The sequence below is a fragment of the Macaca nemestrina genome, chromosome 1 (assembly GCF_043159975.1).
Source record: "Macaca nemestrina isolate mMacNem1 chromosome 1, mMacNem.hap1, whole genome shotgun sequence".
In the NCBI taxonomy this organism is placed as follows: Eukaryota; Metazoa; Chordata; class Mammalia; order Primates; family Cercopithecidae; genus Macaca; species Macaca nemestrina.
In genome coordinates, this window is record NC_092125.1 from 110878686 (window position 1) to 111022864 (window position 144179).

The following is a 144179-nucleotide window of genomic DNA, read 5'->3' on the forward strand; positions in this document are numbered from 1 at the left end:
AATTAGAAGAGAAACCAAGGAAATTGAAAACCAGAAATCAATAGAGAAAAATCAACAAACCAAAACGGGCCGGGCGCGGTGGCTCACGCCTGTAATCCCAGCACTTTGGGAGGCCGAGGCGGGCAGATCACAAGGTCAGGAGATCGAGACCATCCTGGCTAACACGGTGAAACCCCGTCTCTACTAAAAATACAAAAATTAGCCGGGCGCGGTGGCGGGAGCCTGTAGTCCCAGCTACTCAGGAGGCTGAGGCAGGAGAATGGCATGAACCTGGGAGGCGGAGCTTTCAGTGAGCCGAAATTGCACCACTGCACTCCAGCCTGGGGCACAGAGCGAGACTCCGTCTCAGAAAAAAAAAAAAAGAAAAGAAAAAAAAAACACCAAAACGTAGTTCTTTAAATTAATCAATAAAATTGATAAACATCTAGCTGGTGAACCAAGAAACAATGAGAGAAGATAAAAGTTACATATAACAAAAAGAAAAGAAGGTCCTCACTACTGATCTCATGGCTATTAAAAGGATAACAGATGAAGATTATCAACAATTCTCTGCTCACAAATTTGATAACCTGATGAATTGGACCAAGTCCTTGAAAGACACAGTCTACCAAAACTCGCACAAGGAGAAATAGATAACCTAAATAGATCTCTATTAATGAAACTGAAGCAACGATTAACAACCTTAGAACAAAGCACCAGATCTAGATGGTTTCACCACCAAACATCTAATGAATAAATGATACCAATTATCTCTAGAAAATGGAAGCCGAGGGAACACGGCTTATCTCTGGTCTAGGAGGCACTTTATTCTAGTAGCAAAACAAGACAAACGGTTTTGAACCAGGATATTGAACTAGCCTGCACTGCTGAGCAGCTCCTGAGACTCAGCCCTGGAAGAACCGGAGAAGCAAGAAGGAAACATGGCTCACGGGACCTGTGAAAAATGGTAAACCTCCCTTAGAGACCAAGGCGGTTTTGAACCAGTGTGTGTGGAAGGTTGATGTTCACAGGTAGGAGAGAGAACGACACAGAGAAAAGTGTTTTCGGTTCTGCTTTTACTTCTGACTCCATTGCTATGGGCCAACTGAGGGTCTTACCCCTTCAGGAGAGAGATTTGTCAGCGGCTCTTTTTTTTTTTTTTTTTTTTTTTTCTTTTTTTTTTTTTTGAGACTCAGTCTCGCTCTCTGGCCAGGCTGGGGTGCAGTGGCGCAATCTCGGCTCACTGCAACCTCCACCTCCCGGGTTCCAGCGATTCTCCTGCCTCAGCCTCCCGAGTAGCTGGGACTACAGGCGGGTGCTACCACTCCCGGCTAACTTTTTGTGTTTTTAGTAGAGACAGGGTTTCAGCATGTTGGCCAGGATGGTCTGGATCTCCTGACCTTGTGATCCCCGCCTCAGCCTCCCAAAGTGCTGGGATTACAGGCGTGATCCACCGTGCCCGGCTCTTAATCCGCCAGTGTGGCAGCTGCGATGTGACACCTGGACCCATATAAGCTTCCCTGAGGAAAAGAGTAGATGAAAACAGGGGAGGACAAACGAGATGATCCCGGGGCTTTCCTTTTCCAGGTTTCCTCTGCAAACCTGCAGAGGTAATGATTGTCATGGCCTCCCCAGCACGCTGCTTAAAGAGATGCATTAAATTAAAAAGAATCCCCTAGCCAGAAGATTTGCCTGGTGGTTTATAAAACAAACAGGGGTCATCTTAATGAGTTTTGGGGACGTGCTGCTCTCCACTTGGGGCCCATCCTTCATTTTGTCAAGACCAACAAAGACTGGGGCCTTCCTCGACAGGAAGGTCCGAGGCCCCTCTCCGCAGCTCCCTCATCTGCATGCGGGTTCCTCCCAGCACGCCTCCCCTGTCCCTGGACCCCCGTCCCCCCTCCCCACTTCCCCACTGCATATGTCCGACCCCACAACTTCTCTCCTGGAAGCTCAAGGAATCCTGGAAACTCAAGGAATGTGATTTCTTGAGCTGCACTCCACCGCGAGACGTGGTCTGACCAAAGTCCAGTCAGTGAAATCAGTGTCCGGGTGACTCTGTATTTCAGGGATCTGCCAGAAAAGACAATAAAAGTCCCGCCGGTTTTAGGGACAAATATGCAAAAACGCAGAGACCAACCAGACACACTGGCTACTTCAAAGACAGTCTCTGGAAAGTCCCTGCTTAGAGAAATTCCACTCCGGAAGGAACCCGAAAGCTATATAGTGGTTACCTTTTCCTTCTCTTTATTATGGTGGCTGTGACCTACCTGAGGTATAGACAGTTATGGTAAATAAACGTAAAAACCACACTGTGCAGAAACGATAAGCTGCATTGACCGGAATCGAACCATGGTCTCCTGCGTGGGAGGCAAGAATCTACCCACTGAACCACCGATTCATATAAATGGAATCACACAGGAGTGTCAGACAGGTACATTGAAATAAATTTGTTTTAGATGTTCAAAGAGATATTTTATAGGCATCTTTTGCTAAACATAGTGTTTAGAGGGATTTACTCGTGTTACTGTGTTTTTTCAAACTTTGCCTGGATTTTTGTTGCTGTTTGCTTGTTTTTGTTTCCTGTGCATGAGGTCGTTTTATGACTATATAACAGTAGATATTAAATTTTTCTGTTGATGAGGACTTGTATTGTACCCAGTTTTTCCTTAGTATAAAAATAAGGTTGCTATAAGCATTTCTTGTAGAAGCCTTATTGGATGTATGTGTTCATTTCTCATGGGTGATGAATGAAAGTAAATTTGCTTCCTTATAGGGTAGGCTTAACTCTGTAAGAAACTGCCAAATATTAGAAAAGGTGTTGTGCTAAATTGCAGTCCAACCAACATCACACAACAATATCATACACACTCTGAATGAGGAAGAAGGAGAGGCAACAACTTTCAAAATCAGGTTTTCTATGTTTCCCTTCATTTTCTCGCAAATCTTTAATGCATTTTTGAGGTGGCTATGGGGACACCAAGTGTCATCATTGGTGTATTCAAGTCTTGCCACAGAGCCATGGAGAGATACCCCAAGGAGGCCCAGCCAAGTGTCAGGCTTATAAACACCAGGCAGGAATAGATGCCTATGAAATGAGAAGGGTCAGGTGATCCCTCCCTCTCCTGCCATGTCTGTGCATTTCTTTGCAGCTGCCTTGTCACTAAAAACAATTGCTCCCACTTATTTTGTCAAAGATAAAGCCAGACATTAAAGCAGAGAAAACAGATTTTATCCAGTAACTACTGACAGTAGAGGAAAGGTTGGAGCTTGGCTCCCATTTATGCAGAGGTGATGGCATTATAGGGGGAGAGGGAGGAGAGGGAGAGGGCAGGGGGAAGGGTATCTGTGAAACATTACAAAAGGTTGCTCAGTGTAAACTTCTGCCTCATCAGGCCAGCTGTGTCTGCCAGCTGGCAATATTAGAAGATGGGATTCTAACCTCCCACAGAGACTGGAAGACAGAGGCTCAGTCCTTTTTGAGGACTACAGTTCAAAGGAATGGCTTTCAGATCCTAGGGAAAGACATACTGGAGTCCCTAGGAGATACACACACATCTCAAAGGGATGGAGGAAGGATTCCCTTCTTGCTAAGTGTTACAAGAAAGGGAGATTCTCAACCTACCATCATCAGCAGGTATTGGCTAGAACTAATAGCCATTCTCCTGGCAGCCTTGAGCTTTCTGGGGTAGGCATTTTAATGGAAGCCTAGGGCCATCCTTGGGACAAAGCCTTATGTTCCTAGATGCCATGATAGAGTCTGGTCATCTCTTAGCCCAGAGGTTTAAACTGAGTCATTGTGTGCTGAGTTTGGTTGTTCTCACTTTCCATTCCCCCATTCGATGGCCTGGATTTTACTGGACTCTGTTAGATGGATAAAGCCATTTTCAGTGGTTTTCAGGCAGCCCAGACATAGTTATGGAGACCTGAATGGAAATAAGAAAACCCATGAGATTGAGAGTGGGCCCCACAATAGGTATCCATTATCCATATTCAAGGAGATGGACACAAATATTTCTAGGCTTTGTCAAAATGGAAAGTGGCTTACGGAGTCAGGATGAAATTCAAACTTATATTAGCAAAGTATAGAGCTTATTGATATATTTTAAAATGAAAGCCATGACAAAATGATAATCCACAAGTGACAATGGTAGGTAGGGATTTGGGAGAGACTCCATAATATCAAAATTAACCTCATTTTGCGGGGAAAAGAAAGAGAGAGCAGACTGTTACTGTGTCTATATAGAAAGAAGTAGACATAAGAGACTCCATTTCGTTCTGTATTTGAGATGCTGTTAATCTGTGACCCTACCCCCAACCTTGTCCTTGCAAGAGACTTGTGCTGTGGTGGCTCAAGGTTTAACGGATTTGCAGCTGTGCAGGGTGTGCTTTGTTAAACAAGTGCCTGAAGGCAGTATGCTTGTGAAAAGTCATCACCATTCTCTTAATCTCAAGTACCCAGGGACACATACACGGCCAAAGGTCGCAGGGACCTCTGCCTAGGAAAGCTAGGTATTGTCCAAGGTTTCTCCCCATGTGATAGTCTGAAATATGGCCTCGTGGGAAGGGAAAGACCTGATCATCCCCCAGCCTGACACCCGTGAAAGGTCTGTGCTGAGGAGGACTAGTACAAGAGGAAAGAAGGCCTCTTGGCAGTTGAGATAGAGAAAAGCATCTGTCTCCTGCCCGTGCCTGGGCAATGGAACATCTTGGTGTAAAACCCGATTGTATGATCTGTTTACTGAGAAAGGAGAAAACCACCTTAGGGCGAAAGGTGGGACTTGCTAGCGCAATGCTGCTCTTTATGCACTAAAAAGGTTTATGGAGATGTTTACATATGCATATCAAGGCACAGCACTTTCCTTAAACTTATGTCACAGAGATCTTTTTTTTTTTTTTTTTTTGAGACGGAGTCTCGCTCTGTCACCCAGGCTGGAGTACAGTGGCCGGATCTCAGCTCACTGCAAGCTCTGTCTCCCAGGTTTATGCCATTCTCCTGCCTCAGCCTCCCGAGTAGCTGGGACTACAGGCTCCCGCCACCTCGCCCGGCTAGTTTTTTTGTATTTTGTAGTAGAGACGGGGTTTCACCGTGTTAGCCAGGATGGTCTCGATCTCCTGACCTCGTGATCCGCCCGTCTCGGCCTCCCAAAGTGCTGGGATTACAGGCTTGAGCCACCGCGCCCGGCCATGTCACAGAGATCTTTATTCACATGTCTTACTGCTGACCTTCTCCCTACATGATCCTATTATCCTACCATTTCCCTTTTTCTAAGATGGTAAAGATAATGATCAATAAATACTGAGGGAACTCAGAGACTGGTGCAGGCGTGGGTCCTCTGCCGGTCCCCTGGGCCCACTTTTTCTTTCTCTATACTTTGTCTCTGTGTCTCATTTCTTCTCTCAAGTCTCTCGTTCCACCTAACGAGAAATGCCCACGGGTGTGGAGGCGCAGGTCATCCCTTCACATTTTAAGTGAAACTTCTACATGTTGCTACAGTAAGGGAACGGAAGCCAACATTATGCTGGAATATATTAATTGTCATGGGATAAACAGGCAGGACATGATGCTACATTTATTAGTCACTTCTATTGATAATATTTGTGAAGGTTAATTTTTGTGTCAATTTGACTGGGCCATGGGGTGCCCAGATATTTGGTTAAACATTTTTTTCTCAGTGTGTCTCTGAGGATGTTTCTGGATGAGATTGACATTTGAATTGGTAAACTGAGTAAAGCAGATTGCTCTCCCCAGTGTGAGTGGGCCTCATCCAACCCACAGAAGGCTTGAATAGAATGAAAGGCTAGAAAGAAGTCTTTCTGCTTCATTGTCTTTGAGCTGGGACATCAGTCTTCTGCTTTATGCCTTGGACTTGGTCGTGAACTATATTCGACTCTCCTGGGTCTATTCAGGAGTAGACCTTGGACTTCTCTGCTTTCATAATCATATGAACCAATGCACATCTCTCTCTCTCTCTCTCTCTCTCTCTGTGTGTGTGTGTGTGTGTGTATCCTGCTCATTTTCTTTCTCTGGAGAACTCAGACTAATGTAGTAATATATGCCACTTGCCAGTCTTTGTCTCCATGCTTTTAAAAGGTATAAAATAAATAAATAAAACAAAACCCTGGAGGGTTCTCAAAGAAGAACAGCAAAGGAAATGAATTCTGGCAGATTTTGCACTGAGGACATTCAGGTGTGAGGAAAACATGAAAACCACTATGCTAGGGAAAGCAAATGCTGTTGAGAATGTCTCAAAGACACACATTACACGTCAATATGTAGGGTTGACCTTCAGGTTAGAAACATTTTCCTTTAAGTGCACTTTTTGTGCAACTTAAGATGAATCTAGGACTTTCATGATGGATGTATCTCTCTGTGTGTGTGTGTGTATACATATGTACATATACATATGTATAGTGTGTGTGTATGTATGTGTATATATATATTTTATATATATATATATATAGAGAGAGAGAGAGAGAGTGTGTGTCTTGCTATCTTCTCCAGCCTGGTCTCCAGAGCTGGACCTCAATCGATCCTCCCCCGACCCCCTCCCAAAGTGCTCAGATTACAGGCGTGAGTCATTTCCCCTAGCCCATTTTCATATTTTTAATTTAGTTCAACCATTGTGTAAGACAGTGTGGCGATTCATCAAGGATCTAGAACCAGAAATACCATTTGACCCAGCAATCCTATTACTGGATATATACTCAAAGGATTATAAATCATTCTACTATAAAGACACATGCACACGTATGTTTATTGCAGCATTATTCACAGTAGCAAAGGCTTGGAGCAAAGGCTTGGAACAAACTCACATGCCCATTGATGGTAGACTGGATAAAGAAAACGTGTCACTCATACACCATGGAATACTATGCAGCCATTAAAAAGGAGTTCATGTCCTTTGCAGGGACATGGATAAAACTGGAAACCATCATTCTCAGCAAATTAACACAGGAACAGAAAACCAAACACCACATGTTCTCACTCATAAATGGGAGTTGAAAATGAGAACACATGGAAACAGGGAGGGGAACATCACACACCAGGACCTCTCAGGGCTAGAGGGCAAGGAGAAGGATTGCATTATGAGAAATACCTAATGTAGACGATGGGTTGATGGGTGCAGCAAACCACCATGGCACATGTATACCTATGTAACAAACCTGCACGTTCTGCACATGTATCCCAGAACTTAAAGTATAATATAATTTTTTAAAAAAAATTTAAATACACATTTCAAAAATTATATAACAAGTACAGGAAACCTCCTTTATGCCAGTTTTACAAAAACAGAAAAGATGATATATCAATGACAAGGCATCAAAGGGCAATATCCTAAAGTAGTGAGAGGAAAAATACTTATTCTGGAATTCTATCCCACAATGAAAAATCTTTCAAAAATGTGACTGGAATAAGGACACTCAAAGATATACAAAAAAATGAGGCCAAGCGTGGTGGCTCATGCCTGTAATCTCAGCACTTTGGGAAGCTGAGGCAGGTGGATCACTTGAGGACAGGGAGTTGGGAGACCAGCCTGGCCAACATGGCAAAACCCTGTCTCTACTAAAAATACAAAAATTAGCCAGGCGTGGTGGCACATGCCTGTGATCCCAGCTACTCAGGAGGCTGAGGCATGAGAATCACTTGTGCCCAGGAGATGGAGGTTAGAGTGAGCAAAGATCATGCCACTGTACTCCAGCCTGTGTAACAGAGCGAGACTCCATCTCAACAAAATACAAATAAAAATAAAGACATACAAATAAATGAAAGCATTGACCAACCCACACTACAAGAAATGTTAAAGGAGTCCTCCAGGCCTAAGGATGAGGATACTAGACAGAAATCTGAACCTACACAAAGAAATGGAGATGACTAAAAATCGCTATGTACATACTCAGATGTTGGGGTTTATAACATGTCTAAAATCAAATGACATGACAACACTAGCATAAAGGACAGAAGGGGAAGTATAATGTCACTCGATGGCAGACTGATAAAGATGTATTCTAGGAACCCTAAAGCCATCACTGACTTAACAAAAGAAAGAATTACAGCTAATAAGCAAAAAAAGGAAGAAAATGGAATGATATAAAAAACCATGTAATCACTACGCTGGAACAACTGCTCTCCATGCCTCTACCCTATAAAATACACCAGTGGCCAATGAGAAATGTACAAGAATGACGACTGCAGCATTGTTTGTAATCATAAAGTAATAGAACCAACATAATTTCAAAGATACATGAAAAGAGTTTTATTTATTTAACAAACACAAACAATTGAACAAACAAACAATGGAAGCAAGTCCTTCTGTTAAAAGGAACACAGAGGCCGGGCGCGGTGGCTCAAGCCTGTAATCCCAGCACTTTGGGAGGCCGAGACGGGCGGATCACGAGGTCAGGAGATCGAGACCATCCTGGGTAACACGGTGAAACCCCGTCTCTACTAAAAAAATACAAAAAACTAGCCGGGCGAGGTGGCGGGCGCCTGTAGTCCCAGCTACTCGGGAGGCTGAGGCAGGAGAATGGCGCAAACCCGGGAGGCGGAGCTTGCAGTGAGCTGAGATCCGGCCACTGCACTCCAGCCTGGGCGACAGAGCGAGACTCCATCTCAAAAAAAAAAAAAAAAAAAAAAAAAGGAACACAGAGGGTGATGATGATGCTACTCCTCCAAGGATTTCACGGTTCCCAGATGCCTAGTTTTTCTGTCTCATTCTTCTGGAAGATCTTATTCTTGGGGGAGGTACACGTTCTCGCATTTGGGGCTCTTTCAGGTTCATCTCCATTTTCCCTTCAATTTCTCCCCATTCTGTCACAATAAAAAAACAATTCTCACCTCCAGAAGATCCCGCCTGTGCCTCCGCACGAGCCTTTCAGGAGGTCTGGATGTCTGGTCCACCGCTCCCCAGCTTCTTCCCCTGCTTTTGCTTTTCCCTTCCCCAGCTCTCGCCCTCCCGCCCCACCACCTACCACCGCCCGACCACCGCCCAGCTGAGCCCCCGCGGTTCCACCGCGCAGAAGGTACACTGGAGGCTCTGCCCGTTGCCCGCCCCGGGGGATGCCGAGAAATCAACCTGAATAAACGCCTTGTACAAAGAACTTTCTAATGGAAAAATCTCTTATGATTTCCATTCTCAAGGCTCTTCAAAGGACTAAACGATAAAGGCGACGATGGATTCATTCAACAAGTCCTAATCGTGTGCCCTGGTGAGCGCCAGACCCTGCTCCCCGCGAGGGGATCCACGAGCCACCCTCACCACCATCCCTGCCCTGGTGGAGCCCCCGTGCGGAACACAAGATCCAAAGATGGCAGCGGCAGCTCCGCAGCGGCCCCGAAAGCGACTGGGCCGGATGGGCACAGGCTCCCTCACTGGGCGAAGGCGGCGCAAAGAACCGGAAGAGCCATCCTGGGAGCCCACTGGGCGTTCAGCTTACCTTAGGCCCCCTGGCGGCTCCGGCCCGGGCCGCGGACCAGGGCGTTTCCGGGGGCTTCTGAAGCGGGCGAGGGGCAGGGCGGGAGAAGGCCATTCGGCTGTCCTTCTGGCTCCAGAATCTCCCAACGCGCAGGTGTCCAACGTGACCAGCGCGACTCACTGCTCTAATCGCTCCGGTTTTCCAAGGCCTTGGTCGGTAGTCCTGCCAGGCGGGCCCTGAGGCTGGAAGGGATCGGGGAGTATGGTGAGTGCGCCCTGCCTATAGCGCCCAGTGGAATCACTAGTACCTGTCTCTGCGGCGCAATCTGTTAGCACGTTCGGCTATTAACCAAACGGTGGGTAGTTCAAGCCCACCCAGGGACGCCTGCTCTAGCTTTTAAAGAGCTCATGTATTATCATCACTAGAGAATCTCCCCCTATTCTTCCCATAGTCCTAAGTCCGAAAGGTTGGTTCCAAGCCAGCCAGGGATATGCCCATTTCAGGAAGGGTTTTCTCTTCTCAGGATTCTAGTCACAGTTAACAGGGATTCCTGTGAAGGGCCACCCCACTCAGAGATACAATTCTGACAGAACGTCTCCTGAAATGTCAGGTTGTCTTGTGCCTGTGTGCAAGAATCAGAGACCAAACAAGTCACTTCTGGTGCGATAAAATCCTCATGCTGCCCCTTATAGGTTTGGATGGGTTATAGAGGAACCTCATTCTTTTCATTTTTAATAGGAGGCCTAGAGAGGTGTCCTATCCCCAGGATGGGCCTGGATTTAGTGATTGCTCTATCAATAATGTGACCAGTGGAATCATTCATCATCATAATAATCCTCTCCATTATTTTTGAAAACAGTATTTTTCCCTCAGTTTGTGCATGATTTACTTACCCCTTTTCAAAATATGTTTGAAATGAGGTTGGCTTCATGATTTTAGGATTACAAAGAATCCTGAAATCATCATTCTTGTATATATATCTTTGACCTCTGATATTTCTATAGTGTAGAGAACTGAATGTGCCACTGCTATATTATAGGCTTTTTAATTTTTAGTTTTGGTTTTTGTGACAGGGTCTCATTCTGTCTCTCAGGCTGGAGCACAGTGACCCAATCGCGTCTCATTGCAGCCTCGTCTTCTCAGGCTCAAGCGATCCTCCCATCTCTCAGCCTTCCCAGTAGCTGGGACTACAGGTGCGGGCCATCACGCCCTGATAAATTTTTTATGTTCTGTAGACAGGGGGTTTCACCATGTCGCACAGGCTGGTCTCCAAACTCCTGGGCTCCAGTAGCTCCGAGGACTCCCAAAGTGCTAGGATTTACAGGCATGAGCCACTGCAATGGGCCTTATATAATGCCTCTAACTTCAGCACATTGAGCACATTTATCTTCTGTGGGAAAGGCACCAAATCATATTCCAATTTATTTCTCAACACTAATACTGTCCCTTTCTTCATTTACTTGCTGGCACAACAAACTGTTCACACGCCCCCCCAACTTTATTTTAGACTAGGTCTCACTCTGTCACCCAGGATGGAGTGCAGTGGTGTGATCTCAGCTTGCTGCAACCTCCATCCCCTGGGCTCTAGTGATCCTCCCACCTCAGCCTCCAGAGTAACTCTTTTTTTCTTTTTCTTTTTTTTTTTTTTAGAGATAGGGTCTTGCTATGTTGCCCAGGCTGGTATCAACTCCTGAGCTCAAGTGATCCTCCTATCTCAGTATCCCGAAGTTCTGTGCGAGATTACCAGCATGCCACCGTGGTCAGCCCTGTTTCTTTTTAAAATGTATTTATTTTGAGACAGGGCCTCACTCTGTCACCCAGGCTGGAGTGCAGTGGCAAGATGACAGCTCACTGTAGCCTCAGCCTTCCTGGGCTTAGGTGATCCTCCCACCTCAGTCTCCTGAGTAGCTGGGACTACCAGCATACACCAACATGCCTGGCTAATTTTTGTATTTTTTTGTAGAGATGGTGTTTCATCACATTGACCAGGCTGCTCTCCAACTGAGCTCAAACAATACTTCTGCCTCAGCCTCCTAAAGTGCTGGTATTACAGTCATGAGTCACTGTGCCCGGCTTGTCATTGTTTCCTGTGGTGACCAAGTCACATAGGTCCAGAGAAGACAGGTCACAGTGACCTCTTTGATAGCTTTCTGCCAAGTCGCTTATCTGAAGAAAGCAAAATCACAATGGTCCCAGGCATTTTTTTTTCTCCTCCTCTTTCCTCTTTTCTTTATAAATCTTGATTTTACTTTTATTCGCTGAAAACAATCTAATGCCAGTTCTTCCTTCTATAGTAATGGAGAATGAGCATGCAGATAAGTGTCTCTATATTATTCCTCAACTGATTTCTTTCAGAGACTATGTCCATAAAAATTAGTCTATCTGAGACCCATCATTGGAGCCAACAGAATCCTGCACCTAACAGGCCCCTGGTGCAGACCTGGATCCTTAGAGCTATTGGCTCTTGTTCCCTCAGTTCTTCTGTTTTCATGAGCAGAAACTGAGCTCTTTTGCTTTTAAATACTAAGTATGGTCATTGGACAAGTCCTTTCTCTCTCTGTTTCTCTCTCTCTTTCTCTCTCTCTCTCTCTCTCTCTGTCTCTCGTTTGCATCGTTATTTTCTTCCATCAATGGCATCAGTGTAGGTTTCTGGTAAATGTTATGGAATGAATTTCTCGGGACAATCTCTGTTGGGTGGTGTTTGGCAAGAATCCAGTCCCTGTTTGGTGATACCTGACAGCTAATCTAGCCTGTGAGTCTTTTTTGATTGTTTATTCATTGTCCTGAGGATAATGGTATTTCCTGATATTTGAGACTGCAGTAATCAGAAGTTGCTCATATCCTGTCTTTCCAATGTTTGGTAAAAATTTTATGGGCCCAATAGCATCTCTATTATAAAGATGATCTTACTACTCAATGCCCCTCACCCCCAACTGAATTTCATTCCATAGGAGCTCTTGGCCTTAACAAATTACTAACCCTGAAGGAGATCTTAACACGGGAAGAAAACTGAATCTGCAGCATGTAAGGAACAGCTTTCTTTGATTTGTATATTCGGGTTTCTAACTAGCTGAAAAATTCAAATATATGCCCTTTAAGGATTAAGTTTAAATCACACCACAGAAAGGAGAAAAAAGAGAGACATGATCAAAAGTAAGCAATGGAATCAGCAATTTGAGCACTTCTCACAACTATACAAATCAAATTTAACAACCTCTAGAACAGTAAGGAAGTTCAGCCCTTAATGAAAATGAACGAAAAGAAATTATTCACCAGACTCAAAAGGGTATCACAGAGTTACTCAGATTTTCAGCAGTGGGGGTTTTCCAAGGATCTAATGAAGTTCATTTTTCAGTTTGTTTCCCTAACTGATAGGCATTGTTAATAGACACCATTGCCTCTGGTTTCACCTTAAATGATGTTACATAACCAAATTATTTGCTTTCGAATGCCTGCTAGTTTGGTGGAAGGAATTTTTGTAATGTATAAATATATTTTCTTGTGAAACTAATTGGCATAGTCTTTCAGTGGAGTGAATAAATTCTCTAAAACTTTAAAGAAATTACTTCTGATTATCTTAAGCACAGTAATAATTACATATATAAAATTAAAATAAGAAAATTAGGGCGGGTGTGGTGGCTCAAGCCTGTAATCCCAGCACTTTGAGAGGCTGAGACGGGTGGATCATGAGGTCAAGAGATCGAGACTATCCTGGCTAACACAGTAAAGCCCCGTCTCTACTAAAAATACAAAAAAATTAGGCAGGTGTGGTGGCGGGCTCCTGTAGTCCCAGCTACTCGGGAGGCTGAGGCAGGAGAATGGCGTGAACCCAGGAGGCGGAGCTTGCAGTGAGCCGAGATCGCGCCACTGCACCCCAGCCTGGGCGACAGAGCCAGACTCCGTCTCAAAAGAAAAAAAAAAAGAAAATTAAGCGGAGTGTGGTGGCTCACACCTGTATTCTCAGCACTTTAGGCAGCTGAGGAGGGAAAATCACTTGAGGCCTGGAGTTCCATACCAGCCTGAGCAACATAGTGAGACTCCTGTCTCTACAAATTTTTAAAAATTAGCTAATTAGGCCAAGCACAGTGGCTCATGCCTGTAATCCCAGCACTTTGGATCACCTGAGGTCAGGGATTCAAAACCAGCCCGGCCAACATGGTGAAACTCCGTCTCTACTAAAAATACAAAATTAGCTGGGTCTGGTGGTGCATGCCTGTAATCCCAGCTACTTGGGAGGCTGAGGCAGGAGAATCACTTGAAGCTGGGAGGTGGAGGTTGCAGTTAGCCAAGATCGCATCAATGCACTTTAGCCTGGGCAACAAGAGTGAAATTCAGGCTTAATAATAATGATAATAATAATAACGCAGGGATGTAAAAGTCCCTTTCCAAAACTAACCCCTGAGAAGCTAAGGGATATGTGCACACAAGTAACCATGTTCTGTTCAGGTGACCTGACCAAGGAGAAAGAAGGTTCAAAATCCCCTTGGGCCCTCACTGCCTCCCAGATGTCTGGGAGTGTCAGCCACCTCTTAACCTCAATCCCCTGCTTCTTTCTCCTTTCCGTAATATACAAGAAGCCAGAAATTTTTATTAACTTGAGATGTTTCTTTAGGACATTAGTTCACCATCTTCGTGGTTTGCTAGCTTTCTGAAATAAAGTCACCTTCCCTGCCCCAATACCTTGTGTCTCCTGATTTCTTGGCTGTCATGCAGCAAGCAGGGTGAGCTTTGGACTCAGTTACTAATTCAGTAGGTAATATCTTTAAAAGGAGATAATTCTAGAAACTAAGAGACTGAATTATTCCACTTACAATTTCTTCATAAATATATTTAGATATCATCTAATACAAGATGCCATCATCCTCTATTAAATGTCAGCTCAATGTATAATTTCAAGATCTATAGTTAATTTTAAAATCCATGACTAATACTAATGATTATATAGAGTTAATAATGGAGTTAATAAATAATTTTGATAATAATAGAGATAATAAATAATAAATAATTTTGATTGCTTTAAGATTAGTTTATAGACAATAATAAATACTTTTGATTGCCTTAAGATTCTCTCTCTATATTACTTTGCTTGGAGAACGGTGTTGCTTATTGGGTTCACAACATATATGTGTGTGTGTGTGTGTGTGTGTATATATATACATATATATATATGAATTTCTTTTTCTTTTTCTGAGACATAGTCTCACTCTGTCACCAAGGCTGGAGTGCAGTGGTGCAATGATGCTCACTGAAACTTCAGCCTCCAGAGTGCAGATGATCCTTCTGCCTCAGCCTTCTGAGTAGCTGGGACTACAGGTGCCCCCTACCACACCTGGCTAATTTTTATATTTTTAGTAGAGATGGGGTTTTACCATGTTGGGCAGGCTGATCTCAATCTCCTGACCTCAAGTGATCCTCCCACCTCGGCCTTCCAAAGTGCTGGAATTACAGGCATGAGCCACCTCACATGGCCCTACATATTGAATTTGTTAATGTGGTATACCTCAATAAACTTGACTTAAAAAAAAAATACATTCCTGGATTTTGGCACAATGGAAGCACTACAGTCTCCTACTCATTTCTGGCAAGAGTATAAATAAGTTCAAAAACTTTGGAAAATTGTTTGGCAGTATACTCTAATGGTAAAACACACATACATATATGCTATGACCCAGCAATTCGACTTTTCTACCCCATAGACTTGTACTTTCCAATACGATAGCCACAAACCACAGGCAGCTGTTGAACACTTGAAATCTTGCTAGTGTCACATGGGGTAATGATAATATTTTTAACATATTTAGTTGAATACATATTATTAAAAAGTCATCTCTTTTTACTTTTTAAAATATGTCTACTAATAAATTTAAAAGTACAAATATGCCTGGCATTATATTTCTATTGGAATTTCTATTTCTAGAGAAAGATGTGAGTACACTTTACCAAAAGACATGCAAAAAGTTCATATTTATTCAAAATATTCCTAAATTATAAAGAATTCAAATGTCTGAGGAAAGAAAACAACTTTTTATGTGAGGAAAGTGAGTGCTTTCAAATTAACAAGCCCAGAGTTAGGCATTAAAATGAGACAGCAACCACGTCCTGCTTCCCGGTTTTGAAGCTGTGTATTCATCTATTGAAACTGCTTGCTATCGCCACACGTAGCTATAAAGTAACCTAAACATGGTGTACTGGACACCATCTCTCACTCCCTATAGCTGAACAATGTATAGTTAATCTCTAATCAATGTTATTTCTGTAAACCTCAGGGAGTTCCTGACAAGTAATTCTGTACCAGCCTCCCCCGGTCCCCCTTTCTGGTCTTTAGAAACCCACTTGTAACAAAGGACAAATGGAGCCCACATCCAAGATTGCTTGGGTCTGAGTCTTCTGGGCAAATGTCCTCACATTGGCTCAAGCAAACTCTTTAAATCATATTTTGTGTTTAAGCACCTTCCTTCTAGGTCAATGTTTTTGGCCCTGGGAGCAGGATTCAGAGTGACTCATCTCTGACCATCTGACTGTCCTCTCCAAGGCCTCCAGGGTGGCTAAATAGTAAGAATTTTATTGGTGAGATCAGTTTGCAGTCCAGGAAGAGACAGTCTCCAGTGTGTGTCTTTGAAGAGGTGGTTTCTCTTCAGAGAGAGAGAGAGAGAGAGAGAGGGCAGGTTGGTTTTTGTGCCTCACAGGGCGTATATCACACAATAGAGTCATATATATTCAGTAGGTTTGGGGGAAAGGCCATACACACTTCTAAGGGGTATTGAGCTCATGTGCAATGGGTACATATATGTAACATACACCCCATCTTCACATTGGGAAGGGATTTTAGCATTAAAATGAGGTGGAAATTGGCTCGTTATGTCAAAAGATGAACTATTGGACACGATGTCGGCTTGTGTGCGGTCCCTGAACTGCACACAGGCTGAAACTGGCTTGAGTTCTGCAGTAGCTTATCAGGAGAGAATGGAAGGCCACTCTTCTGTCCCATCAGAGGTCTAGTGATCTGGGTTGTAAATCCAGTTGAGAATTTCTGGGAAGATTTTGACAATTTGCCTGCTAGCTCCTATTGTTAAGGAGTTTAGCAAGAGTGTGGTTTTTCTTGTAACCATAGAAATTTAGGAAGTTGCTATACCAGTCCAGCCCTGAATCCTTGACCTGTAGCTAACTTTTGTTTCCTTAACCTTAGAAGCTCTCTTAGTCTACAATGGCACATCTATTTTCGTCTCTCAGATCACACCACACCACATTCCTCCTGGACTGGGTGCCTGGCCAGCTCTGAAGCTCTTGAGTTCTGACTCTGAGAGAAACAGTTGGGCAGTAGTAAAGGGTGAATCCTCCTGAAATCTGGACCTTCCCACTCTTTGGTTGAAGGCCTGGAGTTTGCTTGAGTGTCCTTTCCAGCCTTCCCTTTCTACAGTGGAGGTTTTCTGTCTACCCTGTGGGTAAGAGACTTGAGTTTCAGGAGGAAAAACTGCCCTTTCCACCTCTGCCTCAGGTCAGAAAGTTTGGGTCACAGTCAGGCAAAGCGCTGTGTGGAAAGCTTCTGTGCTTTCTGTCTCTGTCCCTCGTTAGGAAGGTCTGGGTCAAGGTATTGGCAGGTAGACATCGGTGGTTTTGTTTTCTGTAGCATGCTTTTATGAAAGTTCAAACTTAGCTTTTCATTTGTGACTAATTCTTGTGAGTTCTTTTTTTTTTCTTTTGAGATGGAGTTTTGCTCTCATTGCCCAGGGTGGGGTGCAATGGCACAATCTCGGCTCACCACAACCTCCACCTCCCAGGTTCAGGCGATCCTCCTACCTCAGCCTCCCGAGTAGCTGGGACGACAAACGTGTGCCACCACGCCCAACTAATTTTGTATTTTTAGTAGACACGGGTTTTCTCCATGTTGGTCAGGCTGATCTTGAACTTCTGACCTCAGGTGATCTGCCCACCTCCGCTTGAGATTACAGGCGTGAGCCACTGCGCCTGGCCCCTGTTAGTCCTTGGCTGGAAAATTCATGGAGGTGTGTTCTCCAGCCCTGTAAGAAAAGAAGTGATCTGCTTCCGCTGACCCATTCAGGTGCTCCAAGTGACCAGGGATGCTGCAGAGGTGTCACGATCACTACTCACCATGTGAAGGCGGCCTCATAGAGCATTTCCCTTCAGAAGAACATCTTTATGAACCCCCTTTCCTGCTCTTCTGGGAGGGTATATGTGAGACGGGTCCCCCAGAGCACATGCACTCTGTGGCCACCTGGTGGTTAGAAACAGTGGAAACCACTGAGACAGCGATACACAACTCCGGTGTTATCTGTAGGAGTGACTTCATAAGCATCGCACTGTGACCCAAATCACATTGCAGGCCTTGGTCATCTTTGCAAAGCTCCTAAATTATGGGAAATCAAGCTTCAAAATCTGAGCACACTTTGAAGAAACAAACGCCTTTAGAACCACCAGCTGGGTTTCTGTATAACACTTATGAAGCATCCACTTGTAAATATCCGAGAAACCCGATCCATGTAACCAGAAAAACTTGTAAGTCGAATGGAGAAATGGGGATCTTTTGAAATGTCTAAAATAATTTATTAGGGCACACAATTGGAAAAATTTGGTGTTAGAACCAGGCAAATTAAATGGGAGACTTACTTCCAATGATACCTAGAACTTTCTAAAAGAACTTCTGAGAAAATTGCCTCCATTGAGGATGTAAACTGGGGATATCTGACGCTTTTTCTGAATTGAGAAATATTGAGGAGGCTTTGTCTCTTTCACCTCCAACTGCTCCTTCTCCTCCTGCCCCTGCACCTGCAGAGTCTTTCTTACCTGAGTCCTCCTGTCCTGCCTTGCCTCTTCTTTCATCACCATCACCTGAGGAAAGTCCCCAGGGCTCTGGCCTCTTCCCTGAAACTTCTGTTCTGACAGCTGCTTTCACGGTAAAACCCACAGGAAGAGGGGAGCCTACCATTGTGTATACCGCTTCACCAAAATGTGAATTAAGAATATTGTAAAAGACTTCCCTTTTCTAAATCGAAATACATTTTCCTCTTCTCTTTCTAAAGCAGGCTCTGCTTTAGATTTAGATGTAGATTGGAGGAGAATTCAGCAATGCACTTAAAAGGCCAAACAAATCTGTCATTGATATTTTAAATGGCTGAAAATAATTTATGTATGTATGTATGCATGTATGTATTTATTGAGACAGGATTTCACTCTGTCACTCATGCTGGAGTGCAGTGGCTCCATCATGGCCCACCACAGTCTCAAACGCCTGGGCTGTAGCAGTTCTCCCACTTGAGCCTACAAGTAGATGAGACTACAGGTGCATGCCACCGCACCCGGCTAATTCTTTGACTGTTTATAGAGAGGGGACTCACTGTGGTTTCCAGGCTGGTCTTGATCTCCTGGGCTCAATCAATCCTCCCGCGTCAGCGTAACATTTACACTGACCACAGAGTTGCATTTGGAGAAGGTGATGATTTGGGAATGCTTTAGAAGCAACATAGATTTCTTATTTCACTAGGTCCACCCAACAAAAATTACCAGTAAGTCTCTTACCTCTTAGAAGCAATTTGAAAACCCAAATATTTGGCCATCATCAAAATTACTGGTCATTCAAAATTAGATGCTCCGGAGAGCAAGGACAACCGTTTTGCTGATGCGGCAGCTAAGAATGCGGCTCTGAAGGTGACATCGGACACAGAACTTCTCTAAATGACCCTGCTGACTTATGGCTCATTGAAAACCTTATTAGAAGAAGCGCATGTGGGATCTCCGAAGCAGGAGATAGATCTCCGGAAAGATAAAGGGAACAAGTTTTTTTTTTTTGTTTTTTGTTTTTTGTTTTTTCAGAAACAGCATATGATATGGGCCCAATGATACAACGATCCACCCCTTAGGATTCAATTACCCTTTTTAAAGTAGTTCATAAGCTGACTTGTTGGAATTCAGACAAAATGATAGCATGGGGAAAGCAGTGTATGGAAAGCCATCGTTTACCATTGCACAAAGGGTTTATTCTTGTAGTACTGTCTGTTCTGTCCCAAACATAATCCTGGAAGATCCCTTCATGTGTCACAGGGACATTGTATCTTTAGCACCCTTTGAGACATGGCAGTTAGACTTTATCCAGCTGTCTCCATCTCAGGATCACAGATTCCTTCTGGTGGTAATTTGTTTGTGCTCTCACTGGGGTGAAGCATTTCCATGCCGATGAGCCACAGGCCAAGCAGCAGGCAGGCTGTGATGAGAAAAAATCATTCCTCATGGGGAGTGCCATCTGATCTCCATAGCAACCGAGGAACACACTGTATCAGGCAGGTAGTTGGATCCATTTGTAACATGTGGCCTACGTCCCAACATTTCCATTGTGCCTGTCACCCCTAATTCTCTAAACTGGTGCAACTCAAAAATGGTACAATAAACACTCAATTGGCAAAGCTAACAGAAGCTTTTAACCTTCCCTAGCCAGAGATCACCCACTGCTTCTGGAAAACTTCCACTGTCTCCCTTTGAAATAATAACAGGAAGACCCATGCAGTGGTTAGATGAAGGGGCTTATGAACCGGCACTTCTTAAAGGTAACATTCTCTGTCATTGCTAAGGTCTCACAAAACTTCTTACCAAGAGCTCCAAATTAATAAAGGATGTCTTTCATAATGAGCTGCTGGGAGATGAAAATATCAAAAATTATGCATATAAACTGGAGATGTTGCTTACTGGAAACAACATCAAGTAAATATTCCCTCCAAGTCCACTGGAAGGCACCAAGTAGGTATTATTAATATTAATTTTTTTTTTTTGAGATGGGGTCTCACTCTGTTGCCCAGGCCAGAATGCAGTGGAGCAATTATGACTCACTGTAGCCTTTAACTCCTGACATAAAGCCATCTTCGTGCCTCAGTCTCCCAAGTAGCTGGGACCAGAAGTGTGGGCCACGGCACCTGGCTCACAGCAGGTATTATTGCCGAATCTCTGTGGCAGTAAACATAAGGGCGTTGACACACAGATTCATGGTTCTCATATCCCTACCAGAGTGGACATCTGTCAGTGGAGGTTTTCACTTAAAGGTGACCTGCAATATCCCTGACCAAGATGGCAAGTAGCTGACATCTGTTGTAGTCCACTTTTGCCAAACATACCAGCTGTATAACCAGTTATTCACAATTCCAGGGCTTACTGCAACTGAAAGAGTTGGTCGCTTTTTCTATTGACTGGAATACATATGCCGTTAAGGCTCCTTTAAGTTGTAGGGGTTCTCTCTTGGTGGTTTTAGTAAAATCACCTTATATGTATATTATCTTAAGATATGGCACACTAGTTCTATTGCATGTATGTGTATATACATATACATGCATACATGTACATATATAGCAAAATGCCTATGGTCAGATTTCTGTTTTACTCTCCCTAATTAATTTGATTACAGCAGGGAAGGATAATTCTCTGATCAGAATCTCACAAACCATTGCCACTGTGGGAAATTTGACAAGGTGCTGAGTTTGCCACCTTAAACCACCAACCATTTTTGACCATAATGATCCATTGGTACATCCTGTGCTAAATTTCACCAGTATTCCTCCTTATTGTACTGACAATGCAAATCAGGGTCACGTCAAGCAAAACCTGTTTTTCGAATCTGTCTGACTCATCCTAACCTTCCAGCCCCATGTCTCAGTTTAACCCATCATAATTGTACTGTCAAAATAACTGCCTGTAATCCCAGCACTTTGGGAGGCCAATGCAGGAGGATCACTTGAGCCCAGGAGTTTGAGACTAGCTTCCTGGGCAAAATGATGAAACCCTGTCTCTACAAGATATACAAAAATTAGCTGGGCATGGTGGTGCCCACCTTTAGTCCCAGCTACCAGGAGCATGAAGTGAGAGGATGACTTGAGCCCAGGAGTTCGAGCCTGCAGTGAATCCTGATGACACCACTGCACTCCAGACTGGGCAACAGAGTGAGACCCTGTCTCAGAAAGTAAATAAATAAGCTGGGTGTGGTGGTGTGTGCCTGTAACTCCAGCACTTGGGAGGCTGAGGTAGGATGATTCATGGAGCCCTGAAGGTCAAGAGGTCAAGACTGTACTGGGCTGTGATGTTGCCACAGCACTCCAGCCTGGGCAACAGTGAGACCCCGGCTGAAAAAAACCAAAAATCAAAAACAAAACCAACCAAACAAAAAATTGTTGCCTCACTCTGAAATGTCAGGGGTAAACACCATGATGCTATTGGAAAGTTAAGAGAAAAACACTCCCTCCTGCTATCAGGATGCAACCTGCCCTCTTGCTCTAACATGTCTGACCATGGTTGAAATGCCAAAAGCTGATGTACCCAAATTATACTACACTTACCTGTTCTAACCAGCATTTATTTTGTCTCTGGAGGAGATCACCATCCATGGCCCTTAAATATCTAAAGGCATGGAATGATGAAGTGCAATGTCTTTTAGGATATTTGGTCACCCCTATATATAGCTCTGAAGAAACTCAACATTGGATGAATGGCGAAATCGAGGCGGGTGGATCACCTGTGGTCACGGGTTCCAGATCAGCCTGGCCAACATTGTGAAACCCCATCTCTACTGAAAATACAAAAATCATCTGGGTATGGTGGTATTCACATGTACTCCCAGCTACTCAGGAGGCTGAGGTAGGAGAATCACTTGAACCCAGGAGGCAGATGTTGCAGTGAGCCAAGGTCATGCCACTGTACTTCAGCCTAGGAGACAGAGAGAGGCTCCATCTCAAAAAAACGACCAACCAACCAACAAAACAAACAAACAAAAAAATTGGAAGAGTATCCTCAAACTTTTCACTAGGCATGCCCACCACTCTATTTTATTAATAGATGGAGATCCTGTTGGGGGAAAATTTGCTAATTACCTGCCTGGACATTAAGAAAGTAGCTCCATACATTTTTGGGGGAACACCCTTTTGCTTTGATGGGATATTGCTTCCCATGGTTAGAAATCCTTCTTTAGCATCAGGTAATATTGCTGATAAAAACTGAGCATGGTGGCTCTGGCCTATAATCCTAGTGATTCAGAGGCTGAGGTGGAAGGATCATTGAAACCCAGGAGTTCCAGCCTTCGGTGAGCTATGATGGCGACACCGCACTTCAGCCTGGGCAACAGAGCCACTCTGTCTCTCTGAAAGAAAAATAAAGAGTCCAGGTTTGGTGGCCTATGCTTGTAATCCCAGCACTTTGAGAGGCTCAGATGGGATGATTGTTTGAGCTCAGGAATTTGGGACCATCCTGAGCAAGATAGCGAGACCCTATCTCTTAACAAACAAACAAAACAAACAAACAAACACAAACCAAAATTAGCCAGGCATAGTGGTGCATGTCTGTAGTCCCAGCTACTTGGGAGGCTGAAGTGGGAGGATTGCTTGAGCGAGGGAGGTTGAGACTGCCATGAGCCGAGACTGCACCACTGCAATCTAGCCTGGGCAACATAGCAAGACCGTGTCTTAAAAAAAAAAAAGAAAGAAGCAAAAATAAAAGAAAGAAAGAAATATTGCTGATGAAATTGTAGCCTCTTTCATAGCTCTACAAAAAGCTATTTATTCACTGGGTAAGGTTGTACTAGATAATTGCATCACTTTAGATGATATATATTTTCAAAGACACTATTAGCCTTATTTAAAAATGGGTAGAACCTGGGCTCGGTGGCTCATGCCTGTAATCGCAGCACTTTGGGAGGCTGAGGTGGTTGGATCACCTGAGGTCAGGAGTTTGAGACCAGCCTGGCCAACACGGTGAAACCCAGTCTCTACTAAAAATACAAAAATTAGCTGGGCACAGTGACGTGTGCCTGCAGTCCTAGCAACTTGAGAGGCTGTGGCAGGAGAATCGCTTGAACCCAGGAAGCAGAGGTTGCAGTGAGCCAAGATCGTGCCACTGCACTCTAGCCTGGGAGACAGAGAGAGAGTCTGTCTCAAACAAAACAAAACAAAAACAACGGGTAGATACAGAAGCACTTACAAGAGTTCATAAAAGGAATTGTACATTGTCAGGTGATAGTGTGGAGACAGCAGCCGCCTGCCCACCTGGTTGTGATCTCTGCACAACGCTTGCCCACAACCTCCTCTTCCACTTAGTACAACACAACACAGCCCAGAACACACAAGGGGAGAGCCGCAGCCTACCTCAGATGGTAGATTTAGCTGAGCAGGGAGGTGGATGTGTGCTGGTTACAACGTCTTGTTGCATATACATAAATAAATACTTCCCATGAAGTAGAACGTCATCTAGAAAAAATTAGAAGTCATTTGGCTACAAGAAATCATGAAAGAAGGGCCGGGCGCGGTGGCTCAAGCCTGTAATCCCAGCACTTTGGGAGGCCGAGACGGGCGGATCACGAGGTCAGGAGATCGAGACCATCCTGGCTAACACGGTGAAACCCCATCTCTACTAAAAAATACAAAAAACTAGCTGGGCGAGGTGGCGGGCGCCTGTAGTCCCAGCTACTCGGGAGGCTGAGGCAGGAGAATGGCGTGAACCCGGGAGGCGGAGCTTGCAGTGAGCTGAGATCCGGCCACTGCACTCCAGCCTGGGCGACAGAGCGAGACTCCGTCTCAAAAAAAAAAAAAAAAAAAAAAAAAAGAAATCATGAAAGAAGAACTGGGATGTGATGTTTTCCCCAATGTTTTTAGTTGGCTCCCTAATGGAATAGATTCCCTTACTGTTCTGGCATACAGATTCTCTTTGTGATTCTCATTCTTGTGTGCATTATATGTGTTCTATTCAAATTATTAATGTTATATATTTCCTGTTTTACTTCTGAGAAAAGTGATTTTATGGTATCTGAAGACTAGAGATGATTCAACAAGTGACAGCTGTAGACTTAACTGAGGTCTCTCTCTCATTTCCTCCCCCGCCCTCAGTGTGGGAAAGACCATCTGGGAATGAGCCTTCCTGGCAAAGAGGGACACTGTGCCTGAGCTTTTGATCATCAGTGCTTTCAAGAAGAAAGATTTTTAAAAGAATTTTTATCTGAGGAATGTGAGCCACTTCACATGATCAGAGAGACATTAAATCAAGACAGCAACCACTTTCTGATTCCTTCCTTTTGAGCTACGTATTCATCTGTTGGAACTGCTTGCTATCACTCCAGGTAGCTGTAAATTAATCTAATAATGCCACACCAAACACTATATTCCACGCCGTATAACAACGGAGAGCCAAGCTCTCATCAATGCCATTTCTGAAAATCAATGAGAATTCCGGACAGGCACCTTTCTATCAGTCCATCGTGCGTCCCCCCTTTTGACCTTTAAAAACCTGCTTGTGACAGAGGCCAAAGGGAGCTCAGATCCAAGGTTCTTTGGGTGTGAGTCTTCCAGGCAGCTGCCTTCACGTTGGCTCAAGTAAACTCTAAATTATATTTTGTGCTTCAGCATCTTTCTTTTAGGTCAACATGTTCAGCAACAGTAGAATAAATAAGTTGGCCTATATTCATACAAAGGAATACACACAGAAACAAATAACCACATGAATAACATGAACAATTCATAGATGTAAGACTGAGTGAAAGAAGTCAAACCTATGCCTCTGCTCCTGAGACCGACTTTGCAAAAATTATAACTAGGACAATCATCACAGCGAAAGAGATCTGACCTAACTGATTCCAACGTCCAAGCTGTCCTTGTTCATACCTGGGCACAGGCCAAAATAACTTTGAGAGGAACTTAGTTTATGGTTTAGCTGTGAAACAAAGATGATAACAGCCCTTTCCCAAAACAAACCCCCTTCCTGCCTGGGGACTAGACTGCCTTTGCAGGACTAACAAATTAGCCACGATATTAGAAATGATGGTTTAGGAGTCATGCAGCCTCCAGGTTACAAGATTCTAAACCTCCCCAAATTGTTCCTGGGGATCAAATCACTATTGTAAAACATAAGATCAGTGTGTGAGATATTTTGCAGACCCCGCACTCAATGCATCAGCTGGCACCACCCAGATGGATAAACCAGCTCATCTGACCTTGTGGCCCCCACCCAGGAACTGACCCAGCTCAAGAAGATGCTTTAGCTCCCTCTGAGTTCATCTCCGACCTGACCAATCAGACTCCCAACTCACTGGCCCCCACCCACCAAATTATCCTTAAAAACTCTGGTCCCAGAATGCTCAGGAAGACTGACTTGAGTAATAATAAAACTAGTCTCCCACACAGCCGGCTCTGGGTAAGTAACTTTCTTTATTGCAATTCCCCTGTCTTAATAAATTGGTTCTGTCTAGGCAGCAGGCAATGTGAACCCATTGGGCAGTTATACTCCCCCAAAACCCACTACACACTTTATGATTCGATTTATATGAAAGTAAAGGACAGGAAAAACTGGTCTGATAGATTTGGAGTCTATGGAGTATTGTCCAAGTTTGGGGTTGTATTCTACAGATTGAAAGTAATCAGTCAAGCACCTCAAATAAAATTTCCCCTCAATTTTTTTTCCTCCAAATTTGGACCACTTTGTTTCTGTCTTTGCAGAGCATAAAGCGCTAACACAAGGTAAGTGCTAAGGTCTAGAGAAGGCTGTGGAAGAGATGACACACTCCAGCACCATGCCTGAGTATCCAGTGTGCTCTGCTGGCAGCATATCTGTACATTGCTGTATTTGAAAACACCCTACAAGATTCATGAAATTGGACCACCCTCTTTATAACAGTGCTAGTGGTAAAACAAGTAAGGATGGCTGGTTTGCAGTCATCTGAGCAGCCTCTCTAGTTTCATAGATATGGTTTCCCTCTGATATTGAACGGCTTCCAATTTCAAATAGAATGCTAATCACAAGGATAACGACGTGAAGAGAACCAGTTTCTTGTGTAATCCTACATGTTTTAGTCTGCACATTACAAGCCATTGTTTGAAGAACGGTGGACAGGCTCCAGCTGTCTGCCAAAGAGGTCCTCGGCAACACAGGCTAAGAACTGGCTTCTGGGCAGGCCTGATGGCTCAGGCCTGTAATCCCAGCACTTTGGAGGCCGAGGCGGGCGGATCACCTGAGGTCAGGAGTTCGAGATCGTCCTGGCCAACATGGTGAAACCCCGTCTCTACTAAAAACACAAAAATTAGCAGGGCTTAGTGGCATGCGCCTGTAATCCCAGCAACGCAGAAGCCTGAGGCAGGAGAATCGCTTCAACTCGGGAGGCGGAGGTTGCAGGGAGCACAGATCATGCGACTGCATTCCAGCCTGGGCGACAGAGCGATATTCCGGCTCAAAACAAAAAACAAAAAACTACAACAGAAACACCCACTTCTTTGGAAAGATCAGGCGCGGAGAAGGGAGGGAAAGGAAGGAGAGGCGGACGTCACTGCCCCCGCAGGCTCTGGCAGCAAGTTGTTCGACTGAGTGGCGGAAGATGGGGCAGAAACGCAGAGTAGGACGGGAGACACTGTTGGTGACATCACGGAGAGAGCGACTTCTATGTAGATGAGGCAGCGCAGGGGCTGCCGCTTCGCCACCGGCTGCTAGGCCACGAAGGAGTTTCCTTGCTGTGGGAGCGAGTCCAGGACCGCTGGTCGGACCTGAGAGTCACAGCTGTGTGTCAGGGCTAGGAGGGCTCGAGGGTGCGCGGGCAAGTGACCGTGTGTGTAAAGGGTGAGGCGTGTGGGGCTGTGGCAGGGCGGAGGTGTGTAAACTCATACTCACCTGGCAGAGAAGATAACGTTCTGAAGGTGGTTTTGCCAGAACAAGGCTATTCCATTACACTCCCCACGTGCTGATCCTTGCGTTTTCTCCATATGTGTGGAATTCGATTGCATAGCTTGTGGTAGTGGGGGACTGCGTTAGTGTTTTCCGCTGAAATCTTGTAGTGCAAAAAGTGAGCAGAGGAAGTACCGTTTTACTGTCCTCTCCGCCCCTGTCGTGAGCTTGTTTAACACAAGCTAAGTGGCCGCAGGGCCCTTCTTTTCCCTTTCTACGTGGGGCTCCTTTTTGCAGACATTGCTTCACTGTCTCCAGTCTCTTGAGTTCTCACGCTCTGTGAAAACTGGTGTTTCTTAGTAGCCCCCAGAGTCACCCTTCACACAGCCTCTGCTTCTAACCGCAGCCCCCACGCGAGTTTGTGGGATTTCTGTGCTAGCGGGGAACGTGTTCTCACCTCATAGAGCCAGGTAGAAACTCTAGGCAGTCGGGTGCTGTCTCTGGGATGAAAGCAGGGCCTTTGGTGCTGTTCTTTGTGATGAAGGTAGTGTCCCCGTTCGGTTGTAGACACAACACGCTTGCTTTCTGTAGGGGAACGGGAGGGCTCTCCCCGAGCCCAGGTGCCCTTGCTCATGCTCACCGAGGCCTGCAGATCGGAACCGCAGTCTTACCTGTAGGCAGAAAGGGCTGCAATCTACCCCAGTTACCCGAACTACCCAGCCATAAAATGGGACACGTTACGGAAACATGAGATGGCATGGATAATCTCAAAAACATTATGCCGAGTAATGAAGAGAGCATCCTGTGAGGCGCCATCAAGGTGAATTTCTAGAACAGGTGAAACTAACCTGTATAGTGACAGAAACTACATCATTGATTGCTGGGGTCGCGGGGGAGGCGGGACTGACTGCAAAGGGCACAAGAGGACCTTTTAGAGTAATAGACACGTCATCGAACTTGAAATGGATGCGTTGTACCATAGTCAGCTCACACCTTAATCAACTTGGTTGTAAAAAGGAATAAGAAAACCACTCCAAATCTTAATGTCTTCTACTCAATTTAGTGTATGTTTACCCTTAGAGGATTCCTTTAAAAAATGTCTCTCTAACTGTGATTGGGAGTTCAGGAATTCCTTCATTTGTGTTTCCGTCTCTTTGTCTGCAGTTAAGTTGATGCATTATTAAATGGAATATTGGTAAAATAAAAATAGAGTCTAAGCTCAATTTTATAAAAGCAAACATATATATGCTTATATTTATTTAAATATATGATTATATTTAATATGTATTTTTTATATTTTTAAATATATACTTTTTATTATTTTGCAATTTTTTTCAGGTATATATATCCTTCTTTATTATTTTTTTCTTATTTTTTCTTTCGTGGGGCCTGGAGGGGACAGTCTAGCTAAAATATACATTCTTCTCTCTGTAGATATACCACAATACCATGACTCCAGTGTTGCCTGAATGTTATGAGAAGTTATTTTTGAACTTTAGGTGATCAAGAACTTTACAAATGTTTACATTTTCTCTACTGTTAGTACAGTCTATGCTTAGCATGTATAAATTTTTTTTAAAAAGACAATAGCTTCAAATGATTTGGAAGAAAAATATATAGATACGTTAACAGTAGTTAATTCCAAGAGGTGTGAATATGGATGACCAGTTATCTTCCTCTTTACGAATTTTTATATATTTAAATGAAAAATCCTCAATGACCTGGAAGTAAAAGAACAGATTAGATTTGGAAGGGGTGTGGGGCAGATGAGAGGAAAATGTAAAGTAAAGGACAAACCCAGCTCTGGCGGGAATCATGTTTAAGTTGAAGGTTTCTGGGGAGAAGTTGTTGGGACAAGAAGGATATGAAGGAGGCAGGAGAATCACAAAAATATGTAGTACAGTGTATTGCCTGTCTTATCGTTCCTCCTCCCTTTGTGTTTCTTCAAAAGAAATACACAGATTTCTTTTTAAGCATGCTTACCATTTGTGTTTCTCTTTTATTAGTGTAACTGCCCAGTAGGTTTATCTTGCCTGTTGCCCAGATAAACCGATGGAGCTGAGAACAGCAGGTTTTCTACAACAGAGAAAGAATTTAATAAATGCAGACACAGCTGAAGGACTAGGACAGGAGTTTATTATTACTCAAATCTGCCTCCCCCCAAATTCAGAGACTAGGGTTTTTTTGTTTTGTTTTGTTTTTTGTTTGTTTTGTTTTTTGTTTTTTTAAGGATAGTTTGGCAGGCAGGGGGCTAGGAATGGGCAAAGCTGATTGGTTGGGTTGGGGATGGAAATCACAGGGTATAAGAGCTTGTTTACTTGCACGGAGTCAGTCCCTGGATGGGGGCCACCAGACCAGATGAGCCAGTTTACTGGTCTGAGTGGCACCAGCTAGTCCATCATAAGGCAGGGTCTGAAAAATATCTTAAACACCAATCTTAGGTTTGACCCTAATAATGTCATATAAAGGCACAGTTTGGGAGCTTAGGAATCACGTGGCTTCTGGCTGCATGGCTCCTGAGCCATAATTTCTAATCTCGTGCCTAATTTGTTAGCTTTGCTGAGGAGGTCTGATCCCCAAGATAGGAAGGAGTTTGTCTCAGGAAGGGGAGATCATCTTTGCTTCAGACTTAGACTTGGAACTAAACTCCTCTCACAGCCTGGCCTATGCCCAGGAATGGACAAGGGCAGCTCAGAAGTTAGAAGTAAGATGCGGTCAGTCAGGTCAGATTTCTTTCACAGTCATAGTTTTCCTATGCCAGGTTTTTCTCACTGTCATAATTTTTGCAAGGGTAGTTTTGTTAGGAGCAGTAAAAACGCAGTGGTTCTGAGAATGTCCTCTGGAGCCAGGCTGCCTTCACTTCAAATTCCTGCTTTCAAATCCTCCTTTGCTGGCTGAGTGACCCTGGGCAGGTCACTTAACGTCTTCGTGCATCTGTTTTCTCATATGGAAGATGAAAGTGATGGTGTGACCTCGGCCTGAGGTAAGGAATAAATGAGTAAACATACGCACTCATCAACTGTGCGTGACATGTGGCACTTTGTGATTCAGGCACGGTTGATGATGTGCATATGTTACTCATGTGCATGTTAGCTCTTGTATTTTGCCTGCAACACTGCACAAAGAGCAGATGTGACGAAAACCATTTGTACTGGTTACAGCAGTGATACTTTCCATTGGCCGTGCACCCTCCCAGGGAGATTGCAGCAAACCTCTCACCAACAATAACCTCCTGGGCTGGGAGATCCCAGGAAGGCCCCTTAATCTCCAGCAGGTTTGACCCTCAAGGAGCTTCAGGGAATGAGCTAGAGAAGTATTTCTATCTGGGAGGAGATGGGAGTTTATTAGCTTATCTGTTCAGCTCATCCAAAGGGGAATAATGATTCAACTTCTTGCTTCAAGTCTGCCCCAATAAAATTTTTATAGTTTTACAGTGGAAGACATTTCTACATGTAGGGGAGGAAATAGGACTTTTCCTCACCCAGCCTAGGTTCACTGCTGAGACCCTTACAGCAAAAGACAGACTAACAAAAGAAGAGCATATGTATTTATTTAATGTAAGTTTTACATGACAGGAGCGCCTTCCAAAGGAAATGAGGGCCCATGGAAACAGCTAAACCTCAGGGTTTTTGTTTGTTTGTTTGTTTTAACTGTAGGTTTATTGAAGAATGGATGGTCATGGAGAAGTATGATAAGACAATAAAACTATGATCTAACAGTAACAAACTGGGGAAAACGTAGCCAGGCCTCTGTGTTCAGGCTCCTCTGTGTCCCTGGGTCTTCAGACTCCAGAATGTACCTTTCCTCTGGGTACAGAGAGGGCACCTCTCACATAAGGGTCTTATAATTGACTTCAGGGAAGAAGGGCAGGGGGAGGGTGACAGTGACCTTCCTGCTTCTATTGTTTATTCAAATTAATTAAACATAAAATATTCAATACCCCAAGATGTTATATTTTGGAGTAGCATGTCGTGAACCCCATCATGCACATGCAACAAAACCCAGAATCTTTGAAGAGTGATGACTACAAAATATTTAAATTCAAAATATGATGGCCAAGTGGGGCGGCTGACAGCTGTAATCCCAGCAGGGAAGAGCAGGAAGGCCCAGGCAGGCGGATCACTTGAGTCCAGGCATTCAAGAGCTTCCTGGTCAATATGGCAAAACCCTGTCTCTACTGAAAATACAAAAATGAGCCCAGCACGTGGTGCACACCTGTTGTTCCAACTACTTTTAGCTGGTGGGCTGAGGATCAACTGAAACCATATCATATTTACAAATAATTTTTTTCCCTGTAAGGCTAGTCAAGTGAAGCAGTGGAAGTGGAGAAGGGACAAAGAAACCTGTAACTGGTTGTGATCAATAATTTGTAAACAGGAATGAATTTTTATGCACTATACACTGTTGTCAAATTTACATATGCTGCAAAGCTGGAGGTGAACAGCAGTGCCCTGGTCCCTTCCTACACATATCTCTAGGGATAACAATTTTTAATGCATGCAGCCAAACTCTACATAAATACTCTTAGCCTTTGTCCCATTTTCCATCCCAGGCCCTACAGTCCAGCCTGCAAGGGGAAACGGAGTTTGTGTGTTTCCTTGCCTGCCAGTCCACTCCAAGGACCAAGAAGGCGTCCTCTCCCACCCCCTCATCCTCCAAACGGAGACCCTCAAAGACTGTGGTGTTTTTCAGTCCTTCATAAATGCCCTCAGCCCCAAAATATAAAAATCAGAGGGATGGTCCTGAGTGCCTGGAGCGACATCTTAGTTCATTCCCAAGACCCATCAGGAGACTTATCCCAAGTGCTCTGAAGAGCAGGAGAAAACGTTTTTTAACTGTGGTAGCGTCCTAAGGCAAGACTTTGGGGCAGGGTCCTGGCAGGACGAGGGGGAGCCCCACCGTCAGAGACTCGCCCCTCAGAGCTGCTGAGGTTCCTCTTTCCCGTGGCCCTGAGGGAGCTCGGCCGGGGCGACCGAGGATCAGAACCCGTGCTCCCAGCCCGCGCGCTGGAAGAGGCCGCCGCGCGGATTTCTCTTTCCGGCTGAGATCCTGGGACGAAAGAATAGATCTCCTGGAGTCAGGTTCCAAAGCTTAGAGAAACAGCGACTTCTAGGGCCCGCAATGGAAACGTAGGAGCTAGAAATTCGGCATAAAAATCTAAATATGAAGAACAGAATAAATTAACATTCAGAATCAGATGGGCCATCTGAATAAAACAGTGCTACTCCCAAGTTAGGTTTCGAACCATAGACCCTAAACTGAGACACAATCGCCAATGACTGAGCTAACCCCATCAACATTTCTCACGCCACTGTTTACTTTCCAAAATGACAATGGGTGCCATTACGAGATTTCCCGGGCGAAAGGAATCTCCGGGTCTAGGATTGAGGGGCGGCAGCCTTTTTGGTGGAGGAGACCTCTCACCCCGAGGCCCAGGTCGCCCTGAGAGGGGGTGAGGACTTGCTGGGTCGCTGGGTCCCTGGCGTGGGGATCCGAGCCTCCGATTGCTGTTTGCCAGGAGGCTGGCCCAGGAAGGGGACCCTGCAGGCTCGGTCATCCCGACTGGATGATTCGGCAGTTTCGCTGTGGTCGGGGCCACTGCGAGAACCCGGTTTCTGGGACCCGGAACACCGAAGAGGGAGAGGAAGAGGGAACGAAGAGCACGGGCGACATCGCGAGGCTCAGACAGAGGTAGCAGAAGGGACACGGAGGCCTGCAGCGCAGAGCTTCTGAACGTCAGCAGAATCCCCATTCCATTTAGGGAGTAAAAGACGGCACTACCCCATTTAGGGAGTAAAAGACGGCACTACCATCCTAATTAAACAGTAAGGTTCCACCGAGACTCGAACTCGGATCACTGGATTCAGAGTCCAGAGTGCTCACCATTACACCATGGAACCAAGCAATACAAACTTGCTGCAGTAGTCTGAATTCCTAATAAGTAGCAATAGTTCCCACCTACCCATGTCAAGACATTTCTTTTGATCCCACAAGCAACACTTGAGGAAGGTGGGCCTGCAAGAAGAGCCACCCCTCTTGCTTCCTCTCTGCCCTCTCCTTTGATCGACTTCTATCATTTCATTTGCATCTCGGAAAATGAGGCAAAATCCACTTGGGTTTAGGGCCAGAGAAGAGCCCTTGAAGCCTCGGTCATAGAGTTACTTGTGCCAAGGTGAAATTCCTTCCTTCCTTCCCTCCCTTCCTCTCTCTTTTTTTTTTTTTTTTTTTTGAGACGGAGTCTTACTCTGTCGCCCAGGCTGGAGTGCAGTGGCCGGATCTCAGCTCACTGCAAGCTCCGCCTCCCGGGTTTACGCCATTCTCCTGCCTCAGCCTCCCGAGTAGCTGGGACTACAGGCGCCCACCACCTCGCCCGGCTAGTTTTTTGTATTTTTTAGTAGAGACGGGGTTTCACCGTGTTAGCCAGGATGGTCTCGATCTCCTGACCTCGTGATCCGCCCGTCTCGGCCTCCCAAAGTGCTGGGATTACAGGCTTGAGCCACCGCGCCCGGCCCTTCCTCTCTCTCTTTCTCTTTCCTCTTTCTCTCTTTCTCCCTTTCTCCCTTTCTCCCTCTCTCTCTCTCTCTCTCTCTCTTTCTTTCCTTAAAGCCTCGGTCGCAGTTTCCTGTGCCGAGATGAAATTTCTCTTTCTTTTCTTTTCTTTTTTCTTTTCCTTTCTTTCTTTCTTTCTTTCTTTCTTTCTTTCTTTCTTTCTTTCTTTCTTTCTTTCTTTCTTTCTTTCTTTCTTTCTTTCTTTCTCTTTCTCTCTTTCTTTCTTTCTCTCTCTCTCTCTCCCTCCCTCCCTCCCTCCCTCCCTCCCTCCCTCTCTCTCTCTCTCTCTCTCTCTTTCTTTCTTTCTTTCTTTCTTTTTCCGTTGAGACAGAGTCTCCTGTTGCTCAGGCTGGAATGCAGTGCAGTGGCAGTGGCAGTGGGCGATCTCCACTCACTGCAAACTCCGTCTTGTTGGGTTCAGCTGATTGTAATCCCCAGTATCTGGGATTATAAGCAATGGCCACCATGCCAGGCTAAATTTTGTATATTTAGTAGAGATGAGGTTTCGCCATGTTGGCCAGGCTGCTCTCGACCTCTTGACCTCAAGTGATTCACCAGCCTTGGCCTCCTGAAGTGCTGGGATTACAGGTGTGAGCCACCGTGCCCAGCCCAGAGATGAAATAGCTGTAAAATTTCTGTTATTTTCTTTATGCTTTTCCTTCTTTTCTGTTTGCCCAAGGAGGCCAGATGATTGTCAAAACAGGACATGGTACTTCCTGGGCACATTGCCCCCTTCCTCCCTGTAGTATGTAATAGAAGACAGCAATCCAGTGAGATTGGGAAGCACAGAATCCTTTATTTTTTTCTTCATATACTTCTATGTTTGCTTGGTTGGTTGGTTTTAACAAAATTTTCTCGCCAGAAATGGAGATTTGTTGGATTTAAAATAAAAGCAATCAGCCATGTTGTACATCTCTATAAAACACTCAAACCAGGCCATACTCTCCTACGATGACTCAAAATCAGCCATATACTGTCGAGGTCAGGAGACAGGGTCCTGATATTTAAGCACAGTGTGTTTTCTCAAAATTGGCCAAGTTGATGCCATTCCAATTTCTCAATATATCATGACCCATTAATTGCAGTCTTTAAAAGCGCACATGTATTGTTACTGAAAGCCCAGGAGTTCAGCCGAGGCCCTGCTTCTCAGTTCACAGAAAGCCAATCATTGAGACATCGAGTATTGCTGAGGAAAAAGGCTTTAATTGGGTGCTGCAGCTGAGGAGATGGGAGATCAGTCTCGAATCAATCTCCCTGGTCAACTAAAGTGAGGGGTCTATGTAGCAGGGAATAAACATAATTGTGGGTGGGAAAAGAGGAACTAGGGAGGGGTGAGGAAGCATTCACGATGAGTGAGGGGACTGACATCTCATTGTCTGGAGGCTGTGATCTGCTGAGTTTCAGGTCTATGATGCTTTTTGAGAGCCCTGAGGGTCCTTTCCTGAGGAAGGAACTCAGATAAAACAAATGTAAATTTCAAGCTTTAAGACCAGAAGGGTCAATTTCTATGTCTGTCCAAAAACACTGTCTGTGGGACTATTGGGTCGATTTCAGTCCCCACTTTCTATTTGTCAGTTCCTCAATCATGGGGAATTTGGTCGTCGATCTTTCTGGCTGCGTCATGTGGAGAAAGGGCATCCTGGGCAGCTCCACACCATGGGTGAATGCATGGCCACCCAGGAATCAAACGTTTATCCAATACTGTAGTTTCTCCTGAAATACAATCTTCCTCTCTCCAGTCCCCCATTTCCACTAAAGACAAAACACAGTAGGACCAACGTACCTGCCAAAGAAGCTTCAGTCCCCTATACTTGGCCTGATTACCCACACAAAGTGCAGCAAGAATCATTGTTCATATAGGCTTTCCTAAATGGGCTTTGCTGGAACATTTCACAATGCCATTTCAGGCAAAGCCCTGGGAAAATTATCAATTCCTCCACCTGTGTCCCATTATAAAAGAAAACAGAATCTTATTGAACTTCTGCAAACAAACACATTGTCACAAGTTAAGAATATTCAATTTACAAATTCTGGAGAAATTCGGCAGAGAGAGAAAAATATGCCTCAAATTCTGTTTAGAAGACTATTCTACTCAATTGTTGCAGGCTATAAATAGCTCAAAAGGAAACAAGTTCTCCAGACTCTGAAGAATCAACAATGTTTGAAACAAAGGCCATAAAAACTTATTTCAGTCCTCTATTAGTTCAATCCATGCAATCAACTCCTGCTCTGTGTCCTATTCGGCTAGCAATCTCTACGAACACATCAGCCTGTCTATTAGTGCCCTGGAAATTTTCTCTTTAGTTCAATGGCACAATCTCCAAAGTTACCAGAAACCTCCATCCGAGAGTCCTTTTTATGGACTTCCCCCAAAGAAGCAAGGCCTGGACTGTAACTGATTTTAAGTCACTTTTTGAGAAGAATCAAAGCAAAATAACAATTGTGGATGACAAAAGCCTTAAGACAGCCATAGTTACAGACACAGTTGACAAGTGAATTCTGTTGTTTCTGTGGCATACAACAATTTAACATAATAATCATAATAATTACTGACAGCATATCTGAACTCTAGGAATCTCATACAATCCTGGAACACACATTAACAACACATCTGTGTCAACAGAACCCAAAGGAAGTGAAACACCACCTCAGATTTGACATAATTCAAATTATGCATAATTGTGCATAATTCTAGCATAACAAATAGGCCTAAGAAGCTTAATATATCTCTCTTGAGCTTCAAGAACCTAAAATATCCAAAAAGTTAATTTGAGGTCCAAAGGGCTGAATTTAGAAACTTCACTCTTAGAAAGTTTGCCAGATATCAAAGTTTTGAGACACTTGATACCACAAAATAGGATCACAGGTCACCTTAGAATAGTCAATCATTTCGACAAAATGATAAAACAAAAATGTTCACCCTTTGCTAGAAAGGAGGCTGAGTTTTCTGAACAGTAAGTGCTAATGAAGACAACATGAGGCCATGTGTATCTGTCTCTCCCCTTCCTTCTTTTGCCCTGCAGTTTACTTTGAAAGTAAACAAAAATATTTTATCTATTATTAATACTACACAAACATTTTGATCAAAAGAGAAAACCAAATTTTACCTTTGTGTGGTGTATTAACATGTTAAAGCTAATTTTAATAAAACCTTATACACAAATTTAACTTTAATCAGTTTGACCATGAGGTAAGAGTTCCAAAAACCTTTCATAACCTTTCATACTTTTCAACTTAAGAGTAGATAAATGCTCTAGAAAACCCTGCTATTTCAATACATGGGCCCAGATGCTGGCCTTGCATCAGTGTGCTCCTGAGTGTAATGTCTAATTTACAGAAAATCTGAATTTGAGAGGCCAGGGTGGGCAGATCACTTCAACTTAGGAGTTTGAGACTAGCCTGGGCAATATGGTGAAACATTGTGTCTACCAAAAATACAAAAAAAAAAAAAAAAAAAAGAAGGAAAAGAAAGAAAGTCTCTGAATTAAACTTATCCCTCAAACTCCGGCCTTACAATTCTCATGTGCCCACCTCTTCTGTCTAGAGGAAGAGGGTGCATGAGGTGGAAAAGGGGACATGTGGGATTGTTGGGCCTAGAGGGATTGAATGGTTTCAATTTCTGGTTCCGTTTCTCATGAAAGCAGTTCATTTTAATTGTCACCTTCCCCAGGGTCTGAAGATGAGGCATTGATTGGTGTCAATATTCAAGATTTAGCAGGCCGGGCGCGGTGGCTCAAGCCTGTAATCCCAGCACTTTGGGAGGCCGAGACGGGCGGATCACGAGGTCAGGAGATCGAGGCCATCCTGGCTAACACGGTGAAACCCCGTCTCTAATAAAAAATACAAAAAAAAAAAACTAGCCGGGCGAGGTGGCGGGTGCCTGTAGTCCCAGCTACTCGGGAGGCTGAGGCAGGAGAATGGCGTGAACCCGGGAGGCGGAGCTTGCAGTGAGCCGAGATCTGGCCATTGCACTCCAGCCTGGGTGACACAGCAAGACTCCGTCTCAAAAAAAAAAAAAGATTTAGCAGGAGAAGTTGCCTTTTTCAGACCCAGGAGTCAAAGCCCTGTAAGCTAACAGCACAAGGATTAGTTAATAGGACATTTGTACTGCAGAAAGTTCTATTTCCCTCTCATGTCACCAATAAAAACACTGTGATTTGGTGTCCAGTGGTTACTGCCTGCAGCACTTCAAACCACTGTATTAAAGTGGTTAGGATACTCCTTGCATGTAACTAGTTGCCAGCATTCTAATGACAGAACTGTGATAGAAAGCATCAAAAAGGTGACAGAACCTATGCCAAACTTTTCAAAGTAAGACAATTAAATTTTCTCTCCATCATTTAACAAAATGCTAAATGCAAATACCAGTTTTGGAAATTCAGTATGAGGATAAATAATCTCCTTTTATTTAAATACTATACAACAAAACAAGAACAAAGTGAGAATAAACACACAGTCATTTTTTTTCCCACTATTTTATTTATTTATTTTGAGACAGAATCTCCCTCTGTTACCCAGGTTGGGGTACACTGGCAGGATCTCAGCTCACTGCAACCTCAAGCTTCGAGTCCTAGGTTCAAGGGATTCTCCTGCCTCAGCCTCCCGAGTAACTGGAATTACAGGTGGGCACCACCATGCCCAGCTGATTTTTGTGTTTTTAGTAAAGATGGGGTTTTGCCGTGTTGGCCAGGCTTCTGGCCTTGAACTTCTGGCCTTCAGTGATCTGCCCGACTTGACCTCCCAAAGTGCTAAAATTATAGGAATGAGCCACCACACCCAGCCTTCTTTTCAGCTATTTTAAAAGAGCATAATCACATATTTCCAAGATTGGTGTCTAGATATGCTACTGATTACTGATTAGGTTGCTTTCACCATTAAAATCTTCAAACCAGTGCAACAATTGTACATGTTTTGTTTTCAAGTACACACATGAAGGCCCAACAGTGATACCAGGCTTGGGATCAAAAATCACTAGAAATTCTCACATCTTGTTTTTATTACCACTTAATCCAAGTGAATGTCACTTAATTTTAATAATGGTAAACACAACTTAAGGAGGTTGAGAGAAATCCCAATCAATATAATATCCTTAAGGACAAGGCCAATCTTTCTGGACGTGGAAACTTTGTACCCACATCACAGGTTTTCCTCATTAAAGGAAAGGGTCTGCAACCAACTCAGTTGATTGATTGAAGCCAACTCATATTACTGATTGCATTGAATGTGTACCAAACCTCAGGCCATGGATGCCTGAGTCCTAGTGTTCCTGTGACATCCCCTTGGGGTATTGGAACTCTACCTTTCAATGATGGGAAGTCTTGGGCAAGAGCACATCTCCTCCCCTTGTCCAGTATAGACAGCTTTTGTGTCTAACTCTACCGCAGCAGCTGGCCTATACCTGGGGCCAAGGGTTGGAGTGGTTCCTTGCTCCAGCATCAGTGGTAGATGCCTTTTGTTTCATGTGAGAGAAGCAACCAGGTATTGTACCTGTACTCTGGTGGTGGCTGATAATGACCTATATGCCTACATCACTGTGGCAAACTCAAGAAATTTGCTTTCCCTGCCACGCGTGTCTTGTCAGCACTTAGGATGTGAGAGGAAAGACCCAGCAAATGGGCAAAAAACATGCTACGTATCTGGGACTCTCAGAGATTCTAAGCTGTCACAATAGTTCACACTTGGCCTTTAAGAAACGATGAAAACTTCAGAGATTATCTCCAACCAACATTTATGGCTGCCATCTTTTCCTTCCATTATCTGTCAAAGATGATGAACCGCTTCATGTGTTTGTCCTTCTATAGGGGGTGTCTCATGCTTTGGACTTCAGTTGCTTTGCAACTTCGCTCTTTGGTGAGATCAAAACACATGATTTCGCAGACCATACAGCATTTTCTTGTCATTAGAGTGGGAATAACTGTCTCTTACAGATTTCTACATCTTAAACTACTGTTGAATCACATGTCTGATTTAAAAAATCTTTATATTCTCCTCTATTTCTGGATTAATTTCCCTTCAGGATACTACACAAATTCTGTTAGCTGATCACTTCTTTTGAGGCTCTGAGGTAGACATAGTGAACATCTTGACGATCCCTACAAATGAGCCTATTCATTAGGTGCTCAAGAGAAACCTGGGCCCAGACTAGTAGGAGACACACAACTGTCACCCACAGCTCTAGTTGAATTTTTATCATGAGGCTCTTTCTCTTCAATCAGTATACTAGTCTTAGAACAAGATTGAGTTTGGGTAATCTTAACTTTGGGTCTATCTTAAAACAGGCTTCCTGAGCAGCTACTAAGATTTGCTGGGACTACAATTTCTGGTCAAATGTGAGCCAACAGAGTAAAGACAACACTCTTGACCCAGGAGAAGGCAACAGTACATGGATACACCACATTTTTCATCAACCTCAGAACAGTTATCTCAATGAATATTTAAATTAGTGATTGAAATACTTGTTTCCCCAAGCATGTGATGCTGAAAATTGGAAAAGTTGCCTTGGTTGTCTAAATGATTATGTGCTCAGATTGAATTTGAGGGGGTACACAGGTGCGGCCTCCAGTGGAAAAGATTCTGAGAACTGGATGTGGGTAGAGGATGCAATTATGGAACTTGATATCTTTCCCACCTTCTTTTCTTTCTTCCCATTTCGACTGGTCTTGTAATGCTAGGACCAGGCATCAATACACATACAACTAAAAAAGGCAATATTAGTGCAAAAGACACAGTGTCTATACAATGAAATTAGATGGTACCTATTGCTGAAGTTACTTTAATTTCACATTGTGTAGCCCAATAAGGTGAATGTCTCCCACCTACCAAGGGTGTTAGTCAGCTCAGGCTGCCATAGAAAGATATGAAAGGTTGGGTGGTTTAACAACAGGCTTTTTTTTTTCCTCAAAGTTCTGGAGGCCAAAAGTCAGAGATCGATGTGCACGAAGAGTTGGTTTCTGAGGAGGCCTCTCTTCCTGGCTTGCAGAAGGCCACTTTCTTGCTTTGTGCTCCCATAGCTTTTCCTCCGTGCCTCTGTGGAGAAAGAGAGAGATTCTTTGATGCCCTTCCTCTTCTTATATGGACACCATTCCTACCAGATTAGGGACCCACTTGTATGGCCTCATTAACCTTAATTACTTCCATAAAGACTCTATCTCTAAATACAGTCAAGTTGGGGGTTAAGCTTTCAACATACGAATTCAGGGGAAAACTATTCATTTTATAACACCAAGCAATAGGGCGATCCTATGATTCTTTACCTATTAAATCCTATGACATTTGCCTGGTGGTGGCGCCAGGAAGAAGTTGTTAGTAAGGCTGCTATTATGGCTAATTCCATGATTAGGAAAGCACACCTGAGCTGAAGTGCCTGCCATATGGGAAAGAGTGCAGGTCAAACAGATATTAAATGAAAATTGGGGAAAATGGTAGCAAACAAAAGCAGTGCTTTTAAATCCAGGAAGGATTGAAATTGTACAATTTCATGGAAATCCTATTGTCTTTATCAGGAGAATGACTACACAAGGTTTATTAACTGGGGGAAAAGGATGATGTGGATTAAGGACCACACCTGATTGCTCAGCATAATGTGAATTCTTGACTAAACAGCTATAGGGTGTGAAGGAAAGATCAGCAGTCGAAGAAAACTCAAAGATTTTTGGACTGAGCATATGGAAGGATGCAGTTTCCATCCACAGAGGTGAGAAAATAGCAGGTGTGGCAGGTTGTAGGAGGAAAAACAGAGATCAGTCCAGGGTCCCAAAATTTTGCTTGAAAGAGTTTTCCATTTGCCCTGTCTCCATTTCTGCATCAACAGATCGAGACCATCCTGGCCAACATGGTGAAACCCCGTCTCTATTAAAAATACAAAAATTAGCTGGGCGTGGCAGCGCATGCCTGTAATCCCAGCTACTCAGAAGGCTGAGACAGGAGAATCGTTTGAACCCTGGAGGCAGAGGTTACAATGAGCCGAGATCGCACACTACACTACACCCCAGCGACAGAGCTAGACTCTATCCCTAGATAGAAGATTTGCTAGACAGAAGATTTGCCTGGTGGAGTGTAAAACAAACAGGGGTGACAGAAATGAGTTCTGTGGATGTGCTGCTCTCCACCTGGGGCCCATCCTTCATTTTGCCAAGACCACCAAAGACTGGGCCTTCCTCGACAGGAGGGGGTCCTCTCCACATGCCTCCCCTTTCCCTGGGCCCCAGTCCCCCACCACTGAGTGTGTTTGCCCAACCCCACAGCTTCTCTTCTTTCAGGAATGTCATTTCTTGAGCCGCACTCCATTGCAAGATGTGGTCCAATGGTCTACCCAAGGTCCAGGCAAAGAATCAGTGATCAGGTGACTCTTTGTATTGCAGGGATCTGACAGCAGAGATGATAAAAGTTGCTCTGGTTTTAGCGCCAAATATGTAGAAACATAGAGACCAACCAGACCCACTGGCTGCTTCAAAACTGTCTCTGCAAAGTCCCTGCTTAGATAAATTCCACTCTGGGGCCGGGCTCACCCTGTAATCCCAGGAGTTTGGGAGACCGAGGTTGGTGGATTATGTGAGGTCAGGAGTTCAAGATCAGCCAATCCAACATGGTGAAACCCCGTCTCTACTGAAAATAGGAAAATTAGCAGGAAATGGTGGCACATGCCTGTAATTCCAGCTACTTAGGAGGCTGAGGCATGAGAATTGCTTGAACCGGGAAGGTGGAAGTTGCAGTGACCCAGGATCGTGCAACTGCACTCCAATCTGGGTGGCAGACTGAGACTCTGTCTCAAACAGACAAACAAAAATTTTAAAAAGGAAAGATAAATTCCGCTAGGGAAAGAACCCAAGGACTATACAGTAGCTTCTTTTTTTTTTTTTTTTTTTCTTTATTAGAGAGGCTGTGACCTCCCTGAGGGACAATTACAGTAAGTAACTGTAAAAACCACAGGGCACAAAGACAGGACACTGCATTTGCCGGAAATGGAATCCAGGTCTCCCGTGTGGGAGGTGAGAATTCTACCACTGAACCGCCAATACCTCCTGACCCCAAGCTCTGCAGCCTTGGACACAGTTAAGACACAGACTTGGGGAAAGGAGTCAAGATTTTTGCCATGTTCTCTTTGATGAGGCTACCAAAAGAGACACCCAGAGCAAAGGCTTGCAGTGGAGATTTGCATCAGGCAACACCACAAAGTTATGGCTTCACATTAAAAGAGCTGACTTGAAAAAGCCTTATTCTGAGTAGGCTCTGTGCAACTGGATAACAAACCTCTGTAGGAAAACATCAGAAATTCACCCAATTTCTTGTCTCTGGTCCTATATCCAGTGTGAGCCTGTGGAAAGTTCTTGCCTTGCTCCTTGATGTCTTCTCTTTGCCTCCCCATTGCTTGGTGCTTCCCAAACCCTTTCCTCCCAACCTTGACACGAACATCATTACTTCCTGCAAAAAAGGCCATAAGAACACGGGGACCCCGGTTTGGAAAGCTGAACTCTTGGAACTATGCCTGGGATACTCCAGGAGACCAGGGTGAAAATTGAGCTTCTCTCCTCCTATACCTCTTTCGAATTCCCGAAAAGGCCTGCTTTGAATATTTAACCCTTTTCCGCCCATTAAACCATTAGAGCTGGCATTTCCTTTCTATCCAATCTGAGAGACTTAAATCCATTATAGTTTTAATGGATTTAAAGCATTTCCCCCCAGTTAATAAACCTTGTGTAGTCATTCTCCTGATAAAGACAATAGGATTTCCATGAAATTGTACAATTTCAATCCTTCCTGGATTTAAAAGCACTGCTTTTGTTTGCTACCATTTTCCCCAATTTTCATTTAATATCTGTTTGACCTGCACTCTTTCCCATATGGCAGGCACTTCAGCTCAGGTGTGCTTTCCTAATCATGGAATTAGCCATAATAGCAGCCTTACTAACAACTGCTTCCTGGCGCCACCACCAGGCAATAATTAGCAGTAATTAGTGTTATGTTGGAGATGACGGGCATGGTTAGTCTCATTCTCACCACCTCATTGTATGATTTCTGTGTTTTTGCTTTGTTTATAAAATCTCTTCCTGCCTTTCTTAACTAGACTGGTCTGTCTGGGTAAATGTTTTGTTTTCCTGTAGTGTTTTTGAAATTCCATGTCCCTGATTAGTTAATATATTTTCTTAGATCTCAGGTGCACAGGGAAAAGGTAATCATGTGCCTTAGCTCAGGGCACATTATGGTGGCTGCTCTGAGCAAGGCCCTTACTGTCTTTCCTTCTTTTCTCTGTTTATCCCACTCCCATTTCCCTGTCCACTTCCAGAAACTCGTTCTGAGGAGTTTAGTATATGCTCTTTTATCCCACACTTTCTCTGCATATTTCAATAAGGGAATGTCTTTGGAAAACATACATTGTTCTTTGGGGATGGGGGATATTAAAACAACTTTAAAGTGTGAATTGGTTTCCAAAAACCCATTCCATCCTCTTTACTCCATTTTGTATACTATCTCCTCAACTTTTCTATTCTAATAGAAAAGTTTGTGTATAATGTGGGGAGGATAAAAGAGTCAAGCCAATTTAAAATAGGCAAAACACTTGAATGGTGTTTGTTTATCAAAGAGAATTTCTTAATGGCCAAATGGCATAAGAAAGGATTCTTGGCTTCATTACTCATTCAGGAAACACAAATTTAAAATGCCATGATACACCACTACACACCCATCAGAATGAGTAACATTTAAGAGACAGGGAAAACCACTGGCTTATAAAAATGCAGAGCAAGTGTAATTCTTGTTGCTGGCAAGAGAATATAACAGTACAGCGGGGAGTGGTGGCTCACGCCTGTAATTCCAGCACTTTGGGAGGCTGAGCTGGGTGGATCACTTGAGGTCAGGAGTTTAAGACCAGCTTGGCCAATGTGGCGCAACCCCGTCTCTACTAAAAATACAAAAATTAGCCAGGTGTTGTGATGGGCACCTGTAATCCCAGTTACTTGGGAGGTTGAGGTTGAAGTAGGAGAATTGCTTGAACCTGGGAGGCAGAAGTTGTAGTGAGCAGAGATCGTGCAATTGCACTCCAGCCTGGGTGACAAAGTGAGACTGTCTCAAAAATAAAATAAAATAAAATAAAATAAAATAAAAAGATAAAAGAGAATACAATAGTGCCACCATTCTAAAATACTGTCTAATAGTTTCTAATACAGTTGACCCAGCCACTCATGACCCAGCCACTCTATTACTAGGTTTATACTCAACAGAAATGAAGGCACAGACCCATAAAAAGGCCCATAGTAGAATATTTGCAAACACCTTATTCACAATAGCCAAAACTAGAAATATCCCAATTGTCCATCAACTCTAGTATATTCACATGTTGGAATAGCACTCATTAATAACACCAAAGAGCTGAGCTACATGCCATAAAATGGAAGCATCTCATAACCATTGTTGCATTAAAAAAAAAAAAAAGAAAAACGCTGGCACAATCAGTATAGTCCTTTATGTGATTTCTACAAGAAGCAAAAGTATACCACAGAGATAGAAATCAAATGGCGATTGCCTAAGTGGGGATGGGGTGAGGATTGACTGAAAAGGGGCTCGCACGACTTTTTGGTCTGTTGAAACTGTCCTGTAACTTGATCTAGGTGATGGTTTCTTTTGTCAAAATGCACTGGGCTGCACACTTAAGATTGGTGCACTTTGGTCTCTGTGGATTATACTTCAGTCATTTACTGATAGCAAAAATAAATAAATAAATACAAACAAAATTTAAAATTGGGGTTGGAGAATGTCATTAACTTTAGATTTTATTGTACTCTTTCGGTTTTATTTAAAATACCCAGTTGGAGAGCGAACTCTCGTCTTCTCTTGTCCATTTCTGATTTGGCCTGAAAAGGCCCCACGGATTTTTGAAATATCTGAGCCAGAAAAACGGGTAGGGCCACATCAGGCCAACAGTAAAAGATTCCAATAAGGCTGACTAACAGGGGGGACCTCACCTTTTGGGTGTTGTACTTGCTCAGAGAGGAAGCAAAAGCCTTTCAAGATAACCGGACCCCTAGGCGTGCAGGGTAGGAGTTCCCTCTGTTCTCGACTCTACCGAGAGTTCTAAGCCACAGGAAAGTTGTGACCTCTCTAGCCGCAGGTCAACGGCGCAGCCTAGGCTCAGGTTGGAGGCGAAAGGGAAAGAAGAGCGCTGCACTCAAGAATGGACGTTGCCATGACTTGGATTCCAAGCCAAGCCTCCTGCGGCCACAGCGTAGAGTACTAAACACAGTATGATAACCGCGAGCCGCAGGAGCTGAAGCGCGCCGGGCTCTTTCTTCAAACTTAATGCAGGGCTGCTTTCGTTTTGGAGACCTAAGGGTCCGCGTAGATTTCGTTCTTTCTTGCTGTCTCTCCGTTTTTCCTCCCTTTCTTCCCCATTCTGCTACAAAAAACAAAACAAAAAAAAAACAACAAAAAAACACACTTCTCACGTCTCCCGTGTGCAGTCCTTACCGCTGCACAAAGCTACTGCGAAGTTTAGCCTCCCAGGTCCACGCCTCTATCGACTTCCTTGCCCTCCTCCTGGCAATTCCCTGTTGGATTCAACCCTTGGCCGGCTCCGGCCTCCTGCCCCAGACAGGCACACGAAAACAGCGCAGCTGAGCCCCGGCAGCTCCCTGCCTCAGAGCGGGAAGAGAGGCCACTGGAGGCCTCGCCCCTTGCGCGCCCCAGAGGATGCCGAGAAATCAATCGGAATAAATGCTTTTTAAAAAGAGCTTACAGCCGGGCACGGTGGCTCAAACCTGTAATCCCAGCACTTTGGGAGGTCGAGACGGGCGGATCACGAGGTCAGGAGATCGAGACCATCCTAGCTAACGCGGTGAAACCCCGTCTCTACTAAAAAAATACAAAAAAGTAGCCGGGCGAGGTGGCGGGCGCCTGTAGTCCCAGCTACTCGGGAGGCTGAGGCAGAAGAGTGGCGTGAACCCAGGAGGCAGAGCTTGCAGTGAGCCGAGATCCCGACACTGCACTCCAGCCTGGGCGACAGAGTGAGACTCCGTCTCAAAAAAAAAAAAAAAAAAAAAAAAGGAGCTTACTTCCCCTTCGTGATGAACCTCCGCAACATGTCGAAATCCTGTCTCTACAAAAAATACAAAAATTAGCCGGGCGTGGTGGCGCGCGCCTGTCTTCTCAGCTACTTAGGGACTGAGGTAAGAAGATCACTTGGCCCCGGGAGGTCGAGGCTGCAGTGAGCCTTGTTTGCACCACTGCACTCCAGCCTGGGCGACCAAGTGAGACCCTGTCGCAAAACAAAACAAAACTTCCCCATAGAAAACTAGTTCATGATTTACATTCTCAGGACTCTTCAAAGGACTAAAATCTAAAGGCGACGACCCTGGTGCGTGGCAGACCCTGCTCCCCGCGAGGGGAGCAAGAGCGACTCTCATCACCCCCCCTGCGGACACAGGATCCGAAGACGGCAGCGAAAGCTCCGCAGCGGCCCCGAAAGCGACTGGGCAGGGTGGGCACAAGCTCCCTCACTGGGTGAAAGCGGCGCAAAGAACGGGAAGAGGCATCCTGGGAGCCCACCGGGCGTTCAGCTTCCCTTGGGCCCCCAGGCGGCTGGGGCCCGGGTCGCAGACGGGGCGTTTCCGGGAGCTTCTGAAGCAGGGGAGGGGCAGGGCCGGCGAAGGCCATTAGGCTGTCCTTCTGGCTCCAGAATCTCCCAACCCGCGGGTGTGCAACGTGATCAGTGCGACTCACCGCTCTAATCTCTTGGGTTTTCTCTCCGGAGGGCAGGCCCTCAGGACAGAAGGGATGGGGAGAGTTTGGTGGGTGTGCCCTACATGTAGCGCCCAGTAGAATCAGTAGTAGTAGTCTCTGTGGCGCAATCAGTTAGCGCCTTCCTCTGTTAACAGAAAGGCTGGTGGTCCCCGGACGCCTCGCTTTGTTGTTTTAACCTGTTTCTGTTGATATACAATCAACTCCTGTTCAGAGCCGCATGGCCCGGCCATAGCGATAATAATTGACAACTGATGCCTGAGCTCTATAAGTTTCTATTCTATGCCTCCTCCCTAGATTTACTTTCTTCCCTGTACTGATATCTCATAGGCCAGTACAAAATGGCGCTCTTCGGGGTTCTTCATCACCCATCTTCCCGCGCTGGGGAAGATGATCAACTTACAGCGCAGGCGCCATTCCGCGCCGGGGAAAATTACCAACCGATGGCGCAGGCGCAACATGACCTCCGACCCAAGAAAGGGAAACCTACCTGGCCACTCCCACCGCAGGGCCACCATCATCGCCCTGGCCCAACCTCCGCCCCTGCTGGTCTATATAAGGCATTACGCTGCCACCAATAAACGAGACTTGATCAGGATACTGTCTTGTCTCCATTTCTCCTGTCTCTTGTCCCCCTGAGTTCCCACTCCCTCTTCTAGGGTCTACATTGACGATCCCGCGGGACGGGACAAACTCCAGCCTAATCAGGAGACACACATGTCCTCTTCCCCACCTTCTTAGGTCTGAGGTTTGGCAAGGGCCATGGTGCCTTGTAGCTGTCAAACTCAGGAATCCCAGAGACCTTAGACAGGGACTCACTTCTAGTGTGATAAAAATGTTCTTTGCTCCCATGGAAGGCTTGGGGGAGTAAAGTGCCTGGACTTTTTCATGTTTAATAATAGGAGACCTATTGCAGTAGTATTCTGTCCCTAGGATGTGCCTGGGTTTAGTGATTCTTCTATCAGTAATGTGACCAGTGGAATCAGTCATCCTCATGGTGATCCTCGCCATTGCTTGTGAAAACAGCATTTCTTCCTCTGTTTGTGCATGATTTATTTAACCCTTTTCAAGATGTTTTTGAAATGAGGTGGGTTTCATGGCTTTAGGATTACAAATGATGCTGCAATCTCCACTATTCTTGTACACATATTTTTGGTCACTCCTGCAGATATTTCTATAGTGTAGAGAACAGGATGTGCCAGTTTTACACTACAGCATTTATGTAATGCTTCTTATTTGAGTACATTCTGCAAATTTATCTTCCATGGGAGCAGTACCAAATCATATTCCAATTTGTTTCCCAATTCTATTAATGTCCCTTTTGTCGTTTACTTGCCGGCACAACAAACTTTTCTACACATCGATGTATGATATTCCACTGAGGGGAGGGGCATCCTCCTGGCTTAACTGAGGGGGTGAACAACTGAAGGACATGGTGGACATTACACACAGATATTCTGTGGCATAGGATGAGCTGCTAAACTTCTAGGATGTTTTAAAGTCCTCCAACATCTGTAATTGTTTTCTACGGTGACCAAGCCATGCGGGTCCAGAGAAGATGTGCCACAGTGACCTCTTTGACAGCTTTCTGTCAAGTCGTTTATCCAAGGGGAGCAAAATCACAAAGGTCCCAGATGATTTTTTTCTTCTCCCCTTTCCTCTTTTCTTCATAAATCTTGGTTTTGCTTTTGTTTGACCAAACCAATCTAATGCCTGTTCTCCCTCCAATACAATGGTAAATCAACACACAAATAGCTATCCCTTTATTATTCTTTGATAGATTTCTGCAGTGGCTATGTCCATAAAAATTAGCCCATTTGAGATACATCATTGGAGCCAACAGAATGAGCCATTTGCGATACATCATTGGAGCCAACAGAACCCTGCACCCAACAGGCACCTTTTGCAGACCTGGGCCCTTAGAGCTATTGGCTCATGTTCCTTCAGTTCTTCTACCGAACATTATGAGTAGAAACTGAGGTCTTTGGCTTTTACCCACTACTATGGCTATAGTACATTTTCTTTCTCTTGTCTCTCTCATTTTTATATCATGATTTTCTGCCATCAGTGGCACCAGTGTGGGTTTCTTGTTTTGATGTTATCGAGTGAACTTCTGGGATTGTTTTATGAGTATCGGTATTAAATTCTTCTGTTGATGAAGACTTGTGTTGTACCCAGTTTTTCCTTAGTATAAAAATGAGGTTAATAAGAACATTTTTGGTAGAAGCCTTGTTGGATGTATTGCTCATTTTATGGGGGTTATCAATAAAAGCAAGTGTGCTTCCTTTTCAGGTAGGCTTAACTCGATAAGAAACTGCCAATTATTAGAACAGCTGTTGTGCTAAATTGCAGTCCAACTAACATCACACAGTAATATCATACACACTCTGTATGAGGAAGCAGGAGAGGCAACAACTTTCAAAATCAGTTTTTCTATGTTTCCTTTCATTTTTTTGTGAACCCTTAATGGCATCTTTGAAGGTAGCTGTGGTCACACCAAGTGTCACCACCAGCCTATTCAAGTCCCACTGCAGAGCCATGGATTGATACAGCAGGACAACCCTGCCAAGTCTCAAGCTCATAAACACGATGATTCATATGAAATGAGAAGGGTCAGATGATTCCTCCCTCTCCTGCCATGTCTGTGCCTCTCTTTGCAGCTGCCATGTCACTGAAAACAATTGCTCACGCTTATTTTCTCAAAGATAAAGCTAGACATTAGTCAAAGCTGTGAAAACAGATTTTATTCAGTAACTACTGACCATAGAGGAAGGGGCTGAGCTCCATTGCATTTGTGCAGAGGTGATGGCATTCTGATCAGAGAGTAAGGCAGGGGAGAGGGCGGGGCACAAGTGAAACATTACAAAAGATTGGTCATTGTAAGCTTCTGCCCCATCAGGACAGCTGTGTCTACCAGCTGGCAATATTAGACGTTAGGATTCTAACCTCCCACAGAGACCAGAAGACAGAGACTCAGTCCTTCCTGAGGACTACCCCTCAAAGGAATGGCTTTCAGATCCTGGGGAAAGACACACTGGAGTCCCTAGGAGATACACACATTCCTCAAAGGGCTGGAAGAGGATTCCCTTCTTAGTAAGTGCTATAAGAATGAACCTACCATCATCAGCAGGTATTGGCTAGAATTAAAGTAAGTTCCCCTGGCAGCCTTGAGCTTTCTTAGGTAGGCTTTGTCATGGGAGCTTAGGGTCATCCACGGGACATGGTCATATGCTATTAGAAGCCATGATAGAGTCTGATCATCTCTTAGCACAGAGGTTTAAACTGAGTGTTTGTTTGCTGAGTTTGGTGGTTCTCACTTTCCATCCCCCCATTCCATGGCCAGGATTTTACTGGACTCTGATAGATGGACACGGCCACGGGCCATTTCCAGTGACATTCAAGCAGCCCAGGCATATCTATTGAGATCTGAATGAAAATAAAGGAAACCATGAGATTGAGAGTGGGCCCCACAATAGGTATGCATTACCAATATTCAGGAGATAAACAAAAATATTTCTAGGCTTTATCAAAATGGAAAGTGACTTATGCAGCTAGAATGAAATTCAAACTTACATTATCAAAGTATCCAGTTTATTAATATTTTGTATAAGAAAGCCATGGCAAAATGACAATCCACAAGTGGCAATGGCATGTACGACTCCATAATGTCAAAATTATCCTCACATTAAATGAAACTCCTACGTGTTGCTACAGTAAGGGAACAGAAGCCAATGTTATGCTGGAATATATTAATTGTCATGGGTTAAACAGGCAGGACATGATGCTACATTTTTTAGTCACTTCTATTGAGAGTATTTGTGAAGGTTAATTTTTGTGTCAGTTTGACTGGGCCAGGGGATGCCCAGATATTTGGTTAGACGTGATTTCTCACTGTGTCTCTGAGGGTGTTTCTGGAGGAGACTGACATTTGAATCAGTAAACTGAGTGAAGCAGATTGCCCTCCTGAGTGTGAGTGGGCCTCATACAACCCATGGACGGCTTGAATAGGATGAAGGGTTAAGAAAGCAGTTTTTCTGCTTCACTGTCTTTGAGCTGGGACGTCAGTCTTCTGCCTTAAGCCTTGGACTTGGTCTTGAACTGTATTCGACTCTCCTAGGTCTAGAGCTTACTCAGAGTAGAACTTGGGCTTCTCTGCTTCTGTGTGTGTGTGTGTGTGTGTGTGTGTGTGTGTATCCTGCTCATTTTCTTTCTCTGGAGAACTAATATAGTATTATATGCCAGTTGCCAGTTTTTGTCTTTATTCTTTTGAAAGGTGTAAAATAAATAAATAAAACAAAACCGTGGAAGGCTCTCAAAGAAGAACAGTAAGGACTACTAGAAGTTTTAAAGTTTTAGGAAAAACTCTAAGAACAGCTTTTGTTAGAACTGTCTTTAAGAAAATGACGGGTGTTGGGAAAAATATTGTTGCTTTAATGTTTTTAAGCAAAGGCATGATCAGTCAAGGAGAAATATACTTGGGATTTTTAAGTTAATTTTTATGTTTTAATAATTCACATACAATCTTAAGAACTCAGAGAGAAAAAGAGAGGTCCCTTGTACCCTTTACTCAGTTTCCTCCAATGGTAACATCTTCGTAATGTTTCCAAAATTGTAATATTTGTAAATACTGCAAATGTATTGTAAATGCAACAGTACCAGGAGCTTGACATTGATACAAGCAAGGTACAGAACATTTCCATCAACACCAGGATTCGTCATGTCACTTTTTTTTATAGCCGTGACCCTGTCTCTTCAGTGCTGCTCCTCCTTCCCTCCTTAACCCCTGGCAACTACTAACCTATTGCCCATTCATATAAAATTTATTCATTTCAAGAATGTTATGTAAATAGAATCCTACATGTCACCTTTGGGATTACCCTTTGTCCACTCAGCATAATTCTGTGGCGATTCATCCAGGTTATTGTGGGTATCAATAGTTTGTTGTTTTTTAAAATATTAATGAGGACTATTTGATGCTATGGACATACAACATAGTTTGTTTAACCATTCTCCTAATGAAAGTCATCTATACATTGTTTCCCCAGTTTTGCCTATTAAAAACAAGGCTGCTATAAACTTTAAGTATACAGATTTTGTGTGAACATAAGATTCTATTTCTCTGTGATAAATGCAGGGAATGCAATTTCTAAGTGGTATGGTAGTTGCACATATGGTTTTAAAAGTAAAAACTATACAGATATTCCCAAAAGTGGCTGTAACCTTTTACATTCCCACCAGCAATGTATGAGTGATCCAGCTTTCTCTGAATCCTTGACGGAACTTGATGTGGTTAAGCTTTTCTTTTGGTCATTCTGATAGGTATGTAGCAATTTCTCATTGTGATTTTAATTAGTATATCACTAGTTGCTACTAATGTTCTGATTTCAACATATGAATTTGGGGGAGGGGGCTGGGCACAATGCATCCCATAACAGTGTATATTGTGGTGTGGTTGCACGTTCTAAAATCGTCAATTTAAGTCCTGCTGGTTGATCATGCTGTTGGGTTCTTCTACATTCTTGTTGATTTTCTGTTTGGTTGTTGTATAAATTGTGAGAAAGGGGGACGTTGAAGCATACAGCTATATTTGTGGATTTGTCTAGTTCTCTGTTCAGTATTTTCAGTTGTTGCACAGACATTTATGACTTTTGTCAGGGGAGGAGTTGGTGGATTGGTTGTTTCTTCATTATCTAATGTTCCTCTCTGTCTCTGATTAGTTTCTTTGTTCTGAAATATACTATATCTGACATTAATATAGCCAGTCTTGCTTTCCTTTGTCTAAGGTTTGCATGATATATCTTTTCCTATCCTTTTGATTTCAACTTGCCTGTATCATCATATTTGAAGGTAGTCTCTTTGTAGCCAGGATGTAGTTGGGTCATGTCCATTAACCTACTCTGCCAATCTGTGTCTTGTAATTGGTGTACTTAGGCCATTGATATTTAATATGATGATTGATATGGTAGGCCTTAAGTCTGCCATTATATTTTTCCTTTTGTGTTTGTTCTCTCTGGTGTTGTTTTCCGGATATGCTTTCTTTTCCTTACCTTCCTGTGGTGACTTGAACATCTTTGAGAATAGTGTTTTGCCTTATCTATAGTGTTTTTGAGTATATCTGTTTGCATAGCCCTCTTGATTTTTACAGATATTCATATGTCTGTGCATCTGCATCTGACCACACAGTACAGTGGTATCATTGTATCAGTTTCAGTGAATGATAGACGAGTTACCTCCCTTGTAGGTCTCTTTACCCTCCCCGTTTATAATTGTTTCAAACATTTTCTTTAAGGAGAGTTAGAACCCCATCGAACCATGCTACAATTTTTTCTGAAACCATCAATCATAGTTTAGAAAACTCAAGAGAAGAAAGTCCTATTTTGCTTACCTCTTTTTTTTTTTTTTAATTTTCTTTCTGATGTCCCAAGGTTCCTTCTTTAATCATTCCCTTTCTGTCTAGAGAAGTCCCTTTAGCCTTTCCTTTAGGGTAGAACTGCTGGTCAGAGATTCCCTTAGCTTTTCTCAATCTGAAACTGTTTTGATTTTCCCCTTAATCCCTGAAAGATGTTTCTGCTGGAGAGAGGAGTCTGGGCTGACAATTGTTTTCTTTCACGGCTTGAAAAGCACTGGGCAACTTCTTTCTGCCTCCATGGTTTCTGATGAGAAATCCATCATCACCAGAATTGTTTTTCCTTTCTAGGTAAAGTGTCACCTTTCTCTGTTGCTTTCAAGATATTTTCTTTGTCTTTCATTTCCGACATTATATTTTTTCACGTGTCTTGCCATGGACCTCTTTGGGTTTTATCCCATTTGGGATTCTCACGGCTTCTCAAACCTGTAGGTTTATGTCTCTTGCCAACTCTGAGAAGCTTTTAGCCATTTATTTCTTTGTTTTCAGCCTTGTCCTCTTCCTCTTCCCCTTCCAGACATAGGTAACAACATGAAAGTGAGACCTTTTGAGGTAGTTTCACAGGTCCCTGAGGTTCAGTTCACTTTCTCACCCAGTCTAGTCTTTCCCTGTTAAGATTGTATAATTTCTTCTTTTTTTTTCATGTGCAGTGGATGGATTTCTTTGCTGTGCACCATCCATTCTGCTGTTCAGCCTATGTGCTGGACTTTTTATTTTGGTTGTTGTATTTTCCACTTCTAATACTTCCATTTGGTTCTCCTTTAAATCTTGTATTTAATTGCTAAGGCTTTCTATTTGTCCATTGATTTCAAATGTGCTCATAATTACTAAAGCATTTTCATCAGGCTTGCTTGTTTTAAAATCTTTGTCAGACAATCCCAACACCTCTCTCATGATATTGCCAGTGTGTATTTGCTGTCTATTTTCATTCAGTATGAGATTTTCCTGGTTCTTGGTATGATGAATGATTTTCAATAGAAACTTGGACTTTTGGGTATTATGTTATCAGACTCTCGATTTTATTGAAACCTTCTGTTTTAACTACCTTTTTCTGAGTCTGCTTCTGCAGGGGAAGGGGAGTAGCGCCATCTCATTGTAGCCAGGTGTGTTTAGAAATCCAGGTTTCTCCCCTGACCTACCTCTGTTGACACCCTAAGTGGAGGGCCCGTGAGGAAAGAGCAAGGATGAGGCCCCTTGGCTTGGGTGAAGGGTGGGCAGGGAGGGTCCTGCGGCTGCTGGGAGGACCAGAAGGGTCGATACCCTGTGAAAGAATGAGCCCTGATTGCCGGCGCCAGGAAAAAGGCCCCGAGGCGGGGTCTACAGCCTTGAAGGGGCGGCGTCCACACTCCCTTGCGCCCGGGACTTGGAAGCTCAAAACCCGCCGGCTGCTGCAGCTTCTGGGAGCCGGAGAGTGTCAGCCGGGCGAATTCCGCACACCGGCGCTTAGTTCTGGAACTGGATACCCCGCAGAAAGAATCGGGATCCCGTAGCCCGGTTATGGGTCTCCAGGGCCTTCATTTCGGGAGCAGGCGGGGAACCCTCAGCCTGGCGCTATCGCGATCCGCAGTCTTCTTACCTGAGGGATCGCAGGTGCTTCCCGGGGCCTTTTGCCAGCACTTTCCTGGGGCCGCGGGAATGTTGAGATGCAGTCGAATTTCATCCGTCATAGGCAGCAATATGCAGTTGCCCAAGGCGGCGCCTAAGATTTTCGTGGATATGTCCTCCAGAGGCGGTGTTCGGGTCGTTTAGCTAGAGTGGGGTCAGCAGGTTTGCCTCACACACACAACGTGGCTTTCATAATGACCTTTTCTTTTTCTTTTTTTTCAAGGGAGGGGAATGGACCTGAGGGGTGGGATGGGGGAACTTAGCTGCATCTTTGATCACAAGAAGCACGGGAGGAGTTCCATTACTACCTGAAACCCCGCTGAGCACTAGGAACTAGGCCCGGTTTGCCCGCCGTGAGTTGGATCGGAGACGAGGGCGCCGGATGAGGTGGACGTCACGTTAGCTTTAGATCCAGAAATTTCCAGTCTTCTTATCTATCGCCGAAATCTTCTTTCTGAAGATTTCAAGCTGACAGCTACAATGTCTCTGAAACCAAGGAGGTCTTTCCTGTGAAGCCCACTTGGCTTCCTCGCGCCCTGACCTCAGTTGCGGAACCGGTTGAATTGCGTGGCTGAACAAAAGAAAACGAACCTAAATCTGCACCTGGAGCTCGAGCCAAAGACCGCTCAATTCAGAGTTTCATGCTCTACGAATTGAGCTAGTTGGGGGCGAAAGGGGATCCCTACACATGTCTTTATCGGTAGAGCCCCTTGAGCCAGTTCAGAGATCAGGAATCAGAAGGACTCCGCTCATCACTCACTGAGAGCCAAGTCTGCACTTTGGTGGCGAGGAAACTGAGGCTCGGAAAGAGAACAAGTGCTTGGCTCTGCCTCACACCGTGCTACAGCTAGGCTAGAATGGAGCACCGCTCAGTTTCCTTGTGGCCTGGCCTCAATACAGCCCAACGCAGCGGCCAGGCTGTCAGAGGTGAGAGGTGTTGAGCAGCTGGGCAGTGATTGCTTGGAGCCCTGCAGTCCGCTTGGGTCACAGAGAGCCATTTTCCGTTGGGCTCTCCTCTTAAAGTTAGTATTTACCTGCTGTTTTTTTCTTCAGACAAGGAAATTGGTATTTTTGTCGGCTTCCCTGGTGGTCTAGTAGCTAGGATTCGGCGCTTTCACCGCTGCGACCCGGGTTCGATTCCCGGTCAGGGAATGTGTTTTGCAACATCCCCAAATTGTGTGCGAAGATTTGATAGAGAAACACACAGGTGATGATTAAAATGCAGAAATATGTTCCCAGCAGTAATATTTGTAATAATAAATGTTCATCAGTTTGGAAATGTTATATGTTGCGATCCCTCCATACCTTAAAAGGATATGCAATTATTTCAAAGATGGATGTAGATAATGATAATAGCTGCAATGAGGCCACCGGTGATGATGACAGTAATAATGACTAATGCTCTTGGAGTGTTTACTATGCATCTGGGCATGGGCTCAATGTTTTACTGCCGTGTCTTATTTAAACTTGGAACAACCCATTCGGAAACACATTCCTATTGGGCCCATTTTACAATGCGGAAATGGAGGCACAGAAAACCTGAGTGACTTCAGAGTCACACCGCCATGGAATGAGGCTATCTGCTCGCATCTACGGCTTCATGGAGAGAAGAGCCCAAGGTTCTCTTGTTCTTCTGCTAGGGACTGTCATCTTCTCAGAGATGTGCAGCCTGAAGAATCAGCTGAGGCAAGTGTGAGGAGGAGGGAGGGAGAGAAAGGAGGTGTGTATTGGGCTTGGGATAGGTAGATTCTGGAGCTCCAGAACTGAGCTTTTGCCTAAAATGCACCTTTTGTAAACAGCATTTATTTTTCTAACAAACCCTTAAGCCTTCAGGCAGGATTTTCCTCATCTAACTTGAAGCAGATGGGCAACAAAGACCCCATATATCTGGACGTGGAAGAATGAAGGTCCGAAAAGAACAGTTACAAGGTTAACTATGCCTCTGCGTGGAACAGGACAAGTAGTCTTTAGTTTTTTTGCGAATGACTGCCCTGATTGCTCCACAAAGAGGCAAGTGGTGCCTGGAAGTCTGAAGACATCTGCCTCAGACACCTGTCCGTTATTAAATGCCCCCATCCCCAGGTTGTGCACCCTCACTTCTTTGTGCCATTGCACAGGTTCTAGATGCCTGAGGGTGTGGTGACATGGAGGCCAGAAGTTGTGTGGTTGTCATGTTTCCGAGCTGACACCAGGCCGTGTGAGTAGGGGCAAGATGCAGGAATGCCAGATCCACCACATTCTCCCCGGTCCACACTGCCTCCTGCACTTCCCCTATGGGAAGCCGCCCCACCGCAGGTGACCACCATAGCCTCCTGGTCTGAAGTCAGCCACTTCCTCATCCTTCCCTATGCTTTATTTGTCGTGCTCACCGCTTGCATTCCCTGTGCCCAAAAGGAGAAATGCTTGTGGGGAGGACACGAGCCGGTTGTGTTCCCACTGCCCGGTCCCTTCTTGATGCCTCCAGATGTGGGCTCGGTGGGGCAGGACTTGCTCACCATGCAGCTACTCACCTAGAGCAAGGCTTCACACCTCGTGAGCACCCAATGCTCGGTGAATGAAGGCGTTCCAATGCAGGTTTCTGAGCGACATCAAGAATTCTACTGGACTTCCCACTTTTAGTCCTTTGAATAATTCGGGTAATGGGAAGATAGAAAAAGCTTTTCAAACCTGGGTGTTCTTTGTAAGGTTTATTCCAAGTCTAGAGGCACCTTCTGGAATGAGCTCCCCTCTCTGTAAGGGGACACCCCCCCAGCCTGTGGGACTCTGTAGGCAGAGAGGAAGGTAAACCCTGAACATTGAAGAGAAGGAGAAGAAAGTGGGTAATACTAGGGGCAGCCTGGAGTATGAGAGACAGACAGACAGACACAGGCACACAGACACAGATGGAGAGGTTGGAAAGGCAGGGCTGGGTCGAGGAGGAGTCAGGAAGCAAAAGGACCTGTATGTCCAAGAGCCAGATTTAGGGTGTAAAAGTCAGAGTTCAGTTTTGCTGAAGAGAGTCAACAAAAGAACCAAGGCAAAGGGAGCCAATAACTCCAAGGATCCAGGTCTGCATAAGAAGCATGGTCAGGTGCAGGATCCTATGGCTCCAGAGATTTGTCTCCAGTGAGATCTGAGTTTTATAGAAAAACAAAGCAAACATCACCAAGGAAGGAATAACACAGAGGTAGTTATTAATGTGCTAATGCACCCTTGTCTAGGAGGGAGAACAGTCTGTAGATCGTTTGCATTTAACAAAAGCAGAATGCAATTCATAAAGAAAAGAGAAGAGGAACAAATGTCTAGAAGGAGCCATTCTTTCCTCTCCTGTTTGATTAGCCTCTTGACAGGAAGCAGTTTAGAGTCCCTCCAGCCAGTTTTCTCTGGACTCAGTTAGGTAGATCATCAGAGAAAACAATTACAATTATTGGAAGACTTTCTAAACATCTTGGAGGTTTAGCTGTGGAACATGTGCCAGAGATTATCTCTGGGCAGTCAGTGTCCACCATGTCTTTCTGCTGCATCTCCTGCTTAGGTAAGTCAGGCGGGCACCACCCCCTCACTGGTACATCAGACTGATGTATGGAAACTTTGCTGTGCTGGCAAGAGCACCAAGGAAAAGGCTCTCTCACTGAGTTGGAAAAATATATTGGAAGATAAATTGGCACACCTCCTGTTGAAGTCAAACTAAGAACACGTAAAGAGATGCCTTCGGCTCCTGGCAATGTTGGAGTAACAGATGCCCGATTTACTCTCCTGCCTGAAATCTGCCCACTGCTCCTCTCTGCAAACAAACAGGTGCCTGTAATCCCAGCATTTTGGGAGGCCGAGGTGGGCTGATCCCTTTAATGCAGGAGTTTCAGACCAGACTGGGCAACATGATGAAACCTCATCTCTACCAAGAAAAATCAAATAATTAGCCAGGCATGGTGGTGTGTGCCTGTAGTCCCAGCTACTCAGGAGGTTGCAGTGGGAGGATCATTGGAGCCTGGGAGGCAGAGGTTGCAGTGAGCCAAGATTACACCACTGAAGTCCAGCTTGGGCTACAGGGTGAGACCCTGTCTCATGGAAGGAAGGAAGGAAGGAAGGAGCCGGTGTGGTGGCTCACAACTGTAATCCCATCACTTTGGGAGTTTGAGTCCAGTGGATCACAAAGTCAGGAGATGAAGACGATCCTGGCTAACACGGTGATACCCCCATCTCTACTCAAAATACAAAATACAAAAAATTAGCCGGGCGTCGTGGCACATAGCTGTAGTCCCAGCTACTTGGGAGGCTGAAGCAAGAGGACTACTTGAACATGGGAGGCAGAGGTTGCAGTGAGCCAATATCACACCAAAACCACAGTATCAGAGATGATAAATTCGTTGATGGGATTAACAGCAGATTAGACGTTGTGGAAGAAATGATCAGGGAACATGGAACCACGAATAATTGAAAATATGCAAAATGAAACTCACAGACAAAAGACTTTTTTTTAGTGAAAAGATTATCAGTGAACTGTAGGGCAGACTTAAGAGGTCTAATTTATGAGTAATGGGAGTCCCTGAGAAGGAGCAGGGAGGAGAGGAAACATTTATTTTCTCTCTGTTATTTTTATTAGGAATGGGGTCTCAGTATGTTGCCCAGGCTGGTCTTGAATTTCATTCCTTACTCAACACTTCCTGATTCGGCCTCCTGAAGGTGTGAGCCACTGTGCCTGGCCAATTTCTGAAGAAACAATAGCTGAAAAGTTCCCAATCATAACAAAAATTATAAATCCAGTGACCCAAAAAGTTGAGGAAACCGAAGCACAAGAAACATGAAGAAAACCACTCCCGGATCCATCAAAATAACATTGCTCAAATCTGGCCAGAAGAAAAAGACATTGCACATACACAGGAACAAAGATGAGGATTGCGTCAGCTTCCTTTCTGCTCCTGCCGGCCTCTACCAGAAGCAGCAATGCACACGAGGAGACAGAGAAGCAACATCTTTAAGGTACTGAGGGCAGGGGAAGTTAGCCTAGAATACTATGCCAGAAAAAATAAATTCCCAAAACTGGAAGTGAAATAAGGACATTTAGAGATGTACAAAAGCCGAACGAATTCACTACCAGCCCGCCCACACTACAAGAAACGTCAAAGGAGTCCTCCAGGCAGAAGGAATCCAATACCAGATGAAAATCCAGATCTACACGAGGAAATGAAGAACACCAGAAATGGGTAACTGTCCTAGGTATTCTTTTATTTTGTAAATTTCTTTTGTAAAAATTTGACTATTTAAACAAAAGCAATAACACCGTGTTGTTGGGTTTATAACATACCTAAAAGCAAAGTGCATGTCAGCAGTAGCGTCAAGGCCAGACAGCGAGGTTTATCACTTGAAGGTTGACTGTGATCAGTTAAAAAGGTTTGCTCTAAGCCCTAAGGCAATTACTAAAATAACAAAAGAAAGAGTTATAGCTAATAAGCCAACAGAGGAGAGAGAATGGAATGATATAAATACCATGTGAATACTATGATAATTGCTCTTCCTATAGTAATTGAACTTCTATGCTGTAGAAATACACCAGTGGCTGAAAATGCCCATACAAAAATGTCTAGAGCATTATATGTTAATTGTAAAATCACGGAACCATTTAACCTCAAAAGCGTATGGAAAGGGCTAAATGAATGACAGTTAAAGAGAGAGAGAGAGAAGAGCGCGCCAGGCGCCATGGGTAATCCCAGCAGTTTGGGAGGCCGAGGCGGGCGGATCACGAGGTCAGGGGATGGAGACCACCCTGGCCAACATGGTGAAACCCTCTCTACTAAAAATACAAAACTTCACTGGGCGTGGTGGCGCGTGCCTATAATCCCAGTTACTCGGGAGCCTGAGGCAGGAGAATTGCTTGAATCAGAAAGTCGAAGGTTGCAGTGAGCCGAGATCGTGCCACTGCACTCCAGCCTTGCAACAGAGCGAGACTCTGTCTCAAAACAGAGAGAGAGAGAGAGAGAGAGAGCGAGAGCGAGAGAGAGAGAGAGAGAGAGAGAGAGAGAGAGAGAGAGTTTCCAGAATCCTAGCGGACCTTGATTTCTGTCCTCGTGGTACGCGAGACACGGAGGAGAAGAGGGTAAAGTTGGTCTTGCTCTGTCGCTCTGCCTTTCCATGAGAGCATGTGCTGGATAGAAGAAAGTTACCAGCGGTTTAAACATTTTTAAAATGCAAGAAATGCTCCATAGAACGGGCTTGAACCACCCACCTCTAGACTTGGAAGCAAGCACACCACCGGACTGCGACACACGGACAGTCAACTCTTTCTCTGGTATTACCATGCAGAGCAAGCGCCTATCCAACGTTAGGCGGAGCCACCACCTTTTGTAGAACAATTGTGCAGGCTCCAAAGCCTCGGAAAACAGGAGAGGCGCATCTTGCTGGTTACGGTTGAAACCCACGCATTGAGTGATTCCGAAGCCGGAAGCGCAGGGGAATGGCCATCGCCGCGTCCTGCCTCTCGCAGGCGCCAGACCCAGCATCCCAGGAAACGTCCGGGTCCGCGACTCCCTGGGCCTAAGCAGCATGGGTCCCAAGGGAAGCAAGCAGAACGCACCGTGGGCTCTAGTGATGGCTCTTCCCGTTCTTGCACCGCCTTCGCCCGAGTTTTTGCGCTGCTTGCGCTCCTCTCGCTCACCTCGGCTTCGGTCGGTGGGGCGGGAGAGAGGAAGGGTGAAAAGCAGAAATACGGAGAGGCGGGAGAGAAGCAGAGGAGGTGCCGACGAGTACAGAGAGACCTCCCGAGAGAGGCTGGTGCGGGGAGGCCCGGGCTGGAGATGAGATGAGAGTTGTTCTCATCACATATGAGGATTGGGAGGAAGGGAGGGAAAAGCAGAGCAGGCATAAAAGAAAGAAAAGCGGGAACCCCCCGTGGCTGTCTGGGAACAAATCCGCTTAATAATCAAAATCTATTGACGTCAAAATTACTAGAGCAAGCTCAGACATTGCCAGTTGGCCTGTGGCTGGCCGTGATCGTATAGTGGTTAGTACTCTGCGTTGTGGCCGCAGCAACCTCGGTTCGAATCCGAGTCACGGCAACATCGTTCGTTCAGGCTATCGCTTTTTGCTCGCCGCAACCAGACGCCTCAGGGGAAGGAAAAAGGCCTCACAGCTCACCAATCTGGCGAGGAATCCAAGGGAAGCCCTGGGCGTGCTCTGTCCTGTTTCTGAGCCTCATGCAGCAAATAACACAGTCAGTCCTGTTGGTGGCTTACACGGAGGCAATGGTATGCTCAGAACCGTTTTTCCAGTCACTGGGGCCAGGTCAGGGGAAGGAGAAGAGACGTCACAGCTCACCAACCTGGGGAGGAGTCCAAGGGAAACCCTGGACATGCACCCTCCTGTCTCTGAGCCTCACAGAGCAAATAACCCAGTCAGCCGTGTTGGTCGTGGCTTACACGAAGGCAATGGTGTGATCAGAACCTGTTTTCCAGTCACTGGGGCAGTTACACACGAAACGATGACAAGCTTTTAATGACTTTAAACTCCAGACTCTTTGTTGTGGCCTCAAATGGCTTGTCTCCAAGCCCATCACCAAGTTTGTATGCCAACAGGAAACTGTGGAGAAGGGCAATCTCTTGCAGGGGTCTTTCAACCTCCACTCTACTGGGTAGAAATGGGGCTTGGGCCTGGAGCACTTCCTTCCCAGGAGACAAGGAGTCCTCACAGCCTGTGCTGGACTCACCCCCTTGTGTGGGAGTATCTTTCCCCAGATCTGACTTAGTGTGTACCCCTTTGTTCCACTTAAACATGTGCATCAACTGGCACCTGACCAGCTGCTGTATCTGCCCCCTACTGAGGGGAGGGGGCGGGACCCTTTCTTCTGCTTCTCAAGAGGCTGTGTGTGCAGGCCAAACGGAGGGACCTGCTGGCCATGGGGGACCAACGCACAGGACTAAAGCAGAGCCCATACCCCGCTCTGTCTCCTCTCTGTGTGAATAATGTGTTGTTCTTCCATCCAGCACTTGACTGCTTGTATTTCCTTGACGACTCTGATACCAAGAGGCTGTGGCCAGAAGTGTTCAGACTTCTACTCCTGCTGATAAGGAACAGATTCCACTTGCTGGACAAGAAAAATGAAGATTCTTCTTGCGTGGGTCTTTTTGTGGACACGTGCATTCATTTCCCTTGAGGAATACCAAGTACTGGAATTGTTGGGTCATAGGGTAGGTGCAATGTTAACTTTATTAGAAACAGCCAGATGGTTTCTTCTAGAATGGTTTCTCACCAGCAAGGAGAGTTCCACTGGCTGAACATCCTTGACAGTACGTGGTGTGTTCTGTCTTTTAAATATACCCGTTCTGGTGGATGTAAAATGGTACCACATCGTGGCTTCAATTTGTGTTTCCTTTAATGAGTAATGCTGTTGAGCATATTTACTAATGCCTTTCACCATTTAGCAATCCTCCTTTGCGAAGAGAGGCTATCAAAGCAACTTCCCTATTTCAGTTGGCTTGACTTTTTATTACTGATTTCTAAAAAGTACTCTCTATATTCAAGATTTGAGTCATTTTTTTTTTTTCAGGTAAACACAGTGCAATTATCTTCTCCCAGTCTCTGGCTCACCTTCTCACTTTCTCATGGTGATTCTTGATGAGCAGAAGTTGATAACTTTGGTGAAATTCTACTTTGTTTTATTTTTTCCTGTTGTCTCTTAAGGCAGAAATGTATTCTGCTACATTCTCTCCCAATAACTTAAGGGTTTTGTTTTAATTTCTAAATCTATGGCATATCAAATTCATCTCCTGACCACAGCAAGCTTAGCATCTGCTAATGTCCTGATCCCCAGGAAACTTCTCTGTACTGTAAATACACTGGCAAGCATTCCTTCTCTGCTCTTCGACAGCTACAGGCCCTGTGCCTCCCTCCATTTCTTCCCTACTCCTCTCTCCCTCCATCTCCTTCTCTCTCTCCTCTGGTGTAGCTGAGAATCCCAGAGACACCTGAAACAGAGAAGTGGACAGGTCCAGTCTAACCTATGTCCAAGAATCCAGGTTCTGTGTTGGAAATCTGTGTCAGCTCTTGCCTGACCTTGGTTAAGTGTCTTAAATTTTATGTGCCTCAACATTTTTCTATGGAAGGTTGGGCCACTTCGCAAACTCTGCCTTACACTGCTGTTGTCAGACATGCCTGGATTTAGTGACTACTCAATCAATAACATAATCACTAGAATTACAAAAATCATTGTCATTGTCCTCTGCCTTATTTGTGAACAATCACTCTCCAGATTGTTTTCACTTTACCATTGCTTCTAGAACTTCACGCAGATGGAATCACGGTGCATCTACTCTGTTCTACATGCTTCTTTCTCTCTGCATAATGTCTCTGGCTCTACCCATTGCTGAGTGTAGCAGAAGTTCATTCCTCTTTCATTGCTGAGTAGTATTCCATTGCAAAGAAACAGCACAGTTTGTTTGCCATTCCTACCCCACCCCCAACCCGATAATGAGCTTTTGGGTATTGGCTATTCTGAATAAATCGATATTGGCTATTCTGAATAAGCCTGCTTTGAACTTTCTTCCCACAAGAGATATTGAGGGCATCTGTTTTCATGTCTCTTGGGGAAAACCTAGGTGCAGAATTGCTGGTACCAAAGAGTGGGATATGTGCAAGTTCATAAAAACTGTCAAAACTTGTCCCAAAGTAGTTGTGTCATTTTACATTTCTATCAATGACATGTGAGAGTTGTTGTTGTTCTTCATCTTCTCCAAGATTAGGTGTTTCCTCTCCTTATAAATTTAGCCATGCTACGGGGAGTTACAGTGCTGTCTCAATGTGGTTTTAATTTCCATTTTCCTGATAGCTAAACATACTGTATGTGCTTTGTTGACCATGTGTGTACCTTTTATTCCTGTGTATCAGTTCAAGTCTTTTACCCATCTAGCATACTTGGGTTGATTGGGTTTTGTTGTTGTTGTTGTTGTTGCTGTTTTAATTACCAGGTAAGAAGATCTCACCATACATCATAGTTACAGGGTTTGGGGGTCAGATAGGTTTTGTGACTGTTTTCTCCCAGTCTGAGGCTGACTCATTTCTTCACTTTCTTTGTGGTGTCTTTTGGTGAGAAGATATGGCTAATATTGATGAAGTCTAATTTATCAAGTCTTTCCTTTATACATGTTTTTTTCTGTGCCTTGTTTAATAAATCTGTGTCTACCAACAAGTCACAAAGTATCCTCAAAATGCTTTATATCTTCAGCTTTTAAGTTTTGGTCTATAATGTCCCTCAAGTTACTTTCAGGTATAGTGTGAGGGAGAAATAACCTTGTTCATCTCCTCCTTCTCTTTTATGAAAGTCAATTAATTGAAACTATTTCCTTTGCCCCTTGAACTGCTTTTATTGAAAACCTATGGCCGGTCATGGTGGCTCATGCCTATAATCCCAGCACAGTAAGAGACTGAGGCTGGTCCATCACTTGAGCCCAGGAGTTGGAGACCAGTCTGAGCAACATGGCGAAACCTCGTGTCTACTAAAATGTACCTGTAGTATGAGCTACCCAGGAGACTGAGGCAGGAAGATCACTTCAGCCTGGGAAGCAGAGGTTGCAGTGAGCCGAGATCAGGCCACTGCACTCCAGCCTGGATGACAGAGTGAGACCCTGTCTCAGAAAGCAAAAAGAAATTAATAAACAAACGAAAAAACCCTATGGATCTTATAGCTGTGGGTCAGTTTGAGGTCTCCCAAGTCAGTCTGTTTATGTATTTGGGTCTCCCAATGCTGCTTGCACATTGCCTTGTTTATAACAACTTAGAGTGAGTCTGAAAGTCAGGTTGTGCAAGTCCTCTGGTTTTCTTTTTAATACAGCACAATAAGCTTTGAATTAGGTCACAACTTATGTAACCATCACACAGATCAACATATGCTGTCACCTCATCCCTCTCATTTCAGTGTGGGACACAAGCCCTCGCTCATCTATGCTGATTGCCCCCTTGGGGCCAAGGATCCTTGTTATGGAAAATCAGGGACCCCAAATGGAGAGACCAGCTGGAGCCATGGCAGAGGAACATAAATTGTGAAGATTTCATCTTAATATTTATCAGTTCTCAAATAATACTTTTATGATTTCTTATGCCTGTCTTTACTTTAGTCTCTTAATCCTGTTATCTTTGTAAGCTGAGGATGTACGTCACCTCAGGACCACTGTGATAATTGTGTTAACTGTACAAATTGATTGTAAAACATGTGTGTTTGAACAACATGAAATCAGTGCACCTTGAAAAAGAATAGAATAATAGCGATTTTTATGAAACAAGGGAAGACAACCATAAGGTCTGGCTGCCTGTGGGGTCGGGCAAAAAGAGCCATATTTTTTTCTTGCAGAGGGTCTATAAATGTACGTGCAAGTAGGAAACATATCGCTAAATTCTTTTCCTAGCAAGGAATATTAATATTGATACCCCAGGAAAATAATGTGCCCCGGGGGGGAGGGCTATGAATGGCCACTGTGGGAAGGTCTGTCTTGCACAGTTGAGATAAGAAATGAGATAAGCCCTGCTCTCCTGCAGAACCCTCAGGCTAGTAGGGTTGGGAAAACTCAGTCCTGGTATATTTGTGGTCAGACCAGTTCTCTGCTCTCGAACCCTGTTTTCTGTTGTTTAAGATGTTTTCCAAGACAATACACATGCCGCTGAACATAGACCCTTATCAGTGGTTCTGCTTTTGCCCTTTGCCCTGTGATCTTTGTTGGACCCTTATCAGTGGTTTTGCTTTTGCCCTTTGCCCTGTTCCCTCAGAAGCATGTGATCTTTGTTAGACCCTTATCAGTGGTTCTGCTTTTTGCTCTTGGAAGCATGTGATCTTTGTACCTAGTCTCTGTTCTTAACACCACCTCCCCTTTTGAAACCATTAATAAAAACTTGCTGGTCTGAGACTCAGGTGGGCATCACAGTCCTACCGATATGTGATGTCACCCCGGGAGTCCACCTGTAAAATTCCTCTCTTTGTACTGTCTCTCTTTATTTCTCAGCAGGCTGACACTTACGGAAAATAGAAAGAACCTACACTGAAATATTGGGGGTGGGTTCTCCCAATAGATCTTCTCTTCTACCCTCTGGAGAGAATAAATTTTCAGTTGTCTGCACGGAGGATGAACACACAAAAAGTCCACAACACTCAGCACAGAGTCCAGATTTTAGTGGTGGGTTTGGTTGGGAGGAAGCTCACATTTCAGACCTTTCAAAATCTTAGGAAAAGTTTTCTTTATTTCTGACTGTGAAATGTACAAAGCTTTGGATCATTTATAATTTCTTCTTTTTCTAGAACGATCACAGGAGACCTAATATTTGTGTCCCCCAAAAATGCCTTGGTTGAAACCATAACCTTCCCCCACCCACCCCTGGAAAGTGTTAAAATTAGGAGGAGGGGCCTTTGGGAGGTAATTAGATCCAGAGGGTGGAGTCCTCCCGAGTGGGATTAGTGCCCCTATAAAAGGGACACTAGAGAGCTCTCTCAGCCTCTTTCAGCCACCTGCAGATACAGTGGGAAGATGGTAATCTACGACCAGGAAGAGGTTCCTCACCCTAATCCTACCATGCTGGCACCTTGATCTTAGATTTCCAAACTCCAGAACTGTGAGGAATGTCTGTTGTGGATAAGCCACCCAGTTTATGGTACATTGTTATAGAAGCTCCAACTAAGACAGAGATGGAGTCCCATGGAGGGTGTCTAATTTTTGATGCTGGTCATTGCGTTCTTCAAGTGGGATGTTGCAAATGAGAAACTGACAGAGAGCTGACCTTTTACTGCATATGAAAGAAGAGAATGGAGGGGCAGAGATACAGAACGGGGAAGAATAAGCTGGAACCAGAAAACTGATTTCAGGGTCTGGCACTTGAATGTCTGACTTTAGGGAAAGAGAAGACACTGGTAGGTGTATCCAGAGAAGACCTTCAGTGGAAACAGCAAATATTTAAAAGCCATTTGGTTACATCTTTCACTTGTTTGTATGTAGTCCCTCTTTTGCCATCTTTGTAAGTCTGGCACAGATGAACTGGATGTGTTTGTCCAATGTGTTTTTGGAATGCAACTGTAAATAAAAATGACTGTGTTATACTTCAAATATTCATCCCAGAACCTCCTAGAGTTCTCTTAGGTTCCGACAACTGTGCATTGAAAGTACAACAGGCCCATCCTGGGGATTAATTTTCATTGCACATTTCTAGGAAGAGGGAGGAGGAGGAGGAGGGGGAATGTGACAGTCTCAACAACAGTTGCTATACTCTTACAGAAGTGGTTTTCCTATGTGCTTCTCAACAGATCGGCCCTTTCTTCAAATAAGAGCAGTTGGAACAACAAAGGCTGTTCAGTTGTATCCTTGAAATCCATGGAAATCCTGGGTAGGGAAGCTCCAGTACCACCAACTAGAAAGACTGGGGACTCCTAGTAGCTGGTACTGGCCGTTGTCGTAGGCTTTTTCCACGTTGACAAACTGAAGACGGGGACATGAGTCACATTCACCAGCCACGGGAGGACCTCCAGACGAGGTTTGGTCGACTTCATGGTAACTTTAGATCCTGAAACCTCACAGGATTTTTCTTCTCTTCCCTTTGATCTCTCTTCCGCTTACTCAACAGGACAGGACTCGCCACCTTTCTTTCCCATCAGAAAGGGATCCCTTGCGGACAGGACCTAAGTGAGTAGCCGTTTTCCCCGACGTGTCCTTCTGGGCCTTGGTATCTCGACATGTCTTTCTGGGCCTGGGTGTCTCGGGAGCTCAGGCTGACCGGAGACCTAACTACCAGCGAGTGGGACCAGTAGGAGCCTGGAGGGGTGCGCCCCACCAGGTTGGAGATTTGGCACCAGGGTGGAGGTTTGGCGCCCGGGGTCGGGAACAGCAGTCAAACCCTCTTCTTCCCCGCATCGCGCACCTGCCCCCTCCCACCCACCCCGCCCGATGCTGAACGAAGTGGCCCCTAAGGCGTCTCTGCAGGCCCAACCCAAATAGGCCTGAAGCTCCAGGAGGGGCGAGAGGATCCTCTTTGAGCGAAACCAGCCTTCTGCCTGGCTGGCCCTGGTTGACACACTCAGAAGAAGCTGAACTGGCGGAAAGAAGGGAAGAAAAGACCTAACGGTAGAATCTCATGATGTCGAGATGTTAAAACCCTCCAATTTTAAGGTCCGACTGTGCGGGGGAGCGAGGGGTTCTCGAGCTGGATCGACCCCTGAGCCTTAATCTGGAGAGTCCTCAGCACAAGCTCAGAGGACAGGACTATGGTTCTCAACAGGCAGCAACTTCACCCTCACATGCTTCCCCCATCCCTGCTGGGACACTAGGTCACGATGGGGGAAGCCCGGAGGGAGAATGTTAACCCCTGGTATCTATCTAGTCAGCGGAGGCGAGGGATGCTGCTAAACACCTTACAATTCACCGGAGGGCCCCTCCCCAACCCCGAAGTAGCCATTCCACGGAGGTGGAGAAACTCCCGTGTAGATCAATACCCACGCACTTGGCCGACGGGAAATCACGAATTGGCGACCAATTGGATCTTGGATATGAGAGAAAAACTCCAGCATCAGAGGGAACTCTCGGGGTTTTGCCCGGAGCATAAGGAAGGGTGGCGTTGCCATCGCCTACGATGGGAAAATGGCAGGTGTCGCAGGTTGCAGGGGAAGGTAGGAGACCAGTTGAGGGCCCCGGAGCCTCCCTGGAAAGAGTTTTCCATCCCATCTCGGTTTCCGCATCCGTGTGAGTCCTTTATGGTGTCAGGCATGCCAAGCTCTGAGTCCTTTATGATGTTCGGGTGCCTCGGTCTCAACCCGGGAGCCTCCTCGCTCCTACCTGCTCCTGGCTACCCGGTGCGCGGCTCTGACCCCGGCGACCCGTGACTGTTTCTCCACGCGCTGCAGCTTCACAAAGGCATATCTGTAGGTCAGTGTTCAGGTACAGCCGGGACGCTGCAACCCGCTCCAGGACTCGCCTCGCGGAGTGCTGGGTGCGTCGCCTGCGGGCTCCTCTTTCGGAGAAAGGAGGGAGGAAAAGGCCTTGTGAGACGACTCCAGGAGCGACCAACGACGCCCACAAGGCCCAAGTCCTCCCAGCACACAGGCAAACAGTCACTTATATGGCAAGAAGGTTGAGAAAGACCCTCCCGTGCGCCCCTGCTGGTCTAGTGGCTAGCATTCAGCTCTTTCACCACCGCATCGGGGTGCGATTACCGGTCAGGGAATTGTTTTGCACTGACCGCCTACCCGCAGGAATCTTTCTTTACTCCGCTGTCAGCCGGCTTGCTCCAAGGGCCAGAGGCAGAACAGTCTCCGCTGCGAGGTGCAAACCCTTGCGAAGGAGGGTAAGTCCTGGTGGACGGCCTCTCATGACACACCGCTCTTATTTATCTCCGTGTCCGTCATCCGCAGAAGGGGCTTTAGAGAGCGACTGAGCGTCTCGCTCAGGTGTACACCGCCGTGCAGGGATGCCAGCCCTCGTGGAGCTGCACCCAAGAAGCCCACCGTCTTTGCCGCCTCCGCCGTCCTGGAGGCGCCGATTGGGCTGAGCTGCAAATAACAGAGAGGCCAAGCCAAGCTGTGGCGTTTGTGCGTGCCACACATTGTCAGCTGACACAGGCGGTCAGCTGAGCCTCCTCACCTCCGTTCGCAGCTAACGTGCTTCTTAGGCCTTGGAACCGGCGACCGGAGGCGATGTCCGCGAGGTTGGGAGGGGGGTGAGAGGCGGGTGAGGTCCTCCAGGACCGCCCGTTTGCCGATTAAGCGGCAGATTGGGGCCATGTTCACTTACCCAACAAAGACAGCAGGTGGAGTAGACACAAATGGAAAACTGGCCGGTGCCCTAAGCAGAAGGCAGGTGTAAAAATCACTAGGACGTCTAAACGATGGTACCACAGTCAAATCCCGCAATGTTTGTCTACATTCGACCAAGCAATTGCGCAGGCTCCCCCTTTTCCATTCAGTACTCCCAAGAAGGGTTGGGACGAACCCCGCGTCCACTATAAGCTCAGGGGAGAGCGGGAGCCAGGGAAGTGAAGTGCAGAGGCAGCGGGCAGAACCGCCGGGGTGAGAGGGCGCGGTGGCTGAGGGGCGGGAGCCGCTGCTGAAAGGAGGCCTGGGTTGTCGTGTGGGTGACTGTCGGTGGAATCTTTGGCTGAGAGTGGTTTGGAAGAATGGCGACAGGCGAGCGGAGGGGAAGGTGGTGACCCTGAGCCTCCTGCCAGGGCGAGGAGGCTGTGCTGTCCCTCCTCTCCCCTTACCTGGTGGGGGACAGACCATAGTCAGGAAGGGAGTTCTCCCTGGACGAGGCTAGTCCACCACTCTCCGGCTGCGCTGACCCCTGCGATTTCCCCACACGCGGGGCCCTCCTCCGGGATGCTGTTTGTGCCACCGGGCGACTGGGTTCGCATTCTCTCCTGACATGCCTTGGCTCACTGCCGACGCCGATATCGCCGCCAGAGACCCTTCGCTGCCCTCCTAGGGATCTTGAGGGCCTTGTTCTCACTCAAGTTCACGAACAGACAGATGTGAGCTCTCTGTCTTTTACACGCTGAATTTGGCTATCGGCAAAAAAGCCTGATCCAGAGCTTGGGTCTCCTCCCGGCCTGCACACTTCCCGACTCCGGCCTCCTAGCGCGGCTCTGGGCTCGCGGCGGGCAGCCTCCACCCAGTGTGGAACCGCGGCGGCCACAGCCCCCGCAGGCTGGTGGTCAGACACTAGCAGGAAAAGGGACACAAGGCGTCCGTGGTGGGAAAGCATGGGAGACGTGTCTTTCCCACCGGGTGAGAAGGTCTCCCTACAGTCTTTGGAGACAAGATGGTGGGAGGCACCTGTTGCAGGAACAAGGCGGCTGCTCCTGAGGCCTGGCTCTGCACCGAGGCTCCTGGGTCCCGCGCGCCCTCTCCCTACCCGCTGTAGCAAGAGCTGCTTCACACATCTCAGCCGGCTTCCTCTTCCGCCTCTGCCTCCTCTTCCTCCCCAGCTGTCCGTGGGACAGCAACGCCCCCAGCCCATGGGAAACACCTAGCCTCCTCTCCAGCACTTGTAGAGGGAGTTGGATGCACGTCTCCCAACCCCAGGAGGACAGAGACCCTGAGGCGGGAGGGGACCCCTTCCCTTGCCAGGAGAGGGTAAGGAAGTGAGTCAAGGACAGAATTTTCTTCAGCAAACAGTAAAAGGGGAAGTCTGGGGACGCTAAGAGTTTTTAAAACCTTTGCCCCACCACGTAAGTAATCTATGATTTTCCACTACACAAATCGGCACTCCTACTCCTCCCTCCTTCCCTACCCCCAATCCTGATTCCTGTTTACAAAGAATGCTCAAGAACACAGAATTATGTATAACAGTTCCCAGTTTACTCAGGAAATTCTGAGATTACAAAGAGACTTTACAAATAAACAAGTGAAGAGAAGAACCTTGGTGGGTCCAACATAGTACGGCCATGGTTTTACACTGAAAATATAGAAAGACAACCTCAGAATAAGGAAACTTTTGGAATTGAATAAGTCAAGTTTATCATTAGAACGCAGAGAAAAAAAACTCTCCAAATGTTACTGATCTTCTGTTTTAAACTACTGGTTGGATTGGGGAGCGGGAGAGCAAGGGAATCCGCCAAAGATTTTTGGATGAAAATTAACCACCCCTTGTCTACCATAGTCACACCCCAGTGTTCCTCAGATCGGAATCCTTTGGAAGGAGCATCCAAGCAGTATAAAGCAAAACCAGAAAAAAAGCAAAACTCACCAATTCTGTAGTTTGTTTTCTCTCATTAAAAATACAAATATTAGGCTAACACCTGTTGACACACAATACCAGGAACACAGAATCCCTCCTGAAAGACCGACGGGCCCACGGAAGGCGCAGATGCCAAGGTGGTTGAGGAGGTTAAGTAACTTGGTGTTTGGGCACACCTCTCTGTGAGACTGTCTCCGCGGCTCCCCTCATCTCTAGGCAGATACCTCCCCACACACTTCCCTTTTCCTTGGGCCGCTGAAGCCTCTCTGACCCACTACTGAAGAGTCTCCCCCGGCCCCGCAGCTTCTCTCCTTCCCAGACCTTCACTTCTTGATCCTCGCTCCATAGTGAGATGTGGCCTAATGTAGTGGAAAGCCCAGCAGGCGAATCTGTCTGACGAATGTCTGACGGCCTTTGGATTACCCAGGGGTTTGCCCTGAGACTAGATGAAAGTAGCAAAGGTTTTAATTCCCAGTATTCAATACTGCAGCAACCCACCGGAAACACTCCCCACTTTCAAAGACAGGCTTCCAGCACAGGAACTGTAAACTCCGGGATTAGTTCCAGCAAAGAGAATGCTCCAGAGGTGGCACGCCCCTCGGGTTAGCTTCCAGCCTCCACAACCAAGGTCCATAAGTGCAGTACAGCCTGTGTAATATAATAACTTTGTTGGGTAGAAACATAGTAGCTCTTCCTGCCTGAAGGGTAAGAAGGCCTACATGGCCGGAAGTCGGGCCCGAGTCTCCTGCATGGGAGACAAAAATTCTGCCACTGAACTGTAGCAGGAGGAGCTGAGGAGAAAACCCCTCAGACACTGAGATAGTGAAGGGAGTGGCTTTAATCAATCAGCTAGGAGGATTGGCAGGCTAGCATCTTAAAATCTGAGCTCACCAGGTGCTCAACTTCTGTCCCTTTTAAGAGCTCACAACTCTAAGGGGGTCTGTGTGAGAGGGTCATGATCGATTTAGTAAGCCAGGGGGTACGTGATAGGGAGTGCGAGCAGCAGTGGTCAAAGTGAAACAGAACGGGAGGTTTCACAATGTCCCTCTATACAACGTCTGGAATCTGTAGATAACAGTTGCTAGATCAGGGGTCGAATTTTAACTACCAGGCTTAGGTCAGGCAGGCCCAGGCCTGGTTTTGGGTCTGGTTCCTTGGTTTCCGGTCTGGTTCCTAGGCACTGGGCTACCTGCCTTTAGTTTTGCTTCTCTTTCCTTTTCTGAGTATAAAACAATATAAAACAATATGAAAGGGTCTCTCTCTTCCCTCATTTCCCCCCTTTGAAACTGTCATTTTTTATTAGTGGGAGTTCTCACTCTTAGTTTTGCTACTTATGTCTTCTTGTGCAACAGATTGATAGTGATTCATATAGTACACTTGTGTTGAAACATTTTGGTGAACTAAGGTAGCAACGAAACTTTTTATCATTTGAAGAAGTACAGGTAGCAAACAAGGGAGCAGTAAGCAGGTTTCTATTACTATTATAACTCCGATTATAAGAGTTTTAAATCCTCCTAGTGCTGGGAACCACCTTCTAAACATGCCTTCAGGGTCGAATCCATGCTACACTTGTACGTGCACATGTGCCAGTTTTGTCAAGTTTTTAACAATGTCTTTAACTATTTGCCTTTGATTATCCATGTGTAGACAGTAATTAGTAAGGTTAAATTTCTTATAGACCTCTTTCAGCTGCTAGCAAGTAGTCGAGAACCAATCTATTTTGATAGATAGCATTTCTTATCTGAGTTTCTTGCCAGGCCAGAATAGTCAAGGCTTGATCGGTTTTATTAGTGATGAGTTCTAAAACAGCTTGCCAACCATGATTCGGTTGAGCATGTAAATGGGAGTCCGGTATCTCCATGAGCCGTCTTGTGTCTAGGTGGTAGGACTATAGTATAATTTTTTAGGAGGTCATTCATCATATTTTTAATTATCTATGGCTATGTTTCGCTTTTCACGGGAAACAGAGACAGGGAAGCCCAGGAGTTTGCCTGTTTTTATGGGCAGTAGGAAGAAAGATGGTTTAATAGTGCCAATAACACAACTACCTGTCCACTGGTCAGGCAGCTTAGCATAGGCTCTATGTCTACATATCCAGTATAGCCCAGTGGGGGCCATCCAGTCCCAGTGGGATTCTGGGTGGGCCTAAACAGTCTGTAACTTTGGAAATTTACTGAATGGATTTTTATCTGTATGGTTTGAAATCCACCATGTAACTGTTTTTGTGGTACCATTATACAGTTTTTGTCCTAGGCAACTAAGTCATCCTACAGAATGAGTGAATTCTTTCCTTTGTTTAGCTATGCAATATTGTCTAATAATTGAGACTTTTAGAACCTAGAAATGATCAGGGTGATTCTTTTGGGCCAGGAATTCATCAGGAACTGGGTCTGTAGGCACTAATTCTCAGGCTTCTTATGGCCATTGATCTCCTATTACAGTTTCTCCACAAACATAACATGAAGTGACATTTGGAGACTGGGCTACATGCTTGGCTAATTGCAAAAACACATTTCTGGTTTTTCCTGGAGTCTCTGGTACTGGCACATTTAGTTCATCATAGAAAGTCTGAAATACTGGTTCTGGAGAGAGTTTACGAACCTCCTCTTTTACAAAGATATTTACTCTAGGATCTAGTCCTTTTCTATTGATGCCCAGAGATACGTGTTCTCCTTTTTTCTACCTTGGGTTTAAGGGATTTGTAATTACTAATTTCAAGGGGTTGCAGCTTCCACTCGTACAAGAGGGGGTGCCTTCTCCTTTTTGGAGCTAAAAAGGATCTTTTTCATCCTTTTTCTAAGTAGTCTAGATGACACAAGACCAGTAATTACACACATTTGCACCTGAGCTTAATTCATGGCAGGTATACTTATTTCCTGCCGTGTAACTTTTTTTTTTTTTTCCAATTTAAAGAACCACATCTTATTGTATGCCAATTGCTATTGATAGTGGCACAAGCATTAAATTTTAGGGTTGTATGCTTGGGTACCCCTCTTTCTTCTGTCCTAGCTATTACTTTACTTATGTCGCCTAGAAAAGGACCAGTCCTGAATTTTATTTTAAAAACCATGATCATGGGAGGCTTAAAATGGGTCATAACACACATCAGGTTGGTTATTTCCTGGGTTACATACCTTAGATAGAGTACCATTATACAAACAAGTTTCTTTTAGAGTCCCGGTACACTCATAATAACCATAAAATAATAGGACTGTAGCAATCTTTTGTCCTAACTCAGTGACTTGATGTATACACTGGGAACAGCCCTCAGTCTAAGGAAGGTCAGCTGAAGTCCTCACTGTACAAGTCCAAATTTTAAGGAAACTGAGTCCCATGATGAGTTTTCTCATGCTTCAGCCATGTGTGGGCCAGTCAGCTTCCGGGTATGACTGGAGCAGGGCTTGTCGTCTTTTTCAGAGTCACTTTGCAGGGGTTGGCAAAGCTGCTCCCTTCCACATACAGCTCCCAGTCTACTGATGTTTAAGGATGGTCTTGGAGGTTGGGCCCACTAGAATAAACTGAGTCCAATACTTCTACACAGTTATGTTTAACTGGGCTCTCCGATACCAGGAGCAAGGTGGCGGGGTTTAGGGTGTTGCAAACTTCAATGGTTATGTGGGGATTTTCACAGAACAAGCTTTGGTATCTAGTTAGTCTAGCATTCATTAGCTAATGGTGTCCTTTGGTATTTATTAAAGTCACCACAGCACGGGGGACTTTATGTTTAGGTTTTGCCTAAGCGTTAGCTTATCTGCTTCTTGTGCTAAGAGGGCCATTGCTGCCAGGGCCCTTAGACATGGGGGCCAGCTTTTGGAAACCCCGTCTAGTTGTTTTGAGAGATAGGTCACTGGCCTTGGCCAGGGCCCTACAGTCTGGGTTAAAACTCCAACTGCCATATTTTTTTTGACACATAGAGTGTAAAAAGTTTTGTCAGGTCAGGTAGCCCCAGGGCTGGGGCCGACCTGAGTTTTTCTTTTAACTCATGTAAAGTTTGTTGCTGTTGGTTGTAATAAATGTTGTTTATCTAATTTATGTTTTTATTGACTGTCATCTACCAAAATATTGACTTACATCCTGTAACTATTTGATTTCGAGCTTTAATTTGATCTGGTATTCCTTGTGGGGCTCCAATTGCATCTAAATAGATGTGAGAGTTGAAAGACCTATAAGGGGTTCTCTCGCTTTATGATGTCTTATTTTTCTTCTTCCTCTGGTTGATGAAATGCCAGGGTGAAAGGGATCGCCAAATGGACTAAAGCACAAGTGCCACTCTAGTTATTTGGCAGAGTGCCCAGTAAAGGTCCACCACAATACCACCACACATCTACTTGGGGATGAACAGGGGCTGACTGATCGATAAGCTCTTGAAAATTCTTAAGCTCACTGCATCCCGTCGGGTCTCCAAGGAATGCTGTTTCCTCTCTGTCATAAGAGACATGAAGTGAACTTAGTGTTGGGAGACGGAAGCTGGATGGCCCTTAGGAGCTGACCCACAGGGTGCTGGACTTTGGGATAGAGCAGAGAGAGCTTGGCACGACTTATTACTCCAGGCTGTAGAATCCTGAAAAAGAGCTACCATGGAGCCCATGTTGGGTCAACTGGAGGACCACCTTAGTGGAAAGGGGACAATCTGAGCCTCTGACCTGCCATGTGCACAAGCATAACAACTGGTACTGGTATTTTGATTTTTTGAAGGGCTTTTTGTGTCTCTATCTCCTTCAGTTCTGCTTTGATCTTAGTTATTTCTTGCCTTCTGCTAGCTTTTGAATATGTTTGCTCTTGCTTCTCTAGTTCTTTTAATTGTGATGTTAGGGTGTCAATTTTAGATCTTTCCTGCTTTCTCTGTGGGCATTTAGTGCTATACATTTCCCTCTACACACTGCTTTAAATGTGTCCCAGAGATTCTGGTATGTTGTATCTTTGTTCTCATTGGTTTCAAAAAACATCTTTATTTCTGTCTTCATTTCATTATTTACCCAGTAGTCATTCAGGAGCAGGTTGTTCAGTTTCCATGTAGTTGAGCGGTTTTGATTGAGTTTCTTAGTCCTGAGTTCTAGTTTGATTGCACTGTGGTCTGAGAGACAGTCTGTTATAATTTCTGCTCTTTTACATTTGCTGAGGAGTGCTTTACTTCCAACTATGTGGCCAATTTTGGAATAAGTGTGATGTGGTGCTGAGAAGAATGTATATTCTGTTGATTAGGAGTGGCGATTTCTGTAGATGTTTATTAGGTCCACTTGGAGCAGAGTTGAGTTCAATTCCTGGATATCCTTGTTAACTTTCTGTCTTGTTGATCTGTCTAATGTTGACAGTGGGGTGTTAAAGTCTCCCATTATTATTGTGTGGGAGTCTAAGTCTCTTTGTAAGTCTCTCAGGACTTGCTTTATGAATCTGGGTGCTCCTGTAATGGGTGCATATATAGTTAGGATAGTTAGCTCTTCTTGTTGAATTGATCCCTTTACCATTATGTAATGGCCTTCTTTGTCTCTTTTGGTTTTGTTGGTTTAAAGTCTGTTTTATCAGAGACTAGGATTGCAACCCCTGCCCTTTTTTGTTTTCCATTTGCTTGGTAGATCTTCCTCCATCCCTTTATTTTGAGCCTATGTGTGTCTCTGCATGTGAGATATGTCTCCTGAATACAGCACACTGATGGGTCTTGACTCTTACCCAATTTGCCAGTCTGTGTCTTTTAATTGGACCATTTAGTCCATTTACATTTAAGGTTGATATTGTTATGTGTGAACTTGATCCTGTCATTATGATGTTAGCTGGTTATTTTGTTCGTTAGTTGATGCAGTTTCTTCCTAGCATCAATGGTCTTTACATTTTGGCATGTTTTTGCAATGGCTGGTACCGGTTGTTCCTTTGCATGTTTAGTGCTTCCTTCAGGAGCTCTTGTAGGGCAGGCCTGGTGGTGACAAAATCTCTAAGCATTTGCTTGTCTGTAAAGGATTTTATGTCTCCTTCACTTATGAAACTTAGTTTGGCAGGATATGAAATTCTGGGTTGAAAATTCTTTTCTTTAAGAATGTCGAATATTGGCCCCCACTCTCTTCTGGCTTATAGAGTTTCTGCCAAGAGATCTGTTGTTAGTCTGATGGGTTTCCCTTTGTGGGTAACCCGACCTTTCTCTCTGGCTGCTCTTAACATTTTTTCCTTCATTTCAACTTTGGTGAATCTGACAATTATGTATCTTGGGGTTGCTCCTCTTGAGGACTATCTTTGTGGCATTCTCTGTATTTCCTGAATTTGAATGCTGGCCTGTCTTGCTAGGTTAGATAATTTCACCTGGATAATATCCTGCAGAGTGTTTTCCAACTGGGTTGCATTCTCCCCGTCACTTTCAGGTACACCAATCAGACGTAGATTTGGCCTTTTCACATAATCCCAATTTCTTGGAGGCTTTGCTCATTCTTTTTACTCTTTTTTCTCTAAACTTCTCACTTCATTTCATTCATTTGATCTTCAATCACCGATACTCTTTCTTCCAGTTGATCAGGTCGGTTACTGAAGCTTATGCATTTGTCACATAGTTCTCGTGTTATGGTTTTCATGTCTATCAGGTCATTTATGGACTTCTCTGCATTGGTTATTCTAGTTATCCATTGGTCAAATCCTTTTTCAAGGTTTTTAGTTTCTTTGCTCTGGGTTTGTAGTTCCTCCTTTAGCTCTGAGAGGTTTGATCGACTGAAGCCTTCTTCTCTCAACTCATCAGTCATTCTCTGTCCAGCTTTGTTCCATTGCTGGCGAGGAGCTGCGTTCCTTTGGAAGGAAGGGGAGAGGTGCTCTGATTTTTTGAATTTTCAGCTTTTCTGCACTGCTGTTTCCCCATCTTTGTGGTTTTGTCTACCTTTGGTCTTTGATGATGGTGACATACAGATGGGGTGTGGATGTCCTTTCTGTTTGTTAGTTTTCCTTCTAACAGTCAGGACCCTCAGCTGCAGTCCTGTTGGAGTTTGCTTGAGGTCCACTCCAGTTAGGCTACTCCCAGTTAGGCTTTCCCACTTAGACTACTCGGGGGTCAGGGACCCACTTGAGCAGGCAGTCTGGCGGTTCTCAGATCTCAACCTCCATGCTCGGAGAATCACTACTCTCTTCAAAGCTGTCAGACAGGGCCATTTACATCTGCAGAGGTTTCTGCTGCTTTTTGTTTACTATACCCTGTCCCTGGAGGTGGAATCTACAGAGGCAGGCAGGCTTCCTTGAGCTGCGGTGGGCTCCACCCAGTTCGAGCTTCCTGGCCGCTTTGTTTACCTACTTAAGTCTCAGCAATGGTGGGCGCCCCTCCCCCAGCCTGGCTGCCGCCTTGTGGTTAGATCTCAGACTGCTGTGCCAGCAATGAGGGAGGCTCCATGGGCGTGGGACCCTCCGAGCCAGGCGTGGGATATAATCTCCTGGTGTGCCGTTTGCTAAGACCCTTGGAAAAGCACAGTATTAGGGTGGGAGTGACCCAATTTTCCAGGTGTTGTGTGTCACGGTTTCCCTCGGCTACAAAAAGGAATTCCCTTCCCCCTTGCACTTCCCAGGTGAGGCAATGCCTTCCCCTGCTTTGGCTCTCGCTCATTGGGCTGCACCCACTGTCCTGTACCGACTGTCAGACATGCCCTGGTGAGATGAACCCGGTACCTCAGTTGGAAATGCAGAAATCACGTGTCTTCTGTGTCACTCACGCTGGGAGCTGGAGGCTGGAGCTGTTCCTATTCGGCCATCTTGGCACCCCCTATTTTGTTTCTACTTCATTATTTTTATTTGAAGATTATTTTTACTTTTTTACTCAAGCAGAAGGTTCTATAAGCACACGATGCTTTATCTAAAATTACTGTCATGTTGAAAAATGACTGTCAAAGGTAGAATAATCCAGTATGAGAAAGAGTCTGTGCTCCTGAAGAGAAAATGGAATATTATATCATGCTAAATACTATTAAATGATGTGTTCAACACCCAAAGTTGTTAGACCAGCAAGCTCTCCCCAGATAACACTGTTTATAAGCCTCATTCCAGCTATCTAGACAAGAAAAAGTTAGTGCCAAATTTTAGTCACACTTATGAGAGTAAGATCAGACTTTTAATTTATCCTTCTATCAATCTACTCTTGCTGGAGGTTGACAGAAGTAGAAGTGATTATTAACATAAACTGTAATCACTATGAGCCATTAGAAACAAAGAATCACCCAGAGCTGAATGTTAATAGCAGACTCAGAGAGCTTCCTTGGTCTATTAGTAAAATTAAGGAGAGATGTTCCCTAAATGCCTTGTTGTAACGACATGACAAACTAGTCTTTGATGGGTTGGCATTTCTACAGCTCCATTACCTTCCTCTTTACTTCTGGAAAGTTATAAAACATTTTGTGCAAGAAATGGTTTCTTAAAATTGGGAGACTAAGAAAAGTGGATGGATCTGCCTACACTTCCTATCTCCTTCCTTAAATGACTCCTTTTTCCTCAAAAGCCATTGAAACTGAAATGGCAGATCCATTACGAGTAAGGCTTACGGCTGTCAATCTTTTGCAAATTACTTAATCAGAAGATTCCAGAGTGTTTCCCCAGTAGAACATTTTCTCCCTGTCCACTCTAGTTTGACTGACGCTCTATCTGTTATAGACACAGCTAAAGTTACAGAAACAGATGAAATTTACAATGTAATACAAGCCATGTCAACATGTGAAAGAAATAAAGTGTCATGTAAAAAATAATGGAAGGAAAAAAATCATTGTGCCCCACTTAGTTTAGAAAGGGTATTCGGTCACATTTATTATGCTACAAAGCTGTTCCACAATTCCATGTTTAAAGTAACAGAAACCTCAGCTCCTAACCTAGGAAACTTAAAACTAGAGGAAATAAAAACAAATTCATGATGTTGAACCCACAAAGCTGCAAAGCAATCTTGGTTACTTTTCACACTCTTGACTGTCAAGACATCAGAGGTACAATCTCCAGTGCCCCTCTCCTTATACCTGTCATGTTGCCACAAGAAAACATTGAGACAATGATTAAAACTATAAACATACATCTGTAACATTGCTTTTTAAACTATTCAAGCATTTCAAAGCCTGAAGCTGATTACTTCTTTTTATATGGAGAAATGTATACATACTAAATAGTGAAAAACTTAGGACCCTATCTAGTGCCACAAATGGAAGAAGCAATACCCTCCTTTGGCTATAATGAGTTATTTGGTGAAACACTGAATGTAAAGAGGGATACTACATTTGAAATTATCTTTGTAGACAAAGAATTCTGACTCTGGAAGACCATTCTAGAAGTCATGTTCTGACTAAATAGCATGACTTTGGTTTAAAGAAACCTAAAGGTATCAATAAAGAACAAATTTTAAATAGAATTTAATCTGTACCTAATTTAATTTCACTCGTGTACAACAGTCAACTCTGAGACAGTACGGGAGATAAAAGTTTACTATGATCACTTTCACAGCTTTTGCCTCTGTTCTTTAACTTGGCCTTCTTAATACTTGCAGTCTACTATTACAAGACTACTTTCCTGGTTTTGATTACCTTCTGATAAGGATTATATCACTTTTACGAAGTCATTCGTACAGACTCTCAATCTCCTTCCCACTCTCTCATCTTAAAACGGGCATTCTTTTGATTTAAAAAATGCTCTCACTCAAAGAGGAGTTGACTGAAAGGCAAAAATAATACACACACATGCATTTATGATATGATATGGAACATATGAAATGGATTGTGAAAGCGGGGGAAGAATAAACTTTATTGGCCCACAGAAGGGATGAGGGAATGAGAAGGGGCTAGGGATAAGAATGAATAAAAGTGGAAAAACTAAAACAGAATGATTTAAAATGTGCAAATATATTTTGCAACCTCTACCATTCAATTTAGGAATATGCATGTACAGTGAGATCCATGTAGACTAAAGTGAGTTTAACTTTGTAGTTGATGCTACTTGTACAAGTTCCATCATTAGTAAGTCACCATTTAATTCTGTCAAAGTCAGACAAGGATCTTTCTGGTTAGTGCAAACAAGGTTTTCCATCCTGGGCTGCAGTCTGACCCGCCAGTGCTCAGTAGGCATGCTTGTGATGAATTCGCACAGTTTCCAGTTCCCCACCTCCAATGGCGGCCAGGGTCTCCAGCCTGTTTAAGCGCTCCAAGCTTCTTCCAAGAACTTCTTCTAGCCGACTGCGTAACACCTGAGCCCCTTCCAGTTCCACCTGCAGAGTTCGGTCTCTCTCAGAGCTGATTAAACATGCCACACGGAAGGAAAATGGATTAGCCATCAACTGTAGTGAGTCCACATTTGCTTCCAAAGAACTATCAGTGCCACTTTGAGCCACACGACTTTGTAAAGTAATTGTTCTCCAGGACACAATAAATGAATGTAGTCTGTGTGGCATTTGTGTTCACTGCTGATACATGAGTAAGGACTGATCCTTTTTTTAAAAGCTTCCCCCTTATACTAGATTCTGGGCCAATTTCACCTAAAATTATAGCTTCTAAGACTTATCTCACACACCTATACCCCAAACAAGAGATATTTCGTTATTTGACTAAAAGCTCTTGTTTCTGAAAAACTAAAACCCAGGACAAACTAAATATAAACTGGAGCAAGACTGAGCCAAGCAGAACCACTACTGAAGAGACTTGTTTTCTCATTTGTTACCAAACTTGAGGTGGGATGGTGTGCTGAAAAGGAATCTGGTTCATAAACACTAAAGCTCCAGAGGTTCTTTAAAAAGTAACACAATCAACTGGTCCTATCAGACCTTTCCTCTGCCTTCATTTTCTGGTGGAAAGAAAACATTTTTAAAGCCCAACAATAAATTACAAGAAACTGAATAGCAAAAATAATAATAATAAAATTGAAAAAGAGTAAAAAGGGCTAGTAGGGAAGGCAAAATGAGAAAAAAAAAATGAAGAGAATATAAAATGATCCAGAGAGGTATCATCTATGCAACCAAAAATCAAGAGGTAGAAGAAAATATATTCATCATGATAGTTATCGGTGGTCCCAGGATGATTTAGCCATCCCAATTAATATATTTTCTTCGATGATATTAAAATGAATATCAGTGTCCATTATAGCCTTACTTTTTTTTTTTTTTTTTTTTGAGATGGAGTCTCACTCTGTTGCCCAGGATGGAGTGCAGCAGTGCGATCTTGGCTCACTGCAACCTCTGCCTCCCGGGTTCAAGTGATTCTTCTGCCTCAGCCTCCCGAGTAGCTGGGACTATAGGTGTACAATACCTCATCCAGCTAATTTTTGTATTTGTAGTAGAGACAGGGTATATATAGCCTTATGTTTATGATAGAACAGCTTTTAATAGGACATGGATCACAGAAGAGAAATGAACATACATTGAGTGGCTACTCTATGCAAGGCATTGTTTCAGACACCAAAGCTGTCTTCTTATTTAATCTCTGCAATAGCTGTGTGAAACAGGCACTATTCCCAACTTGAGATTTTGACACTGAGGCTCAGAGCAATCCATAAAACAAATGACAAAGTGGGTAGCCCCAGTAATTGTCCCTGTTTTTTCTCCCCTCTTCAGTATCATAAGCATCGGCACTTAATGAAGAATAAAAGGCATAAAAAGAACACGATAGTAAAAGAAATAAAAATTTCAATAAAGAATAAAAGGAAAAACAGCCACTCTCTTACCTCTCTGGATGGGCATGGAACTTCACCAGACTGCTATACAGCTGTCTCTCTGCTTGTAAGGCCTCATTGAGCCGACTCCGTTCATCCACTAGTCCTTCCAGCATCAGCAGCAACTGGGGAAAGAAGAGAGAAGCAGCAACACACAAATGGCACAGTGAGACATGAAGCCACAGTTAACCCTGAGAAACAAGAAAATGCATTAGCATGTACTAGGACTTAAAAAGCCCACTATCTTAGTACTTAAGCTTTTGATACTATTTTATAGTTTTCAAATCAATGTCATATTATCTTTTTTTTATCTTTAAAAGCCTGTAAGGTGGAATTCAAACTAGGCTGTAATGTCTTTCCTGTAGATCCCACATATCCATACAGTCTTTATGGTAAGGACAAGTTATTTTAAAGAAACCATTTAAAGGAATTTAGCAATAGTTAAATATCACCCACTCAAAATACCAATTCACAGGCATTTCAATTTCATGATCCTGAAAACAGGACAGAACCAAAAAGTAACATTACTCTGGATTTGATAAATGTGAGAAAAACAGGAAGAGGATGTGGAAACTAAAATATCTGATATGAATAATCAGATAATGGCTAAGGTAAAACCACAAAAACGGAGACTAGGGGATTTTTAAAACTGGTGTTTCTTAAACGCCACACATTCTCATATCCTGAAAACTAATTGAGTCATAAAACATGAGTCTGTTTGTAAGCAGAAATATGGTAATGAAATCAAAAGATAAAATATGATAATTCCATCACAAATACAAACACAGGTTTTATATTAGAGATCTAGCTATGGCAAAAGGTAGAAAAAAACTAAGGAGCTATTTGGACTAGCTAGCTCAACTGAATTCAGGAAGCCATGACACTGACTGATCTAAAAGAGATGCCAACACAGTAACAAACAAGCTTTCAGTTTCAGTCTGTAACTCTGTGCTGTGGTCCTAGCATTTCTTCAACATCATAGTTGAGTATGCAGCTAGTGTGGAGGAAACGCAGGGGGAAGGGAATCGCTAAGGCTGAAAGGCCTCTTCTAAAAAATTTGATGAGAACTCTATGCTAGAGAGAGTTAAAGCGTAAGGTGGGAAAAAGGTGGGAAATGAATCTTCTTAGGAAGTATGTGAAGTCACAAAAGGCTTGAGTTTAAATCATAGCTCTGGCATTTATTAGTTACATGACTATTCTCCACTCCCATTTTAAAGGAGAAATCAGTGTTTCAGCTTCTTCATCTATAATAATTGGGCTGACACTATTTACTTTGTGTAGAGTTGTGAGCATTAGTGCTAATTTAAATACCTAGCACAGTACATAGCTCATGAATACTTGATAAACTTTGATTATACTCAAATTTCTCATTTCATGTTTCTAAAACTAATTTCATGGGTCTAATATCATAACTCTAAGCAGCAATCACATAACACTCCCTTTTTTCACTAATACTTTATAATAATTATTATTTTTTTATTATATAATAAAAATATTAAAATTTTAATTTTTAAATAAAAATAATAAATATTATTATTATTATCTTGGAGGCAGAGTTTTGCTCTTGTTGCCCAGGCTGGTGCGTGATGACATGATCTCAGCTCACTGCAACCTCCGCCTCCCAGGTTCAAGCGATTCTCCTGCCTCAGGCTCCGGAGTAGCTGGGATTACAGGCGCCCGCCACTACACCTGGCTAATTTTCGTAGTTTTAGGAGAGACGGGGTTTCGTCATATTGGCCAGGCTGGTCTCAAATTCCTGACCTCAAGTGATCTGCCCACCTCGGCCTCCCAAAGTGCTGGGATTACAGGCATGAGCCACCGCACCCGGCCTTTACAATTATTTTATTCCATTTAGCAATGGGGAGAGAGGGTTACGGTTTTCTAGCACTTAATAAGTTTTAATGGTCCCAATCTAAAAACAGGAGCATCTTTTTGAGATAATGTATATATAAAATAACTTATATTTTTCTCCAAAAAGAAAAAAGTCATACTTGGCATTTGGACTCAGATATTATACTTGGAAAATTATATACTTTTAAATATAAACTATTTTGAAAGAAAAAATAATAGGGATTTAGAAATTAAGACTTGACTAGAAAATTCACTTGACTTTTTCTTTCTTTTTTAGCCATGAGTTCAAATTCCGCTTTGGCATTACTCAGTTCTTTTTCCAGCCGTGCAATTGTGTTCAAGTCTCCTAAGATGAAAATACAGCACTAGTTTTAATTGCTATTAACATAACGTGATATCTGCTGCCTCCTCTAAGTAATTTACAGAGGACACATTCCAATAATAAGAAAAAAGAAAACATACACACAGGTTGTTCATTGTAGCATTATTTATAATAGCAAAATATTGCAATCATCCTAGAGGCTATAAAGAAAAGATTGAATAAAACATATTCACAGATGGCACTATATACTACTGTAAATAAAGAATAAGGATGATCTTTATGAACTTATATGAAGTGACTTTGAGATTCTAAGAATACGTTAAGTAAAACAAGCTATGTGCTTAAGAATACATCTAAGGTAGTAGGTTTTCTATTAGGAAAAAGGGGAAATGAGAATGTACATATATACATCACATATACACAGATGATTCATTTGCTTATTTTTGCAAAAAGATATATAGGAAGAATAACCCAGAAATGAAACTGATTACCTTCAGGAGACGAGTGGAAACAAGAGAGAAGGGATAGGGAAATATGGGACATCTGAGTATATCATTTTATATACTGGAGTTTTGAACTGTGTAAATGTTTAATTTTTTTTTTTTTTTTTTTTTTTGAGACAGAGTCTCGCTTAGTCGCCCAGGCTGGAGTGCAATGGCGCGATCTCGGCTCACTGCAACCTCCGCCTCCCGGGTTCACGCCATTCTCCTGCCTCAGCCTCCCGAGTAGCTGGGACTACAGGCGCCCGCCGCCTCGCCCGGCTAATTTTTTGCATTTTTAGTAGAAGCGGGGTTTCACCGTGTTAGCCAGGATGGTCTCGATCTCCTGACATCGTGATCCGCCCGCCTCGGCCTCCCAAAGTGCTGGGATTACAGGCGTGAGCCACCGCGCCCGGCCAATGTTTAATTTTTAATGTATAAGTCAGCTTGACAATTAATGGGAGAGAAAATGTCTAAAACTGAGTATTAATATAAATATATATAGCAAATAAATAAAACCACCCAGAAGATACTAAAAAATTAATCCAAATAATTTTTGAACTCACTACTCTAACTGAACACTGTCAGTGCAAAATATGCTAAGGATAAAAAGAATTACAAAAAAATCTTAACCATTACTTAATACATTTATTGTTGATGGTAGTATTTATGTAGCAATTCTGAAACAACTTTTGCATATTATAGTATTCTGCAAATGTGTAAATATTTTGTTTTTTTTTTTTTTTTTTTTTTGAGACGGAGTCTCGCTCTGTCGCCCAGGCTGGAGTGCAGTGGCTGGATCTCAGCTCACTGCAAGCTCCGCCTCCCGGGTTCACGCCATTCTCCTGCCTCAGCCTCCGGAGTAGCTGGGACTACAGGCGCCCGCCACCGCGCCCGGCTAGTTTTTTGTATTTTTTAGTAGAGACGGGGTTTCACCGTGTTAGCCAGGATGGTCTCGATCTCCTGACCTCGTGATCCGCCCATCTCGGCCTCCCACAGTGCTGGGATTACAGGCTTGAGCCACCGCGCCCGGCCAATGTGTAAATATTTTGAAACATATTGATGCTCTAAGTAACCAGGGCTCTTAAAGAGATACAAACATGAAATGAGGGAAAAAAGAACCTATATTGTTAAATTGGAATTACAGAAATCAGTATCAAATCTTCATACGTATACAAATACACACACATATACTTAAAAATATTCATTGCTAGCTCTGTTCACTTAAAAGGGCCTAGAAGCAAAAGGCATTCATGTAGCAATGAACACATCTTGTGCCCAGATCATAGTTTCTAAATGCCATTACCCACCAAAAGGAACCAGGGAGCTCTTTAGGATAACGGCTGATTCTGGGACTGAGGCAGGTAAAGCAAAAGGTAATCACAGAACATTTTACTGTGCCAGAAACTATGAAACTATGCTAAAAAAAAAAACAAAAACAAAACAACAACAACAAAAAAAAACTGATGGGGATATGGCAAAGCTTGATGAGGCTCCCACTGACCAAATATGGGTTAATTTGAGCATTAAAGGAAATAATGATCAAAATCAATAATATAATGATTTTTAAAACTCCATATTGATAAAAACAAATGGGGTATAGACATACAGAAAGGACAGCTCTTCTTTATAAATAATACCCACAAATAAACAAAGAAGAGATTTCACAAACAGAAAATCATATATATATATATATATATATATATATATATATATATATATATATTTATTTTTGAGATTGAGTCTTGCTCTGTCGTCCAGGCTGGAGTGGGGGAGGGTGGGGGGGGGCGGGGTGGGGGGGGGAATCTCTCCGCTTTCCAGGTTCAAGCGATTCTCCTGCCTCAGCCTCCTGAGTAGCTGGGATTACAGGCATGCACCACCAAGCTCGACTAATTTTTGTATTTTTTAGTAGAGACAGGGTTTCACCATGTTGGCCAGGCTGGTCTCAAACTCCTGAGCTTAAGTGATCTGCCCACCTCAGTCTCCCAAAGTGCTGGGATTAAAGGCATGAGCCACCGCGCCCAACCCTGAAAATCACTATTTTTAAACTACCAATATAGTGTAAATTCAGCCAGCAGATCACTTATATACTAAGGGTGAAATAAACCTTTTACAACAGAGAGATTTGACAGCTACAACCTTAACCAAATGACTGAATTTAATATCACCAATATTTTGTATCACCAGTACAAACCGATTATCACGCACTGATGTGATGCACTAAAAAAGACGTCATCCAGTCCAGGCACAGTGGCTCACGCTTGTAATCCCAGCACTTTAGGAGGCTGAGGTAGGTGGATCACTTGAGGCTAGGAGTTCCAGACCAGCCTGGCCAACATGGCAAAACCCTGTCTCTAAGAAAAAATACAAAAAAACTAGCCAGGCATGGTGGCGCATGCCTGTAGTCCCAGTTACTTGGGAGACTGAGGCGGGAAGATCGCTTGAAACTGGGAGGCAGACAGGCAGGCCAGATGGAAGGAAGGGAGGGAGGAAGGGAGGAAGGGAGGAGGGGAGGAAGGGAGGAAAGGAGGAAAGGAGGGACGGAGGGAGGGACGGAGGGAGGGAGGGAGGGAGGGAGGAAGGAAGGAAGGAAGGAAGGAAGGAAGGAAGGAAGGAAGGAAGGAAGGAAGTCAGTCATCCGTGTGGTATTCCTGCCAAAAATGTTTAACTCAAATCTAAGCATGAGGAAACAATCACAGCTAAATTGAGGAATATTAGCTGGCCTGGATTCTTCAAAAATGCCAATCTCGGCCTCTGCCCCCGGGCGGGCCGGGCCTGCAGTGGTGAGGGGAGCCAGGCTGAGGGTGGGAATGGGTGGCAGGCAGGTGGAGGGCAGGGAGAGGTGGTGGAGGAGGAGGAGGAGAGATGAGGGCAGCGGAGGAGGTGAGGAGCGCCAGGTACCAGGCTAGGGAAGCTGCGGGTCTCAGGGAAGAGATGGATGATGAACAAGCTTTACATTGGGAACCTGAGCCCCATGGTCACCACCGACGACCTCTGGCAGCTCTTTGGGGACAGGATGCTGCCCCCCATGGGACAGATCCTGCTCAAGTCTGGCTATGCCTTCGTGGACTACCCCGACCAGAACTGGGCCATCCGAGCCATCGAGACCCTCTCGGGTAAAGTGGAATTGCATGGGAAAATCATGGAAGTTGATTACTCAGTCTCTAAAAAGCTAAGGAGCAGGAAAATTCAGATTCGAAACATTCCTCCTCGCCTGCAGTGGGAGGTGTTGGATGGACTTTTGGCTCAATATGGAACAGTGGAGAATGTAGAACAAGTCAACACAGACATAGAAACTGCTGTTGTCAATGTCACATATGCAACAAGAGAAGAAAATAAACATGGAGAAGCTAAGTGGGCATCAGTTTGAGAACTACTTCTTCAAGATTTCCTACATCCCAGACGAAGAGGTGAGCTCCCCTTCGTCCCCTCAGTGAGCCCAGTGTGGGGACCTCTCTTCCCGGGGAGCAAGGCCAGCCCCTGGGGGCACTTCTCAGGCTAGACAGATTGATTTCCTGTTGAGGATCCTGGTCCCCACCCAGTTTGTTGGTGCCATCATCAGGAAGGAGGGCTTGACCATAAAGGACATCACTAAGCAGACCCAGTCCCAGGTAGACATCCATAGAAAAGAGAACTCTGGAGCTGCAGAGAAGCCTGTCACCATCCATGTCACCCCAGGGGGGACTTCTGAAGCATGCCGCATGATTCCCGAAATCATGCAGAAAGAGGCAGATGAGACCAAACTAGCCGAAGAGATTCCTCTGAAAATCTTTGCCCACAATGGCTTGGTTGGAAGACTGACTGGAAAAGAAGGCAGGAATTTGAAGAAAATTGAACATGAAACAGGGATCAAGATAGCAATCTCATCTTTGTAGGATTTGAGCATATACAACCCGGAAAGAACCATCACTGTGAAGGGCACAATTGAGGCCTGTGCCAGTGCTGAGATAGAGATTATGAAGAAGCTGCGTGAGGCCTTTGAAAATGATATGTTGGCTGTTAATACCCACTCTGGATACTTCTCCAGCCTGTATCCCTATCACCAGTTTGGCCCGTTCTCGCATCATCACTGTTATCCAGAGGAGGAGATTGTGAATCTCTTCATCCCAACCCAGGCTGTGGGCGCCATCATCGGGAAGAAGGGGGCACATATCAAACAGCTGGCGAGATTCGCCCCTGCAGAAGGCCCAGACGTCAGCAAAAGGATGGTCATCATCACCCGGCCACAGGAAGCCCAGCTCTAAGCCCAGGGACGGATCTTTGGGAAACTGAAAGAAGAAAACTACTTTAACCCCAAAGAAGTGAAGCTGGAAGCCCATATCAGAGTGCCCTCTTCCACAGCTGGCTGGGTGATTGGCAAAGGTGGCAAGACCATGAATGAACCGCAGAACTTAACCAGTGCAGAAGTCATTGTGCCTCGTAACGAAAAGCCAGATGAAAATGCGGAAGTGATCGTCGGAATTATCGGATACTTCTTTGCTAGCCAGACTGCACAGCGCAAGATCAGAGAAACTGTGCAACAGGTGAAGCAGCAGGAGCAGAAATACCCTCAGGGAGTCGCCTCACAGCGCAGCAAGTGAGGCTCCCACAGGCACCAGCAAAACAACAGATGACGGAGCCCTTCCAACACCTGACAGAATGAGACCAAACACAGCCAGCCAGATCGGGAGCAAACCAAAGACCATCTGAGGAATGAGAAGTCTGCGGAGGCGGCCAGGGACTCTGCAGAGGCCCGGAGAATCCCAGGGGCCGGGGAGGGGTGGGGAAGGTCATCCAGGTTTGCCAGAACCACGGGGCCCGCCTCTCGCCCCCCAGGGCTTCTGCAGGCTTCAGCCATCCACTTCACCATCCATTCGGATCTCTTCTTAACTCCCACGACGCTATCCCTTTTAGTTGAACTAACATAGGTGAACGTGTTCAAAGCCAAGCAACGTGCATACCCTTTTCTGGTGGCAAATTGTCTCTGTACATGTGTGTATATACTAGAAGGGGAAGATATTAAGATATGTGGTCTGTGGGTTACACAGGGTGCCTGCAGCTGTAATATATTTTAGAAATAATATATCAAATAACTAACTCCAATATTTAATCAATCAATTTTTTTTTTCTTTCTAAGGAGAAAGCAGGCTTTTCTAGACTTTAAAGAATAAAGTCTTTCTTTGGGAGGTCTCACAGTGTGGAGAGGAGCTTTGAGGCCACCCACACAAAATTCACCCAGAGGGAAATCTTGTCGGAAGGACACTCACAGCAGTTCTGGATCACCTGTGTACGTCAACAGAAGGGATACCGTCTCCTTGAAGAGGAAACTCTGTCATTTCTCATGCCTGTCTAGCTCATACACCCATTTCTCTGCTTCACAGGTTTTAAACTGGATTTTTGCATACTGCTATGTAATTCTCTGTCTCTCTCTGTTTATCTCTCCCCTCCCTCCCCTCCCCTTCTTCTCCATCACCATTCTTTTGAATTCCCTCATCCCTCCATCCCCACCCTGAATCTATGCACCCTACCCCCTCCCAGGCAAAGCAGTGCTCTGAATATCACATCACATGAAAGGAACAAAAGCGAAACACACAAACCAGCCTCAACTTACACTCGGTTACTCAAAAGAACAAGAGTCAATGGTACTTTTTCTAGCATTTTGGAAGAGGAAAACAGGAACCCGTCAAACCAACCAATGAACCACACAAAGAAAAAATTCCACAGTGAAAGAATGTATTTTGTCTTTTTGCATTTTGGTGTATAAGCCATCAATATTCAGCAAAATGATTTCTTTCTTTAAAAAAAAATGTGGAGGAAAGTAGAAATTTACCAAGGTTGTTGGCCCAGGGCATTAAATTTACAGATTTTTTAAATGAGAAAAACACACAGAAAAAGTTACCTCAGGTGTTTTTTACCTCAGCACCTTGCTCTGGTGTTTCCCTTAGAGATTTTCTAAAACTGATAGTGGGAGCATTTAAAAAATTTAATAAAAATGAGTTGGAAAAGAAATAAGATATCAACTGCCAGCCTGGAGAAGGTGAGGGTCCAAGTATGCAACAGCTGTTCTGAATTGTCTTCTGCTAGCCGAGAACCTATATGGCCTTCTTTTGGACAAACCTTGAAAATGTTTATTTAAAAAAAAAAAAAGACAAAAACAGAGAGAGAGAATATTGGAGATGTCCTGAATTTTAATAGGGTACGCGCCATTAGGGCTTTCTGTGCTAAAGGATGAACAGGTACTGGTTTCTGTGAACAAGCCATTATACCACCAGACTGCAATGTCAGTTTCCTCTACTGCAAACAGTATTCTGTGACCAAAAAAAAAAAAGAAAAGAAATATATCCAGCTAACAAGAAAAAAAAAAAAAAATGCCAATCTCACTAAAGAAAAAAAAAAGCTAGACAGTCGTTCTAGATTAGAGACTAAGAGACATGACAACTAAGCACCTGGGTTGGGGGAAACCAAAGTAGCTATACAGAACATTATTGGGACAACAGGAACTCTGAATGTGGACTGTATATTAGATACTAAGCCTATACCAAGGTTAATTCTCCTGAGTGTGATAATTATATTGTAGCTATGTAGGAGAACGCGCTTGTTCTTAGGCAATACTTACTGTAGTATTCAGGAATAAAGTGTCATGATTTCTGTGAGAAATTCTCCAATGGTTCAGAAAATACATTACAACCACAAATGTGTGTGTAATAGAAAGAAAAAAGGCAAATGTGGCAGAATGTTAATAACTGGTAAATCTGAATAAAAACATCTATGAGTATGCACTGTACTATTTTTGCCACTTTTCTGTAGGTTTGAAATTTCAAAAATAAGAAACTTTGGGGAAAAGTACATTTTTTAAAAAAGGCAAATAAAGAATAAATAAAACAAATCCAACATTGTTTTACTCTTTGATTAGTATAAAGTTTTCCTACTAGAGGATGACTACTTATAAGACTTTTCTAAACCATCCCCTGAATGGGGCTAGGCTTGGCAAATAACTCAATGTACACTGCCTATCCTTCCTAATGGTTTAATGTAGGTGATGTCAACTTACACTGAGTGGCCCCAGACTTGAAAGATACCCAGGAAAAGGTGTCAGCTCATGGCCCTACTCTGCAGGATTGGAACCACTACCTCCTGCATTTCTGAATCCCTGCAAAACTATCTGAAAAGGAGAATACAGTCAAATTGTGAACCCAAAGCAATAACCTCAACTCAACATAAAGTAAGGACAGTGCTTCAGCCTTTCAGAGGAATTCCAAACTTATTTGTTCCATTAAGATAGGAAAAGAAAAGAGTCTTGTCCAAACCTATTAATACAGAGATTACTAAAAACAAGAGAAAAACAAAGTCCCTTAATGAAATGAAATTTGATACTTACCTAATGTGGATCTGGGTATGCTGGCATCCTCTTTGGCAGTCAGTGAAGTGCTATCATCTCTGGAAGGTATCTGCATTGAACCCTAAAAAACTGCAAAAGTCGGGGGACTTAGGAAGATGCAGGAACTATGATCACAATGATAGGACTGAGAATATTCTGAGATTTTGGTATTAAAATGATCAAACTTACACCTCAAATGTAAAAAGGAAATGTAATCAGCATGAATTATCTAAGTCTATAGTTCTTATTTGATTAGTCTTTTCTCCAAGAGCAGGGGCCAATGTAGGTAACTTCAGCTTGTTGGTTAGAGATGGGTACTTGGGACATCAGGGAGTCTCTTCCTCCTAAATATTGGCGCAGGGCCTGTAATTCTGAATTTCTTTCCATTAAGGCTTGCACTGTCTTCTCTCTTCTCAAAAAAAAAAAAAAAAAAGGAATTTACTTCTTAAATATTGTGAAATTAATATACCCCATACTATTATGAGATTATTCTCACCATGGCCTCTGAAAAATGCAATCTTTTTTTCCTCTTAAGATGACTCAGATTTTAAATGATCAGATTATTAAGGAAAATAAAATGTATATAATGAAGTTAATGGATACATGTATTGTTTAGGCACCCTTCCAAATGCAAGGTTTTCAAGAAATTTTTCATACTTTGATGATTAATGTAAAACTGTGGTCTAAAGCCAGGCACAGCAGCTTACACCTAATAATCCCAGCACTTTGGGAAGCCAAGGCAGGATGATTGCTTGAGCCCAGGAGTTCGAGACCAGCCTACACAACACAGCGAGACCCCCACCTCTAAATAAGTAAGTAAATAAATAAAACTGTGGTCTAGGTAATAAATAGAAGGAAAGAAACTAACAGAGTTGACTGTAAAATATATAAATATACACACATCTATAGTCTGCAAATACTTCCTATTTGCAGACTATAAATGCACTACATGATACTTTACTGATCTGTGCATTAATCCTTACTTGGCTTTCCTGCTCCCTGGTGCTCACAGACTGAAGCAGGCCTTGAATCTCCATTTCATGTTCCACCACTAGTTTGTTTCGATCACTTAGAAGGTCCTGCAGCATCCTTTCCTTTCGCTGTAGACGCTGGCACAGCTCCTCTGCTATCTCACTCTGCCCTGGTCCAAGTTTGCACAGCAATGTTGCACTAAGATCCTAATGCAGAAGGGACACTGTAAGTTTCCAGAGGAAAGAACTGCCTCTACTAAATATCAAAGGGCTTATAAGAATCTATCATAGAAGAAGGAGGTGCGAGATTCTTGAGAGTAAGTATCACGTTTTACTCATTTTTGTTTTACCAGATCTAGCACAGGCCTGCAACACAGAAGTCTCTAAATACATGTCCCAGGAATGAATACAAACAATACAGAAAACTATCTCTGGTGGCCACTTACATACATATTGTTTTCTGAAATAAGCCTTTTTCCTATTTGTTCAGGGCATGTAACAATTAATGTTAGATGAGGATAAATGGACACTCCTTTCATTTATTTGTTTTCCCCCAGTGTAACTTTATAGGGTGAAGCATAAAACGAATTGCTGAAAGGAATACTAAACACTGTATTCGCTCTCATAGTGATGGTTTCTATTTCTGTACTAACCACCGGCACATGGTGGAGGAAACAGAGGAGCCATACTGCCTAGGTTGATACTGGATCTGCTACTTATTAGCTATGTTAGCTTGGACAAGTTACTTAGCTTCAGAAGTCTGTTTCCTCCTCTACAAAACAGGGATAACAGAATGTGCCTCATGGCCTTGTGAGGATTCAATGAGTTAATATCTATTGAGATCTGAAAACAGCACCTGCCCCAGCATGAACACTGTAACTAATAAAGGTTAATAGCTGCCAGACGGAAGAGGCAACGTTTGGTCTCATTCATTCTCACATAACTTCTTTGAGAAAGTTAATTGCCAACTTAAGTTTCTAGATGTGGGGGAAAAAAAAAAATTCCCAGTGAAAGTCAATGACTTGCCCAGGCACAGAACTGCTTGTACCTGGAGAATCGCTTGTGTACCTGGGAGGTGGAGGTTGCAGTGAGCTGAGATCACACCATTGCACTCCAGCCTGGGCAACGAGAGTGAAACTCCATCCCAAAAAATAAAATAAAAGAATATCAAGCAACCAAAGAAGCAGGGAAACAAGACACATAATGAAGAATCTAATCATCTAGTTGAAATTGACACACATGTTGGAAATAGCAGAAAAGGACATTAGAGCAGTTATAATTGTATTTTAATTAAATAGAGAGGTTGAAGATTTTTTAAATATCAAATTCTGTAGATAAAAAACTATGATTTACAGTCTGAAATGGAAGAAGGCACTGCATTAAACATTGCAGAAGAGAAGAGTATTGAACTAGAAGGAAAAGAAGTTCAAACATAAATGAAACACACAGTAACAAATGACTTGAAAACATAAAAGGACCATCAGCATAAAAACTTTAAACACCCTAGTATAGGACTAAATGGAATCCCCGAAGGGCGTGTAGTGGAGAATAGAGACAAAAATATTTAAAACATACTGGATGAAAGATTAAAGGAGTTTCATGGAAACCATAAACTTCAAATATTACAGAAATATGATTATCCCAAGAAGAAACATGAAGAAAACTTCACCAAGGAACATCTTAATCAAATCCACCAAAACCAGTGATAAAAAGGAAATCCTAAAAGGAATAAAAGGGGAAAGAACATGTTACATACGGAGGACTGAAGATAAGGATGGCATAAGATTTCTCATAAGAATATTCTGGCCAAGATTCTCTTTTCAAAACAATTCTGAGTCCAGTCAACAGACAGTTATACTACATCATCAAGGTTCACATTTGTGTTCCATAATTGGGTGAAACATTAGCATGAAAAAACAGGTATAACTGAAGACATGTCTCAGACTGAACAAACCCAATCCTCTATATAGCACACAAAGAAGAACCAGATTTTAGCAATGCTACGTCTTATCTTCTTTAACTAAGAAATTTAAGACATATACACCACAGTATGACTGATGTTTCTTACTATATGGGTTATTAACTATAAGTTAAAAGCTGGGGGACATCATCTACCAAAAACAGTAACTATAGCTTTGGAATATCTGAATCCTCTGTATCTGTATTTAGATGAGTAGTTGGCAAACTATGGCCTGGCAGCCACCTGCTTTTACAAATTAAGTTTTATTAGAGCATGGTCATGCTCGTTTGTTTATATATTGCCTATGACTACTTTCGCTCTACAACAGCAGGGCTGAGTAGTTGCAATAGAAACCTTCTGGTCCACAGAAGCCTAAAATATTTACTATCTGTCCCTTTACAGAAGAAAGTCTGCCAACCCCTGCTTAAATAGCAGTGAAAGATGCAGGTTGTGATAATAAAATTTAATAACCATTATGTAAAATAATACTTGTCTATTCTCTATAGTCAAAGGAACTATATCTAGCTCATCCAAAAAAAGGTTTGGATTATTAAAGTTTAAAAGTAGGAGAATCAGAACATACTTCTATTTTACTATAATACATGTTATTCATTGTTCTATCAAGAGACCATTATTATCAACTCTGATTCTCTCTCTCTCACTCTTTTTTTTAAGAGATGGGATCTCACTGTCTTGTCCAGTGATTATAGCTCATCCTCAAATTCCTGGGCTCAAGGGATCCTCCTGCTTCAGGCTCTAGGGTAGCTGGGACTACAGGTGTGTACTACCACACTGCTAATTTTTAAAATTTTTTTGTAGAGACAGGTTCTCACTTTATTGCCAGGGCTGGTCTTGAACCCCTGCATTTAAGTGATCTTCCTGCCTCAGCCTCCCAAAGTGCTGGGACTATAGGCGTAAGCCACTGTGTCTGGCCTCTCTCTCTTTTTTGAACTTTTCAATGTTTTGTGATTAACCATTTGTACAGTAAGTTTTTCTTTTTAATTTAAATTTTGTTTTCAACTCTGATTATCAAAGGATTTGAGAGTACAGTCTCTCTACAAGTCTCAAGTGTCAGGGGTCTACAGTGAACTTACTTTGGCGCTGAGTCCTAACTTTAGAGTGAAAGACTACTTTACTCTTAAAAGGTTTTTCCAGGTGGTGATAAAAAAGTACAACAAAGTCTGCATAGCATAGTTGATGAACCCTATATATAAATGCTGGCCTAAAAAAACACTCAAGCTAGCAGATTAAGAAGCAATAAATAGGCCGGGCGCGGTGGCTCAAGCCTGTAATCCCAGCACTTTGAGAGGCCGAGACGGGCGGATCACGAGGTCAGGAGATCCAGACCATCCTGGCTAACACAGTGAAATCTCGTCTCTACTAAAAAATACAAAAAACTAGCCGGGCGAGGTGGCGGGCGCCTGTAGTCCCAGCTACTCGGGAGGCTGAGGCAGAAGAATGGCGTAAACCCGGGAGGCGGAGCTTGTAGTGAGCTGAGATCCGGCCACTGCACTCCAGCCTGGGCGACAGAGCGAGACTCCGTCTCAAAAAAAAAAAAAAAAAAAAAAGAAGCAATAAATATTTTGGATAGACTGTCTAATAAACCAACAGGTCTATTATTTGGAGGGGAATAAAGAGTTACTTTAAAAAAGTGTTTTAAGAAACACTTTAAATTCAACCAAACTTGATCAATACTGTAAAATCAATAAAAGTAACTAAGTTAAGTAAGAACTGGAGTTCAGTCTTCAGAGAGATTGTTAAGTATCTCTGAGGAATTCTAACCTTTTCAGGTAGAGATTTTCAATCAGCAGAACAATGTGAAGGGCTGTTACTGGGATTCAGTCAGCGAGCAGTCCCGGAAAAATAAAGCTTCTAGGAGTGAAGCTTAGTCTGTGGCTTCAGAGCCTCACTCCAATGAGTTCTTCAGAGTTAATGGTTAGATCTTTTTTTTCCTGGTATCTCATAATCTTTGTCAAACCAGCTATTAGGTGGCTGTGACCCATATCTGCTGTGATCATTGTAGCTACTGAGACTAAATTATTAACACAGTGTTTTTGTTTGTTTGTTTTTGATTTGTTTGTTTTTTTCAGTTATGAGATCCAGATAGCTTTTCCACCGTAAAGAATGTAGCACAGAGCTCTTTAAGAGGAGTTATTCAGTACTCTTACTCACCTGCTATTCAATACTCCTAAGATTTCAAAGATGATGAGCTCAAACATGGTGCAAGAAAATGCAAATATCAGAGAAGATCACCTGTACAACATACTGACATTACCTGTTTTTTTTTTTTTTTTTTTTGAGACGGAGTCTCGCTTTGTCGCCCAGGCTGGAGTGCAGTGGCCGGATCTCAGCTCACTGCAAGCTCCGCCTCCCGGGTTTACGCCATTCTCCTGCCTCAGCCTCCCGAGTAGCTGGGACTACAGGCGCCCACCACCTCGGCCGGCTAGTTTTTTGTATTTTTAGTAGAGACGGGGTTTCACCGTGTTTAGCCAGGATGGTCTCGATCTCCTGACCTCGTGATCCGCCCGTCTCGGCCTCCCAAAGTGCTGGGATTACAGGCTTGAGCCACCGCGCCCGGCCCTGACATTACCTGTTAAAAGCCAAATAGAGACTAGAAGTTATTTCCTTGTTTAAAAACTGAACTGATAACCTCCTTCTGGTTACAAGTCAGAAAACTTATTTTGAGGAAATTCTCAAGTCACTGGAAGTAGGTGGCACTTCTGAATCTTGAGTCACTATTACCAGCATCCTCTTGTGGATGAAGAATTTTGAGGACAAGAAGATGAAGTGACAGGGTCATAGGTAGCACTTAGAACTCCTGATGCACACTGACAAAAAACTGACACATTCGTATATAATGGTTAATGTTTAAAGGGGTTCTTCAACACTCTGCAGATCCTGGATCAGTTCTGGAACCTCCCTTGGGAGGCCTTAAAGTATTGGGCAGAAGAAAATCTCCAGAATTCCAGGCTCTTTCAGACAATAAACTCCCTGGGAAAATTTAATGGAGAACATCCTAGAAATGACCCAAATGTAGACTGTAAACCCTGACCTTACTACTAATTGTAGGGACCAGCCCCACAGGGTCGGTGGGTATTTCACCTCGTGTGCGGAGATGAGAGACTGTAAAAATAAAGATGCAAGACAAAGAGATAAAAGAAAAGACAGCTGGGCCTGAGGGACCACTACCACCAAAACCCGGAGACCGGTAGTGGCCCTGAATGCCAGGCTGCGCTGATATGTATTGGATACAAGACAAAGGGGCAGGGTAAGGAGTGTGAGCCATCTCCAATGATAGGTAAGGTCATGTGGGTCATGTGTCCACTGGACGGGGGACCCTTCTCTGCCTGGCAGCCGAGGCAGAGAGAAAGACAGGTGAGAGAGAGAGATCTTAGGCCATTATTTCTGCATATCAAAGACTTTTAATACTTTCACTAATTTGCTACTGCTATCTAGAAGGCAGAGCCAGGCGTACAGGATGGAACATGAAGGCGGACTAGGATCGTGACCACTGAAGCACAGCATCACAGGGAGATGATTAGGCCTCCGGATAACTGTGGGTGCGGCTGACTGATGTCAGGCCCTCCACAAGAGGTGGAGGAGTACAGTCTTCTCTAAACTACCCAGGGAAAGGGAGACTCCCCTTCCCGGTCTGCTAAGTAGTGGGTGTTTTTCCCTGACACTGATGCTATCGCTAGACCATGGTCTGCTTGGCAACGGGCATCCTCGGGTCACTTCTCATTATGTCCCCCCCGGCCCCTGTCTCTGTATGGCCTGGTTTTTCCTAGGTTATGATTGTAGAACGAGGATTATTATAATATTGGAATAAAGAGTAATTGCTACAAACTAATGATTAATGATATTCATATATAATCATATCTATGATCTATATCTAGTATAACTATTCTTATTTTATATATTTTATTATACTGGAACAGCTCGTGCCCTCGGTCCCTGCCTAGGCACCTGGGTAGCTTGCTGCCCACAACTAATTAGGAGAACTAATTAGGAAATGTCCAATCTAGGGTGGTGATCTTCTGAATCCAAAGCTTGAGATAAAAACAACACCAGCCTTGGGATTTTGGTTTTAATTTAAAACATAAGACTGGCAATTCAGGGTCAGATAGACAAACGAAAGGGAACATTTGTGAGACATTATGAATTAAATTCTCTCCTACAGAATAACTATTTGCTATTGGTGCATATCCTGATATGACTAAGGCATGACATTCCTTGCTCCTAACTTCTGGGCTATATTTGATTTGCCTTTTCCCCCCCCTTTTAAATCAATTAAGCCTAATTATATTCTCCAATCTAATAGTTATATAGTACTTATTTGGTGAAAGCTTCCCATCTTGGAAATGAACATAATGTTTCTTTAATGGAGGCATTTTTCTTGTCCCATTTTAAAACAATCTAAATTCATATAGTGTAAATATGACAAAGTGATTTCTTCTCACCTCATAGTGCTTAAACAATTGGCGCATGATGAAAAGCCACCCAAATCCAAAAAACAGTATCTGGAGGAGAAGGAAAATAGAATGTCAATCTATATTTTCTTTTGAGAAACGTTTTATAGAAACTCTTTCATGATAAAAGGTCTGCTAACTAGATGGTTAACTTATTTCAGGGATTAAAGATAAGATCCACTCTTATAAGACCTACTTATTAAAGCTCATGACATTGGAAATAAATGTTTAAATGCTCTTGGATTTTTGAAGCTATCCATGTTACAGAGTGTGCTTTAAGTAAGACAAAAATGGAAGTATGTATTTTCCCATAATCTTATGATAATCATTATATGAGCCACAGAAGTTCGCAAATAGAAAAGGAGTCAGTGGCCAGGCGTGGTGGCTCACACTTGTAATCCCAGCACTTCGGGAGGACAAGGTGGGCAGATCACCTGAGGCCAGGAGTTCGAGACCAGTCTGGCCAACATGGCGAAGACCTGCCTCTACTAAAAATACAAAAATTAGCTGGGTGTGGACACCTGTAATCCCAGCTACTCCCGGAGGCTGAGGCATGAGAATCACTTGAATTTTGGGAGGCGGAGGTTGCAGAGAGCCAATATCGCGCCACTGTATTCCAGCCTGGGTGATAAGAGTGAGACTCGGTCTCAAAAAAAAGAAAAGGAGTCAGAGTGAGACTTGCTTCTTACGGATGATCCCTGATTGCAAGTATTTTAAAAAAAATACCAGCCTGGCCAACATGGTGAAAACCCATCTCTATAAAAAACATGCACACATAAAAATTAGCTGGAGGTGGTGGGGTGTGCCTGTAGTCCCAGCCACCTGGGAGGCTGAGGTGGGAAGATCACCTGAGCTTAGGAAGTTGAGGCTGCAGTGAGCCATGATTGCACCACTGTGCTCCAGCCTGGGCAACAGAGTGAGACCTTGTCTCAAAAAATAAATAAAAATAAATTAATTTAAAAAATAAAAACTTCAGGGGAGAGGAGTTGAGACCAAAAGTAGACGAGCAGTAGAAAGCCTAATATTTTTTATATCTGTTTCCTTCAGAGAGTTTTCTTAGCTTCTCCGCCATCCTGCCTAATCTACATAAAGTGGTTTTCATCTCAGTGTAAAGCTGAGAGATTGCAGGATCCCTCTTTTGTCAGTTTTGTTTCAAACTGGCAGAGACCATAGCCACATGACAGCTGACAAAGCTGGTCTGTAGTAAATAGAACTTTCTATACATAGACATGCACTGACACGACTAATCTTTTCTTCTTAAACTGGCTAGGACCTTTATGAATAAAATGATTTTATGTCTTCCTAGGGACTACTTTACTGAGCAAGTGTAAACTCAGTAGTTTAGCACAGACTACTTTAGCTTCTTATCGTGCCCCTGCTGCCTAGCAAACTCATGTGTTCAGCCCCCTGGAACTTCCTTTGGTTCTTTAGACCCATATTCTTTCACATCGAGACCTCTGTAAATGTCCTCTGACAGGAACTTCTCTCTAGCCCTCTCCCAGTTATGCTATTTACTCCCTCTGGAAGGCCCTCGCTGCCCTCCCAAACACAGATAAATTGCTCTTTTTATATAATCCTATTCTACATTGTACTTCCCTCATCAAAGTGCTTACCATGCAGTTTTGTAATGCCTGATTTAAATATTTTTTGACATTAGATTATAAGCTCTATGAGGACAAAAACCATGTTTGTCTTGTAATCTTTGTATCCTTGGCATCCAGCACAAAGCCTGGTATATAGCAGACTCTCCATAAGTGCTTGCTGAATGGCTAAGTGGTCTACATAAAAGACGGTTTATTCTTCAGCATTCAATCTTAAATTTTCTGTAATAACTCCTATGTGCTATGCTAGGTGCTGGGGATACAAAGATGAGTAGGATGGTTACTACCCTTTACAAGCTCACAATATAGTGAAGATACTACATAAATAACTATAACATAATATGGATGTGCAATGATAGAAATACATACACGATATTGTAAAACAATATGAAAGAGGGAGACCAAACCAATCTGTAGGGGGTTAGGACAGATTTTCTGGAGAAGATAATGCCTGAGCTGAAGGAAGTTTTAATTTGGGGTTAAAACCTGATATTGTGTGCAAATTTTGGGATTATGTGTATTTTTCTAGAATGGTTTCAAGGTATTCATCACACACTCAAAGGTTTCCACCACCCCTAACATATTAAAAACCACCCTCTCAAAGGATGAATAAGAATCAAGTAGGGAGGCTGGACACGGTGGCTTATGCCTGTAATCCCAGCACTTTGGGAGGCCAAGGCGGGTGGATCACTTCAGCCCAGGAGTTTGAGAACAGATTGGGCAACATGGTGAAACCCCATCTCTACAAAAAAATACAAAAATTAGCTAGGTGTGGTGGTGCGTGCCTGTAGTTCCAGCTTATGGGGCGGCTGAGGTGGAAGGGCTACTTGAGTCTGGCAGGTGGAGGCTACAGTGAGCCGTGAGCACGTCACTGCATTCCAGCCTGGGTGACAGAGCGAAACCCTGTCTCAAAACAAAACAAATGAACAACAACAAAAAAAAGAATCAGGTAGGGTAAAAACAGGTGGTAGGGGTAGGAGGACAGGGTTTTCCAGATAGCAAAGGGCATGAAAAAAGGCACAGAGTGAAAAGCATGGTATATGCTGGGAACCACACATGGTTTGGTGCTGCTAGAAGATGAAATTCAAAGAAGGAAGAGGTTAAAAATGAGGCTAGACAGGAGGAGTGGATGTCCAACCACTGAGAGCTTTGAAGGCCACCCTAAGATTATAGTCTGTAGGTGGTGAGGGTTATTTAAGCAGGGAAATGGCATGGTCTGATTTGTTGTATATTATAGAGAGCAGTATGGTGGCTGTGTGGAAGACACATTTGAAGGAAACAACATTGTAGGAAGAGAAACATCATAGAAATGTGTTATGGGAGTTCAGATGAAAGATGAGAAAGCCCTGAATTAAGACATTTGGTGACAGAAGAGGAGACGACAGATTTGAGAACTATTTAGAAGATAAAATCAGCAGGGAGAAGTCAAGGATGACTAGTTTGGAATACAGGATGAATAGTGAAGCTACCCAATTTATATAAAGAACACTGGAGAAAGAAGAGGTTTAGGAAAGGGGGCAGAGGATGGGGAAAATGATGAGCTCATTTCTGAACACACTAAGGGCCTGAGGGACAGTCAGCAATATGGGTCAAGATATCCAGCAAGATGGGTCAAGATATCCAGCAAGCATCTGAATAAAAGACAGATTGCGAAGACACATCTAAGATATACCTATGAGTTGAAACTACCAAAGTACATGAGATCACCCGGGAACAGTATCTAGAGTAAGGAGAGCAATGTGCCAAGAAGAAAGTACTAGAGGATAAGGAACACAGTTTGAATGGTGAGGTAGGGGCAGGAACCAGAGTGTAGCAGGTCAGAATGAATGGGAGCTAAACCAGTGGGGATAGTAAATGCAAATTACTCTAGGAAGAGCCAGGAATGAGAAAAAGAGAAAACATTAGCTAATAGGCTAGAGAAGAATGTGGAAAAAGGGAAAGTTTATTGGCCAAGGGGAAAGAAAGCAGTCAAGTAAGGAGAAAAAGATGAGAAGGATGATGGAATGCTAGAGGATGAACTGATACTATTAATTTATTATTATTATTAGGTAACTTTTATTAAGCATTTACTATATTCCAGGCTCTCTAAGTAGTACTTAGCATTATAATCTTATAAAAACCAGTAAAAAACCTACTAAGGTAGGTTTTATTGTCCTATTTTCACAGAGAAAGATGAGGTTTAGAGAAGTTAATCAATTTATAGTAAGTGTCAGAATCAAGAATGAACTCAAGCTTGTTTGACTCCAAAATCTGTGCTTTTTGTTTAAATATTATTTTTTCAGCTCTTATTGAGTCAGTCTGTCTAGAAAACCTGTGCTTTTAACCACTTCAAAACAAGCTACTCTAAGATCAAAGTAAGTAAAATGGCCTTAAACCGGAGTAGGGGAACCCCGTTTTCTGAAATGGAAGGAAAGGAGGTGAGAATGGTTGTGAACACAGATAACCTTTTAGATTAAAATGCAGAAAGTATTCATAGTAGGAGAACATACCTTTTGGCTTCACTTCTGTTGAGTAAGTACGAGGCAAGGTTACCTGCTAGGAGTAAGACAGGTGAGTATAGAAAAGGCAGCTTTGAGGAGAGTGACAAAGATTCAGAGAAACTTTGAGAGGAATGAAACAAGTAGCTGATTAAGGTCAAGAAAAGGAATAATTCAGTGAGTTGAGGGTTAAACTCATGGCACTGGCAAACTATACAGCTGTGTGATTTTCTACAGTAGCCTTCAGGCCTCTGTATTAGTAGACAAACTATAGCAATGATCCAAGTATGGACTTACATATATATGAAGGTAAACGAACAAGAGGTTGTAAGAAAGTAAGTTGGATCCAAGCATCTAGATCAAGTAGAAAAGGAAAGAGTCAAGCAGATTAGGAGAAAATGCCAGGATATCCTTTGGCTATTATAAATGGTTACCCGTGGAGACAAATGTAAATTCAGAGTTTAGAGACCATATTCATATGACTTACGAAGCCACAACTGAAAACAGAGAAGTTGGGTAGTTAGGACTGAGAATGGTATGTATAGTGGAAATGGATGATTTAAAAAAAAAAAAAATCACCAAGATTGCTGTGAAATGGAACTTTAGACAAGAAGAGAAAACAAGCAAAACTTTTAAGTTTATATGGTGGGGAGGGGAATGGAAGAAAAGAGAAACAGATATATACCTTTAATATTTCATTGTGGCCTCCTTTCACATTGACAAAGAAAGCTTAAACAGTCTTTCAGAACAAAATTATGTCTTTTGCAGCAACATAGAGGCAGCTAGAGGCCATCATCCTAAGCAAATTAACACAAGAACAGGAAACCAAATACCACATGTTCTCACTTCTAAGTGGGAGCTAAATATTGGGTACTCACCAACATAAAGACGGCAAAAAACGAAACTGGAGACTACTTGGGGGCAGGGGAGGAGAGAAAGGGGAAGGATTGATACAACTAATTATGAGTACTATGCTCAGTACCTGGGTGACCGAATCATTTGTACCCCAAACCTCAGCTCCCACAATATACCCAGCACAAGTACCAAATCTACAATAAAATAAAAGTTGAAAAAAAAAAAAAAGACTTTTGGCCGGGCGTGGTGGCTCAAGCCTGTAATCCCAGCACTTTGGGAGGCCGAGGTGGGCGGATCACGAGGTCAGGAGATCAAGACCATCCTGGCTAACACAGTGAAACCCCGTCTCTACTAAAAAAATACAAAAAACTAGCTGGGCGAGGTGGCGGGCGCCTGTAGTCGCAGCTACTCCGGGGGCTGAGGCAGGAGAATGGTGTAAACCCGGGAGGCGGAGCTTGCAGTGAGCTGAGATCCGGCCACTGCACCCCAGCCTGGGTGACAGAGCAAGACTCCGTCTCAAAAAAAAAAAAAAAAAAAAAAAAAGACTTTTAAACTACAGACATACACAAAAGTAGCTGGAGAATTCATCAGATCCAAGATAAACACAAATTCTGGCAAGATTATAGAGGATCCAAAAAGAATGCAGAAGCAAAACACAATTTCAAATAGCTTTGCAAATAAAATGGAAGGCGCATAACTTCGTATTAAAAACGAGACTTAATACTTTCAGAATTGTACAGAGTAAAATCTTGACCTTAGGACTTAAGAGTGTACGGTAGAACTGATAAGTCTTAATGACTGTACAGAGGGCTCAAAACATGAGTTAGATAACAGTTGTTTTATAAGTGACTTCTGGGTTGAAAATTAGCTACTGTTAAAAAGAAAAAAGAGGCCATCAGCAGGATAGTTATTAAAGAATTAACTATAAAAGATAGTTTATTCTTGGATCATTTATTCATCCTTTTAATTATTTAACAAATATTTATTAGTGCCTAATATGTGCCAGGTCCAAGGGATAGAATGGCAAACGAGAGCATGAATGCTACTCTCAAAGAGTTTATAATCTATAGAGGAGATAAACGAGTAATTACAAAACAATGTGGTAGCGTTGTTACAGGGGAAGTAGGTGAAGGGTACTATGGCAGTATGTATAGGGACATCTAGTCCAGTCTAGGGGAAGCTTCTTGGATGTTCAAGTTGAGATCTGAAGGCTGAAAGAAGGGGAGGCATAAGACAAAAAGGCCCAGAAAGAGAAAACACACTGTGTGGAAATCTGGAGGCACCACAGCATGGCCAGGTTAGGGAACTAAAAGAAGTTCAGGAAGTCTAAAGAATAAAATGGTGAAAGCCACAGCTGAAGAGAGAAGAGCCAGGGTCCCATAAATAAGGGACCTGATAAGAGCGAGGGTCCCATCAATAATGGACCTGAAAAGCCACGTAAAGGAGCGTGAACTTCATCCTGTGGCGCAGTGAGCAAGATTCAATATGGGATCTCTGATTTCAGATTTCATTTCAAATAAACCTTTCAGTTAATACAACAGAGAAAAAATGAGTGGGGAGGGGCGCAGGGGGCAATGGTGGTGTTTCCAAGGTAACCGCACCTCTCTAGAGAAGTACTTTTTATTAAATACATATTCACTACAACGCTACTGTGTGCCCGCAACTGATCTAGATGCTGGTGAATACAGGAGAGAACAAGAAAGACAGTGTCTTGGACTTCATGGACAGACAACAAACACATGAACATACAAATGAACTATAGTAATAAATGCCAAGAAGAAAATTAAAAATGGAAATGAGGAAGAAGGCAGCCGGAATGGAAAGCTACTTTGGCTGCGGGCAGGGTGTCAGGTAAAATCTTCCTAAAGTGACATTTTTACTAATACCGAAATGATGATAAAGTAGCCACATAAATATTTGAAGAGAGAACATTCCATGCAAAGGAATCTTTGGGTCTTTCTTCCACATTTGTAAAGAGCAGGTTTAACAATTAATTACTGCATGTAAAAGTCTATGATTACAAGGCATACAAAATTAGAAAGCCACTTCTTTGGTTCAATGTATCAATTATATCCACGCTAAAAATCCTAGAGGCTGCAATGCAAAGCCAATTTTCTACTGACATTCTTATCTTTATTCTAAGTGAAAAAAAAAGCTAATTAAATATTGTTATTTTTCTTAAATTGGTACTAGGGTTAAAAATAACCCTGAGTTGTCACCAAGGGCACTGGGTAGTCTTAGCAAGGTTTTAAGCAGAAGAGTTACATGCCCAGGTTTTTTTACGTTAATACATTTGAATACTATGAAGCCAATAAAAACAATAATTATGAAAACTATAGCAAAGGTGGTAAATTCAAAACATGAAACAAAAAAACGATTGCATTAGAGTGGTAGGATTATGGATGGCTTTTCCTTCTTTCGTAATTTCTTAAATATCGTAAAAGTTTTTGAAGAGAAAAGGACAATGCTCCGCTCTACGGAGACGAGTATTAGGATGAAGCAATACAAAAACTGAATCAAAGAACAAAAATCTAGTTCACTTTAAGCCCCAAAAGGTAACTGTTTCTGTTATTTGCCATTTGAGAGAAAGAACAAGTAAAAATAACCACACACACAAAAAACCATCTTTAAATTATTGGAAAGACGAGGGGAAAAAATCAATAGGTAGTCTGAGCTTCACAAATATTAACAGTTGGCCAACAATTATTTATTGAATGCCTGCACGTGGAAGTGGGGATACAGCTATGAACAAGGCAGGATCTCAAAAAACAAAACCATAAACACATACATAAATGATGCCAGTGCTATGATAAATGCTAGGAAGAAACAATAATTAACAATGGATTACATGGTAAAAGCAAGAGGCTCACTAGACGAAGCTTCTATTGAGCAGAGACGGTGTCTTATATGTTTGTACGCTCAGAGCTTTATATAATGGTCGATAAATGTTTGTTGACTGTACAAACAAATGAAGGTGACCAATGGAGAAATGAGGGTCAGAAAAACATCCGAAAAGTGTGGGTAAGTAAGCAGAGGATAAAGGATAAGGTGTCAGTGCAAAAGCGAAATCTTAACTTTTAAGCATAGGCGTAACCTTATATTGATACTTTGAAGCAGCAAATTTCTCCACACCTGGATGCAGGATTTGACATCTAACAGCAAAGCCTGCACTGACGTGTCCTCAGTATCCAGCCCTGATTGGCGCGCCGCACACCCGGTGCCCGGAACCACACAGGCTTCCCTAGCCCAGGGTCAGCGGCGCAGCCTGGAAGCTCTGAGGAGCTCTGAGGACCGCCGCCTTAGCTGGCGGCGCCGGCTCTAAGCGTGGAGGCCGGCGGACCCCTTCCAAAAGTGGACCGAAATTCCAGGGACGCATGCCGGGTGGGGCCGCGGACGGCCGCAGGCCAGCCTCCTGACAGCCGGGGCTGAGAGAACCGGAGGCAGCAAATCGCACACCCTCTTCGCGCTCTGGGTCCCGGAGTAACTGGCGCAGGCCGCTTGAGAGAGACGCCAGACCCCCGACCAGCCCGCACCGCGGAGGACCTGAGAGGGCGATTCGGGAAAGGGAGGCGGACGGGTGTCGGGGCGGGAGGCGGTGACTCACCTGAGAGGTAATCGTGATGCTGGAGTCGATCAGGAAACTCATGGCGAAGGGTAAGGAGGGCTCCTGCCTCCACTTCCCACTCCCCGAGGCCACGGCACGCTAGTGCCACCGGACTCTCTACAGGCTGCCTTCTCCCAGGTGCGGCAGCCGGAACGGCGGCTCTCCAGGCTGAAGCCATCAAGCTGCGCCCGAGCCAGCCAATCAGCGGCTACATCCAGAGCCCCGCCTCGGGCTCGGCGTGGGTGGGGCGGACGCTAGGCTCCACTGCAGAGGTCCCAGGGGCGGGGCTTATTAGGGGCGATACTAAAAAGCCGATGCAATGCTAGGTAGCCTTAACGTTTCTGAGGCTGAAGGAGGTAGGACCTGAGAGCTAAGTGGTAATTCTGTTTTGTAATGATCATAGCTAATAAGATAATTATAGTAAGTCAGGCATTGTGTCCTAAATATTATAACTTACTTGACTCGGCAAATATGACTGCACAAAGTGAAGGAAGACTGGAAAGTCAGATGAGATGTTAAATATAACTAACCAAATACATTCCTGTGACAACAACGAAAAGCACACCGTCTGTAGCAATTTAGTGATAATATTGTACTGCATATCAGTTAGGCCACAGGTGGAGTACTGCACTCCGTGTACCACACTTTTAAGAGATTTTACAGGCCGGACACGGTGGCTCACGCCTGTAATCCCAACACTTGGGGAGGCCGAGGCGGTCCGATCACCTAAGGTCGGAAGTTCCAGACCAGCCTGACCAGCTGAAAATACAAAATTAGCCGGGCGTGGTGGTGCATGCCTGTAATCCCAGCTACTAGGGACGCTGAGGCAGGAGAATCGCTTGAACCCGGGAGGGGAGGTTGCGGTGAGCCGAGATCACGCCATCGCACTCCAGCCTGGACAACAAGAGCGAAACTCCGTCTCAAAAAAAAAAAAAAGAGGCCGGGTGCGGTGGCTCAAGCCTGTAATCCCAGCACTTTGGGAGGCCGAGACGGGCGGATCACGAGGTCAAGAGATCGAGACCATCCTGGCTAACACGGTGAAACCCAGTCTCTACTAAAAAATACAAAAACTAGCCGGGCAAGGTGGCGGGCGCCTGTAGTCCCAGCTACTCGGGAGGCTGAGGCAGGAGAATGGCGTGAACCCGGGAGGCGGAACTTGCAGTGAGCTGAGATCCGGCCACTGCACTCCAGCCCGGGCGACAGAGCGAGACTCCGTCTCAAAAAAAAAAAAAAAAAAGAGAGATTATACAAAGACATATTGGAGCTCGCTCAAATGTGAGCCACCAGATAAGGGCTGGTGGAAGGAGGCAAAGAAAGATGACTCAGAACATGACATCTGTCTTCATGTGAAAGAATGGGTAGAACTGATGTGGCACTGACAGTTATCTGTAGGGCAAATGATTGGAAGTTAAATGAAGACAGATTTTAACTCAAAACAAGGATCAGTTCTTTAAGAGTCTGAAGAAGGGTTATTTTAGGAAGTAGCTCCCTCTGCCCCCTTCCCACCTGTTACCATGGGTCAAATATACACTGAATCACTACCTCATTCATTCAACACTCATTTCATGAAGGCTTAGTGCATTGCTGTGGGGCTTACTCTGCCGCCGCCCTGGGGCCTAGCTAGTCTTTGTAGTCCACATAGTCTCATAGTCCTGCAAACTGGCTCCAGCCCAGGAAATCACCCTGTGTAGCAGTGGCTGCAGTCAAGACCCAGGAAGACAATCCTGAGGGCACCTGACATCCAGCGTCTGAGTTCAGACTACTACAGTTTGAATAAGTGACTTGCAGATTCATTACACACAAGGGACCATGTCTTCCTTTCATTGGATTGAACTCTGTCATACTAAGCAGGCAAAACTACCTGTTAGATGTCCAATCCCTGATCCAGAATTTCAAGGAGCTGTGGAGGCAGCTCTATTATGGGAGTGTCATAACCACAGAACTTTGTGTCCTGGCTATATCTATTAGGGAAGCAGGTAGATTCCCACATAGCAGCACCTAACCGACATTCAAGACTGTGTATAGTGCAGAGTGCCGAGAGAGACGATCAAGGCAAGCAGTTTACCTTGGTGGCTTACTGGGGTGCACAGTGGGGATCAGAGTCTCAGAAACCAGGAATAGCAAAGAAAGGTGTGCAATGCCTGCTGACCTAAGGCCTATGCAAAGCTTTGGGTGACACCATTCAGAATTCTCTCTACTCTACCACTTGTGTCCAGGTAAAGGACAGGCCTAGGTGATTCAAGGGACTGCTTTACCCTCTGATTTTGATTGAGGAATGTCTTTAAAAACCTTCACACTGCATTTAGTATCCAATTGACTCTCCTCTCAAAGCAAGTCTCTACTGCTGATGGTGGACTCTGACACTAAAATGGCTTGTCCTCCCATCTCTACTGCTGGTAATATTCTCCAATCCACTCTAGCTGCTGCCATCCTCTTAGAATAGTGAGATCTTTTGGTTCTGCCTCCATGGACAGTAAAACCAAATCTGGGTTCTGATTCCCCAGTTCGTGCTATTTTTCCAAGGGAGCTTTTCAAAATATGTCATGTTCATAACTAGTAGCCATTGTTTGCCACTCATCCAGAGACTGACAGCCAGTCCCATAGATGTGCTATAAAGAGTCGATTGACAAGGTGATCAGTCTGTGTCCTTTGGACAAGTGTTTGCTCACACCACTTTACCGTCCTTTTTCATAGCAACTGCAGTGTTCATACCTACTGTACTCTCACACTTTCCAGCACCATCCACATACTGACAGCTAACTATTTCACTCCCTTCCTCCAAATTAATGCAAAGGACTGGGCCCAGGAGTTGACACTAACACCGGATCCCTGGGAAACACCCTAGTACCTCTTCTCCAGGCACATATATAGCACCTGCCCATGCCAGTGGCTGGATGATCTCTGTTAGGGATTTTCTTTTGAAACTTTTTACTTATTGTGATATAGTTGTAGATTCACATGCAGTTGTAAGTCTGGGATCTTTTGAGACATATGATATCACCAATTCCGTGGCATCCTACTCCAGTTGTCTCCCTTCATGGATAGACATCCTATCTTGTAGTTTTGCCCACTGTGCCAGGTTCACTGAGTCTCAGAACTTCCCTGTGTGACCCACTAAGTCACCAGTGTAAGCTGGACAGGAAACCCCAAGTATTCAGAGGAAAAGTGTTTATTTCCCAATGGTCCCATGGACAGTATCTATACTTGATAACTAGAAATGTATAGGTGCAGTTTTCTCCACGTGTGGTTCTCTAACGACTTGGGGAGCTTATTTAAAATGTAGATTCATCAGCCCTAATGTAGACCAGTGGACTTGGGATTTCTGAAAGTGACTCCCAGGAGGAATCTGGGAGTCATAATAAATAAAAATTATATACATTTATCATGCACAAAATGACGTCCTGAAGTGTGTATACATTGTGGAATGGCTAAATCAAGGTAATTAGCATATGTATTACTTCAGATACTTATTTTTTTTGGTGAGAATACTTAAAATCTACTCTCTTAGAGATTTTCAAAAATGCAATACGTTGCTATTAACTGTAGTCACCATATTGTACAATAGATCGCTTGAACTTACTCCTCTTATCTAACTGAAATTTTGTATCCTTTGACCAACATCTCCCCAACCCCACCCGACCTAGCCCCCCCACCCCCAGCCCCTGGTAATCACCACTCTACTCTCTGCTTTTGTGTGTTCAATTTTTTTTTTTTTTTTTAGAAGGAATCTGCATTTTTAACAGCTTCCCAGGAGATTCTTATGTATACTGACTGGGGACTGGCTGTGAGACTCTGCTCCCCACCTAAAAACTTTCCTAGAGTGAGTGAGCACCTTCACACTAGGAAAATGCCAGCTCCGATTTGCCTAGAGAAAGGAGACTAAGGGCCAGTGCTAGCTTTGCTCTTTGCTTTTTTCCACTCCCGCCCCCCTTTCTCTAGATACGCTCACTGCATAGCCTCAGGAAGCCTAAGAATCTTTTCCAACCACTTGTGCTTTGGCTCAAGAATTCCCCTTCATCTTCCTTGAGTCTACTTTGAACCTCTTCCTCAGTTGGTTCTCGCTTTTCCAGACCTTCTTGGAGGTGCGTTCTAGTCCTTTCCTCTTATACAATCTCATTTTGGATATATCAACCTTGGTGCTGACCTGGTATGCACTGCCCTGTCCAGAGCCTTGATTGGTTCATATGAGTTAGAGTTAACTCTGTATCAAGTGCTTGGTTGTTCTTGAGGCCGTGTTCCTGAGGAATAAAGAAGATTAAATATTGTGTGCTTTTATGCAAGTCACTAAACTCTCTGTACTTCAGTTTCCTCATCTAAAAAATAGAGATAGTAATAGTATCTTTTCTCCTAAGGCTATTATGAAGATTAAGTAATATATATAAATCCCTCAGGAAAATAAGCACTTTATAGTAAGTATGCAGTAATTTTTACCCATTATTATTATTATGAGTATACATTCAGTTTTCCTTCATTGTTAATTAGTTTCAATGTATATTTATTTATTAATGTTTATACATGTATATTTAAAAGTTTTGGTTGTCAATAAGTTCATATTCTTATTGTATGAACTGTTCCAAACTTCTGGTCGCCTGCCATCTGTGCTCAGGCAGAGCAAAAAGCTCTCCCTACTGCCCCACCAATTCTTGCTCCAGGACTAACCTCTTCTTGGGATGACTACCAGCAGGGACATTCGCTTATTTTAAAGAAGTCCCCACCTTTACCACTGGATTGAGATTTGCCACCATGAGGTTAAGACAGTTGCAAAGGAGTACAACACTGGCATATTTCCAAAGTCTGGGATATTCATTCCTATTCTTGGTTAACGTGACGCATACCCACACCAATGCACATATACCTTTGGATTTTCCCAAAATTGGATCACAAGGAGTCTATAGCACTCCTTGTGATCCAACATTGAGAAAATGGATCCTGTTTGTGTACCCCCAAAATGCATATGTTGAAGCCCTAGTTCCCGATGTGATAGAATTTGGAGGAGGGGTCTTTAGGAGGTGATTAGGTTTAGACGAGGTCATGAGAGTGAAGCCCCATGATGGGATTTGTGCCCTTCCAAGGAGATGAAGGAACCAGCATGCTCTCTTTCTAACAGGTGAGTATCTGGTGAGAAGGCAGCTGCCTGTGAACCAGAACGAGGGCCCTCACTAAGAAGTGACCATGCTGGCACCCTGATCCTGGACTTCTGGCATCTGGAACGGTGAGAAATAAATGTTTGTTAAATATATACACCTACTATATACACCCACAAAACTTAAGAATAAAAAAATTTAAAAACTTTGTTGTTGAAGCCACCCAATGTACGGTATCTTGTTATAGTAGCTTGAACTAAGACAATGAGCATGCTATGTTGTTATATAGTTTTCATTATACTTCATTTTAGAAATATATTATGGGACTGGGCACGGTGGCTCATGCCTGTAGTCCCAGCACTTTGGGAGGCCGAGGTGGGCGGATCACTTGAGGTCAGGAGTTTGAGACCATCCTGGCCAACATTGTGAAACCCCGTCTCTACTAAAAGTACAAAAATTAGCTGGGCATGGTGCAACATGCCTGTGATCCCACCTACTCGGGAAGCTGAGGCAGGAGAATCGCTTGAACCTGGGAGGTGGAGGTTGCAGTGAGCTGAGATTGCACCACTGCACTCCAACCTGGGTGACAGAGCAAGACTTTGTCTCCAAAAAAAAAAAAAAAAAACAACAAAAAAGAAATATATTATAGTCCAGGCATGGTGGCTAAAACTTGTAATCCCAGCACTTTGGGAGGCCAAAGTAAGAGGATCACTTGAGCCCAGGAGTTTGAGACCAACCTGGGTAACATTGGGAGACCCTGTCTCTATAAAAAAACAACAACAACAACAACAACAACAACAAAATTAGCCAGACATGGTGGCACACACCTGTAATCCCAGCTACTCTGGAGGCTGAAGTGGGAGGATTGCTTGAGCCTAGGAGGTTGAGGCTATAGTAATCTGTGATTGCACCACTGCATTCCAGCCTGGGAGACAGTGAGACCCTGTCTCAAAAAATGTATATTATGAATATTTTCTCATGCCAAAGACTTTATAACATTTTTATTGACTCAATAACATTCCATCATATGGTTATGTCATGAGTAACTTAACCAATCTACCTTTTGGATTTTTTTTTTTTTTTTGGTGTTGTTTACTATAATAAAATAATATGATGGTGAAGAATTTGGCCTGCAAGAAACACATTCAAGCCTCCAATTTTCCCTGGGTAAGGGAAGGTCACTGTGTCTATGTCCCAGCAAATTCTGAGGACACACATCAAGCTCCTGCAAGATTGGCTACTGTGGCAGCCGGAGGTAAACCTGTGAACTTCTGCAGACGAATAGGCCGCTAATGACTAGTGAGAAAGAGGTCAGGCCTCCCTCCCAGCAAGTGCTTCCCAGAAAAGTCTCAGGGGTTTTCCTTGAGCCCCTCACTTGGAGGGGAGTAAGGGAAGGGGATGAGAAACACCACAATTCTTTCTTCCAGTCTGACAACTCTCTTCAAAGACTGCTCCTATCGATTAACCTTTATCTTTCTTTTAAATAACCCAGAGGTGGATTATGAGCTAGGAGTTGCAAGACCATTTGGGGGCTACTTTTTTTTTTTTTTAAAGGAATTCTAGATTGTGCTTTGTACCACTTTTTAGAAAGTGTAGGCATTGGGCATTTATTGTCCTTGGTTATGTAACCTTACTGAAACTCCAAAACATAGGAAATATTTTGTTTAACATTTCATTACATATCCATTAAATCAGACTTGTAAATTACATTGAAGTCCTCTATATTTTTGTCTTCTATCAATTCGTCAAGGACTGAAGTCTTTTATTGCTACTATTTTTCTGTCCATATCTCCATTTTTTTCTGAAAGTTTCATGCAGTCCAGTGCCTTATTTTTCAGTGCAAAATGATTCATAGTATGTCTTTGTTGCATATTATATTTTGTATTAATAAAGATCAATATTTTGGTTTGATTTAATGATTCTGCTCTCATATTTTGTGTGTTTGGTCTTTAGTTTTGCTTTTTTTTCTGTTTTTTTCTTCTTTTTTGCTATATGGACTGTATAGTCCTTGTTTCTTGTTTTGTTTTCCAGTAATCTGGAAGGCATGCAGTTTGTTTTAAAATGACACACACAACTTTATATTTTTCTTATTACTAACATAGAGAATAAAATAGCATCTTTGTAAGTTGAGAATACCAGGACACTTATACTTTCTCACATTTCTCCTTCTTTGTTACTACCTTCACCCCACACAATACCCAAGTTTATGTTGGTGTAATCTGGGATTTTAAACCTTACTTTAAAAATATTTTTTTGTTAAGGATTATTTATGATATTTGTATTCTGTTTTGTAACTATACTTAAAATAGTTACATTTAATTCATTTCATGCTTAAATGTCTTCAGTATTCATCATCAGCCTCTTTCATACTTTGCCTTCTTGATTTCTTTCTTTTTTTTTCTGAGACAGCATCTCACTTTGTAGTTCAGGTTGGAGTGCAATGGCATGATTACAGCTCACTGTAGTTCCTGGGCTCAAGTGATCCTCCCACCTCAGCTTCTCAAGTAGCTGGGACTATAGGTGTGTGCCGCCATGCCTGGCTAATTTTTAAATTTTTGTAGAGACAGGATCTCACAATGTGCCCAGGCTAGTCTCAAACTCCTGGACTCAAACGGTCTTCCCCCCTCTGCCTCCCAAAATGTTGGGATTACAGGTATGAGCCACTATGCCCAGCCTTGAATTCTTTTAAAAAATATTTCTCTTGGGTGGGCACGGTGGCTAATGCCTGTAATCCCAGCACTTTGGGAGGCTGAAGTGGGTGGATCACCTGAGGTCGGGAATTCAAGACCAGCCTGGCCAACATGGTGAAACCCTGTCTCTACTAATAATCCAAAAATTAGCCAGGTGTGGTGGCGCACACATCTAATCCCAGCTACTCGTGAGGCTGAGGCACAAGAATCGCTTGAACCCGGGAGGTGGCGGTTGAATGAGCTGAGATGACGCCATTGCACTCCAGCCTGGGTGACAAGAGTGAAACTCCATCTCAAAAATAAATAAATAAATAAATAAATATATCTTTTGGCTTATGAAATAAATTTTTTCTTTAAAGAAGGATTTGCAGGTATTTTGAGCTTTTGCATAATTGAGAGTGCCTTTCAATTGGCTTCACACATGAATGAAATTTGGCTTGTTGTGGAGTTTTCAGCTTAAGTTTTTCATCCTCAATATTCTGTGGATAATCTCTTCTTTTCTGAGATTTAATGTGTTATGTAGAAGTATGGTGCCAGCCTGATATTGTTTTTCCTTTGTAAGTAACTTGGTAAACACTCTGTTCATCCACAGTTGGCATTGGAAGGACTAGCGCCACATTGAGAGGGTTGGCTGAAACTGAGAGCCGTGAGTTTTGGTTCCTTATGCTCACTCCAGCTTCTCTTTTCCTTTTAAGCTATTACTCATCCCCATGACCAACAGCGGCCTCTGAGGGAGAGGAGGAATCTCTCTCCTTTACCCTTCAGATTACATAAACCTTTTTCTTAAATCACTATCAAAGCTGAGTCTAAGGTACATCGTTTAATAATAAGATGAGGCCAGGTGCAGTGGCTCCTGCCTGTAACCCCAGCACTTTGGGAGGCCGCGGTGGGTGGATCACGAGGTCAGGAGTTCAAGATCAGCCTGGCCGACATGGTGAAACCCAGTCTCTACTAAAAATACAAAAATTAGGCATGGTGGCATGTGCCTGTAGTCGCAGCTACTCTGGAGGCTGAGGCAGAAGAATTGCTTGAACTCGGGAGGTGGAGGTTGCAGTGAGCTGAGATTGTGCCACTGGACTTCAGCATGGGTGACAGAGCAAGACTGTCTCAATAATAATAATAATAATAATAAGGCTATGCTAAATTACAGTAATTGTATCACATAGAATGATAATTATGAAGGTGATGACAGCTAATATTTGTGAAGTGCTTACTACGTGCCAGGTACTGTTTTAAGATCTTGACTTGTATTAACTCATTAACTCCCCAACTTAGTTCCTAGCTTGCCTCCATATGGCAGATGCCATTTTCCCTTCTTTTTTGGAAGCACTAGTGAGCAGATTATGACTTTGGATTGCAGCCTTAAAAGAATGAAGCTCAGAGAAAGGAATTCCCTCTTGTTCCTGTTTAAGGCCCACCTTCCAAATTCTCTTTTCTCACCTTATAATCTTTCTCTTTTCAGCAGTTAACATTTGAAATATCTATTATCTTCAAGGAAGCCTCACCTCCTATTGAGAGAGGTATGACCCTACTCTGTGTTCACAAGCAGACAAGAATGTGAAAACAGCTGTTCAACAGTGGTACAAAAACCATTGCAGGGGTTGTTTCATTACTTTTCTAAATTATAGAATTATGTCTTTATACTTGCAAATCAAAATTTATCTAGATTTTTTTTCCTGGTGCATGATGAGTCCCTTCCAATTTGCAATTTCAGATCTTTTATCAGCTCAAGAAAATTTCTTTCTATTGTATCTTTAGAGCTTATGGTTCACTTGTCCTGATTTTTCTTCAGGAGCATTGATATTCATGTGTTGGATTTTTATTGTCTTTCCTCCATATCTATTATTTCTTCTTTGATAATTTTCATCTCTTTGTCCTTTCTTTTGGCATTTGGGCCAATTTCTGATATTGATTCTTTACAAAATTGATTTGGTTTTATGTATTGCTAATTCTGCTCTTTATTCTTAAATTCTGCTGTAGCATTGTTTGCTACTCTGCCAGCTCCTTTTACAGTTCAGTCTAGTACCTTATTATCTTGTGTTTCATGTATTGTTTTATAGAGTCCATATTTTCTTTAACCTTTTTTTTGAGAGTACAAAACAGATTTTAAATAAATTTTTTTTTTTTTTTTTTTTTTTTTTTTTTTTTGAGACGGAGTCTCACGCTGTTGCCCAGGCTGGAGTGCAGTGGCGCGATCTCGGCTCACTGCAAGCTCCGCCTCCCGGGTTCCCGCCATTCTCCTGCCTCAGCCTCCTGAGTAGCTGGGACTACAGGCGCCCCCCACCGCGCCCAGCTAATTTTTTGTATTTTTAGTAGAGACGGGGTTTCACTGTGGTCTCGATCTCCTGACCTTGTGATCCGCCCGCCTCGGCCTCCCAAAGTGCTGGGATTACAGGCTTGAGCCACCGCGCCCGGCCTATAAATATTTTTTTAAGTAAAGATTTTTTGAAATTATGCCATTCTTTTACTTTCGGTGTTGTTTTCTTCTCATGTCTCTGAAACCTTCCACAGACTCCAGGTTATTCTCTGTCTAGTTGTTGTCATTTTCCCTATTACTTATCTATAAAACTGAGAATCTCGTCCATTCCAGAATAGGTATAGTACCTGACTAGACACAGTAAAATTAGGTCAACAGAATTAATTAAAATGTAAAGAAGAATCCTCTTTGACTATTGGATAAGTAAATTTCTAAAAAATATTTAAAGGAAGACAAGCAATCTGTAATTCAAGAAAAATATAGAGTTGTCCTAGAACTTAGTGCCATAGGCTGATGCAATTATGAAAAAAAAATGGAGAAAGTTGACCTTCTGATCTGAGAGATCTTAGAGACATGAACAATTGTTGTAATATCATAACGACATTCCCTGTCATAGTGTCTGCCTCATAGATATTACTGAGTTTTTTAAATGTTAAGTTATATTGCATTGGTTCAGGTCTTTTGTGTTTATCTAATTTCATCATTTTTTGTTGGTCACGCTGCTCTAACTCAATTTCGGAGGTACCTCATTGTTTCTTCCATCTACAGATCTAGCTAGTTTAAAGATGAAAACTGCAGTAGATGAGAAAGAAAAATACAACTGGAAAATTTGGATGAATTAGAAATGCTAAACAGTTTTCAGGAAAGCTGAGTGTCAGAGAAAAACAGATGCTGGAGGAAAAGAAAGAAAAGAGGACACAGAAACTGTCCTGGTCAAAGGGGTCATGACCACACATTATCCTCGGATGAGGGCTTCCTTTATGGTGACAATTGAACAGAAGCATTTAGAGCAGATTACAATGCATATTATACGTACAATGAAATCATTGAAACAGAAAAAAGAGCCAAAATTGATGTCTTTGCCTTAAATCTTGCTTCTTTCTAGTTTATTCTCTCCACAGTGGTTGGGGCAGTCTGAGAGAAAATGACCAACAGAATATGGTGGAATCGATGGTACACGACTTCCAAGTTTAGGTCATAAAAGACATTGAAGTTTCTGCTTTGGTCTCTTGAATCAATTTCTCTGGGGGAAACCAGCTACTGGGTCATAAGGACACTCAAGCAGCCCCATGGAGGGGTCCAAGTGGAGAGAAACTAACTTGCCAGCATTAACTTGGTAGTTGTGCAGACATGTGAATGAGTGGATCCTACCATCCCAGTCAAACCTCTGATAACTGAAGGTCCCACCTATACTTGACTGCAATCTTCCGAGAGACCCCACCCAAGCTGCTCTAGGATTCCTGACCTACAGAAACTGTGAGGAATAAGATATGCTTGTTGTTTTAACTCTCTAAGTTTTGGAGTGATTTGTTACACAGCAATATACAACAAATACACAAGTCATCATAGGTAATATTTTTATTAAATATTTGCATAGTACAAACCTGGGTCTCCATCTTTGTAGGTCTTGATTTTTGTTTTTTATCACTCGCTGACTGTTAAGCCACATATTTAGGTTTTGTTACAATCACACCTAACCTCAATGTACCAATTTCTGTAAATAGATAATGCTAGATACTATAACAGATAAATCTTGACATCTGAGTGGATTAATACAATAAAAGTTTATTTTTCATCTCATGTAAGGTCTAAAAGTCCAATTAATGGGAATTGGCAGGGTGGGAAGCCCTCTGATCCACAACTGTTCAAAAACTGACACCTTCATAACATGGCTTCCAAGGTTGCTCTGGGTGACAGCGTCTTTAACATAAGGACACTATCTTTAATATGTGGCTTCTGGGGTTGCTCTAAGTGACAACATCCAGTAATTCATATGAAAAATACCTTTTTCTTCCTTTATTTATGACAAAGAAAGTTTGCTTTCTTTCAAGCCTGGAACTCCTGGGACTTTCAGGGAACCTCTTCCTCAGATATATGCCTGTGTGGTGTCAGCTTGCTCTATTGCTGGGGAGTGCTTGGCTGATTATCTGCTTCCTGTCCTGGGAGATGTCTCAGTAATCATTCATTAATTCAGCAAACATACAATGTTCCAGGCACTGTGCTAAGTACTGAATATTCAGCGATATAGGATAAAATCTCTGTCCTAAAGTTGCTTGCAGTCAGATGGGAGAAAAGCAAGTAAATACAACAATTTGGTAAGTGCTGTGATAGAAGAGCACAAAAGTACTGAGGGACCACAGAAGTGGGGGCAACTGACTTTTCTTGGGAAGTTTGTAAAATTTCATAAAGAGAAAGACAACTGAACTGACTCTCATAGGATGAGAAGAAGCTGACTATAGGAAAAAGGCAGGACAGAGCACACAGTCCTGAAACAACATGACATTCATCATGATCTGCCAGGACTGTCCATACTGGGGAGTGGCCAATGGTTCTGTAAGACTGGGGCACAGGTATGGGTAGATGAATGTGGGAGGTGAGGCTAGAAAGGTGGTGTACTAGTTGGGTTGTGCTGGCAAGCAACGGAGATGATTTTGGCTGTGTTAAATTAGAAAAATAAAAAGGAACTCTGAGGTAGCTTAGCAAATTGAAGGAAGGCTGAAGAACCATGATCTGAAAAATGTGGAGCCAAACATCTCCTGGAAATCTAGGTAAGCAGAAACTAATTGTGAATGACCCTTTACCAGGGGATGTTGGGTTAACATGACTAAGGGTTCACTAAGACTACATCTAATTGAGGAAGGATGTTTCCCATAGGTGAAATGGAAATTATAAAAGAAGGAGAATAGATTCTGGTCAGTTAAAAACAGACATAGTCTCTAGGTGAGTTGGAGTCAGTAACAAAGGGCTTCGTAAGTAATGTTTTAAAAAATCTAGAATTTATTGGGTAAGCAATGAAGAGCTATTGAAGGAATTTGAGCAGAGAAGTGACATGATGAATCCCAGACAGAAGCTTTTGGCTAATTTTATTTTGTTATCAGTTTATTTTTACCTGTAATGAACAAATTTAACTCTTTCCGTAGTTCTCATTGACATGGAAGAGAACAAATATCATTCTATTGTACCTTTCCATAGTCCAAACAAATATATCTTTTATTTTTTCTTGAGATTTGTATAGTGAAAGAGAGGGGGAAAAAATGGACCTAATCTCAATTGATCAAGAAAGTTTTCATGCTCTTTCTGAATCGGATTCTCTTCCATCCCACCCAGTGGTGTGTTGGAGCTGGTTTGTACTGGCTGACAAGAGTCATTTGCTAAATTTTCAGGAATTCTGTGAGTCATTTGTTAAGAACAGTCATTATTAACAGTTAAGTTATATGAATTTAAACAAAAAAGATATGAAACACAAAGGTAATAAATATTCAAAGCTAATCACTTCCTAATTATTTTACTATCATCTATGTTCTTGAGGTTATTTATACCTACTGAATGGTATACATCCATCGTATGGTGGAAAACTTTATTATGTTATGCTACTGCACGTCTTCCCAGCTCTGCGTTCAGTGACATTATGTTGGTAGCTTGAAATTGGTGGCAGTGGGAAAATTTATACCAAGCAAATTGGCAAATACTACAAAGTTGGCCTTCTTTGCCCTGGAGAGAGCTGGTGGTGGAACACTTACTAACATACCACCCTCACCCACTTTACCCCACTCCCCTTGTTTTCTAGGCCCTCAACTCCAAAGGAAAAATAACTAGAAACTGAGGCAGTCTCTTCACAGTCTAGTTCAGCTGACACGGAAAAAGAAAAAACAAAGATGGTGAAAAGTCAAGTTAATTTTGTTTTATAACAGTCTAACACACGACTATTAGCTCTGACACGAGAATGTGGAAGGTTGGAGAATACAGGACCACCATCCCAATAATGCCTCTCTCTTTTGCCAGAGATTTCCCCAGGAAGTTTGTTATGAATGTGCTTCATAACAAACTGAGTCTTTACCACTTTGTTTCATAGGTGAAAAAATTGCAGAAAAAGGCCATGGGGCCATCTACTTTTCCCTTCAGGCAACCTTATGAATTCTTTTAGGATCTTCTTTGTCTGCTCTGTAGAACTTCCAGAAAGCAGTGGCGCTGGAGGCTATGGGATGTCCCACTGCAACTTGGTGACTACTGCCAGAGCTGAATGCCACTTTTTCCTGGCTCTGGGAGCCACAATGTCTAGGGCAGTGGAGAGTGAACTGTCTTTCATAAAAGTTTTTCTTTCCTCTTACTCAACCGCTGAACTAAGAATTTTGTTTCCTTTTTCTCCTCCCTTCCCCAAGTACATATTTAGTTATAATACAATAGTTGCAAAAGGGGAAAGTCTCCCTGCCTATTTTGCTATCATTTCTAGGTACACACTTAACTAGTTTTACAGATTGTATTTACACGCAGAAGAGTTTTTCTTCCAATCAGGCAAACCTTTCTCATCTAAACTTTGCTAAGTTGGGTTGGGCAATCATTTGCACATGATATGCATCGAGGGTAAATCATGGTCAGGGAAATGAGAGAAGAGGAGGTTGGGGGAATGGAATCGGACATGCAGTTGGAGTGGTGTTCTCATTCTTAATTAGAGCATGCCTATTGACTCTTCTCAGGAACTGGAGAGGAGCAGTGGTTTGTATCAGTCTTCTCCTAGGCCTTCCACATGGCCTGGACTGAAGAGTTCTTGCATGCAGCTTTTTCCGTATCCATGGAGCCCCTTCTGCCATGAGTCAGAGATTGTCTCAGGGGTTGACGCTTCTCCGTATGTGAGCTCTAGTAAGCCGAGTACCTTTAGCATCTCTTTTGGCAGCCAATTCTTGAGTGATTAAAGACATTCTTTTTTTTTTTTTTTTTTTTGTACCGTAATTCTTAGGAATTCAAGACTGCCTGCTGCCCCTCCAAATTTATTTCCCTTATTTTAGTTATTGGCTCACTTTTTATCAGTATCTTAGTTAACAATCTACGCAGTATTTGAAAGTGATGACTGTCACTGCTTCAGTATACATTTTACAATATGGACTTACAAATTTTGATGATGGCTTCTTTCTTTTCCATTTATTTCCAAATAAGTGAGTTTTTAAAAGACCTATAACATCTTGCGAAGGAGGGGCAGAACTTATCATCCTCAATTAACATAGAGAAAATTGTCTCATAGAGCAGGTAAGTGGCATTTGGCATACACAGAGTCAGGAGGGGCAGTCAACACCCCTGACTTGAATGGCAGTGTTCTTTGTAGGTCCCCAGGTCACACAGACCTTCAGGAATATCTGTCCAATGCTATACTGGATGCTTCCCCTGGGTGGCAGGGGACAAAGACATGGTGAAAAGCAGACAGGATTTTTTTTGGTTTTTTACAACGCCCAAAACACTAGGCCAGGGTTTACACAGCCAGGCTCAAACCTTTCTCACTGAACTTTGAGTACCTCTATCCTTGGTCACAGATCTCCCCTGATAGTGGTGTTAGAACTGCTCTCAAGTGCTTAGCCCTTTTCCTCTGGAAAGAGCTGTACTACTGATGTCCCGCTGTCTAATGCATCTTTTTATTGGTAGGTCCATGTGCCCAAGGGTTTTTATCTAACAAAGGACCAACTAGGAGTAGAAATGAAATCTGGACATAATGAAGCCCATGGGGATTATAATCCTGAGTAGTCATAATTATATGCCTCAAAACAGATGCTGAGGGGTGCAGCTGCCTAGAGTAAGGACTACCACAGACATGCAGCTGCTTCTGAATGGAAACTGGCTGCATTTGTGTGGCAGCTTAAGATGGGACCTCTTTCTCAGAGGATGAAAGTAATTGGCAATCTGTCTCCAATCATTTCTTAAGGTCAATGAGCCTCAGGTTCCTACTAAACATATGGGGTTAAGATTCTGTTTTGAATCTCTTCTGAGAAAACTGATTTCTAGAGTGTCTATTTCATGTTGAGAAACTCACCAGCTAACTACGAGGCAGGTTGGGAGGACAGATGGAAACCATCCACTTGCCCTTGTTCCCAGTCTCACTGCTGTTGGAGGAATCTCTCAGGGAATGGCACCACTCAGCAGGCTTCATGCTTGGCGGCCAACTCAATCTTTACGACACCCCTGGACATAGGTAGGTGGCAAATGCCAGCTCTAGTCTGTAGACAGAAAACTGAAGTACAGAGAGCTCAAGGCACAATAATGACAGAGCTACTAATTGGCAGAAATAGAAAAAAAAAAAAAAAATGCAGCCCCTTGATGCCTGTGTCTGTTTCTTCCTAAATAGGCTTCTTCTTTTATTGGGAAGACTAAGAGGGAAAATGTGGGGACAGTGTGGGTATGTGCATTGAAGCAGGATGCTGCTTCATCTGAGGAAAGACACTCACTCACACACTTATGTCTCACCTGAGATAAGGAGACCAGCAGCCCACATTTCTACAACTGGTACCAAACAGCAGTTTTACTTAGAACAGGATATCGTTTTTCTTTTTCTTTTCTTTTTTGTATTAGACTCTAGTTGAGATAGACACTTTATTCTGGTAATGATCAAGCTATTCATAAGGCTCTTCCTAAAATGCGTCTTCAGGAACAAAACTATAGGAGCAATAGTGCAGACATTAGGGTCAAGGATGCACTCTCTGGTTCTCAGGCCTCGGATTTTCTTCATCGTCTCACCATATAGGAGAAGGTCTGTGTGGAATAAGGTTGCCTGCTAGGGGTAAGATCAAGCAGTAGCCAGAAAGTCACGTGTCTCCAAGATAAACATACCTCTTCTATTCAACATCCTTCCACTGAAGGTTTGTTACTTTGGGTTACCTAGGTCTTTCTCTTTTAAATGCAATTTTCCCGGGAGGAGTTACCAAACAAATAAACTTTAGAATGAATTTAATTTTTAGACTATTTTGCTTTAGAATGGGTCACCAAGGAATGGACATTTTGTCAAGGGGGAGGAATAGTTTTGGAAAAGGCCTGCTTTGGAAAAGTATATCTTGAATGAATATCTTAAAAGGAAGGTGGTAACCAGAGGGCAGCAAAGGGGATTGCAATACTTTGAGATGGTGCTGATTGGGGTTGGGAAGATACAACAAAGGCAGTTTTTCTAAGTGCCTCTTTTGGGCCCCTTGCTGGTCTCCTGTCTAGGTCCCTGCCATGTCAACTTGGTTTCTATACCTCCAACCCGATCTTTGGCACTGCAGTCCATGAAGCATCGTGTTGGTTTAGGTGAACCATCTTAGTTTTCTCTCCCTGCTCTGGAAATCGATTGGCTGAGGGTAAAATTGCTCCTGTTATGAAATATGTACATGTACATGAGGATTCCCCCTGAATAGACTCTGTGTTTGAGGAGGGTGAGTTGTGGGAACATGAGGACTGGAGCCCTTCAAGATTCTTCTTGTTCCCTTTAGCCTCTGTGTCCTTTCCAGGGATGAAGCTTTGCCTGAGACTCCACTTTGGGATCCTAGCTGTGTGAGCACCCACTTTGTGAGAGGCTCCCTCTGGCACCACTCTGATGGCCCTTTTGATCTCATGCCTGAATAAGGCCTGAGAGCTGCCTCTTCCCAGGACACACCTGTGAGCAGGTGTCCTCCAGCTCGAAACTGGGCTTGCTTCTAGTCCCTAATGAAAAGAGGTATAGCTTTTAGGCTGAGCACTCATGATGCAAGAAGGGAGTAAAGAAAGGATCTCCTTTGCTTTCAGGGAAAAAAAAAAATTACAATCAGGCCTCAAAGCCTTTTGATTTCAAAGAGAGAGTTTTGGCAACTTGCTCTCTTTCTCTGATGGTACCCAGGGCAGAATTCCCACCAATACAAAGCATATTATTGCTTCAGAATCCAGGGGCTACAATTACCCAGAAGAATGGTCAGTGAGAACTCTAGATAGCTCCTGGACTGAAGATTTAAACAAAACACTCTAAAGTAGTGAAATAAGGTTTGGGAGCCACTGAAACAAGTTGAGACCATAAATAATAAGACCAATTCCATATGAAAGCTGGGCTAATTAGCATAAGCTGATAATGCAAATTGGTGCCTCACAGGTTAAATGTGGCTTGCACATACTTAATTTGGCCTACATGTTATATTTAAAATTTAGTTGCCAACATTAACAGTTTTGAAAATTTCAATTAAAATTTAGATTTCATGGGCCAGGCATGGTGGTGTACACCTGTAATCCTAGCATTATGGGAGGCTGAGGTAGGTGGATCACTTGAACCCAGGAGTTTGAGACCAGCCTAGGCAACATGGTGAAACCCTATCTCTACAAAAAATACAAAAATTAGCCAGGTGTGGTGGTGTGCACCTATAGTCCCAGCTACTTGTGAGGCTAAGGTGAGAGGATGACTTGAGCCTGGGAGGTTGAGGCTGCAGTGAGCTGAGATTGTGCCACTGCACCCCAGCCTGGGCAACAGAGAGTCTGTCTAAAAAAAAAAAAAAAAAAGTTGGATTTCTGGCTTCCCTTGAAAACTCAGAAAGACCAGGTAACACTTCATGGTACTCATTGTCTGGAAGTGAGCAGCAGCTCCCCCTGCTCTCCAACTTCCACAGCCCCATTCTCTCCCTTGCATTAGAACAGGACTGCCTTGCAACTGAAGTCACCTGTCTGTATTTTGTAGGCTTTTGAGTGTGGATCCCTGAAATATGGTCACATGGTATTTGCTTCAGAAACGCTGGAATGATAGATTCTGGCTTAGTGAGCTTGAGACAAGACTGGTAAAAGGCTATGAGGCAACCCCAATTCTGATTTAAGGGTTTCTATGGATAAATGGGGATGAAAGAAGAGTACCCCATAGCTGTTGGGGTTGGAGGAAGGGGTCAGTCCTATGAGACTGGGGAACTTTAGTGGGTCGATGGGTTTATCTTGGTAGCCCTTATGTTGGATGTGGGAAAGACTGTCTCCTAGTTGCGTGGCATGCACCCGTAGTGCCCCGCTGCAGTGCCTGTCCAATCAGGGGCTGGGGCGAGGGCAGGAGACAGAAGATTCAGATCATGTTGGCACCTTTTCCTTTCATCTTGCCCTATGTAAGCTTGGGCGTTTTTTTTTTTTTTTCCTTTGGCATCACTTCATACGGTTAGATCATCTGACCTGGCTCGGCTGCTGGCTTTGCTCAGCCTGCTCAGGGGTCTGGCCTCATCTGTTGTCAGCTCTTGACAGAGTGAAGGCGTCTTCTCAGCTGGCAGCCCTTGCTTTGACACCTTCTCCGACTGCAGCTCTTCTTTTTCACCCTCCTTCCCCACTCCGGGGGTCTCTACTTCCTCCCCCTCTGGCACAGCCACCTTCTCCTGCTCCTCCGTGGTCAGCCTCTCTTCTTCCGGCTTCTTCTCTCCCACCTCCGGTTCAGCTCCCTCCTCTGCAGGCGGCCCCTCGCCCTCCACTTCCTGCGCCCCCACCTGAGCGTAGGAAGGCAGTGTCTCTTGGTAGCCCCGGGACAAGTCCTCCAGGGGTCCTGTGGTGATCTTCTCCTCGAACTGACTGAAAGGCTTGGCAGTCTCCACCATCCCAACCTCGGTCAAAGGGAAATAGTGGGAAACTATTTTCTCTTCTTCTAGGAGCTGATAGCCCTTGGCTTTCTGGATGGAGGAGACAGCAATGGAGTGGAGGGATTTCTCAGGAATCTCACCCAGGGGCTGCTCGACGGGCCTCTTGAAAGCAGACCGGATCCCCTTCAGGCCCAGGTGGCCCAACTCCATCACATTGAGGAAGAGGGACACAGAGGCCACAGACAACATGAACAGGATGAAGATGGTCTTCTCCGTGGGCCGGGACACAAAGCAGTCCACCACATTGGGGCAGGGCCACCGGCTGCAGCGGTACAGAGGCAGGATCCGGAACCCGTACAGGAAGTAGTGGCCCACGATGAAGCCCACTTCAAAGAGGGTCTTGAAGATGATGTGGCAAATGTAGGTCCTCAGCAGGGTCCCCTCCAGCCGGAACTTCTTGGTGCCTTTGCTGCCGCTGCTCTTCTTGACGTTGCCCTGGTCCGGGCTGAGGGGCCCCCTCTCACCGCCGTTAGCTCCCTCCTGCTGGCCCAGCTCCTCTGCCTCGCGGCTTTTGCGCTTCTCTTTCATGCGGACGTAGTGCACCGCATGCCCCACGTACATCAGGGACGGGGTGGAGACGAAGATGATCTGCAGCACCCAGAGGCGGATGTGGGAGATGGGAAAGGCCTCGTCGTAGCAGACGTTCTCGCAGCCAGGCTGCTGGGTGTTGCACACGAAGTCAGATTGCTCATCCCCCCACACGAACTCCGCGGCCGTGCCAAGGATGAGGATCCGGAAGATGAAAAGCACGGTGAGCCAGACTCTGCCGATGACGGTGGAGTGCTCATTCACCTCCTCCAAGATGTTCCCCAGGAAACTCCAGTCGCCCATTTCTCACCCACCTGAAGAAATGAGGGAGAAGGCAAGAACTGAGCGGCCGCAGTGCAACCCTGAGTCAGTATCTGTTTTTGCTAACGCGGGGTACCTCTCCTTTCCAAGTTGCCGGAACAGTCAATGTGCAAACAGCGTCTATCCAGTGCTGCCTCTGTGCAGACTAGGACTAGGGAACAAAGAAGGCCCCAAAGAATCTGCTTCCATTCGCTTCCTCATCTGTGAAGTGGGTTTAATAATAATAATACCTATTCTCATTCACTTCACAAATGGTCTGAAAGCATCAGTGAGGCAATATCTGTATAATTCCTTAAACTCCACCAAAAATAAGGATTAATTGTTGACCATAAATAGAAATCCTTGGTTACATGGATTTAAATCAAGACCACACACTGATCTAAGTTTCGTGAGACATAATACTGAAGAATTATCTTATACTATGGGTGTCTGGGCTCCAACAAAATTCTCGTATGTATGAAATTGTCTGTGGCCATCTTGTGTTTGACTGTGTCAGAATATATAATGATCATATATTTGAAGGGAAGTGGAAGGGGATTAGCATTTATTGAATATCAACTTTGGGAAAGAACTTTGACATTATATTATTTCATTTAACTTGATTCGGCTAGACTGTAATTTCCATGAGGGCAGGAGTCACGCCTATCTTATTTACTGCTATGTACTCAATGCCTGACATACAGCCCAGCACACAGTGAGAACTTGATAAGTATTTGTTAACTAACTTGATTCCAACAAAAAAGAAAACTGAAGGCCAGGCACAGTGGCTCATGCCTGTAATCCTAGAACTTTGGGAAGCCGAGGCAGGAGAATCACTTGAGCCTAGAAGATCGAGACTAGCCTGGGCAACACAGTGAAACCCCATCTCTACAAAAAGCTTCAAAAATTAGCTGGGCTTGGTGGTGCATTCCTGTGTTCCCAGCTACTTGGAAGGCTGAGCCAGGAGGATTGCTTGAGCCTGGGAGGTCAAGGTTGCAGTGAACCCTGATTTGTGCCACCATACTCCATCCTGGGCAACAGAGAAAGACCCTGGGCAACAGAGAAAGACCCTGTCTCAAAGAAAAAAAAAGAGAAAAGAAAAGAAAAGAAAAAATAAATCTGAGGCTCAGAGAGGCTAAATATATTGTCCAAGATTAGACAGCTAAATAGCAGCAGTTTTGTTCTCTTGATCACAAAGGCTGGGTTCTTCCCACTACACCATTGAGATAAACTGCCTGGAATCAGAGCTACACAATTCTCTGACTTCTGTGCTCTTAATTTATGTTTCCTCTTCTCTAGGTTGAAATCTGGAAACCCTTATTAATAGCTTTACACATTGAAGGCAGTATATTTTTATTATTACTCTTTTAAATCGGAAGAACAGAGAGAATGCTTTGGGAAGGAATCATGTCACAGGATGAGGAAGGTCTTCTAGGACACTTTTAGTGTCCTACAGAATGAAAATGTTTCAGGGTCTGTAGTATATGGCTGTTTTAATAGAGTTAAAAATTTGGTCTATAGAAAAAATATCATTAAACATGATAGTATATAATGCCTCTAGCACAGCAATGGCTAATGGAAATGGCATTGAGCTGACAAGGAGCTGCTTGCAACTGGGTCATTCATCCAGTGCAAACCTGTAACCTATAAAGAATCGTGAGCAAAACTTCCACCTCAATGAAGAACAATTGTTCCTCCAGCTTGAACATCTCTAGAGATGTAAAGTTTACTCATCACTGCCATCAGACCAGGGCAAGAGCCCATGTTAGAGGATCCTGCTCTGGGCTGCTTCTGGCCATGCCCCACGCTATAGGACCAGGAACTCATGGGGCTACAGGGATATGCCTACTGTTTTTTAATCACAGTGATATTTGTTAAACATGAAAGCCTATTTCCAACCTGTGATTTGGAGTCTGGCCAGACAGAACCTGATGGCAGGATACTAATTGCAAGCATCTGCAAAGTCCAGCCTGTGCTGACAGGGCAGGCACAATAGCTGTTTGCTTCTTCTTGTGGGAGAGCAGAAAGTGCTTCTCCTCTTGAGGCCTCATAAACTCCCAACCAGGCAGGGCATCCTACAGCAGCTTCTCTTCTCCTGAAAAGGTGACAGCAGCTGTGGCATCCCCAGTCATGGGTTTGGCATTGGGAAGAGTTCCTTGTAGGAATGGGTAATGGAGAGGGGGAGGGAACCAGCAGCTCAGAATCAGAACCAGCAACTCAGTCCCAGCCACATGTATCTATTTTTAACTCTTAAGACTACAGTTAAGTCTAGTACTTGCCCTGGTAAGAGTAGTAGTGGTTCCCATTGCCTTTTGGAAAATAGGTGGGAAACATCACAATCAGGTAAGCAGCCCAAGCATAAAGCTCACCAGTGGCAGAGCCAGGAAAAAGTTCATTTCTTATCAAATAATTCATTCTAAACTTTATGTTAAAACAGCAATTTCAATAACTTTACTTCTATAAGATTTGGTTAATATCTTACTATCTTATTAATATCTTACTTAATCTTAACTATCTTGCTAATACTTACCCTCACTGATACATCAGTTCATTTTTGACAACCTTACTTGTATTGTACCATACAAGTATGTGTATTTCACTCACATACCCCCATGAATGTGCGTAATGAGCACATGCTCTCAGCCCTGTATGTTAACCAATCTTGTTTCCCTCCCTTTAGTATCAAAAGGTTCTGGAGGGCAGGAACCATTTTGGCCTCATCTTTTGTGAACCATCACAACACAGAACAAAGCTCTTCACAGAGTGGGAGTTCCACAGACAGCAGTGCATGGTTCTGATGGTAATCCTCCTGAAATCTGAAATTTTCAATCCCTAAATTCCTGTAATATGAGTACTAGAGACCGAGGAGCTTCAGTCCTCTTGTTACAGCTAATAGCAGAAAAATTAAGAACTTGCAAAAAATGGTAAATAACAAAAAGGATAGTAAATTGATCCCCAACCAGCTGCTCTGAGACACAAAACTGCTTATTTTGTATGAGATCAAAGATATAAACTGGAAGGCCAACAATTCTTGACACAAGAGTCATGATACATGTCCATGACACAAGAAGTCGCTCCTGACCACCTCATTAGTAATTTCGAAACCAAAGCCAAACAAGCCGGTGTCTATACTCTAAGCCGCCATGCTAAGATTGTATTTTTTAAAAATGTCTAGTTACAAAGTTTCGTGTGATAACTGAAAGAGAGAAACTGTCATTTAGGACACAATCTTTCCAACCCCATGATGTTGAAACAGGCCTACTGTGCTGTTAAGGAGAGACACTTTGGAGGTGTGAAGGGGAATGTCTTGGTTTCCTGACCTCTAACAGTGAAAATCTAAAGGAAGTCAGAGCAGAGAAGCAAAGCATTCTATGGGAGCAGAGAGAAATCTGAACTGAAGGAATAATACTTCTCTTCTCTTTTTCAGAGATAATTCTCTGTTTTATTTTGCTTGTGAAAATTTAGTGAACAGACCTATTACAGATGGAAAATCAATGGATGGAGTTCAAGCTTCCAACCCCAGGGTGTCCATATATGGCCAGGAACATCCCACCAGAAAATGATGGCTAGAGGTAATGATTAAAATAACACCTTATGTTTGGGTATCCTTGATCTAAGTAATATATTTTCACGTATCTTATTTCAGTCCTCATAACAAGCTGTGAACTAGGCCAGTGGTTCTCAGACTTAGATTTCACAGACTAGTATAATCACAACAAACTAGTGTGACCAACATAAGGATGCCAACTCCTTATTTTGCCAATCAAGGACATAAAAATAAGAGTTATTGGCTGGACGTGGTGATCATGCCTGTAATCCTGGCACTATGGGAGGCCGAGGTGGGAGGATCACTTAAGGTCAGGAGTTCAAGATCAGCCTGGCCAACATGGCAAAACCCTGTCTCTACTAAAAATACAAAAATTAGCTGGGCACAGTGGTGGGCACCTGTAATCCCAGCTACTTGGGAGGCTGAGGCAGGAGAATTGCTTGAACCTGGGAGGTGGAGGCTGCAGTGAGCCGAGATCACACCACTGCACTCCAGCCTGGACAACACAGTGAGACTCTGTCTCAAAAAAAAAAAAAGAGTTATTAAATCACTAACTACAACTACAGTCTGTTTTCATCATCATTTCATAAAAGAGGATTTTTAACACTATAAAACCAGAGAGGACATAATTTCAGAATAAAAGACAAGCCTTTAAATTGAACACACTTAACTTGGTGAAACATTTACTACATCATTAACTTCGTCATTGTCGCATTTTGGTCACAGGCTGTGTGTCATCTTGGGCTAGAACTGACAGACCCTCAGGTGGATGTTTGAGAACCAGTGAATTTGGCATTATCAATCCCCAGACAGAAAGACAGGCTGGGAGGTTAAATGAGTCTCCAAGATGGGGCTTAGCTAGTGAGGGCAGAGCTAGGATGTGAGCCCTGGTCTTCCAGATCTAAGCCCATTATAGCATAGCCCTCCTCTGGTTTTGAAGAGGCAGAATAACACATATACATCCATTAATAAGTTCTCCAGAGCATTCAATGGCCACTTACCACTCCGGTTAGTAACCAAGTGGAAATGTGCCTCTCTTCTTGTTTCTAGAACAGCCACTAGCCAGCAGTTCTCATAGACAGACAACAGAACATACTCCTAGGAAGAATTTTATGGTCCTTAGCCAGATCCATTCCTGTGCTCCATTAAACGCTCCAACATGGAAAATGCTGAGCACAAAGCCTTCGCTACCCCCACAGCATTCAATAATTAAGACTATTATTCCTATTGTAGAATTGAGTGAAAAGGGCACAGAACTTTTTCATAAATATCAAATACTTGGTTTAGGTCCCTGTGGATTCCTGTAGACGTGTTGATTCATTCTGAAAAATGAAAAGAGCTTAAGAAGTCAAATTGTAGTTTGAGTTTGGACACCTCTGTTTCCCTAACCTCCCGATTATTCCAGCATTCCTCTCCCTTCCAAACCTCTGCCAGTTCTTAGGTCAACTTGAAGAGGGTTTTCAGAGTTGGAGTGTAAGTCCAGCCATCCCAGCCCAAGACTGAATCTTATTGGCAATCTTTTTCCTTTTGGAGAAGCCTATATATGGCCCTTAGATTAGGCTGAGAAAGAACAATTGGGGGGAAGGTTACAAACTAATATCACTTAAGGAAAACTTGCCAATATGAGGAGTGTCCCACGGAGAAATATGTGCTGTCTTTCTCTCTTGGCGCTCAGCAGCAAAATGGCAACTTTCGTCTCTTTCCTTTGCTGCCTAAAAGCCCACCTCCCACTTCTCTACCCCGCCCCTACTGTGCTGCACGACTGAGCAGATATGACTGGATTGGCCCTGATGGGTAGGTTTTACTGTCCAGCAATATTTTAAGCTCCCAGCCAGACAGCTTTTATGAAGGGAGGGATGTTTGGGAAACAATGGGAGTGAGAGAATGGGAGAGCTGTGTTGGGCACTGAGGGGAGGAGGATGGGAAAGCTGATGTGTGAAAGCTTAGATGGGGCTTCTGTGCCTCCCAAAGTTTCTTTTAGCAGCAGACTGGGCCTGTACATCAGTAAACCTTTGGCGTCTCTCCAGAGCACTCGAGCCTAGGGGCATTTTCCTGAGGCCTGATCATCAGCTTGGAGAATCTTAATGATGTAGGGACAGTAAGTGGTCACCTGTGTGCATCCCTCTGGCCCGAGTCAGACGGAGAGTGGTTGGTCCTTTCCAAAGGACCATATTTCATCCTTTATTGGTGATTTGCTCTTGTCTCTGCCTTCAACAGAATGGTGGATATTAGAGGCCGAGAAGGGTAGTAGTAGGGGAAGAAAGGATGGGGAACATGTTGCTAATAGATTCAAAAGCACAGCTAGATAGGGGGAATGGGTTCTGGTGGTCTGCAGTGCTGTAGGGTGAATATGGTTAACATTAATTAATTAATTAATTAATTTATTATTTTTATTATTTGTGTGTGTGCGTGTATGAGACAGAGTCTCGCTCTGTCACCTAGGCTGGAGTGCAATAGCAAGATTTTAGCTCACTGCAACTTCCGCCTCCCAGGTTCAAATTATTCTCCTGCCATAGCCTCCTGAGTAGCTGGGATGACAGACGCCCACTACCAAGCCCAGCTAATTTTTTTTTCTTTTTTTTTTTGTTATTTTTAGTAGAGATGGGGTTTCACCATGTTGGCCAGTCTGGTCTCAAACTCCTGATCTCAGGTGATCTGCCCGCCTTGGCCTCCCCAAGTGCTGGGATTACAGGCGTGAGCCACCGTGCCAGGCTGTTAACTATTTTATTGTATAGTGTCAAAAAGCTAGACGAGAGGATTTTGATTGTCCCCAACAGAAAGAAATGCTAAATGTTTGAGATGCTGAATATGCTAATTATCCTGATTTGATCATTACACATTGTATACATGTATTGAAATATCACTCTGTATCACATAAATATGTACAATTATTATATGTCAACTAAAAATAAAAGGAAAAAAGATTTCTAAAAAGATCAAAACAATAAAAAAGAAACATAAACCTTCAGCAGGGTGGTCTCCCTCTTTGAAATGAGCCTTAACACTCCAAATAATTCTGTTGCCATTTGTCAAAGTAATAGCATTTCTCACCATGTTTCACTCATAATTACAAATACTTTCGAGTGGCAGAAGTTGAATCAATGTCAGCTAACATTTTTAGACTTTAGTGCCTTCATCTGTTAAATGGGGATATGATGGTTTTGCTCACCAGGAGGCTCCTGGATTAAATTCTTTTTTTTTTTTTTTTTTTGAGACGGAGTCTTGCTCTGTCACCCAGGCTGGAGTGCAGTGGCCGGATCTCAGCTCACTGCAAGCTCCGCCTCCCGGGTTTACGCCGTTCTCCTGCCTCAGCCTCCCGAGTAGCTGGGACTACAGGCGCCCGCCACCTCGCCAGGCTAGTTTTTTTGTATTTTTTAGTAGAGACGGGGTTTCACCGTGTTAGCCGGGATCGTCTCTCGATCTCCTGGCCTCGTGATCCGCCCGTCTCGGCCTCCCAAAGTGCTGGGATTACAGGCTTGAGCCACCGCGCCCGGCCTCCTGGATTAAATTCTAATGCGGTTTAATGAGGAATGATGCTTGGGAAGCCAGCTTGGAGGGCATGGACACATGCTCTCTGAGGCCCACTCCCTTCCCATCATCTGGGACTGACTATTATTAGTATAAAAAATGGTTATTTTGACTACATTTCCAAACCAAAAATAGGGGCATTTCATCCTACAATTTTATTGGTGAAAACAATGGAGCAAAAATAGTTGAAACTTACATTGTTTTATGAAATCTGCAATGTATGATTACTAAATTGAAGACAACTTTGAGGGTAAACTAGACAAACAAAATCTAAGCACTTGCTTCCTCACGCCACCTGCCTTTCCTGTCCTTTCTGGTGTCATGGACATATTGCATTTTGATGGGGGCAGTTTGAAACAGGATGGTACCAATGTGTGTGAGTTCCCAATTCCATTTTAAATAAAATGGTCACTAGCCCAAAACCTTGTTTACTTTAGATGTCTGATTTATTTTGAACTCCCAAGTTTGAGGGCCCACACTGACTGGGACAATGCCCTCTAGGAAATCCTTCAGTTAAAAATAGATGGTCAAGGCTGATCCCTGCAATATCAATGAGGCAAGAAGTCAGAGGATGAAGGGAAGAAATCCAATCATTCTTTCTTTGGGAATATTCAGTACATGCTGATTCCTGAAGCTTGCGCCCTCCCTGAGATAGTCCTATGAAGAGATGAGAATCTACAAAGCTTCTCTTCAAAATGAAGTTCTCCCTATCCAAGGCTTCCCAGTCAAACTTGTCTAGCGTGGTGGGTGGTGTCATTGCTCGTCATCATTTTGTGAGAGATAGTAGTAGAGGCTGCGTTTGAATCCGGAAAAACGGGGCTGTCAACAAGGCTCTGAACCAGTTATAGTCTCTCAGATTTAGACAAATCTAGTTTTTCAATTTAGCACTTTCTTTGTTTTCTTACTCTGTTGACATAGAAGATACTCCTCTACTCGTAGTACCCAATCGATTGAATTATCTTTGTTGTTGGTTCTTCTGTTTGTAGCTGGGAAATCCTTGAAACTATAAACACTCAATCGTGTATATCTTGGGGAAAGTTTTGAAAGAGATGGGGAAAGAGGCTCATCTTAGCTACCATTGAGAGATGACTTGTCTATTCCTACCAGGAATCACTTTCTCAGGTCTTTCAGAGGGATGTCTTCCCAGGGTGTCGGTATTGCATTATTTGATATAAATAAATAAATGTCTAGAATAGGAGACATAACCACATAAAATGTAAATTCCAATTTTATGTTCTGTAATCATATAGCCTAATAATTTACATTATTGACATTTTGGATAATCTAATGGTGGCATTCTCCTACAGGGTTTGTCCTTTCTTTCTCTTTCTTTCTCTCTCTCTCTCTCTCTCTCTTTCTTTCTTTCTCTCTCTCTCTCTCTCTCTCTTTCTCTCTTTTTCTTTCTTTTCTATTTTGTCACCCAGGCTGGAGGGCAGTGGCCTGATATTGGCTCACTGCAACCTCCACCTCTGGGCTCAAGCAATCCTCCCATCTCAGCCCCCCAAGTAGCTGGAACTACAGGCACAGGCTCCAAGCCCACCTAATTTTTGTATTTTTTGTAGAGATGGGGTTTTGCCATATTGCCCAGGCTGGTCTCGAACTTCTGAGCTCAAGCAGTCTGCCCATCTCAGCCTCCCAAAGTGCTGGGACTACGGGCATAAGCCACTGCACCTGGCCCAGGGTGCATTTCAAAAGCAATGAGGCAGCTCTGTGTGGAAAGCCTGTGGAATTTGCCGTTGGAAGACCTGGCTTTGAGTGTGGCTCATCTGCTTCCTATGTGTGGGCGACTTGTTCAGACTTTCTGAGCCTCAGTCTTCTCATCTGTGAAATAGAGATAATAATCACTGCCTTTCTTGCTTTGTGAAAACAGATGGTAGCTGCTAATCTAACCTATGTGATGCTGTGAATGCCTTGTGGGTTATATTTGCTGTGATCTGAGTGTGGCTGTGTCCTGTGCCCCAGGGCCATGGGTTGGTTTGTTTCTAAGTACATTGGTTACTTTTTTGACCAAGGTTACACACTCCTCCACTTCCACAGGGAAAAATGTCAGAACTGGGAAAGACTGGAGGAGATCATTGGCCCCGGCCCTTATTTTATAGATGAGGAAACTGAGGCTAGAGTGGAAATGACACCCTAAGGTTGTGGCATAGCTCTCCAGCCCATGTGTTTTCCATGGCTCCAGGTGCCTCCAGTTACGGGGCACAGACTCAATATGCAGAGAGGCTCTTTAGGGAGAACCAGGTGAGCCCTGGCCTGAGGAGAAGGGCAGAAAGATTTATTATAGGGCGCAAGAGGACCATCATCAGTCAATCCCTGTGGTGAATGGAATTGGGAGAAGTAGAATCTCTCCCTTCCAGTTACTGGGAAGTGCCGGGGGAACGAGTCTCTGAGAAACATAGGACCGGGGACTGGAGGAGAATCAGGTCACTTCTCTGAGTATTTCAAGCCCAGCTCTGACTTAGTGGGCAATGTTTAGAGATTCATTCAATAAGTATTTGTTGAGCTCCCACCCTTTGAGGTGTGTGGGACACATTGGTAAGACAAAGATTCCTAGTGGGGAGATGGAGAACAGGCATTAAACACAATGAACGAGTGAATTATACAGAATATTCAAAGGTGGTAAGTACCACCAGAAATGAGAACATACGGCAGGGTGAGGGGGATCGGGATTGCTGGTGGAGGGGAGGTGGTGCCCAAAGAGACCTCACTGAGGTGAGATTTGAGCAGACTTCCAAGAAGGTGAGAGAGAGAACCATCATGAGGGCATGGGGGTGAAGGCTTGGAGCAGCAAGGAAGCCAGAGGGGCTGCGGTAGAGTGGGCAAGGACAAACATAATTGGGAAATGTAATTTTAATCTGTTGGTTGTTCATCTATGTATTGTTTGTTCTCACCTGCATGTCTTCAAAACCCCAACACCAGCAAGAAGCCAGTTACTACCCAGTGCCCATCATACAACTTTATCCTTCCTTTCTACCACAGGCTTTGCTAAGCAGCCACTATGTGCTTGGCACTGTGCTGGGAGCACAAAGATAAACAAAGCACGGTCCCCTATGTGATGCTTAGCACATGGAGTGTGCAAAGAGGCCTCAGGTACGCTGCCCAAAGAGAGGGGGTGGGGGAGAATCTGGTCCACCCCATTACGCTGAATCCTGGGCCTAACCTTGGCCTGGGAGCCTCCATCTTGTGGGAGACTGAACAGCGAAGAGGTTAACACCAGGCTCTGGGATTAGATCATCTCAGCTTCACCACTCACTAGCCAGCTGCCTGACCTTGCCTAAGTGACTTTCCTGGTTTGAGCCTCAGTTTTGTCTTGTGAAAAATGGTGAACAGTGTCTGCCTCAAAGAGTTGCAGCGATTAAATGAAACTGTGTGTGTGAAACTGAGTCCAATACTTGGCATAGTAAGCACTTGATAGATAGTAAGTGCTATCACCATTGTTAGGAAGAAGGTTTGGATACCACCAGAAAGAGAGACCAAGGGTATTTTGCTTCACCTGCAGAGAGATCAATACTTGCTTTTTTGCTCTGTTTGTGCCACCTGGAGAGGGTCAGGAGGCAGGCCATTCCGTCTCTTTCCCTCCTCCCTGGCCAGTTTGGTTGGGAGCCAGAAATTCTTCTTCATCACAACCATTTGGCTGAGGTTCAAGGGCTCCCGTGCCCTGAGGGGCAAAGGGTGTGTTGGAAGGGGGATCTGGGGGGACTTTCACTCGAGAGAGGATTTCCAGCACAGACGAGTTGTCAGGGCAAGGCAGGGCTCTCTATTGATAGGAGCAGCTCATGCATGAGAGCAGATTGTGCCAGTTCTATAGAGCACGACCCCTCGGCCCAGGCTTCTCCTGCTAACAAAGTTATCTTTCCCAATCTGCTTAGGCAGAAGGGGGATACAATTCCTGTCCTTGTGCTGAGCACATACAATAGGCAGGACCCAGGCCAGGGGCTGGGTCTGGCTCTCCACATTCCCCGCAGTTTCTCCCCTCCCTTAACTTAAAGTCTTGGGTTCTTTCAGCTGCCCCATCACCTTGGACAGAATTACCACAGGCTGCAGAAACTGGCCACTGGCCATGGGTAAAACCAGGGAGTGTCCTGGAATTCTCGATGCCTGGGAAGTTTCAGAGAGAACGCCAGAGGAAGCATCTCCAGAACTAGGGGTAGGGGAAGAGTCTGCCACAGCCTAAAATTCACTGGGCTGGGGGCAGTTATTGATGCTTTAAGTCTGAGGGTCTCCAAGTGTGCGCCCCGACACCAGCAGGATCGGCATCACCTGGGAACTTGTTAGAACTGTGTACTCCCAAGCCCTACCCCAGATCTTCTGAATCGGAAACTCTGAGGGCAAGACCAGCAAGCTGGTTTAACAAGCCCCCCAGGTGATTCTAAGGCATGCTAAAATTTTAGAACCACTCATCTAGGAAGCTGCAGCTACTAGAATTGTTCATCCTGGCCCTGGTGCCCAGAGCTTTTGTATTATAACCCTCCCCGACAACACACTGCACTTCTTGACACCCTGCCACCAAGATAGGGCCCTAAAAACACTTCTTTGGGTCCACCTAAAAAAAAATCATTGTCAAATGTTCACTACAGTCTCCCAGCTGCCATATGAGCCCAGCCTACTTATACAATATCATGAGAAAGGGAGAAAAATATTTTGTACCCACATGGTGTTTGCATCAAGACTGAGGGGTAGGCACTTGTATCTTTATTTCATGGAGAGGCAGTGAGCTTAAGTAATTAGCTCACAGTTGCAGAAAGAAAGGGGCAGGGCCAGGACTGGGACCAGATCTGCTTGACTCCAGAACCCATGTTTGCTCTGGGCAGCCCATGTCGTCTCCTTTAATTATAAGATTTGGTTCTGCAGTGCTGACTTTTCAGAGCATCTGGGGTCTCTGGTCTTTGTGCTAATTAGTTAATATTTAGTATATTTTTAAAAAACTTCTTTTTGTTCTATAAAACCAACATAGCTGCAAATATTTTCTAAGTAGACTAATTCACTTTGCACATATCCATATATTTAATAAAACTACAAATGTATGGCACGAATATCTGCACACTGAAAAAAAAGCTAACAATATAGAGGCATGTAGCGTAAAAAGTAAAGGCCTTGGCCCGGTGCAGTGGCTCACACCTGTAATCCCAGCACTTTGGGAGGTCGAGGCAGGAGGATCACCTGAAGTCAGGAGTTCCAGACCAGCCTGGCCAACATGGTGAAACCCCATCTCTACTAAAAATACAAAAATTAGCTGGGTGTTGTGGCGGACACCTGTCATCTCAGTTACTTGGGAGGCTGAGGCAGGAGAATCGCTTGAACCTGGGAAGCGGATGTTGCAGTGAGCTGAGTTCATGCCACTGCACTCCAGCCTGGGTGACAAAGCGAGACTCTGTCTCCAAAAAAAAAAAAAAAAAAAGTAGAGGCCTCTCCTTGCCCTCTTCTTCCTATCCTACCATCACTGTGACCATGCCTAACAGTTTGATATGTGTCTTTCTAGATGCTTTTTCTATGCATATATGTATGTAAATGCCAATGAGATCACTGCATTGCATATTAATGTATGACTTGCCTTTTTCCCTTAATATATCTTGGTGATCTTTGTGGGGCATGTAGATCAACCTCATCCTTTTAATGTCTGTAATAGTATTCCATGATAAGGACATTCTGTACATTTATTGGTCTGTTCTCTATTGAAGGACACTTAGATTGCTTTTTTTCCTGTCACACTATTTTTTTAAGTAATAACATCCTTATGAAATATTTTGAGCACATGTAGGAATATTTCAGGAGAGTGTAGAGGTAGAAATGATTGTTCAGGGCCGGGCGCATTGGCTCAAGCCTGTAATCCCAGCACTTTGGGAGGCCGAGACGGGCGGATCACGAGGTCAGGAGATCGAGACCATCCTGGCTAACATGGTGAAACCCCGTCTCCACTAAAAAATACAAAAAAACTAGCCTGGCGAGGTGGCGGGCGCCTGTAGTCCCAGCTACTCGGGAGGCTGAGGCAGGAGAATGGCATAAACCCGGGAGGCGGAGCTTGCAGTGAGCTGAGATCCGGCCACTGCACTCCAGCCTGGGTGACAGAGCGAGACTCCATCTCAAAAAAAAAAAAAAAAAAAAAAAAAGAAATGATTGTTCAAAA

At 43.7% G+C, this 144179-nt stretch overlaps 2 protein-coding genes, 2 long non-coding RNA genes, 3 other non-coding genes and 1 pseudogene across 9 annotated transcripts; 3 read left to right on the top strand and 5 right to left on the bottom strand.

Annotated features, from left to right (window-relative positions):
* Window positions 1-27068: 27068 nt before the first annotated feature.
* LOC139360242 (uncharacterized) lies at window positions 27069-29112 on the bottom strand. The gene is made up of 3 exons (XR_011617521.1): window positions 29002-29112; window positions 27476-27689; window positions 27069-27181 (listed from the first exon to the last, which is right to left on the bottom strand). It is a non-coding gene; the product is annotated as an uncharacterized lncRNA (long non-coding RNA).
* Window positions 29113-31985: 2873 nt separating this feature from the next.
* On the bottom strand, window positions 31986-47619 carry LOC139360241 (uncharacterized). Of its 3 annotated transcripts, XR_011617520.1 has the most exons (4): window positions 47278-47619; window positions 45525-45955; window positions 40387-40593; window positions 31986-32175 (listed from the first exon to the last, which is right to left on the bottom strand). It is a non-coding gene; the product is annotated as an uncharacterized lncRNA (long non-coding RNA). The 3 variants fall into 3 exon arrangements; XR_011617519.1 differs by lacking the exon at window positions 31986-32175 and having other exon boundaries at window positions 40326-40593; window positions 45525-45952; XR_011617518.1 differs by lacking the exon at window positions 31986-32175 and having other exon boundaries at window positions 40326-40593.
* On the bottom strand, window positions 32847-32918 carry TRNAQ-CUG (transfer RNA glutamine (anticodon CUG)). Its single transcript has one exon. It is a non-coding gene; the product is annotated as a tRNA-Gln (tRNA).
* An 8767-nt stretch (window positions 47620-56386) lies between the features above and the next one.
* TRNAE-UUC (transfer RNA glutamic acid (anticodon UUC)) lies at window positions 56387-56458 on the top strand. The gene has a single exon. It is a non-coding gene; the product is annotated as a tRNA-Glu (tRNA).
* A 5807-nt stretch (window positions 56459-62265) lies between these two features.
* TRNAH-GUG (transfer RNA histidin (anticodon GUG)) lies at window positions 62266-62337 on the top strand. Its single transcript has one exon. It is a non-coding gene; the product is annotated as a tRNA-His (tRNA).
* A 10237-nt stretch (window positions 62338-72574) lies between these two features.
* LOC105479006 (myomegalin-like) lies at window positions 72575-110620 on the bottom strand. The gene is made up of 3 exons (XM_011736748.3): window positions 110547-110620; window positions 84613-84725; window positions 72575-83189 (listed from the first exon to the last, which is right to left on the bottom strand). Exons 1-3 carry the CDS (start codon window positions 110586-110588, stop codon window positions 83015-83017), a joined length of 330 nt encoding a protein of 109 aa, XP_011735050.1. The 5' UTR covers window positions 110589-110620; the 3' UTR covers window positions 72575-83014.
* LOC105479007 (insulin-like growth factor 2 mRNA-binding protein 2 pseudogene) lies at window positions 90191-91979 on the top strand (annotated as a pseudogene).
* Window positions 110621-129675: 19055 nt separating the features above from the next.
* LOC105479008 (gap junction protein alpha 8) lies at window positions 129676-130983 on the bottom strand. The gene has a single exon (XM_011736750.3). It carries the CDS (start codon window positions 130981-130983, stop codon window positions 129676-129678), a length of 1308 nt encoding a protein of 435 aa, XP_011735052.2.
* Between the last annotated feature and the right edge of the window lie 13196 nt (window positions 130984-144179).

Coding starts and splice junctions, on each gene's coding strand:
- LOC105479008 (XM_011736750.3), bottom strand. CDS start 130,983: ATGGGCGACTGGAGTTTCCTGGGGAACATCTTGGAGGAGGTGAATGAG.
- LOC105479006 (XM_011736748.3), bottom strand. CDS start 110,588: ATGAGTTTCCTGATCGACTCCAGCATCACGATTACCTCTCAG. Junction 84,726..110,546: donor GCATCACGATTACCTCTCAG/GTGAGTCACCGC, acceptor TTCTTTCCCCAG/TTGCTGCTGATGCTGGAAGG. Junction 83,190..84,612: donor TTCCATGCCCATCCAGAGAG/GTAAGAGAGTGG, acceptor ATGTTTAATCAG/CTCTGAGAGAGACCGAACTC.